The sequence below is a fragment of the Athene noctua genome, chromosome 1, assembly GCF_965140245.1.
Source record: "Athene noctua chromosome 1, bAthNoc1.hap1.1, whole genome shotgun sequence".
Classification (NCBI taxonomy): domain Eukaryota; kingdom Metazoa; phylum Chordata; class Aves; order Strigiformes; family Strigidae; genus Athene; species Athene noctua.
Genome location: NC_134037.1, coordinates 163,863,250 through 164,007,428, shown reverse-complemented (window position 1 = coordinate 164,007,428; position 144,179 = coordinate 163,863,250). Strand labels below are relative to the sequence as shown.

Sequence of the window (144,179 nt, the reverse complement as noted above, 5' to 3'; positions counted from 1 at the left end):
TTGGACTTCCATTAAATTGGGAGTCCGTTTCCCATGACTGGTGGTGTAAATCACATTTATCTTTTATAACCTGTTCTACCTGAGATTAGCTGCAAAGACTGATGCATGACCTTGAAAGCCTATGCAAGAGTAACCTAGATCACTTTTCTGAATGGTGTGCAATATATGGATATGATGTGTGGTCTGAGTAATTGTATAATCTTAGGTTGCACTCATCTGCAGACATGCACAGGGGAAAATACTGAGGGAGTGGGGTACTATTAGACTAGGCAGAGACCAGGGGTGTGAAAGGAGGTGCTGGGGTTAGGGCCTGGGCCTGAGACACGGGAGACCCGATCGCCATTTCCACTTCAATCACAGATTTTCTGTGACATCTGTGTAGGTGCCTTGCCCTCCTGCTGTGCTTCAAAGCCATGTCTAGATCTCCCTTATCCTGAAGGGGTATTACCAGGATAATTTCTCTAAGGTGTGTGGCATGCTTCGATACAACAATAATATACCTCACAAGAAACAAACAGTGATCTAAAAAGAGAAAATACTGCTTAATTTTCCTTACGCTTAATATCTGAACCAAATCTGAATAATCTGGAATGCAAACATACGTTGAGGACTTCTAGAGCTCTTACCCAAGCACGTGGTAGGAACACAAATAAAATACCTCCGGCACTGCTGGAGATAACCATTTGCTTACTTCTGCTGTGCTTCTCTGTGTTGTGCTTGGCGCTAACCTGTCCTGTCATATCACAATACTCCATGATTGCTGATACAAAGAGAAAAATCTGAAGCTTGACCTTCTCTGTCAGAATGCAGACAGATCCCATGGCATCTACCTGGAACAATGATTTCCGATGTAAAACCCTCTACATTTGTCTCACTATTTGCAAATTAGGCAAAATACTTCAACAACCACATAAACCCAGTTATTCAAGCATTATGTAAAGAGTCTCTGAAAGACCAGAAAGCTCTGACAGTTGGAAAATGCCTTCCTAAAACTAGCCACAATAAAGGAAAGCTGGTCTTTGGCTTTTCTTTTCCCCTCCAGTCAGAGGGTTGGGTACTTCTCTGCATATCCTGTCCCAACATCACATTCCTCCCCATCCTATGTCTGCACACAGCAGACACGCTCCCAACAAAAGAAAAGGAACATGTGTAAGCATGAGACTCTCAGTCTGCATTGCTGTCCTGCCTAGCCCATATAATCCCTGTGCTTTTCAATTTTTTCCTTTCTTTTGGCATAATGTCCAAGGCAGATTCTGGGTTGTTTCAGGAAGAGACACCCAATCTTGTTGTTATATTCAGAAATCGGTGCCTGCTGCAACATGGTCTGGAGATGAAGACTGGCACTGATGCACACCTCAAGCACTCCCATCTCATTACTGAGATAAGGGAAATATATATCAGCTTTTACTTTTCTCCCTTTGCATTATTTTGTTGTTCTAGTGGTCTTCGTTAGTTTGGCCAGGTGGTTTTCCTTTCTTTGCCTGCTAAGGCCCAGTCCTGCAAACACTTATGCCTTCTTCCACGAACATGCGTTCAGCACATGCATGGGTCTTTGCAGAACTGGAGCCTAAACTTGTTTCTGTTTCTGAATTCCAAGTTGGATTTTGATGCAACAGTTATTTTATATATTAAAATATCAGGTTTCTGCCCACACACATAATGCATGATGTATAACAGACCTTGCAAGGCAGCCACTGGAAAAGACCACTTAATCTGCGATTTATACAGAAGGAAGAGTTACTATTCCTTGTTTTTCAGCTAGAAATTATACGTGACCAAACTGTGAAGGTGTTGCTGCTCAGAAGCTCCATGATGTACATCTGGTTTCATGTGCTGTCATTTCGCCCACAACCTAAAATCATAAGCTGAAACTCCACAGAGGCTAATGAAAATTATTCCCCTTTGAATTGCTTTATTAAAATGCAACCTCAAGAAATACTGGCAAGTCAGGAAAGAGACTTTAATCCAATACTTGTTATCCTCTTCCACAGGTTTTAAATCACTCTCTTTGCTCCCTACTTTGAGCAAATACACCCTTATTGTTTCCTTAGTCCTGCTATGACCTTCTGGGAATGTTTTCATCATGTAAAGCAACCTGCAGTTCCCTACTTTATAAATCTCGTTCATTCCAAGTGTTAACACTAGCTAATTCTCTGCTTTAGAAAGGAAATCATGTTTGTTTTTTTGAAGAGTCTGCTGGGAAGAGGAATATTTGCATTTAAAATATTTTTTTCCATTTCATAAATTGTCTTTTCTTCCCAGTGGACAACAGAAGACTGTTTATATAAGTGAAGAGGGAAGCTTGCTTTCCCATTACTTCCACAAAAGTAAGATTAACAGCGATAACTATGCTAATTATTGCACTAACTGCACTTGGACTGCACCTTACTGGCTGGAGAGGTAATGCATTTGGGTAATAATTAACTCCTTTTTTCCTCAATTACCTTTTATTAGGAGAGCAGAAGGTGTCAAAGTAAAACAGCTGCATATCTTCCAAGAAAAGCTCGTGTTTTCCGAAGCGGAGGTGCTTTATTAAGAGAACTAGGCAGGACAAACATTAACATGGCAAGCTCGGCTGTTCAGTTACTTGGCTTCTCTCTAAGTCTGCTTGGCCTAATTGGGACATTAATTGCTACTATTCTGCCACACTGGTGGCGAACAGCACATGTAGGCACCAATATTATAACAGCTGTGGCCTATATGAAAGGGCTTTGGATGGAATGCGTCTGGCACAGCACCGGCATCTACCAGTGCCAGGTCCACCGCTCCCAGCTGGCACTGCCCCCTGACCTCCAAGCCGCCCGTGCCATGATGGTAATTTCCTGCGTCCTTTCCGCACTGGCATGCGTGATTGCTGTCATCGGTATGAAGTGCACACAGTGTGCCAAGGGGACTTCTGCCAAAGCCGCCTTCGCAGTCTCCGGGGGGATCGTTTTCATTCTGGCTGGTCTCGTTTGCCTGGTACCTGTTTCTTGGACCACTAACAACGTTGTTACAGAGTTCTACAACCCCATGCTTCCCAGTGGGATGAAGTATGAGATAGGTCAAGCTCTGTACCTTGGCTTCGTCTCTGCATCTTTGACTATCCTCGGTGGTGCACTGCTGTGCACGTCGAGCCAGTGTGGTGGGAACGAGACACCTTGCCAGACACAGCCCAGCAGCGTAAGAAGGACTGCTCCCTCCTATAGACCACCAACTGTCTACAAGGGAAACCATGCTTCTTCCCTAACATCTGCTTCCCATAGCGGCTACAGATTAAATGACTATGTGTGAGTTCCCTAAGATTTGCCTGCGGGACACAGCTGCTTTATAATTTCTGTGCATGGCATAAAACAAAGCTAAGATGACTTCTAATTTATAAGGGTTACGATACAAAGTTTACCATTGTTCTTTTCATCCGTTCCTTTCTTTCCCGAGAAAGAAAGAATGCAAACACAAAACTGCTTGCTGCAAAACCAGGAAAATAAATACAAAGGAGGTTGTGATATTCCAGAGACAGCACATACCTGCCTACTTTCAACTAGAGTTTTGCAGGCAGGCAGTTCAAGGGCACTTTTGCTAACAGTAATGGTTTGGTTTGTAATTTCTGCCCTGCAACAAGCACTAAAGTGGAACTAGCCACAACTTGCTGTTTGAACAGTGTTCCAACAAAGGACGGCGTTTTGCCTAAAACAGAGAACTTTATGGTGAGACACAGCGATTTTCAGCAGTCCTGCTAAGCCAGCTAAGTTTCTCATTTCCGTAATGCATGAATGTTTCATTATGACAAGGTATTAGTTTTGCTTTGACTTAAGTTTTTGTTTGTTTTTTTAATAGTCCCTTGAAATAAGAATTTCAATAGCATTATGACAGATGTCTTTGACAGTATGTTATAACCAATATTTTAAATTATACTACAATGTTTTGACCTTATCAAAATAAAATTCTAGCATATTTTTGAAACAAAAAAGATGTATCATAATGAAAACAAGCCATCTCAGAGGTTCAGAACTGGATTTTAAAAAATGTCAATAATAGAACAAAACTAGACACTTGATGTTAAACTTTTATTTAAAAAAAAAATTATTTAATTTTTTTTTTTAAAGTATCAGAATTTGTCACAGAATGGACATTTAGCTCTTTAGCAAATTTAGCATTCTGAACAACCTATGCATTATATAGATCACAAAAACATTTCTAGAATCCTATCCCCAAATGCCATGTAATGAGATGTACTCATTTCTTAGGCTCAGTCCTGGCATTTTTTGCCGGGGGTCCTGACTGAAGGTGCATTGGGGCTAGTAAGAACATTTCCATCTACTTTAGTGGCATTTGGGGAACTTCCATTCGGCCAGGCACAAGTCAGCCTCCATGCCAGCAAAGGTTATGCTCATGGACCATAACCATTGCCTGTCAGGAGGAATATAAAATCAAAACATTTACTTCTAAAATCCTTGCAAAATGCAATTATTCCACAGTGTGTTCAAACAATTTAAAAACAAACTAATGAACGAAGAACCCCAGCCCTCTCCATTTCATGTTACAGTGAAGTCTAGTGCAACATATAATACAGTACAAAACCATCACGAAAAATAAAAGCACTAGATTCCTGCTAACCGCAGAAAGCTATAGGTCTCTGTAGGACCAATACATTGACATTTAATAGGGTTTAGTAAAAAAATACTTAAAAAAACTCTGAGGAAATTACACTCGGTATACTTCATTTGGCAAAAAGCCTGTTTGCAATTACGTTATCACCTGGTAACACCTCCAGAGCTGGGATCCTTTCAACATTTCCCCTGGTTTCACTGTGAATCTTCCTTTCCGTGCCTGATCACTAGTCATTTTTTTTTCATGTTGATTCGAATTGTGACAGAGTGTTTTTCAGCATTGATGCAAGTTATTATCATCACTATTAAGAAACAAAATGGCATTTCTAAGCAATTTGCTGAGACCAACAATAACAAAAAGGATCTGGGACCAGGCTTTGGTGATTGATCAGTAACAACTGACTATAAATTCATGTTTTATTAACTGTAGCTATTACATATGATGTGAAAAAAAAATTGTACAGAAACTTCACTGACTCTGCAAACATCTTACTAACAGACTCTGAGGTGCAAGGAATGGACAGAAACTGCTTTTACAATGGCTTCTTAGAGAAGATGGAGTCAAACTGGTCATAGTCCATTACAGATTTTCTGGGATGCCTTTTTAGGACAAAAAGTAGCTTAATGAAGGCGGTCAATTATGTAGGGTTTTTTCTGTATTTACGTTACAATAGATCTAGCCAAGTGATTACGATATCAACTTTGAACAAGGGCTTTGGACAGCCATGAATACTGGAACACAAATCCAAGTCCAGGAAATGGGCTTGTGTCTCATTAGGTAGTATGTTTGCTATATACTGATAAATTAATTCACTTGCCAAGATGTTTGTGTGGTGGGAATACTTATGTGTAGTGCTATTCTTACTGCACAAATTCCCAGCCAAGCAGGATACGTGACAGTAGTAAGAACAGTTTATAAAGTCCTGGCAAAATTACCTGGAAGTGCTCTGATGTCAATAATGTGAGGGAAATGGTTTCTTTCACAGAGGGCTGTGAACCAGTGGATCTTGTTCCATGTTAAAACTGACACAAATTTCTCCTTCCTTCTTTCTTTTTTTAAACTGCCATTTGAAACAAAAAGCATATCCATTCTAGCAGCCTTAGAGGTCTGACTGCAGCTCCCCCCCTGCCCCCCTGCTGCCCCACAGGCTGGTGGCCAGACCTTGCTTGCTGTTTGTGTGCTGCCTGCCTTGGCAGCCCTGCACAGGCAGAGCAGCGAGGTGATGCTTGGAGACTTTAGCCAAGGAATGAATCCTGACTGCCCCTCCTTTGCTGAGTGATCCCTTGGTCATCAGTGGCATTGATAAGTGACAGTGTCAAGGAAAGGGGATGAGTTTCCTGGACCATCAAGGGGCTGTTTATGGGGCTGTGCGCTTTTGGGCAGCTATATCTCAGCAGCAGGGGCACAGGGCAGGGCATTGGACTAGGGCTGCCATGTGCCTGATTCTGCCCGTGTGCATCCACTGGGTTTTTGCAGAGTCCTGTGGAGGCAGATTATTTCATTCTTTATTTTTTAAATAAGTACAGCCTGCTTTTTGTCTCCAGCTAGCTACAGATGAGGTCCCAGCCTGCTCTCCCTGTGAAGGCACTGCAGGGAGGCGAGGAGGGGATCCGGGACTGGCGGGAACTCCTTGTAGCATCACAGGCATTGTTTGTGCATGTGACTGTGGTTATACCATGTTTTAATAAAATTCAGCGCAACATTCCTGAAGGAGCAGGGGTGGGAGACTTGGCAGGGAGGTGTGGGTGGAGGATGGGATTTGGCAGCAAGAGGGTATTGTGGTTAGACCTGCACCTGCAGGATCAGGTAGAGATGGAGGCATCTGAGGTAGGGATGGAGTCTGGGCTCAGATCGGCTGGAAGCTTCTGAGGCTTCAAGGAGATCTTCCAGAGACACATCTAACCAGGACCACCATGTGGGGATGGGATGAGGTCAAGAACGCTGCTCCCCACCTTGGCATCCTCCCTCAGGGCTGGTGGACTATCCATTCTCCAATCACCTTGGATTTTGCTGTCTAAAATATGGCAGGCCTTGATATTATCTCACAGAATATTACAGATGTGTAACTCTGATACAGGGCATCACAAGCAACCAAATACAAATCCAAAGACATCAAGAGAAGAAAACATTTTAATCACCTCTAATACTGCTGCTATGAAGTGGTTAATAGACTAAAGGAAGAAAATGTGGCATTCTGTTATTATTGAGCCTGTGGGATTAAAATCATGACCTCCCTCACAAAACAGCATCCCACCAAATCCCTTCATCTGCAGGAAACGGACCTGTGCAACAAGTTGTGAGAAGAGACTGACCTAATGACATGAATGCTAGGCTGAAGGTGGGCACAGATGTAGACCAAGATGTTTTTCAGGTGCAAGGCAGGAAGGTAGAAAAAGTGATCTACCTTTTGGTTTGACATATAAGAATACATTGTTTTTAGGCCCCGAAGGAACAAGCCTGCCATTCTGCACAGCAGAAAACAAAACGCTGTCGTGCTGGAGGAATACATAATACATCTGTAAATTTTAATGCTGCTCACACTGGAAGTTATCAACTAGATCTAAGTTTGGTAGGAACAGCAAGAATGCTCATGTCCCTGCAGACCTGTTTCAACCGTGGTTGAAGCTTCCACCATAATCCATGAGTTGATTCACTGATACTGAATCGTGAGGTCCCATTTCCCCTGCCCTTGCTGCCCCAGCTCCCAGCCACCACTTTGCACTTTGGTCCTCTCTGTGGACCAGTTTAGCCCCTTGAAAATGCAGAAAACTGCCAACTATATCAAAGAATGGGATAATTTTCTGACATTGACATTAACTAACCTAGCCACCAGAAAGGTTTGAGGAGACAAAAGGGATGTCCAGGAGGGCAGGAGCAGAGGAAAAAGAAGAGTAAGGAGAGGAGTAAGTGTGTAAGGATTTCCCATTTTGGCAGTAGGAAGTCAGTCAGCCAGCAGATGGGCACAGCTGCCCCGAAAACCAGAACCTGAGATACACCATCATGGTCACTGTCACAAAAGCAGATAGAGCTACTGGCAGACAGAAGCTCTCTGAGTTGTGAACCAGTTGGCGTTTTTGTTGTTTTTTTCCACAATGCCTAATGCCAGTACTGGAGCGAGGTAACTGATAAATCGTAGCAAAACTTAAGTAATTTCTTCAAGATGTGTCTGAGTTAACTAATAAGATGAGGAAACGAACTAAATTCAGTAATTAGTTCTGTTGATCTAAGACAAAAGTTATCAGACCATTCCTTCAAGTAGCTGGTATTTAAGATTCTCCACATCAGTGTATTAAGATTAATGGAAATTCTGTGTCCACCTGTAAATATCTACTATTAATTTATTTACTTTGCTGTATACCTCACAAGATGGTTTGTGTATACGCAAGGGTAAGGTGTTTCATGAGGTCCAGGAGCAGTTTAAAGAAGAGCTGAAAACTCATCCTTTTTTCCCTCCCTAGCTCATCTACTAAAACATACTGTCTCTTCCTTACATGCCTTGCTTTGCTGTGTAGTGTAATAGATAAGTTCTTTTTCACTTGTTTTCTTAAGAAATTATTCATATAGCTTAGTCCATGTAGTCCAATTATCCGTATTTCCTATTTTTACTAGCACCTGGTCACTTTGATTCCCAGTTTAATTTCCTATTCTTCTGCCCATGACATCAGAAGACATGTTTGAACCTAGTGAGGCTTGATCCTGACCAAGGATAAATCAGAGGAGTTCATTACCCCTCTTCCTTCACATTAGATCTAGATGAGGTGTCCCCCTTCACTGAGAAACTTGTCAGTTTGTAAGACAGTTTTCCATACTTTTGGAAAGTGTGGTTGGAAAGGCATCCACTCAGACATCTGAATGGGCTTAAAATGCTCCACAGAGAAGAAAGCCAAGATATACTGACCTCCCTCTTTTTTCCTTTGAAGAAGGTTTCCTGGAGGAAAAGATTGTTAATTTTATTTTCTGCTTTAAGCATGAGGAAAACACATCCATTTCATTAGCTCACATGTAAAAGATGTTTGGTAAGCAAACTGTTAGAGCAAATAAAAAGAATGAATCAATACACAGATTTGATCTGTTAAGAGCATATGTATATACTTCATGTATATGTGTGGATATATAAAATGGTGAAATTCTGGCTCAATTGACCTTACTGAGGTCAGAATTTCACCCATAAGCTTGTTATTATTGTCAATATTTCCAAGTCTATTATAGAGCTTTTAACTAAAAGGCCTCCAGAGCAAAGAGAATGAAAGTCATGGGAATTTTGCTCCTGTAAGAGAGACAGCAAGGGAAGACTTGCAATGGCCATTTCACAAAGTGTTTCATATTGAGCAGAATGATTGTAACCAGTGGCATGTTTGAGTGAGTCTTCCCTTCCACTCGAGTCAAGGACAATCAATTTTATTTTTAAAATGTCATAATTACTGGTATTGATCAATGTTCCCTAATGGGGGTGCTCTTGAATCCATACTGGCTTGGGCTATTGCCATTTCTCTGGCAATTCAGGCTCAATTAGGCTGCCTTGGTAATGCATGTCCGCTTCATCTAATTGCACTCAGGCCCGCAGTGTGAGAAAAGGGCAAGCTGACGGAGTAATCCCACACTTCCACTTTGCAGTGAGCTGCCTATTTATTTTATTTGTTCACATTTTAAAGGGCTAAGCACTTGTTATATGGAAAACACTGGAGAGCAAAAGTCAAGAAGTATTGATAAGCCTTGGAAAACAGAGTTAGAACTCAATTGCTTGTGCAAAGAATTGCTGATGGTTTCAGTACTTTTGAAAATAAGGTGGATTTTTTAACTAGGGTGTTAATAAGTAGCATTTGTCTCATGGAAACCAGTAAAAAATGGGTGAAAGCTAATGTCTTCTAACGGCTACATTCTAGGGAAAACAATCTCTTTATTCCTTGGTTTGTTGATGATAATGTAGCAGAAGCAACCTCTAAAGGAAGCTGGTAATGAGTTGGGGATCATGATTTCTTCCATAATATTTAACATGACTGTTAACAAATGTTAATAAATTAGGAGACAGGGGAAGAGAGGGATGGCAGCAAGCCAGCAAAAAGGAAATAGCCATTAAACACCTAAGATCTCCAATCTGTGAAAGAAGTACATGAGTAGCTCACATTTCCCACAGCAGAGCAGTTATGAGCTGAAACAAAGAAATCACCTGTGAGTAGCAAAGTGCCTGACTTCAGACAGAAACTCTCTGGCCTTTGCCTCTAGATCTGAAACTAAATATTGGAGGAAGAAAAATGCAGGTATGAAAGAAGTGAGGGAAAAGACCTCCAGGGTGGGCTCCCTAGAGCACGGTGCCCCCTTTATAGTTAAGCTATATGTGCCAGGTCACCTTCCCACCTCCTGGCTAAAGGTTAGGTTTGCTGAAAGAATAAAGATGTCAGAGTAGCGCTTGGAAGGTAAAGTGGACTCACTGCCACAAGTTCTGGATTGTTAGCTCCAAAACTCAATGTGTATCTTGGGAATCAGACCCCGATCTGATAATAAAATGCAGACTAAGGTTGCATTTCATTTTTGTTTCTTTCTAATTTTGTTATTGCAAGCAGTGGATGCTGCTAATCAAATACCTGCTCGATATTTGGGTGAGAGGAGTCAAGGTGCATCCAACAGATTTTGGATGCCTTGATTCCTTGGATCCAGTGGCTCTGCAGAAGTAACAGCATAGTCTGTCTGGAGGAACCTGTGCTCCAGCTGTGGGCTGGCATAAACTGCAGGATTCAGCCAAGCAGAGGTTGTCGTTTGGCTGCCAGCTAGGGGCTTTGGAGAATTGTCCTCAGCATCACCCCAGTAAGTGGCAGCACCCCATCTCCATAGCTCTGCAGTCTCACTGTCTTTACCTGCAGAGCTGTGCCCTGCGTCATCTGACAGGACTACAGTAAGAGAGCATTAGAAAGACAGTATGAAAATAAACTCACTTCAGAGCGAGGGATGATGTAATTTCTTGCCTCTGTCTTTCTGTTTTTCATCGATTTCTTAAGTTTTCATTTTCTAGTCATGACAGCCTCTCTGTTGTTCCAGGTCTCCTCCGCTCCAGACTCTCCAGGTTGCTTAGCTTATGAGTTTACTTCCCTTCTAGTCTTAAACTAAATGAGGGCAGTGCACATGACTTAATTTATAACAAATACTGAAACCACCCAAGACAGGCAGCGAAAAAGGTTTTAGTCTGAGATATTAGTTTAACTGGGCTGAAAACATTGCAGTACTACAAAAACATACAACTGGTGCATGAAGACTATAAGATGGTAAAAGGCCACCTAGAAGTGCTCTAATGTTGTCAGATAACATCTGACTGCTGCAAAAGGTAATAGACTTATCTGACACAGCTATCTCTCACTTCACAGAATCACAGAATCGTCTAGTTTGGAAAGGACCTTGAAGATCATCTAGTCCAACCGTTAAACTCACACTGACAGTCCCCAACAGCACCATGTCCCTCAGTGCTATGTCGACCCGACTCTTAAACACTCCACCACCTCCCTGGGCAGCCCATTCCAACACCTAACAACCCCTTCTGGAAAGAAATGCTTCCTAATATCTAGTCTAAACCTTCCCTGGCACAACTTGAGGCCATTTACCTCTTGTCCTATCGCTTATTACTTGGTTAAAGAGGTTCATCCCCAGCTCTCTGCACCCTCCTTTCAGGTAGCTGTAGAGGGCGATGAGGTCTCCCCTCAGCCTCCTCTTCTCCAGACTAAACACCCCCAGTTCCCTCAGCCGCTCCCCGTACGACCTGTGCTCCAGACCCTGCACCAGCTTCGTTGCCCTTCTCTGGACACGCTCGAGTTATTCAATGTCCTTTTTGTAGTGAGGGGCCCAAAACTGAACACAGGAATCGAGGTGCGGCCTCACCAGTGCCGAGTACAGGGGTAAGATCCCTTCCCTGTCCCTGCTGGCCATGCTATTGCTGACACAAGCCAGGATGCCATCGGCCTTCTTGGCCACCTGGGCACACTGCTGGCTCCTGTTCAGCCGGCTGTCAATCAACACCCCCAGGCCCTCTCTGACTGACAGCTCTCCAGCCACTCCTCCCCAAGCCTGTAGCGCTGCTGGGGGTTGTTGTGGCCCAAGGGCAGCCCCCGGCATTTGGCCTTATGGAAACTCCTCCAGTTGGCCTCAGCCCATGGCTCCAGCCTGCCCAGGTCTCTCTGCAGAGCCTCCCTACCCTCGAGCACATCAACACTCCCACCCAGCTTGGTGTCTTCTGCAAACTTACTGAGGGTGCACTCGATCCCCTCGTCTAGATCATCAATAAAGATGTTAAACAGGAGTGGCTGCAACACTGAGCCCTGGGGGACACCACTTGTGACCGGTCGCCAACTGGATTTAACTCCATTCACTGCAACTCTTTGGGCCCGGCCATCCAGATAGTTTTTTACCCAAAAGATAAAAACGTTTGTTCTTCTTCTGCAAGTTATTTTATTAGAGCTATCTTGTATAACATTTTTTAAGAGACAAGAACAGTGCTCTTTATTTATTTGTACAATTTAACTGTGATGTTTTGCTCAGCCAGCTTGGTGATCTGGCAAGCAAAAAGGCTCAATTCTGCAACATTATGGCCAACAGAAATTTGGCCAGAACCAAACGGAAAATACCAAAACTATTAATATTTACTTTTTACAGCCAGTTCTGTTTTTTAATTGTCTAACACATGAATCTGTTTGTTTCATCTGGTTTTTATTCTTGTTTTAATTGCCAGTAACACAGCATTTTTCAGTATTCTTTTCACAATGAACACTTAACTAAAAAAGAGCACACACAAACATTACCAAAATTCTCCAAAGCTGTTTTATGGTTTTATTTAAAGTTCTTTTATATATGTATTTATATATTCATTTATTTGTATGTATGTATTTCACCAGCTTTAGTTTTCACATTTGAAATAAATGAAGACTAATAATGCTTTACAAAATTTTCTTAAATTAAGAAAATGTACTCTTATATACCTGCTTATGAAATGTACGTGTTATGGGCATGGACTACAAATTATTTTTTGTGTTACAGGTTACTAAAGACAGGCCTCTTTAGACATTCAAATGTAGAAAATGCAAACCTAGATGTTGCACACACACACTCCCCGTGCCCCCCCCCCCCCCCCCCCATATTCATCACCCACACTCGAGTATGTTTGAATTTAAAAAGTTACATTACACAGCAATTTCAATATAATGAAGCAAAGAGAAAATTCATAACTCCAGTAACATGATCACTGATGTATATGGGCCACATGCCAGAAACACTAAGGCCAGTAATGCACAATTAAATTTAACTACAACTGGTTATTAGCATAATAAATATACACACATGTACCTGGTGAAATCCTCCTGAAATTAGGACTGGCATTGTCAATGCTGTCTGCATGTAAAGACACTCTATTTTAGAGTAAGAGCACAGTCTGGAGGAGGGAAGAAGCATCACACAATTCATTATGCGTGACAAAATTAGTGAACTTTGAACAGCAGCTGTCAGCCGGTACAGAGGGAAATCTGCTTCCACTCAGAGTCAGAAGCCGCCCTGTCCTGCCTGCAAAGCCCCTGGCTGGAGAGAGTGCTCCCCCAGCACCTCCTCCAGCTACAGGAGCGTGCTGAATGGCGAATGGTGATGACTGACACCTGAAGCCATCCACCTCTTCTTTTGGCTTCAACAAAGGAGTGGTGTGGTAAGGACTCCAACTCCAATGTATGACTGAAGGAGAGATGTTCACATCTTCTTGTAGAAACTTCACAAACTGACTGGGTGAGATGCTCCATGTATTGGCCAAGTTCCACCCTCTGTGAAAGCCAAACATAGCAAAACATTGAAAATTAAGTCAGACCTAAGTGTGGTGGAAAAGCCTCTCCCTAAATGAATGCCATCTTCACCATCATGCCTGCAAACTACAGGACATTCTTGGATGGCTTTGGCAGCATAAGGGAAAGGTACCGGCTGCTGGCTGCCATGGGACTGGTGCCACACAAGCCAGAGTTATCTCCTCAGTCCTTGTCTTAGTGACAAAACCCAAAAGACAATGAGCCTGTTGTTTAGGCTTGCCGGGGCCTTAAAAAGAATCATTCTAAATGAAAAACAAAAGCTCCGCATGTTTCTGGCAAAGTATGTATGGTGGTTTGTACTTTCCTTACAGTAATTGTCAGTGATGTGGTGCACTAGGTTTTGTCATGTGTATTCCTTTTTTTTCAATGATTGTTTTTAATGTGCACTTATAATGGCAGGCTTTCTGGGCACCTGTAAGCTGGGTATTATCTTCTGATGTACTTTCTCACAAACCCTTTATGTATGAAAGAAGATGTAATAGGTCATTTTGTACTGTGGTTGTAAAATCTTCAGGATCTTCTTTAGAGACCTTGTCCCTAGGTATCATAGCCAATGTAAAAGTGATGTGGCACAAAAGCACAGTTACTATCATTTATTTAGTTTCTGTTGGAACATCATGGATTTAAGTTTTTTTTTCAAAATTTTTAAAATGTTTGTATCATTCTCAATTATTTTCACAAGCATAGTAACTATTTGAAATATTTTTTTTAATAAAGGAAGATCAAGAAATAAAGTACAGTGAGGCTTTCCTTACAAGAATGTAGAGATAATGTTTGCAAAAGAAAAAACTAGCCAGAAAGAAATCTTACTTAAAATTGAAATGTTTGCCACTATCAAATAATTAATATCTGGACTAGCCTTCTGATTACTACCAAGGGTAAGCAATCAAATGGCTATTAAAATGGAGCATGGTCACTTAATGAAAGGCATAACTCCCTTGGACAAAGGGAGCTGGACTCAGTAAACCAGAAGAGTCCTTCCCATTTCCTTATCTGACAATTAAAGTTTTAAATACAAAACTTGAGAGAGTATAAAAAAATATTTTCACATAGGGAAGAAAAGGTCTTAGTTTTTCTTAGGGAATGGACAGTGCCAGGTGTGATTTGAGAGAAGGGCACAGCTAATGAGAAGAATCAGTGGCCACGCTAAATGAACAACAGGGGTTAACGCCTGTAGATGGAAATTTGTCTGCCAAAAAACAGATGTGGGCTGAACGTAGTAGAATTTTAGGAAGTACTGGTTTCCACACATCACAGTGCAGAGTTCTCTAGATGTTTCTTCTTATTCTAATTGCAACAAATATGAAAGCTGCTAGTCAGTATACAATTTCTGTTCATCACACACTATGCCTAGTGGAAATTAAAGATGGAGGAAGAACCAATTAAAACTCAAAGAATCAAAAAACTCAAACCACTTTAAAAGTTCCAAAATAGTTTAAAAACCAGAATCTTTGTAAAAGGCAACCCCCCTGCCCCCAGTCACTACTGAATGCTACCAATATACATCTGAAAAGAAAGTGGCTGTATTGAGTTTGCATGTCAAAGCTTTAGTAGCAGGGGGGCTACAGGGGTGGCTTCTGTGAGAAGCTGCTAGAAGCTTCCTCTGTGTCCAATAGAGCCAATGACAGTTGGCTCCAAGATGTACCCATCACTGGCCAAGGCTGGGCCCATCCGTGACAGTGGTTAAGGACTGCGATAACATGTTTAAGAAGCAGGGGGGAAGCTGCACAACATCGATTACAGCAAGAGAGAGGAGTGAGAACATGTGAGAGAAACAGCCCTGCAGACACCAAGGTCAGTGAAGGAGGAGGGGGAGGAGGTTCTCCAGGCACCAGAGCAGAGGTTCCCCTGCAGCCCGTGGTGAAGACTGTGGTATGGCAGGCTGTGCTCCTGCACCCATGGAGGTCACTGGTGGAGCAGATATCCATGAAGGACTCCACACCGGAGCAGGTGGGTGTGCCTGAAGGAGGATGTGACTGTGCTGGAGCAGGTTTGCTGGCAGGACCTGTGACTCTGTGGAAGGGACCCACACTGGAGCGGTTCATGAATAACTTTAGCCTGCAGGAAGGACTCACATTGAAGAAGTTTTCGGAGGACTGTCTCCTGTGGGAGCGACCCCATGATGGAGCAGGGGAAGAGTGTCAGGAGGAAGGAGTGGCAGAGACAATGTGTGATGAACTGTCCACAACCTACCATTCCCAATCCCCCTGCACCGCTTGGTGGGAGGAGGTAGAGAAATTGGGAGTAAAGTTGAGTTCAGGAAGTAGGGAGGGGTGGGGGGAAGGTGTTTTAAGATTTGGTTTTACTTCTAATTACCCTACTCTGATTTCATTGGCAATAAACTAATTTCCCCAAGTTCAGTCTGTTTTGCCTGTGATGGTAACTGGTGAATGATCTCCTTGTCCTTATCTCAACCCACAAGCCTTTCGTTATATTTTCTCTCCCATGTCCAGCTGAGGAGGGGCATGATAGAGCAGCTTGGTGGGCACCTGGCATCCAGTCAGGGTCAACCCACCATAGTGGCAAAAAATTTTCACCAGGTTTCTAAGATGCCACTGACAAAGTAGAGAAATAGAATACAACAATATCTTTGCCAACTGCTTAAAACTGGGAAATAAAATGAAAAAAAAAAAATGAAAGAACTGATCAGAGTCATCATTCTGAATATCCTTTAGAAAAATGCAGCATCATGACAACATACAAACTATCCAGTCCTCTAGTTCTAATCTGAGAGGAGCAGCTCAGATATTTTCTTGTAATCATCACTGACTAGTTGACATCACATTTGCATCTAACTACCATAAGGAAGGTGAAATGCTTACTGAGCATGGATAGGACTGGACACAAACACAGCACACATTTTCACAGTAAGAAATTCAACAAAGTAAATTTCATAGAAGGGAGTTGAGAGGTATTTGGCAGGTTATTGGTCAAAGCCGTCGCCACAGTTTTGCCGAGGATTTGGTCTGATCTAGTTAATAACAGTAAAATGGGACCACACAGGAACAAAAGTTAAAAGAAATATGCAAACAGGTTATGGAAACTTCCACTTAGTCAGCATGGCTGAAGTCCACTACAAGAACCTGAGTATAGAAAGAAAAAAGAGACCAAAAAGAAGTTGTTGGAACATAACTTCAAGGTCTTTTCACTTCTTAAAACTTATGTGATGTAAAATCCAAGTTCTTACACTAAATCTGTGTTTGTGAAAGAAGCATCACCATTCTTTGTGTTGCTGCAGTCTAGACTATTTCACAAAAAGACAACTTTATAATCTACTTTTATACTGTTAATCTGAACAGTCGGCTTGCTCTGAGAAGTCTAAAGAACACTGTCATCACAAGCATATATAGAAGGGAAGTACTGTAATGATTCATGTAAACCTTTAACTGCATAAATACTTTCCCATTCTCTTTGTAGATGCATTACTCAAGGGTAATATTACCAACACTGAAATAATCTCCAAGACAACAAGTAGGAGTTCTCACTTATATTGGACATTAATCAAGAGCATTTGTTTAAGTTGCTTAAATTTATTCAGATTGTTTAAAAATTTTATTTTAACAGGTAATGTTTATTTTAACTCTCAGCTTCCTATCTTTAATACATATTTTTAAACAGAACAAAGAAAATAACTTTATTTCAGATTTTGTTTAGAGAATCAGTTATGCTGTAAAGATCAGATAAAGTAATATCAGATTTGGGTTACATCATGAATGCAAAGTTAGATCATCTTAAGTCCCTTCTCTTGAAAGGAAGTTGAAGAGGAACAACCTGGAAACTATGACAGTGTAGCAGAATATTTTCCTTTCACTGAGAACTGTCAGCTCAGTGAGTCAGCTTTACAATTGTTAGTGATTCCTATAGTTTTACAGAACTTGTATTTGCTTCCTCTACAATGAGGGAAAATCATCACTTTGCAGCTATAGTTATATAAGTTGCCAGCGGCAGAGAAGTAGGAGTGAGGAAAAGGTATTTCCATCCTCAGTAATAAAACAGCGTTCATTTAGTGACTTGGACACATAACAAACACTGTGCTTTCAGATCCACATTCACCTGTAACTCTCGGTACTGTTAGCTGACAGATGCTACACCAGAAATGCTATTCACCTTACCTGTGCTCGTTGCAGTTCTCAGGCCATCCAGCCTCTGGAATCTGGGCAGCATCGTCACGGACCTTCCTTCGGAATCTCTTGGCATGTTACTGAGATGTAGATCCTGTGTCCAGTAGCATACCCGAAGCACTGGAGTATGCAGTGCAACCACCAGTCTCTGGACTCCAGCCATGACACCTCATGTTCCTCCCACAGTTTAAACTCATCCTATCCCAGAATCCCAAAGCAATCAGGAGTCTTCTGGTTTTTAGTTTGCTACCTCATCACAGAAGTTACATGGCAGACACAAGCAAGCTGACCCATAAAACCAGAAATGAGCTTTGAACAGAACTTCTGAATGTCTCATTGCTTCAAAGGCCAAAATGGGAGAATATTGGTCATTAGAGAAGTTCACACTTCATGGAGACAAGATGTTTCACATTAGCCCTCTCTTCCCCTGGAGGTCTTACAGCCTCTAGGCATACAGCTCAGGCTTTCCTCTCAACATGGCCAGTCCTGTAGCAACTTCTGTTGACCCAATCTGCTGCAAGGTCTGCTTCTCTCTCCCCAGTCCTGTCTAAAGTGTCCTCTATTCCTTCTGCAACACATTTTGAAGATGCGTCTTGGCCACCTGCATTCTTTGTTTTCTCTTTAATGAGCGTCATAATTTCCTGAGAGGAAGGGAAAAAACCCATCCCTTTCATTCCCAGGCTACATCTCGGCAAGCGGTTCAGTTGTTATAGTTAACCATCCACCAACCCCCCTCTGGTCTTTTGATTCCCTTGTAAGCAAGATAAATATGCACTGACAGAGACTCCTGATATAGATATATTCATAGTAACAAGTATATTATAAATACTGAATATCAGCTTATACATTGTACAGTCATTGGACTAGATGATCTTCAAGGTCTCTTCCAACGTAGATGATTCTGTGATTCCCAAAACTTTATGCATAGAGTGTCTGAAATAAACCATTCACTCTATCTAAATAAGTAACTAAGTTTTAACCTTTAGAGTCTCTGTGATGTTATAGGGTCATCTCACACAGAGACAAAGAATGAAGCTCATGTTTCTGCGTTTTTCAGACACTAGCTACTAAACAGAGCACCAATAAAGCCCTATTAATTTTAGCACAAAAACATAATCAGATTATGTAAGCCAAACATAGGTCACCAAAGACAAGCAGAAGAAAATGAATTTAAAAAGTCAGTTTGCAGTTGGTTCCTTCCTGACTTCCCTAGCTCCTCTGCACATTCTTTCATCGCTCATTTGAAAATAGATCTGCGCTGTTTGTACAGTTTTTTAGCGTTCTGGCTGCAAGCTCATTTCACATACTATTATTTTTGATCCATCTTTAGCAGTCAGACATCACCAGGGTTAATACTAGTATTGTTCCTTTATTTATGGTTGACAATCACATATCAAATTTTAAATGTTGAAAATGTATGACCTAGATAAAATCATGTAGTCGACTCCATGCTTGCAGGAAGTTGCTACTGCATTTTAAAATATTACTGAATAACAGTCAAGTTTAAGAAAAATATACTATGAAGCTCCACATTCATCTGTATCTAGATTCTTCCATTCCCTAGATAATTTGTACTCAGTTTCCCATTTAATGGTTTGCTATTGTTATCACATCATTAACTAGATAATAAACTCTTTAAAGACAAAAACTTATGTATTTATTGTCTTTTGTAAATTGGTATCTTATTCCTCACTAGTGAAGCACCCATTCTACATCTACATGCTAAACACTGTAACAACAGCAGGCAAGCAGTGCTTGTTGGGTAAAAAGAAGCTTGAAAGAAGCAACATTTCAAGTCAGATACAGAGGGTGTTTGGGGGCACAAAACATTATTCAAAAAAATGTGTATTAACTAGTGCTGCTTTTTAACAGAGTGCAAATAAGCAGTGACCAGTTGAAGATTTAATCCAGTTGTTGAAGAGTCAACTGGACAGATTGTAGCTTTTCTTAAAGAACAAAACTCAGAATAAGCAGATATGATGTTTCTGAAGGAAGCCTGGGTAGAAAGTTTGTCACATGCTGAAATGCTGGGGTTTCAACCCCAAGCCCCAAATTAAGGTTAACGTATGGGTGATTCCCACAGCCCTTCACAAAGAGGGGGTGAGTTTGCCTTTAGGCTTCCCTCCAGGGTGCGGCCAGCCTTGCAGGGAGAGCCATTGGGTAAATGAGCCCAAGGTGTCCTGCATTAAGTAAGCAAAGGTCAGGTGTCCCACTTAGGGATAAAAGCTGGGACCACTTGCAGGAAGGGGAGTGTCTGTCTGTGAGGTGGGTGCACTGTGCAGAGTTCCCTGTTGGGGAAGGACCTCCTGCCTCCCTGGGACTGGGCTCCAGTCAGGTCTGGCTTTTGTAAGGGTGGCCTGTGTAGAGATTCAGTATGTGGCTTCCTTGGTCTTACGTATTTGCTTTGTTGATTCAGTTGTCTCCTCTCCCTTCTATGGGAAACTGCATTTCACCATTTATTCCCCCCATTGTTGGTTGTGCAGTGTCATCGTTGGGGTCAGTGGGATTGATGCTGATCATGTATAATCTGACTGACTTGTTTGTACTCCCAGTGCTCACCCATGTACTGACCCTTTTGTATCAAATACAATTTGGTTATTGGTTCATCTTTATGCTGGCTGTGTCCTTTATGCTAGGCCTGATAATTGGCAAAACACATGCTCTTTACAAGTATCCTCTCTTCTGATTGTTCAAGGCATCAGACAGACAAGTTAATACTCATAAAATTTTTACACTATGGGTAGCATTTTCTCTCTGTCTCTATAAGTAAAGATCTGTAAAATATGGAATATAGCTTAAACTTCTTGATAATATGTCTGAACTTTTCTGTTACTGCACCCTTATATCTGGATTTGTGTGTGGTCTTTGAAAGACTTTTGTGCATCAGGGGACCTAAAACTTTGCCAAACTCGTTCAGCCCATCTATGTGACAGTTATAACTACTATTATAATGGATAGACAAGGAATTAAAAATCTTGCTGACTGGGTCCAATAGACTAGAAACAAAATAATCAGCTCCTGAACTGATTAAAAGAACGGAATGGTGTTCTTTCTTAGATCAGAAAAGCTCCTAAGAAGCCCTTTTGAGCAGGTTGCAGTATCAGTGGCAAACAGGTCCACTGTCCTACCCAATAAGAGGTTTAGCATCTAAGCCCTGATGCCTATCGCATTATATTAATAAATACCTAATGGCTTCTACATTTGTACACAACATTTGCACTGTCAGCATTTAACTCATTACCCCCTGGAAATCCTATGAGATATTTGGAATTTGGAAGGTATTATCCTGTGCTGTGGTATCTACAGGGACATTTATGCAGCCTGCACCACTGGTAGTCTCACAAGCACTGATAAACTCAGCCTCAGAGCACCCTCAGGAGGGATACAAGGATTGTTATCCCTGCTTTTCTATGATGAGTACGGAGCAAAGGGAAGAGTTAAATGAATGCTGGTAAGTTCACTAGAAAGGTTTTAAAAAGTGCCCAGTCTGTTCAGCACTAACCTATGACACCCGCCACAGCCCCTTGCAGTGCAGGATGAAGCAGGCTTGTAACTGAACCCTATAACCCCCCACATCAACCTGAGATGCCAGAGCTGATTGTTGACAGCCAGGGCAGAACACAGGGCCTCTGGGGCTAGGCACAAACAACTGCTGCCTGGTGTGGGACACTCACGGACAACTATGCTCAAAAGCTGTAGTTCACACCCAGCACCCATGTACTGATCAGACACCAGCTGGTGGCAGAGCACCATGACACTTACTTCTGAGTGGGGCTAACGCACCCCAAGCCTGGGACTGAGGTAGGGATTGAATCTGTATCCCAGCTCAATGCCATCTATAGCAAGCCTGTCTTCCATGTACAAAGGATAGGAGTATTTCAGTGGAGGATGAGCTGAATTATCTGCTACATCTGATTTAAACTTCAATAGATATTCAATGGTAGCCAACTCCAACTCAAGTTTCACTGGAATGCATGTGGAAAAAGCCACCTAGAGCTCCCTATAGGTTAATCAGAGTCTCAAAGGATGTAGCCATTAGCTCCTTTCCTATTTAAGTGCAGTCTGAATTGGGTATTAACTACCTGCTGTGTTTGGCAGATCTCTTATTCCTAAAATAAATAACTGTATGAAAAGTCATAAACTCTATATTGGACTTTTTCATTAAAAAAAAAAAATCAAAGTAATGTCAGGATTTTAGCAGCCTCACTTATTGCAGTAAATCTGGCTTCCACAGCTGTTCATGTTGTATTGTGTGCTTCAGCCAAGTGTAGATGCAGTCCAACATTTCCTTCTTAAGGTATCCCTTACCCAGAGCAAAGCCAAGCGAATGTTGGACAGGACTAGTAAGCTAGAAATTATGAATGTGCTCTTATTAGAGCAGGTTGCATGTTTTACATTAAATATTCATTCAAATAACAATCCAGCGAAATGTTTGTCAAGATGATAGTTACTTTGGCTAAAAGAACACATTTTTCCTCCAGTCTCCACCAAAACTCGCCCGTATTTATCACTTCAAGAATCTAAGGACATTAATGAAGATCTTGCTTAAACTCGGCTGAGCTCTTTCACTGGTGCCAGATCCTGTTCTCCTGTTTTATAGCTGTACCATTTCAGAAATTGCTTGGTTCTCACCAGGGACAATCCTTTTACAGGTTCCACTGCAGCTCATAAAAGGGAAAAAAGAAAAAGAAAAAAAGAAAAAAGGGAGAAAGTAGCATTTTCTCCCCCTGCCTGTTAAAAACCTGCCTGTGTTGAGCTGGGACCCACAGAGCACCTCATAAAGTGGTTTGATTTTGGTGTCATGGTTTTCTGTGCAGAACCTCCACGTATCCCTGCTGCTGTCACCCACCTCACTGTTACCTCTAATGGGTTGATGTGCCTTTCTCTATCCCCCTTTCTTCAGTAATCAGCTCTTGGTTCTGGTATGCTCTCTCCGGCATGCCTCCATTCATGCAAGAGCCTCTCTTTCCCTACCCACAGGTGTCTTCTGTTTTTTTTTCCCAACCCTCCTCTGAAGCCTCTGCCATTAGCTTTTCCACATTGCCCTTATTCATGGTGGGGACTCAAAAGGCACTTGTGTTTGGCAGTCATTTGTGGGCAGTCTGAAGCAGGCCCGGGCTATGCAGGGTTGCAGAGGTCTCCCCCAGCCAGGCAGCTGATGGGGTACATACCAAGCTTTGCACATTCTTTAACACAGAGAACAAAAATTTGTTTATGACACAGTTCATAAAATAATTGTTCCACAGGGCTTATCAGAAATGATGGACTGTAAAAAATTCTGTGTCCTCAGTTACAGAGGAAACATCCTTGTTTCATACTTCCTTTCCTCTTTTTGTTACTGTCCCACTGTATGGCTAATGTATGTTTCCAAAGCCTCAGCATCATCCACATGCATTGTATAGCACATTCATTGCTACATCATGTCAACACAGATCAAGTGCTACCACTGTTTGCTTTCTTCCCCTGGAGTCAGGGATGTAAATATGGGCCAAATATGCAATGGGTATCATGTATATAAAGTCAAATCATGAAAGAAAGATTTCCTCTAACAAACAGAGAACTTCAGTATTCTAGTAGAATTACATACCTTATTCTGGCTAAAAATCAGAGCTAGCAAGTTGGTTAAACTAATACAGTTAAAGATTAGCAATATTGCCATCATGTGGCTACTATGAGTCGATGCTCAGGCATGATCCTGAATTTATTAAGCATCAGAAAGCAGACTGCATCTGAATTCTGCTGTTAAAACGAAGAGAGAATATTTGAAGTTGCTTGTTACTCTTCTAGAATATAATTATCTCTTTGTTACAGTAATGATTTATGTAGCAAGAATGAGTGTACAATAGATAAGGTTATATTACCGCCTCCACTGTGACCCTTATCGTCATGGATTTATAGCTCATATTTAAGAATTCACTCCAAAATTAATCTTGAATTATCCAGTCAGAAACTCTGTAAGTGAAAATCACCTCTTACTGCACAAAGTAAGAAAGACAAAAGGACAAGTAGTCAGTTTAGATGCCCTTTGCATTTGAAATGGCTTATAAAGTTTTAATGTTCAAATATTTGAATTACCTTATGACTGCTAAACCCATTTATTATTTTCAGTAATTTTATTATATTTTCTCTCTCACCCCCCTCCCACTCCGTTCTCTACACTATCATTCATAACAAGCTCTTCTAAACTAACTCAAAACCATAAAGAATTTCCACAGCCTACCTCAGAAGAGTTGTAGTTTGCTTTGCTAGCTAGAGAGAAAAATAAAATTCCCTACATTACAGCTAACAAAAAGGAAGTCAAATCATGTCACATGCTAAGATATCTCAGCTCCTGACAGTAATTAATATAAACAGCATGATAGATTTTCAAATTTTGCAGAAATAGAAACTGTGAATAGACTTGACAATACTCCTAAGTTGTTGCAAACTTCTAATGCCGTTTTGAAAATTGCTTCACTTTTCTGGTAATCCAATGAGTGAAACAGATACCACAGTGTATTTACTACCAGCACCTACTCCAGCAACTAATACATACCAGGCACTTGCAAGGTACTCCAATTTGCTTGGTTGAAGAATACTATCTAGGTACAAAATGTAATTGTTTTATACACTTTCCCACTACAGAGCATTCACCATTCCAAGAGATAATACTTCAATAATCAATAATTCATCTTTGTTACTGTATTGTCTGCTCTAAATTACACACATTGTATCTAGAGAAAATATTGCAGCAGAAGACTGTTTTGTGTTATTACTGTATATGCAAGCAAGAAACATTGATTTAGATTGTTACTGGCTCCAGACGTTGTCTTCTTGTAATAATCGAACATATAGCAGAGATGCAGCATTTTTATGGGGTCAAAGCTTGAATTTAAAATACTGGAGACACAGCCAACACATTATCTCTCTTCTACTTACTTGCAGAGTAAATCCATATTTTCGTTCGTGCCCCGCTATTTATTTGTAAGTATATCCAGCTGGTGCAACCCCACTGGTGCCAAGAAAAGGGAAAACAAAAACATCCACAAGGCTCCTGCAGCTCCCAGTATGCAGGAGGCAGCACTCAGCGATTCAGCTCAAACTACCATTTTAAACTTGTTCAATTAAACAGGCTAAGATCACACAGATAGCCATAGCCATTCCTGTTTCAATCTGGCCTATTTCCATTTCCCTTAGCAAACAACTTTGAAGAATCCCTTATTTCAGCTTTGCTGAAATCAAAACAGAAATGCCTGCCCAGCTAATTTATTTGCTTTTGCTGGCCAAGTACACAGGAGAAGTTTATATTGAGACAAAAATCTGACATTATTTATCATCATCATTGTTGTGCCTCAGAATCATGTGAAGGAAGAATCTAGAGAGGAATTTCAGACAAATAAGGCCCTTCAAAATTAATCTTTCCTGGTTAGTGTAACTCACAGCAAGAAAAACATTTTAAATGGAAAATGTCAAAGGACATGCATATATATATATAGTAGGCAAGAGTGTGTATGCATGCATAGGCGTACTTGATGCATAGAACGAACCTAACGTTGCTGCAGACATCCAGTTTTAAATAATTGGAGAGCACAAACAGACTCCAAACATGGAGACTTTGGCAAGTGAAGACAAACACCAACCAGCCCATACCAAAAAGATACGAACAGCTCCCCTGTTAAAAGACAAAAACAGGTTCTTCTCCTTTCAAGAACACCAGGATCAGGTTTTTGCAGTCCCTGGACAAGCCCCGATTTATGACCAGTTTCCAGACAGAAAGAAATCTGTGAACCTTTTTAATTATTCATGCTCTAAGAGGCAAACCCTCTCGGGTTGCAGGCCAAGAGGCCTCAGGGCCACGGCTTTCTGGGGTATTCAGCTGAGGGAATAAGCAGCCGGATTCTCAGCAATATCACTTGGCTGAAAGTGGCTGTCAGGCTCAAGAAAAACAGCAGCGTACACTGGTTTGGCACACATGAAAGGGAACTGGCAGGGAAAAACTGAACTGCTCCCCGTTTGCACATTCCAGCTCTTCTGCTGGTGTTTGAGCACCTGCAGCCCCGGAGCCCTCAGGCAGCAGGGCAGGCAGGGGCAGGCCGCGCCAGCAGCAGGCAGGCAGGGAGGAAGGCTCAACGGGTCACAGAAAGATCATTAGACCACATGGAAGACCTTCTTGTGCATGGAAGGGGGAGGAAGGAGGGCAGAAAGAGCACTGGCAGAGAAAAGACCACGTGGTAAAGGCCTGAGCAGCCACGTCAGGGCAACCTTAGCACCTACAAACTGTCTCTATGCAATAAGCAGCTATGCCAGCTCCCCAAAAAAAAGAGCACGGAAAAAATGGCAGTGCCCCAAAACCCCACATGTGAGGAAGAACAGACCAGCTGTGTGGGGCTCTGGGCTAGTTAGGGAGAATGATAATTGGTACCAAATGTGAGGATTTTGCTTCAAAGCTTATTAGCAGTGTAAATGCTGCAAAGGAAGGGCTGAGAGATCTCCTGAGCAAGCCTGTCTGGAACAAAGTGGGGGGTGGGCAAAAATACCTGGTTAATGTAGTGCTGGTTTGTACCTTGAATGCTCTTTGCCTGGTAGATTATTCTCACTACCAAAATTCTTGCCAGTCTCCCCATTAAGAGTGCCAGGACCTTTAGCTGGTTGCTCTCACAGCCAGAGGTTCTGCTGGATGCGTGTGCAACAAGTCCCTCATGCTCCTGTAACCTGGGGGTACATGTCACCTCAACCCAGGACATTGCCTAATCAAAGGTCAACTGCTTGGAGAGTTTGCGGTGCCAGCTCCCGCCAGAAAAGCCTTCAGACTGACATGTTGCTGCTGAGTTAAGCAGGAGAGCCTGTGTTCTGCTCCACAGCTGGCAGCATGCAGACCTCATGATTGAAGTCAGCCTATTGTATTTTCCTCCTGAAAGAACTTTTTACTCTAGAAGCCTATTCTCAAGTTTTTTTCTTCATCAGGTGGAAAGGAATCAAAAATAATTTTTTAGAAAAAAAACCAATAAAAAGATACAAAGATGATGAGAAATGTCTTTAAGTAAACCGAGTTTCTGCTTAGCTTGCTAAATTTTGGGAAATGCTGTCACCTGCTGGCAGGAGACTGCAAAACTAAGTTTTGTGGCAAGAAAAGAGCCTTCCCATTCTAGAGGAAATAAAATGCACTAATACAACAATAACTCAACCTGGAAAACTGGGTACTCTTGGGTAAGAAGCGTCCTCATTGGGCTAAGAGTCCTGCACAGGAACTCCCAATGATACCGAACTCCCCCCCCGCCACCTACCACTCATCAGGCTTTCTGCATGCTCAGCTTCCCATCCACTTTTTTTCCTGAATGCATTTCTTCTCCTTTAGTTACCAACCCTCAAATATCTCTCTATATCCCAGCTCAAAAAACTTAATCGACACCTGTGACTTTACCTCTCCCAGACCTCTCTATTTCTACACACGCCCTTCTCCTTTTCAACAACTAAGGCTCTTTTCCCACCTCTCCTGTGGCAAAGAGAAAATAGGGATGTACCACTGGGTAGGAGCACTGTCTCGCATCTGCCTGACCATGATTTCCTTTTTTGGACTCTGAATGCACAGGGAGAACTTATAGATTTCGGGCTGCTAGAAATGCCTTTCTGCCTGTTGTTCTCAGAGCTCTGTTCTCATCCCAGGGAAATGCTGAGGGATGAGAGTCCAGGTGGTAGCTCCATGCCCTATGGGCACTTTGTCCAAACAGGAGCTTAAAAGTTAGAAGGTGACACTTGATGGTGTTACTCATCTGTCAAACAAGACCCAAAGTAGCACATCCCCTATATTTACCCAGGCATACCTGTGGGTTAGTAAAAACCATGATATAATCAGAAGCAGACAGGAGATTCTGTTTGAGACATACTCATTGATCTATGAGGGGAGGCAGGAGTGGACTGGCAAAACAACCCTTGTTTCTATATAACTCTTAAAAAAAAAAAAAAAGTACCTTATTTTTCTAGGAGTTTTTAGACACTGACAAAATAGTACTGCTCAATACATCACTCCACAACCTCTGCTTATCATAGAATCATAGAACAGTTTAGGTTGGGAGGAACCTTAAGGATCAATGAGTCCAACCCTTGCCATGAACTCTAGTACTTCTGAAAATCTGGCCCTTTGTATGCTATGTTTGGGAATGACCTCCCTCCAGTTTCATATGTGCTTGTAATACTGATTTGTCTACATAAATTCCACAATGACATTTGTCATTGCCATGTAGCAGTGATCTACAGCCTTTGAACTGCAACAGGAAAATCATTTATAGTAGCATGAAGAAAAGAGTGGTGTGAAAAGTAGATAGGTTTCATATAACAGATCCTGTTATCATGTCACACACGATACTATGCATTATCATGTAACTCCTGTTTGCCTCTTCATGATCCTGCAACTGCTACAGCAGAAAACACACATACAATATAGTTAGTTGGTAGGCCTGTTTTCCTTTATAAGAAATGTTTATGTAAACATAGAGAGTGTGCATACACAATACAGAGATTCTGTTTTGAATCCATAGGCAAATATCAACCACATTTTGACAAAAAGACAGTGGTTAAATAATTACAAGATGTATCTGGATAGAAGAAAAATTAAAACTAACATCAATAGCACAGAGGCATGATGCCTAGCTGTCTAAAAATTAAACATTATTACATACCAGAAAGTCTTTCCAGGAGCAAGACAGCTGTGAATCCCCCCCATCTAAAAAGCTGCAAAATCTATTTGAAACCCCTAGTGCAACTAGCTATATATCCGTATCAAACAAGGCTGTCCTCGTTCAGTGGCTCACAGAAGTATTTGGTTTTTAAGGTGGTACGTGCACATGTTTTTGCTAAGGAGCAAGAGATCCTCGGGATTTTAACTAGCAGTAACTCAACAATGGAAAAGACCTATCACTGACTGTGCAGCACTAGCCTGACACATGGCAGAAGCAGCAAGAAGTGCCTTGCCAGGCAGGAATAAAAAATAACACATCTTCTTGCTTTTGCACATAGAACATATTTTATGCGTGAGGGTTGACTGCATATTGCCCTTACACCTGTCACCCTCCGTGGCCACTCTCCTAGGTTCCAGCAGCTTTGTGTGACTCTGCCCCCACCTTTTTCATTTCCTTTTAATGGCTGGAAGACCAGTAACACGGCAGTGCAACCTTTTAAAGCAGATTAGGATAGATAAGAACGTATTGTTATATGGACATGCATGATTGTTTTTTGACTTATGGGTGGGATATACAAACATTTTTCTCTTCCTTTTTGCCAGCTCCCACGCAGAGGGGTAGGTGTTAGCACTGGTGGTGGCAGCACCAGATCCTGGATGTTGAAATACTTCGTGTACCTGTAGCAAACTGTATCACACACAACTTGGTAACTCATGGCAAGACAATCAAAAGCTGGCTGGAGTGTCCACAAATGGTCCACATGCCTTCCAGATTCCTTTTGTTACTTCTTCAAAGAGCTTTTCAACAGAAATTATGCTTAAGACAGTCTTGGAAAGTTTGGGGCTGCATATGGCATTTCAGGTTTATCATTTTATATCTCCTTACAGAGGAAAGCTATCATGGTATGGACTTACTTTCCTTAGTCAATTATAAAATGTAATTTATAAGAAAGCAAACCCTGTTGTTTTAGAATGAAGCTTTTAGAAACAATATAAACAATTTCTTTCATGATAACTTACATTTGTGTTAGATTCATGTACAACTTGTTTTTAAATGAATAACCATTTTCTTTCTCCTCCTGGCTGCTGTAGCATTTTTGCCCCATAGCCCCAGGAGGAGGAATCCTGTTAAAAGAGTGATACCCAGCGGTGCCTCTGCACTTTGTTTTTAACACAGAAGTTTCACACTTTGCATTTCTGCAACTAGGGCTTTTTCAGCCCTTCACTGAACTTATAAAAAATGGCACATGGTTTAAGGAAACGAACGAACCATTTTTCTGACATGGAAAAATGATTACACATACATACAGGCACATACTTAAATACAAGTATGCAGAATTGGGACATAAAGATGACTTTAGAAGATCTATTATCAAGCCAGAGAAGTGCATGGTAATACGTCTAAGGCACGCAAGAAAATCAGTCTGAAAAAGGGAAAACATCACTTGTCTGTAACTTGAACTCTGAGATACACAGTCCACATACATATTTATACTGTGAGACAGAGCAGAAGGCTTTATCTGTGCAGTAGCCACAGTGGGTATGTTTATTCCCCACCTTTCATTACAATTTGTGCCATCTATGCAAACTCCATGTGATTCTGAGGAAGATGGGAAGAAATGGCACATGAAGACCACCTATCTCAATGGTTCCCATGACTGGTTATTTCTCCATCTTAACTGTGAAACCACTTGTTTGTTCAAACTATGTCAAACTGGAAACGGCAGCAGAATCACAGAACAGGTGAGGTGGGACGGGACCTCTGGAGGTCATCTGGTCCAACCACCCTGCTCAAGCAGTCCCCTGTGCCCGCCTAGAACCTGGGGAAAGGACTTCGTGTGACTTGTTTTTCCAGGGGATGGGCCTGTGGGACACTGACACACACCAGTACTAAATGTGCTGATGGGAGCTGGACTTGGACACCCCAAATGAAGAATTCCATGGTTCCCTGAGTGTGACAATAATTTGCTGCCTCTCACAGAAGTTAATTCTGAGTTCAGCTCCCTCTTCTTACTGCTATGAGGTCTAAAGATGTAGATAGGGCATTTTTCCATAATGCTGTCTCATCAAAACAGCAGAAGCGGGATAATAGTCCTTAAGACTGGACAAGATCCTTACATAAGGCACTGAGCAGAATGTGACTTAAGAAGACAACAGCTACACCACATTCACAGCTGGAGTATGAACTCAGGGTCCATTTGAAGTACAAAGAATACAGCTGGCCAATTAAAAGTTACATTTAAGTCAAACCTGGACTACAAGGCACCCTTAAAAGAATTATGTCTATGCAATATATCACCTTATGAAGTAGTCAAGAAAAAATTGAAATGGCACTGGGCATATTCTGCCTTGGAGCAGTCTAGCACATGACTGAACAAAACATGAATCCACTTTCTATAAACAGTGTGAGAATACTTTTTGTGTCTTCAGTATGAATGTTATGTGGGGATGGTCCCTTAGAAACTTTAACAGGGATCACAAGAAGCAGGAATCTACAGTTCTGACTGTCACAGTGTTAAAGACAGTAATTTATTATACAAATGATGACATCCATGTAAAGAAAAGGGTTAAAAACCTAGTGCCATATAAATTTGACAAAGTAGTATGGAAAAGAATCAACAAAAGAGAAGTAGGAAACCATAGTGACAACAGACAACTAGAACCAAAGGGAAAAAATTCCCATTAGGGAAGACAAAATATCAGGTAGAGTGTTCTGACAGAGATCATGATGTGAAAATAGTCTCCAAATGGTAGCAGTGGAAGCCACATTAACTTTTAAATCCAGTTAGATTGTAAGAGAGTGAAAATAAGTTGAGCGACCATATAAACAAATATGGATGTTACCTGAATGGTTATGGCATGAAATAAAGATGAGTACTCCAGCAATTAATTGCATCTGAAGACTGAAGACCACAGAGACCAGGTACACCAATAACACTAAAATAATACACCCAACCTACCAGTTTTCAACAGAAAGAGTAGTTTAGATCGAAATAAACTGTAAAAACAAACTAAAAAAAGTTAGAAATACCAAATCAGGATAGCTTTGCAATTAGTATTTAGAAGTGTAAGTTTGAATTGAAAGGATCCTTTGCAGTGCACAAAACAAAACACTGCAGTGCTGTACTAAGTGGGTCACTGTCTCACAAAGGGATGAAATACCAATATTATTATAGCTCAAACTGGACAAAACATAAAATAGCAAGTCCAACAATGCATGTTACAAATATCTGCTTTAGCTATCAATTCAAATCTCTACAAAATTTAGTTTAGATATCTCTGTAAACTTCTGGGGAAAAAAAAAGAGTTTTAGATGTGTCTTTGCTTGGTAATTAAGTCTTCATATTCCTTACTAGAAAAAAAAACCAGCCTTGGGTAAGTCTAATGAAGCTCCATCCTCATCTCGGTGGTTGAAATCAAAGATGCAGTTAGTTTCTTACAATTCTTTGCTTATTAATTTATGTTGAAATTTAATTGTAGGCAACATACTTCATTTGCCTGAAACACTGACATTGTTATATTGTTAGTATTTCCTAGGAAATTTTTATGCATCACTTGTGAAACATCTGTATTTCTCCTTTTCTACGTGTTAGTTCACTTCCTGAGAAATTGGCAGAAAACAAATACTAAGTAAATTACACACCTTAAAAACAACCAAATCCAGGGAAGAATGAAGGTCAAAGAGTTTTAATATGAATTGCAGCTTTACGCTCCTGTGTGTTCTGGAACTTCAAATAATAGACTAGCCTGAATCATGAGAGAAAAATACTCCTTAAAACTGTATTTATCATCAGCTAGAACAACTATTCGGATTTTAAGTATTATCTTACTTTAAAAAAATCAAGTCCATGATGTTGAACAAAAGGGAAGTGGATGAGCTCAGAATACTGTGGCTGAGCATTATACTTTTGGAGGTTAAGCCTGCACACCACAGCAAAACCAGTGTAGTGATTTTCAAGTATTTTGGTCTCATTGTTATCTATCTGCAGGTCTTAGATAAATTGTTAAATACTACAAGCTTAATGCGAGTATTAAATGCTAAAAGAAATCAACTTTTAGAAGTTTAACAAAATCTGGATTTGTATTATATTTTATTGGCTAAAGGAGTTAAGATTTAGAGAAAAGGCAGAAACTTCTAATGTATATGCTCAAATCCTGATGCCCCAGAACAATCTCTTTTTTTTTTAAATACAGAAACTAAACAATTAAGAACTTTCTTCTGCTGTTTAATGCTTGCCAGAGGTTTTCTTCCTTTTGGTTTCTGTTTCTTGCAGTTACAAGTTCTGATTTATATTTCAATCATATTAGTCATACTGTATGCTGCTGCATTCACATCATGTGAACATCAGCTTCCATTCCACATGTACTGGAGAGCATGAATTACTTTGCACATTGCTAAATATATAAGCCATGATGCTCAAATGAAATGGTTTATTTGGTCTTAAACCTCATCAAATCATTATGAATGTGTTTTAAGTCCTTAGAAAGTCTATTCTCTTGCCAGCCAGGTTACTTGAAGACAATACTTTATAAACAACTTCGGGATTCTGATGGAAACTCTTATGTTACTGTATGGCTGTTCAATACCCAGACTTCACTGATTTCCTTCAGCTATGGCATTTCTTGAAGAATGTGGTCTTTAAGAAGTAGAAATGCACTTAGAAGTCACTTCACAGCTATTTCCTCTTCTGCAAAGCTACATTCCTGAAATCTGTGTCTTCTACTGCCAGTTTCTTTCTTCATAGCACTACATCAAATATGCATATGGTACTTTAATCAGGAATTGAGGATTTAACATTTGCAGAAAGAAATGCGCTCAGATACGGCTGCATCACCTTCAGACTGTGAAGAGTCTACTAAAAGCTTAGCCTTTGTTTGAATCACAGCTGATTTGATATTCAGCAGATGTAGAAAGAGACATTTCCTCAGTTCTAGGACGTTTTGATGCTGGAGGATTTTGAAGACTGTCATCAGATGGTAACGGCCTCTCTGAAACAGACAGATAGGAATATCATTTAAGATAAGTAAATCCAGATTGAGGAAGTAAATTGGTTTGCTAAATTCACAAACAATTCAGCACTCACCAAAAATAAAAAAACAACCCTGGTTTGAGAGACTCCAACATCTGAAACAATGATGTTCTGAAAGTACAAGGGTCTTTACAACCCACCTGTAGGACCTGGAGAACATTACATCCAAGTGAATTTACTCTTCTTCATTACAGTGTCAGCTAACACACCCATTACTATAAGAACTGTAACAACATATTGTCACATAAGCACCTGCCCAAGAGCAGCCACAGTGAGAACACATTTCATATTGTCAAAAATACCTTTCAAACACACCAAGACAAAGAAGAGGTTTTAGAATCTGCAACTAGGTTTAGGTTTGTGCTTGGTTGTGTTTGTCTATGATGGAAAGGACCGACTGGCAAGAGACTCTGCTGGACATTAACAGCCACAAAAGCTTACCATGTTCCTGTTCTGAGGAAGGAGGTATAGGAACTGTATCTGTATATGGAGAGGTTGGTGTATCTGGCTTCAGTGGAACCAAGTTTACTCTCCTTTAAAAGAGCAGAAACCGTTCAATTGATTTATAGTCATCATTTCCACAAGTACTTTATTTGAAGATTTACTTCAGATAGAATCAGTTAAATTTAAAGGTAGTTCAGATATATTTTACTGTGCATTTTTTCTTCTTGTTATATATTGAATAGAGCATTTTTTAGAAGTACTTTAAATACCACTAGCTATCTTTTCCACTAGAAAGTACTTTTGCATAAGTTGTATGTGGCACAATGCTTGATATCCACCTTCAGAGCACAATATCTTGGTCAAGTATTTTAAAATTAAGACTGGCTGCACTTGCTATTCCCTAGCCCCATCCATGTTAACACTTCAGATTCATAAAACTCTAGGGAATTCTTTTGCCCACTGAGGTCCACTATCTATTACTGTACATCTATTTTCTTCTGCTCTCTTCTGGATAGCACTTAAAAAATTGAGCACAAAAGTGACAGAGGATTGAACCATTAAAAAATGTCTTACAAGTAGCACCATGCATGATACTACAGGACGACACTTATGACCTAATCAGTTGACATGATTAAATACAGTTATTCTCAAAAATAAAAAGATTAATTAGTTCTATCAGTCACTCCACCCTCCAGACAGAAGTCACTTTCAACTACCTACAAACCTTTGACTTCTTAATTCCAATACAGATGAACACTGGTGTGTATAAAACTGTCATCTCCAAGATTTTTCTTTGCTGTTGTTGATGAAATCCACTACCTTGCCTTCTTATTCACCACTTCCTCCCTAGCCACCTACTAAATAAAACAGTCCCACAAGAAGTTATAATAATCTCCTTTATTTCTAAAATAGCCTTGTTTTGCTAACAAGGTCTAGATCTCCTCCAATTGCACGCTTGTCTGCTTACTGTTGCATACCAGCTCAGGGTCTTCTATTGAAGGTTGTTTGACAATCAATACATGGATTACAGGAAATTCTAAAAATCTTGATCTTCACCTTAGGAAATAACCTCAGTAACTCCCATTAACACATTAACTCCCACACCCATGGCTGTGCACACTGAGGGTCTGTCTAGAATTGCACTCTTCTTAAAATATTGATCAGAAAATATTGATCAGAAGGGGCTTTAGTCTTGTCAACTGAAGGCTTCAGGTACAGAAGATGGGACCTGAAGACAGACATCTGTTGCTGACATATTGACAAGGTATAATGGTCAGGTTAACTCTGCTACTGCCTCACATTTCAGACAGAAATATAAAAGCTGTCTCCTGAATCCCAAATAAAATTCTGACCTTTCAGTTGCAGTACAACTGGACAAAAAATTTCAGCCTAAACCTCAACCTTTCAATGTAGCAAAAGCACAGCTTGTCTTGGCCTTCATATTTATGACTGGAAATGGCTACATAAATCTCACCTTGGCGTCTTGCTCCATGCTTGTAAAGTGTTGAAAGTAATCCTCCTGGGCTGGTTTACTTTAGTGCACTGGCTGGCTGGCTGGCTGATTTTCCTCTCATCTGAGGATGAGACTGGAACATTTTTTATGCCAACAGGTGTGGAAGCCAAGTCCTTACTTGCAGCTGTGGGTGTTCTAGGTTGGAGGGCAGGAGTGCTGGGAGGAGTCCCCTCCGCCAGCCTAGAGGCTGGGGAAATGACTTTGTGCAACTGGCTCTTTTTCACTTTCTTCTCCATTGCGCCAGAAGTCCTGACATTTATCTGTGGCTTCTCCTTGAGTGGCATTCCCAGTTCGTCCTTCTCAAAGGTAACAAATGAACAGTAGCCATCGGTGGAAGAAATAGCAAGAAAGGCTCCATCGCTGGACCTATTTGTGATTTTTTTTTTTTTCCATTAAGAGTAAAGGTCAGAACTTTTCTTCAACCCTCACCCTGTCCATCTATGACACATGCTGTACCTGTCTTTTCCTCCTCCCTTCCCCAAGTACATGTAAACCTTTAAATAAAACTGCAGTCAAGTGAAAGACATCCAAATCAAATGAACAAAAGATCTTCAATTATGGCCTTTGCATCTGATTTAATCTCTCTGGTGTTATCTGCGATCACTTGTAATATGCTGCTGCCAGCACCCGCATGCATTTAAGCTGGCACAAAGTATGGTTCAATTGCAGGTACACAAACCTTCAGCCAGAGTTTCTGAAATACATCTGAACTCTCCTCATTCAGACCAGCAGAGCACTTCAAGCTCTCTGACTGTGCTCTCTGTGCTAAGTAGAGGCAATGCTCAGAATCACTGTGGTGCTCACCTGAATAGGCTCTTCATGCTCATTTCACCAAGTAATGTCTATCTACCACTGATTAAAAACTATTGATTTTCTGTTCTCTTCCACTCCCCTCCTCCTCACACACAATGGTTTTCAGAGTGACTGAGCATCAATTATAACTTCTGAAAGAGGCCTTCATGTCATCCTCAGCTTAGGTATACTGGCTAGAAAGGCATGAAAGAAGTCCACCAGAAGGTTGTATCCTGATTGCCAGACTAGGGTTTAATTTTCCACTCCAGTTCTGACTCCCCACATCAAGTCAGATAAATTACTTCGTCCCACACATAAAGAAACACTAAGCAGAATTGTGCAGATAAAGCAGAATTTGGCCAGGATACAGACACCTGAATTCATAAAGATAACTTCCAAATAACATTATTACCAGTTACACTGCCTGAACAATAAGTAATTTTCATGGGCATCTAATACATTTTCATAAAAATTTCTATCTTCTTTCCCCAGGGTGCTTGCACCTTGTTTGCCAACCAATAAAGAACCATAATTCTCCGGTTTACAGGGCAAAAAAGAGGTGGTGTTCCGACACTGCGATGACAGTGACCACATGCGTGTCAAAAACAAAACATAAAAATAAAGCAAGACACAAGATTTTGTGCAGAACTTCAACATGTAAAAAGGACATTTCCCACATCACAACAAATCTTAAGAAAGTAACAATTACCTACCACGAAACGTCACTCAGGGTGTGATAATGTATGTTAGAAACATAACCGAAGGGGAAGGACTGCTCAGTATCATAAAAAAGCACAGAATCTTCTGAAGCAACAGCAAACACCAATCGATAGGGCAGATTAAATAGAGCAGGAGATGATTTCTGACTGATTTCGTCTAGAGTGGAAAGAAGTGAACACATTAAGAGTTCTCCCTTGCATTCACTGGAAGGTAATAACTGCACCAGCTCAGTCATGAATCTAAATAAAGATTACATTATTAATCAGTATCAAGATAATGGCTAAGAAGATAGCACTTCTATGAAACGTAAAGTTTAATGTCAAGCACTAACATTTCTGTTGCCTGAAATCTGCCCTCTATTGTATTAGCTGTAGAGAAAAAATGGCAGAAGCTTTGTCCATCTGGATTGCTATTATTTTCTTTTGTAAAGTTTGTCATATATTCTCCAGTTGAAATTTTTCAGCATATTTATATTAACTTTAGTATTGAAGTCCAAACAAACACATCTTAGGATATAGTGTAAATCAAGGTCACGACAAATTTATACCACGTTATATTCTGTATTACTCAGTCAAAGCAATGGATTCAGCTCCATTTGTGTTATCTTGGGTTCAGCTCCTAGCTAGTCTTTCCATTGCAACATTAGCTCTTTGTAAGGGCAGATTATTCCAGCTTTCACTGGAAGCTGAGTGCTAGCTAGCTCTTTCTGAAATTCCTAGTATACAGAGCTCCAGTTCTATGATTATGGAAGCTGCTCACTCAAACAGACAGGCCATTAACATAATGTAAGGTACTCACATCTATAGATTTCTAGACTATCATAGATTTTCACTTTTCTAGATGTATGTTGCAGAAACTAAACACTGTTTAGAGGAGGTACAGAAACCAAGAGCAGACACTCATCTCCTTACTTTGGATTACAATGGATCTGAAGATTATGATAAAAATACAGAACACAACAGGTAATTTCTAAATCCTGTGAAGAATACTACAAACTGACCCTCTGAAGAAAGGAGAAAAGCTCTGCCTCTTCATCAGAGTAAGACCAGTCTTGTTAAAATATAAACACTCATGGACCCACTAGGATCACAGTAAGGCTGGATTTCAATCTCCAGTTAAGTTCTCATGCAACTTTATAGAATCCTTTCCCCACCTCAGAACTCCTGTTCTGGCCAGCACTGCTTCAGGTGTGGCTTCCTTGAATAAACATCAACAGTTGTTGCAAACTACACCAAATCTGGTGTTTCTGTGATGTGGGTAGTTGAAACTAACAGAAAATATTTCACTGAGTTGCTCCTTTAGTGCCAAGCCAAGTTATTTACTTTTACTCACACAAAGTGATTAGAAGTTAAAGAAAGACATTAAACAGCATTTCTGTAGCCTAAAAGGCCAAATAAGAACATTTATCTGCTATATCAAAAGCTACTCACAAGATACTTAATGAATTCAGGGTTTTAGAATCAGGAAATGGCTTCTGAAATGTGGTACAACACTATCTTAATGGAATGTTAAAAGGCTAGAGCATAAAACAGTAAACAGCCACATTGGCCTTTTCACATATTTGCTGTAAAATCATACTTCCTGAAGGATTTACAGTACCTTTATTAAATGCTTGTCTCGACTCAAAGTAGACTGGGCAGCAGCGAACAGCAAGAGTTGCCTTTCCAGGACATGGTAGGTGACCCACAGGCCTTTTATAAAGAATCAGTATTTCAGAAAACAGCTTTTTTTTTTTTTAAAATAAAAAGATATTTTGATCTTTAATGTAAAGCTCTACCTTTTAAGATTGTTTCTGGAGAAAACATACGTCGTGTTTGTCACGTTTTCTCCCGATTCAACACAGCCAGCTGCAAAAATAAAGGTTAAAACATTACTCATCAACTCAAAAAGGTACTGACTACACACTTTATGTCCATAAACATTCTATTTCTCAGGAATTAGGCTTGTCAGTTGGGCAAGAGCTGTGCAACCTGAACACAACTTACAAAGGCATCCCAAATATTTATTTAGCACTGGTTTTGTTTCCCTTATATATTTCCCCCTCAAAGCTTCTTTTTGATGTTGCCAGACATCTATAAAAGCAGTGCTTATATGGGCAAACTGATCCCCTCCTTGTAATGTTATTTTTACTATGACTGCAGAATGTTCTTAAGAAAGGATACAAACAGAGAGACCAGGCAAAAGAAGCCACTTATTCTTCTTCAGTTCTATTTTAACAGAGCTGTATTGTTGTAATGTATATGTTTCAGGTCAGAAAAATGCCATTAATATATTTTTTATCACAGAAGAAAGTTGATGTTCTGGACTGCTGATGGAAGAGTATTGTGGAGTCTCTATTTTCTTCAACAGGAAGAACAAGGAATGGCACAATTAATATAAACAAGCATCCCTTAGCAGTTTGAAAGCAATCTTGATGCACAACCAAACCAGAGCTTAACAGATGTTATAGTGCACATTCTCACATACCTGGAGTCAGTAAATAGGAGCCATCAGGAGTAAAACTGAGTCTGCGGAAAAACGACTTCATGCTGTCATCATGAAACATCCGATAGCTCCTAGCCTGTAACATTGAAAATGTGATTGTGTAAAGTGCCATGAATGTATCAGCTGAAATTCAAGCGAGAAAAAACATCCAGTTGTACAATCCAACCTGATGGAACTTTTAAAATAAAATGTAAATATTTTAAAAACCATGGCTCCTTCAAACCCACTTTCTGCTGTGCTATAAATTCTTCACAGCTAAGAAAAATAGTCCTTGATCCCTCTTCAGCTACTAATCAAAACACTCCAAGAGCAGTCACATTAGACCAGTAATCAAAAAATAGTAATAACCTGGAGAACATTATTTAACAGTCAACATAAAAGCCTGTTCCTTAGGCATTTAATTTTAACTCTAGTATTAGAGGTTTAAAGAAAACTCCTATAATGGTAAAACACCCTCTCTCAGGCCTATTCTTCAGTCTCTACAAAACTGTTACAAATGTTTTCATAAAAAAAGAAAAGGAATATAAAGAATTAAAAAGGTTACAGCCAGCTTGAAGGTGTTATTTTGCTATCATTCAGAACTGTTTGAGGAAAAAAAAGCTCTTTGTTTTCCCTCTTAGGGTTAGAATTTCCTAAATTTTCCCTATTTCCTATTTTTCCCAAAATTCAGGCTACCTTTTTGAAAATTTCAGACTGCTGACTTGAAAATATTATTGATATATCACATTCATTAATAAACTTACAGCTACTGACAGACATATCTGAAGTTTTTCCTATTAAGAATTCACTATACATACTAATTTTTCTGCACTATTTTTTAACATTTACACCCAAAGACATTGTGCTACTACTTTAATCAGCTGAACTTGCAAGAGATCAACAGCAGCAGGCAGTGCTCATTCTTAGTTACTACTGTCACGTTCAAGGAAACCTGAAGTGGGCTGTATTTACAAAATGCAAAGGTGAGACAGAGACAAAACTATCTGACATAGAGATTATCTGAATGGAAAATATTTGCCCATTTGGTTTTATAGAATAGAACAACTCATGTAAAATAGCATCCAGCACATTCCCCAGTACCATTAGTAAGCAGAACAATGTACCTCTCCTTCAGCTCCTGATCCAGATGGCATTTTGGTAACATTGAACGCTACACGCTTGGTTTGCGTGTTGTATACACGTAGGATCCTACATGGTGGAGAGCACAGTTAGTTATGAACAGCTTCCTTTCACCCCAAGTTTGACATAATGCAACACGATCTCACTTCTGAGTCAGGACCGCCAAATATAAATGACAATTACACCTTAATTATAACTCTCTTCATGAGACACCACTGGGAGGACATGTTTTGATGGCTAAGCAACCAATGAATCACTTACAATTATTTGACTCAATAAGGTTTGTGAAGTACCATCATATGCATTCATGGAGGAATGAGGGAATTCATGGACAGCGCATGGCCATGCCATTCCTACCTATGCTGTAGTAGCCAGCATGTTCCTGTGGAGTGGGAACTCACCTCAAAGACAATTCACTACATCTCTATGCTTTGGTTCTCTTTGGAATAAATGAAAACAGGAGAATAGAGAATGTTGGAACTCCCCTGACTTCATCTCACTAAAACCGCAGGTAGCTGAAGCAAACCCAACTGCTTGTCCCACCACCTCCTCCTTTCTGCCAAGCTCTGACCTTCACTGAGTTATGTTGGTTTGTTAGGTTAGCAGAAAACAAACCTAACACAAAAACCAGACAGATTTCCGATGATTTAATGTGCTGAAAGAGCTCCACAAAGAATCCTGGACAGAGTTAGGAAGAGAAAATAGAAAGTGAGGCTGTGGCAGACAGCTTGAGACAGTTGTGGAACTTCAGGCTCTGTATGTCAGACAGCTAAGCTGGTCTGCCAAAATAGGAAAAAGGTCTCCCCATCCCGGGCTGGCGAGTGCCCAGTCCTGGCAACTGGCCTGGCTCCTGTTAGACCCTCACTGAGCTGATGCTATTCACTAACCTTGCAGTAAAACATCTGAAGCCTGAGGGGGTGGGATATTTCCCCTCTTCAGATTAGGTCATGCTCTTGCTTGCAACTTCACTCCAAGAAAAACTTGTGCATCATTTTATTACTTGTGTTTCACTGTGGTTCATTTTAATAAAAGCACAAAAATCTCACATAACCGATTATCAGAAGACAGAGGCTCATAATGACCGAGTCACCATTAACTTACCATTTTTCTGAGACTATTGCAAATCTTAAATCAAAACTACTTTTCCACTATTACAGCAATTTTCTTTGCAGCGGGTGCCAGATGACATGCATTTATTAGCCATCTGCAAACCCCTTCAGAGCAGCACACATGCCCTAAACAGTTTAAGCTCACTCAAAGTTTTGACAAGGGCCAAGTTTATGAAGTGTGCGTTTAGCTTTCCCAATGACATCACTTATGAAACTGTTGGAGATGGAGGGAGCAAGAGGGTAAAAAGAAGATATTAGTGGAAAAACATTTTCACTGATTTCTTAACCTGTTTATATCTTTCTGTGAAGTGACAAGGATGAACTTACTAGCTTGTTAACAACCAGAGCATGCAGCACTAGCACTATCTTAAGATGTATTTGGTATCTCTAATGACCAATACTTATTTCCTGAAGAAAAATTTATACAAAAGTTTATGTAAGCTTATTTGATGCTTAGAGAGGACACTCAGACTTCATGAATCATTTACCACCAGCAAAAGACTATCTAAAGTATCATTTTACTTTCACATCAACCTTCTTACAAAACAATCAGAATAAAACTAAAAGAAAAATCACATTTATCCCGTACACTTGCTTTTAATTCATCCTCAAGTATGGAAGAATACTAAGGCAAAACACTTAAACCAACAGCTCACCTATCACAACTCAGAGTTGCAATGTACTGGCCCAGAGGATCCCAGGTTATTCCTTGGACGTAACTCTTGTGTTCGTTTAATATTGAAACCTTCTGTCCTAAAATTACAAACAGTTTTCAGATTATAAATTCAGATGTGCTTTAAAACATTTCTTCATTTCAGAAATAAGACAAAACATTTCAAAATGTAGAGAAATAATTTTTTTAAACACACAGTTACATTGATGGTACTGGTAAGAATATCAAAGATTCGTTTTATTTTTAGAATCTTTGCAAGCACAGGAAATAGTGACTTAAGGCTTGTTTCCCTACAAACTAACTCTGATAAGCAGCTTGGCTCAGGCATTAAACATGCAAGATGAGTATATTTCAAAACAGAAGTATTTCAAAACCTTTGTGATTTAGAAAAAACTTTTCAGGCAGGTCTAGAATAGTGTTCAACAGCTAACTGAATTTGGCTGAATGCCGAGCCAGAAATTCCCATGTTAAAACATAACTTCCAGCTGCATAAACTCATCTACTCTGCTGAGCAGGCACTGAAAAAAATATACTACACATGCTGAGTGATGCTTACACATGGGCAGCTTTCACAAACAATTCTATAGCCGTGCTAACTCATGTTCTTCCACAGCTGATTCTGTCACGAAGATCCCTCAAAGGCAGGAGCTCTCTGATTTACCTGATGTTCCACAGTTGGATGTCTCAGATCCAACTATCACATATCCATCATGCATTATGATGAGACAAAGTTACAGATAATCCTCATTAGATACTCTGTTTTGAATACTAGTGACAGATGGGGGTTTTTCCTAATATTTAAGTGTTGTCTTGTTGTAAAGAAACACTATGTAAGATTACAAGTTTCAAAGACAATCCCTCTTCGAAAGGATTACACAAGGCCACGATGCGCAATACCAAAAAGTCCTTCTGGTGCAGTTTTCTGTCTCTGACTGTGGCCAACAACAGACAGCTAAGGAAGTGTGTAAGAACAGACCAAACACATAATGATATTTCTACAGGCTACCCTGTAAGCTGCCAACAGTTTGTACCTCAAGGACTTAAGCCATTGATGCTCTTTGTACTGAACAGCCCTATGGATTTTTACTATTCATTTTCTTCCAGCCATTTAAAAAAAAAAACAAAAACATGCAAACTTTTAGCCTAGGTATTACTGGAAGCTATCCTTGAAACTCTTTCCTCTCATGTACCTACAACTTTGATCACAGAATCTGTATTTTCCAGTAATAGCTTCTTACTTCCAATTTACTAGCTGTCTCTCTGCCTAGAAGACACAAAATGTCCTCTATGGAATTAACTGTTTGCTAAAAGCAAGCGGTGAGAATGGGAGACATTACACATAAGTAACATATTGTCTTAAGAGGCCATCCAGGTTTTTTTAGTAATAATTCTAACAGATACATCCCTCCAAAGTGGTTACAAGCAGTCTGAGACACAAGAGACATTTGGTCACAATGCCCCTATATATACTTATGCTCTAAGCACACACACTCTTAACTGAACATTCATGTATTTATGGTAAAGCCTTTTGGAATGAGTATATGTGACAGTTTGGGTGGGAGAGGCATTAAGCACCCAAACCAAAAAACACAAAAAAATGTCAGCAGCAGAACATTTGTATTTTCATATGTCTGTGTGTGCACTGAAAAATTAACCTAGATTCTACTTTTTTTTAAATAAACAGTAAATATTAGAAATGTGAGACAAAAGTTTAACTTCAGAAAAAGTTAGGTATTTCCACATTAAATTAAAAGTGAAAGTAATGATTACACTGCTAATAAGAAAACATCAAGCCATTGTAAAGCAACCTAACCTACCTGGTTACTATGAGAACTTCTACAGATGTGCCTTTCTTGGAGAATGCAAGCAATCCCACTGCAGTGGGATGAGAATGAACACAAGTGTTTTGCCTAAAGAAAGGCCACATCTTGCAAAACAGAGCCTGTATCCCATACTTGCTTCTCATTTTTTACCTAGGTAGTTACCTGATACCAGTCAAGTTTTGTTTGTTTGCTGGGGTGTAGGGTGGAGTAAGTCATACGCAAGCTGCTTGTGTAGTAGTTTGAGGGAAAAAAAGTTGGGTGAAGTTTATTGCCTGAATATTCCAAGGTGAAGGGATTACTTATGTGTAAATTTTGCTGGCCTGAGGGTATCTTTATATGCTGGGCTATTGCCTCACAATCCCAGAAATCTAGCCATCACCAAAAAAAATGCTTTCAACTCTGTTGGCAAACACCTCGAGGCACTTCCACCAGGACTGGAGACACAAGTGATAAACATAGCATTTACCTTTATTGACATCCCACATTATAGCTGTGTTATCTACAGAAGCAGATGCCATGTAATTTCCATCTGAGGTCCAACAAATATCATAGACATCTTCTAAGTGGCCTCTAGAAGCCAGAAGAGAAGAAACCACTTATTAATTAAAAATTAACAACTATATGTAAACACAAGTTTTCTGCATTCTTAGGTTAAAAAAAAATCAGAGGCAAATACAGTATCACTGAAGTAAAACAAACAGCATAAATTTCAGCTTTTTAAAAAAAGTTTTCATGTTCAGAAGATGGTAGAACATATAAAAAAAAAAAAAAAGACATCCTACTTATATTTAAAATAAGCCTGCCTTTTCAACAGGTCTTTTTCAGACAATGAAAACCCCACATTTGAAGTAATTTATGAATTTGTACCTAGAGATCTGGAAACTAACATTTCTAGGATTTGTACAAACAGAAAATAAAACACTACACCAAAGTAATTAGGAAGTGTCACTACTCAAGACAACTTTCCTGCATATTTATGGGTTTCATAAAAGCAGTAAACAAACATGTATACTCAGCAGAACCACATAAAACACAGAAAATTAAGGAGGATTTAGATAGAGTCAAACAAACATTGCAAGATATTCAGGACAACCTAGAAGGGCTTCATCAAAAAAATTTTTATTGCTTGTTATTTTAACACTCAGCATACAGTGTAGTAACTTTAATAATAAATATTTGCAACATCAAGTTTAGGGAAGGGGGATGAGGTTTGTTTCTTTGCTTTAAGAGATTAACTCTAGATGTTCCTAAAGGATCATGCTGGTTCTTCAAGAAATCCCACTAGCACTTTTGAAACTGTTCTCACAAACCTCAGCAGCTGAAAGGAATATATCAGTTACAGATAGACTTTTTTTTTGTAAACAACTTTAAGTTCTTGATGTTTTTATTAGCATACAGACAGAGACCAAAACTTTCAACAGATACTACACAGGTGAGGCAGTTATATATACTGTTCATTCAAAATGTATTTCTGAGTCCAGAACCACTAATTTCTTTCAATCTTCAGATCAAAGTGAGAACAGAACACTGTTGTAGTTCAACTGACAGCAGTGGTTTGATGCCTCAGCCACAATCAGCTAACACTTACTTAGTCTTAGCAGGCACAGTGTGGTTATTTTATCTTACACTTGAAACAAAAGCTGTATAATACAGTAGCTTTTCGACTATTAAAATATATTAGTAGAAAAAGATTGGTCGAGCCTCACAGTTATCATCTGGCAAAAGTGCATAAATCATTTTATCTACTGATGCTTTTTCCTTTAATAATGATCAAAATCTCCCCTAACAAGCTAGTAAATAAAACGTCACATTTACTTTATATATCTCTGCACTAAACTTTAAGTGACTGCAAATCTAGGAAACAATTTCAAAGCACATCAGTTACGTGACATAAATGGCCAATCTTCTACCTTAACAAAAGATGTAAACTGGCACTGTATCAAAAAAAGTTAAATACAATAAACGGATGAGTATCAAAGCAAACAAATTTTTAGAGAGCACTTTAGTTTTACATACACTGAACAGAAGACTGTACCAGATGATAAAAGCCACTGCGGAACCAAGAACGCTGAACAGAAAACAAACTCATAAAATATTAAGCTACCTTAGAGTTTTAACGACTGTCCAGTTCTCCTTGTTGAGCTGAGCTTCATCTTCATCCTGAAAAACTAACGGTTCCAATTCTTTGCTGTCATTCAGCTTCCACAATAAAATAACTGCATCTGTAGAAGAAATCATGTGAAGCTTCTTTCTTTCCCACTCACTGTTTTGTTAATGCATTACATTTAGTTCAACATTATAATTATCTTGCATAAGATGCAAGAAAAGCAGTTCTCACCATCTCCTCCAGATGCTAGGATCTCACCACTTGGAGAGAAGCGCACAACATTTACTGCTTTGGTATGGCGGGCGAGGTTGGAGAAAAATTCCACAATTGCTTTTCCATCTGGTCCTTTTTCCACTTTCCATATCTAGTTACAAAAGCATTACAGACAGTTTTCAGGACCAAGATGTAATACATATGCACCACTTCAGTAATCTACAACTTGCTCCTTGGGAAGTCATTGTGAACTTAACTGAAACGTGCAGAGCTAAAGCTGCAGTTGCATGACAACCCTCTCTGTGAGCTACGGCTGTGTACTGGGTCTATGTGGGCAAGGTTTTGGTAGCTGGGGGAGGCTTCAGGGGTGGCTTCTCTGAGAAGACACCAGATACTGCCCCCATGTTGGACAGAGCCAGTTCCAGCCAGCTCCAAGACTGTCCTGCTGGCCAAATGTGAGCCCATCAGTGATGCTCATGGCACCTCTGTGATAACATATTTAAGAAAGAGTAAAAAACACTGCATGGCAGCTGTGAGAAGAGCAAGAAAAACGTGAGAAAAACTGCCGTGCAGACACCAAGGGGAATGAATGAAGGAAGAAGATCTCCAGGTGCTGGAGCAGAGATTCCCCTGCAGCCCCTGGAGAAGATCATGGTGACACAGGTTGTCCCCCTGAGCCCATGGAGGTCCATGCTGGAGGAGATATCCACACTGCAGCCTGTGGAGGACCCCATGCTGGAGTAGGTGGATGTGCCCAAAGGAGGCTGCAGCCTGTGGACAGTCTGCGCTGGAACGAGCTCCCAGCAGGACCTGTGAAGAGGACCCCATGCAGAAGCAGGTTTTCTGGCAGGGACTGTGGCCCAGTGGGGAACCCACACTAGAGCAGTCCATTCCTGAAGGACTGCACCCCATGGAAAAGACCCGTGGTGGGGCGGTTCGTGAAGAACTGCAGTCTGTGGGAAGGACCATATTGGAGAAGCTTGTAAAAGACTGTCTGCTGTGGGAGGAACCCCACACTGCAGCAGGGGCAGAGCGTGAGGAGGAAGGAGTGGCAGAGACAATGTGTGATGAACTGACCACAACCCCCATTCCCTGTTGCCCACACCACCGGATGGGAGGAGGTGGAAGAGTCAGAAGTGAAGCTGAACCTGGGAGGAAGGGAGGGGTGGGAGGAAGCCATTTTCAGTTTTGTTCTTATTTCACGCTATCCTACTCTGTTATTAACTGGGAATAAATTAAATTAATTTCCCTAAGTTGAGTCTGTTTTGCTCATGACAGTAATTAGTAAGTGATCTCTCTACCCCTTGACCCATGAGCTTTTCCATTGTATTTTCTGCCAATCTGGCTGAAGAGGGGGAGGGATAGAGCAGCTTGGTGGGCACCTGGTGGCCAGCCAAGGTCAACTCACTGCAAGTTGTAATCATATGGCAGTCTTTTTTTAGTCTGATGAAATATATTACTGAGTATTTCCAATAAACTAAAAAACCCTCAATCAAACACATAACACTATTCTCTTTTCATTTACTGACAACCTCTAGCTTCAAAGGTATTCGACAAGCCTATAAATACCATTATTCAATAGCATGGAATTAACAGTATCTTGTTAGCAAACCTGTCAACCACAAACTGTAAGTGATTACTATAGGAGAAAAAAAAAACTTATTAGCTCTCTTCAGAAGTCTGAGCAAGTTGAAGAGTTTTGTAGTATACCCTAAACATCAACAGATTTACTAACTTCAAACAGATGATATGAGCAAGAATTATAGTAATTCCAGTTCCCCACTGATCATAATCATAGCATTAGGATGGTTGCATGATAGGGATATTTTTCTAGAAATGCTGGCTTAAGGAATTCCTGATGCCACTTGTCCTAGATTTTGCAGCACTTAATGATGCCACTCCTACTGCTCTACTTGTACACTGGTTCAGCCATGAGAGCAACACCTTTATGTCCCCATATAGCAGGACTAATGCCACAAGATAGCTAACTCCCATTATATGTTTGCTGTAGTTTAAGCCCAAAGCGCAACTGAGCACCATGCAGCCACTCGCTCACTCCTCCCCTCCCAGTGGGACGTGGGAAAAATATAACAAAAGGCTCAGGGATTAAAACAAGGACAGGGAGGGATGACTCACCCATTATGGTCATGGGCAAAAGACAGACTCGACTTGGGAAGAAAGAACATCAGTTTAATTTGAACACCACCACCACCACTTCACCAATCAGAGTAGGACACTGAGAAGTACAACCATGTCTTAAAAACACCTTCCCCTACTCCTCCCTTCTTCCTGAGTTCAGTTTTGCTCCCAATTTCTCTACGTCCTGCCTACAAGGCTGCAGGGGATGGTGGTAGTGGTCAGTTCATCACATGTTGTCTCTGCTGCTCCTTTCTTCTCAGGAGAGGACTCCTCACACTCTTCTCCTGCTCCAGTGTGGGGTCCCTCTCATGGGAGACAGTCCTCCATGAACTTCTCCAACATGAGTCCTTCCCAGGGGCTGCAGCTCTTCACAAGCTGCTCCAGCGTGGGTCCCATGCAGGCTGCAGTCCTCCCAGCAACTGACTGCTCCAGCATGAGCTTCCCTCACAGTCCTGGCCTTCTTTGGGCACAGCCACTTGCTCTGGTGTGGGGTTCTCCACAGGCTACAGGCTAGCATCTGCTCCACATGTGACCTCCAAGGGCTGCAGGGGGGTGTGTGTGTGCGGTGTCTCTCTGCTCTGGCACACCTCCCTCCCCTCCTCCTTTTCTTCTTCTTCAACTGACCTGGGTTTTAGCATAGGTATTTCCCTCACCACTCCTCCTCCTCCTCAGGTTCCCCTTCTTAAATGTTATCACAGAGGCACAGCCACTGTTGCTAACCGGCTCGGCCTTGGCCAGAGGCAGGTCTGACTTGGGAGCTGGGGAATTTCGAGAAGCTTCTTACAGGAGTCACCCCCATAGCCCCCTCCCCTGCTACCAAAACCCTGCCACACACAAACCAAATACAGTGTTTCGATAATCTATTCTTGGATGCAGCTCAGTTCAGTAAAAGCAGACCAAAACACCCCAACAACCAGGCCTTGACAGGAATATACAACCAATGAAGCAGTCTGAATTAAGACCTCTGTAACTTTGCCAGTTCTCCCTCTTTATATACAACAGTCCTCTGAAAGATGATGTAGCAGCTGTACCTCTTATGTCAAAGATGAATGAAATTTTTCTGGTCCTAAAATATGTGTATGTGTAAATATGACTTAAATATATATTCAGTAATCTATATATAAGTTCAGCTAAAATCCCTGAAATGCATACACGATCAAGTAAGATGACAGTTTGTCAGTGAGGAAGGGAAAAGTTTTACCTAAAGCTACTAGAGTAAACCCCTCATTTTTAATGTTTATCCCTTTTACCATCTCCAGAAGAAAGAGGCATTCTAACCATGTACATATAACAGCAGCCACCATTCATAATAACTTGCTAATAAATCATTCAGAAATATTGTCATATTTCACAAAATACTGCACTGAGGATCCTGAGGAAATCTGAATCCAATCCAAGCATTCCAAATTGAAGTATAAATCTGACCTTTACAACTCAATTATCTGCTAAAATGGAAGAAAATGCAGCAGTAATACAAAAGAAAACCTTATTCTTTTTCTGTTCCTTTTGCACAGGTAGTAAAACCTTATTACAGTATTTTTTAATTTCTTCTTCAAATAGATGATGGAAGCCTAACAGAACATAAGCAGGCTGAAAAGATAATTAAAATGTAAGATTACCATGCAAAGACAGTCAGACAGCCAGATGCATACACACATAGCAGAGAACCTACATGAATTCTTTGCACTGGAATTCATTACTAAGGAGCACAAGGAGGATCCCAGGTTAGAACCCTTCTTTATTGCAGGGTAAGTTTGAGGAACTGTCTCACATGGTAGATATTTTAGCAAACAAGCAAAAAAAGGTTTTTATAGGAAATGACCAGGCTGATATACTGAAGCAACCTACAGGAACTCAAAGATAAAAAGGACAGCCCCGCAGTGATGGGCAAGCTACTCTGTTTCACTCTCAGCTCCAAAAAACAGGGGAGATAAATGTGTCAGTTTTTCAGAATTGCTCTAATGGTGACCCAGGAAAACTCTGACCCCCACGTCTACCTTCCATACAGAGAAGCTAATAAATAAATAAATGAATTCAATTTATTTCTCTGCAAAGGAAATTGTGCCTCACTTGGCTGTTAAGTTTACTTAAAGAGTTGACTAATATCCAGATAAAAAGAACATAGTTCACCCAGTGCACTCAATTTCTCAGAGCTTGACAACTAAGGCTAAGGCTTTTAGAGAAACGAAGAGAACACTGAACAATGGGGACAGTCCTCAAGTAGAATAAGAATTTAGAAGACAGTAAACAACTGCCTGATTTTGCAAAGGTGAATCCTACAGTTGCATCTTTTGGGGCTTGTGCTATTCAACATTTTCATAAGTGGCTCTCAAAAGGATGAGCAACTGATGAACAAAGTTTGCTAGCACCAATACAAAATTGCTTAGGAGAGATGCACCTGAAGCTGAGTGAAAAGCACTGCAGGAAGACCTCATACTGTTGAGTGACTACTTATGAAAGAGCAGATAAAATTCAACTTCGATTAACATAAAGAAACTAAACCCAGTTGTTTCTCACTAAACCACGAGACTGTGCCCTAAATTAGCAGTTACTACTCAGGAATATCACCCAACAGTCAATGAAGGTTAATTTCCTAAAAATAACATTCAACACTCAGCAGCAGGACTCAAGGACAGTATGCAAGGGGAACAGTTATTCTGTATATAGCTGTACAATCTCATACTCTTTCCCTAAAGCATCCACCACAAGTGTCACGTACCGGCCAATAATCTAATACCGTGGATAACAGGCCATTCCATGCTCTGCACGTGCTACAAAAGCAAAACAAACAGGTCTGAAACTTACCCGAACAGCTGTGTCCACACCTGCTGAGGCCAGTCGATTGATCTTCCCATCAGCTCCATGTTGGAAGTCTAAGCTGTACACAGGCTCCTTATTATGCCACGCTATTTCACAAGTGATGACCTTCATGTTTGCTGAAGAAAAAAGAGCAAATACCAGATAAATTCTTGTTTCTGATGACAAAGGCAATCAAAGTAAATGCAGATTTCATAAGCACCGCAAACAGATCCCAGAACAATTTCACTGCAGAAACTGACCCGATGGCTTAAGGAAAACCACTTCTAAACGCTTTATTATGGCTAAAGTCAGTGCATGGGAAGCCACGTCTCTCAGCAGAATTAAAGAGCGTGACAGAAGCACAGGACAGGGTCACAATGAACAGCAAATCCCAGGGGGCAGACGCCGTAGCTTTTCCCTTCCAGCCCCCAGGGCGCGCCTGCTCCGCCTCGGCCTCCCCGGTCCTGCCCCAGCCCAGCTCCTGACGGGATGAGCCCCCGCCGGGCCGCATCCCCCAGCCCTCGGGACAACGGCCGCTTCCGTACCAGCGGCGAGGCGCCGAGAAGACGGAACAACGGAAAGGCACGAAGGCCCCGGCGGGGGCAGAAGGCAGAGGCGCCACTGCCCGCAGCCGCCCCTCAGGACGGCACCGCTTCTCGGGCCCGCTCCCCAAAGCCCCGGGGGCCCCGAAAACCGCCCCCGGGCCGCCGCGGCCCGGCGACACCTGACGCCCCAAGAAGACCAGCCACGGGAACCCCAAGGCGCTCGCTAGCAACAGCCCCACCAGAGCCGAGGCGAGCTCCTGCCACTTCGTACCCCGTCTTCCCGCCACAGACAGACAGACACACCGACCGACCGACCGTCTCCCGCTGCGGCTCGTCTCCCCGCGGCACGGCGGGGGGCGCCCCCCAGCCCCTACCTGTGGCGCCGCGCGGCCTGGCCCGGCTGCAGCGCGGGCGCCCGTTTCCCGCCTCGGCCCGCCCCCGCTCCCGCGCCTGCGCGCGGCCTCCCCGCCGCTGGCTGAGGCGCGACCGACGGCGCGGCAGCGCCCCCTGCCGTGGGCGGGAGCGGCCACAGGCGGTTCCCGGTGGGATCGGGGCCAGCGGGCTCGCCCTCTTTCCCCCCACCCCCGGTTTCGGGTCGCGGTTTGTTGCAGGCGGGTGGTTGGCGAAGGTGCCTGCGTCGCCTCCCCTCCCCGGAACAGCGAAAAAGGGTCCTGAGGTGTCGTGGGGGATGGCCCTCGAGCTCTGCCGTGTTGCCCTCTTGGCTAGGATGTTCGCCTGCGTTTGCTGCTGGCTAGGAGGTGTTTCCCTTGCCTGCCCTAAGCTTGCTTCCAATTAAAAAACCCCACAGAGCCAACAAAACCAATCGTAAGAAAGCTCAATGCTCTCCCAACTCCCCCAAAGAAAAAAAGGCCTTGCTGTACTTGAGGTGTTTTTACATTTAGCCTGATCAAAGGGCAACCAGTCCGCCAAATTCCACTTTCTTTCGAATGCAAATCTTTCCCTTTAAAATAACAGTTAAGAACTTACATCGTAGAAACTGGCATCTGCTTTTCCTTCTTCCCACCCACCTATGGCCGTACTGCCTCTCGCCCTCTCCCCAAAACAAAACAGGCAAACCCACTGCTGGCCATGTGGTTAAAGCCAAAATCTGTACTCTGAAGACTTTCCAATTGCTACGCTGCCTAACACAACAGGTGAGAACAAATGAAGATTTATTGCATACAATTAGATTTTTTTTGTTGTTTTTAAAAATAAAGAGGCTGTTTAAGTAGAGGACAATGAGGATTTCCATTCTAGGATGACTAGGCTTAAAAAGGACAGTGTAAGTCCTTGTGCTTGGTTTGAAATTACACTTGCGCAGCAGAAAGCACAGAAGTGCACCCGTGTATTATAACTTCCTTGAAATTCAGTTAACACATACCCTGGGCTTATTCCAGCACTGCTTTTTCTGTATCCAGAACATTTGCATACCAGCTGCAACCCTTTCCACAACAATACCTTGTGTGCTGCTGTCACCAAATGGGATAAAAAGAACTTACCAACACCAATGTAATACAGATAAGCAGACACTTCTTTATTAATAGCTGAGTGCGCAGGGGAGTCGTCTCACCAACAATGTACACCTAACTCACATAGCATGCTGATTATATGGGATATAATGATGCATAGTAAATAGATTCTCATACATAGTCATATCAATTCTCATCATTAATTTCCTTAATCCCACCCCTTTCTGGTCATGCGCATTTTAGCTTTAAATTGAATCGAAGGTCTGCTTTTATGACCACCACAGACCACTGACTCAAAAGAAAGACCCTTCAATGTCCTTGTCTCAAGGACTTTGGCTCACATTACAGTTTTAACATGCCTCAAGGTCCCTACACAATGTATCCTTTAGAACATCCTGGCCGACAGGACAATAAATCGTCCTTACCAAACAGCCTAACAATAGTACCTGGTCATCAATCTTACTCGTTGAATAGAAATCTGGTTAATGATTATTACAGGCCTATGTGGTCTTAGCCTGGGACAAGGACTTTGCAGCAGCATGACTGGTTGTATGGTTACTCTAACAGTGTTTCTATGGCTACTTAAAACATTACACAACTATTTCTATAACAAAACTGATACTCCTGTAAAATTCCATTTAATTGATTAGGCCTAATCATTCCTTATTTAAATCAAAATTACCAAAAATCATTTAAATCAGCTCAAATTAGTAACAAATCAGTAACACTGCCATCTCTTTATTAGTCATCTCTATTGCACAATGAAGTACTGGTCAGGGAAGAACAGTCTGTCTCAGCCACAAAAATACGTGAAAACTTGAGCCCTCTCAGGCTGGGGAACTGATCCAGTAGCCTAAGGGCTAGTTTTCACAAGGAGAACTGATCTGATCTCATCCAAGAGCTTGCCGACTGCCCATAGGTGGTCCCATCACCCTAACTCTTTCTTCCCTTTGCATTCCTGTCCCTTCTGCCAGAACACCACAAGGACAACAGCTCTCTAACAAGGCCTTGAAAAACAGTTTTGTCCCAAATCCTATTATAGTAACAGTCTTGTAATTGGGTAGCAGAATTCCCCGTAGGAAACCAATTGTCTGAAGAAGCTCGGCAAGTCAGCTGGGTCTGGGACTTACAGGATGCTTACCCGGTCTGAGGGCATGCTTGGTCTGCAAAGTCTTCTGCTCAAAACCAGACTGAGCCAGCTTTCTTTTAAGACTGAATACTTAAAATAAGCCAGAAACATTAGCCATTCTGCATAGTATTTATTTATAAACAAAAACATTGCATTTGATCACATACAAGTTTTGATCCAGCAAACTCAGATTTATATTTTTTTACAAAAAATACATTTTAACAAGTAAATAAAAACCATTTCCATTAGTCTACTGTTCTCCAAAGTGTAAATGTACAGAGTAAATTTGCCATTTTTAATATAGACATATGCTATATTTTGCCAGTTGTCCATAAGAAATTCAACTACAGAGTCTGATGAAACATAATAAATAATGATTAAGGAATGGAAAACTACACAACAATAAATGGAAAATATAAACTTTTTAAAAGTCATACAGTTATATTACAGCCACCTCTTCAAAAATCAAACATTCAATTTATCCATTACAAAGTACAACAGTATTGCATTACCCTTATTGGCATACTAGAATAGACAGTGTCCTAAAACTGAAATTCTGTCTATCGAAAGAAACTGACTGAACTACAACTAAAAGGAGCATAATCTAATTAAATCAGGACAGTAGCAGTGCAAAAGCCAAAAATGTTGGCTTTATAAGAAAAAGACACCTTCTAGGAATGAACATATTGAATAATATTTCATGATTATTCAAAAATCTTTTTTAGAATTTTTTAAAAGCAAGAACCATTTTTCTTGATGACTGGATGACCAATACCACTCCAAAGCAAAAGGCAGATTTGCTATCTTTGCTGCCGCTCTTCTCATTCCTGATGACTTCAAAAGAAAAGCATGCAATTTGCTGAGAATACTGTCACCACTGTAACAATTTCTCTCAGTACCATTTCTTCCAGGAAGTTTTTGCATGAGCATTAGAGCACAGAACAAGTGGCTTAAGTCAGTATAAAACATCCACCCCACCCCCCCAAAAAAATAAGCAGGGAAAAGCAGGGCTCCCCTGCTTGCCTATCATAAAAGATGTCTAAATTTTAAGATAGCATAAGTTACATTTGAACATTTTCAGCTTTCGCTTGCTCTGTAGCAGTTAACACCACAGATAATCAAACATGCCTCATTTTCAAAGTACTTTCATTCAACTAGTTAATCAAAGACTTAGTAGCCTCATTCATACTCAGCATGGTACATTCTGACAGGAAGGTAAGTTTCAGAGATGAATCTCACCATCCTCACATCTCGGTCTGGAAGATTCCAAGGCAGACTATATGTTTAATACAGCAATGATTTTTTTTTTTGAGATTATGTATATAAGCATTTGTATGCATCATGGAACCTTTACGTTGATCCTGCTCAGCACTGCGGTTCCCTGAAAAAAGGCTTTCAGGTCTCAAGAGGTGGAGTCTGATGCAGAGAAGAGGTTGCCCAGGAATCTTACTTAGCTTTGGATATGCCACCCCAGCTTGTTCTCTCCAATGGTCCACCAGGACCCTTCTCATTCCACCGGATGCCTGACTTGGAAAGAAGCAAGCAAGAGCTGTGTGTGAAATCTGACCACTGAAGCTGTGTACTGGTACATACCTGGACTTGTAAACCAGCACTGCTGTGTTCAAATGGGAACTGTTGGGTAGAACTGAAGATCTCTCTCACTGTGCTAAAATACAGACAGATTCTTGGACATAAGAAACAACAATCAAGCAGCAAGGGCAGGACAGCAACAGGCATGTGGCTTCCATCACTGAAAAGGCTGAAATACCCTACCCATATCCCATGAAGATGTTTATGCTGCAAAACTATGTACAGATAATGTTCTTTAGTGACAAAAATCCAACCAAGAGTGAGTAAAAGATCGTCAGTTTTCAGAATAAAACCCTTAAAAGAATTTTTCTTCTTTTGGTAGTAGAACACAAATATTACCCATATGGCCAAAATTTTAATCTACTAGTTACATTTCTATCCTATTAATGCAACATACAAGTTTGCTGATAGCAATGAAACAATACTGTAGTATACAACAACACTACTAAAGTTTGTTCTGAGAAGGAAATCAAGGAAGGTTCTTCTCTGCATTTTTAATATAATCCACTACTTAGATTTTAGAAGAGGAAATAATTACAAGTATTAATGCTTATATAAGATCAAAAGTCAACAAAAAAGCTTTTGTAGAAAAGTATTAAGATTCCTAATAATAAAAATATTTGCAAATTTAATTACAAATACATTTTAAAAGCAAAATCCTTAATTAAGTACATCAGGGTTGGTCAATATTGACAGTATTCCTTTAAGAGAAAGTGAAGATAACACCCACTGCATCTGTGGGAACATCTAAACGTGTAGAGTATATACACTTATTGATCAAACTATGTCAAATATATAAAGTGAAGAAGCAGTATATACATTTTTGAACCTACTCAAAGGTTATAATGGAAGATCAAGTAAGAGTCTGCTAAAATCATAAGATATTAAGTACTACTGATTTCATGCATTTGTTCTACAACTTGTCCTAAAATTTCATCTACTACATCAATATCATAATTTACTTGCTGCAAGTCTAGATCAGGCATGATTGTAGCCAGAAGTTGTCCAACATTCACTCGAAGAGAGCGTAGTTTCAGGCTGTGAAGAAAAATTAGATATGATTAGATGTCGATGAAGTTTTACATTTAAATATACGGTACTTTATTTAACAAAGCTGGACTACTACTCCTTACTGGAAAGGGTCTGTACATGACCTCCATAAACCAGCAGAAAACTGGTGCAGTTAAAGCTGCATCAAGATAATTTCAAAATCTACCAGTTTTTCAAGGCTGAGCCTCTGACGTTCTAATTTTGAAGGTGTATATTCCCTTAGTTTCAAACAAATACTAAAGGCTAAACGGAATTCTGCCTTTCCCAAAACATATCAGAAATATTTATGAATGCTTTTAGTTAGCAAATAAGCACTGGCAAAATTTCTTTATCCCACATCTTTTTATTTCTCAAAACAATATTAAGCCCCAATACTTTTAGAAGCACAAACTACTACCACCTGTGGGAAGAAAAGGGGAAAAGAAGAGAGAAGGCAAGAAAGAGTAGTATGTTCAAAGGCTTTAAGATACAAAGAGGAAATAAGGTAACAGTTATAGTACAGGGAAGATGCTATGCCTCTTTTTGCTTTCTTTTCTGGATCCCCTTCCTGATCACATTGTTTCCAAATGACCCATCCTTCTCTTGAGCATTTCTTTCTACCATCAGTTCCTTTATCATCTTCAGTAGCCATTCTTCACAGTGCCATCATATCCCAACAGGACTTGTGGAAGTTACTGACAAGTCCTGCATATATTTGCTAATTCTTTTACGAAGCACAAGTCAGATGCCGTAAGAAAATGAAATGCTGACAGATAAAGGGGAGGTTTAACCACAGAAAAAATTATATTGAAAGGAGTCTTTGGAAATCATCCAGTCCATTGTCCCCTACCCCCCTCCACACACACACTGAAAGCAGGGCTAACTCAGGTCAGGTTGCTTATGACCTTCGACCTTCTTATGTTCTGAAAATCTCTGAAGATGGAGATTCCAGTCTCCCCGGGTCCCTTTTTCAGGGTTTGACTACCCTTGCTGTGAACACTTCTTTTCTCTAATATATAAACAGAATTTCCCTTGTTGCAGCTTGTGTCTATTGCCTCTCATCCAATCACTACACTCACAAGAAGAGACTGGCTCCGTCTTTTCTACACCCTCTCATTAAGCAGCAGCAGAGAGCAAAAGGATTTCAAGGTAATCCACTCTTTGTAAGGCTATTTCCTTCAGCTTCCCCTTCTATATCAGATGCTCCAGGCCCCTACCCATCTTGGTGGCCCTTCAGTAGACTTGTTCCAATATGCCAGTGTCATTCATATACTGGGGAGTCCAAAACTGGACAAAATACTCCATGTTTCATAATGCCCAATAGTAGGGAAAACTCTAGGGAAGACTGACTTCTCCCAAAACTGCTGGCTGAACTCTTGTTAATACAGCCCAGTAAGTACTGGGTTCTCCCACCACAAGAGTGCACTGCTGACTCACATTCAACTTTTAGTCCACCAGCATCACAGGCCATCTTCTTCCAAGCTGCTTTTCTACAAGTAGTTTTCAGCTTGTTCAGCTGCATGGGGTACTTCCAATACACGTGCAGAACTTTGCAGTTGCCTTTGTTGAATTTCCAGGTTTCTTTCAGCCCATTCTTCCAATCTGTCAGGGTCCCTCAACTGCAGCCCTTCCCTCCAAAGGGTTATCAGTGGTTCCCTCCAATTCAATGTCATTGTGAATCTATGAAGTTAATTTTGCTCTGTCATCTAGGCCATTAATGAAGACCTTAACCATTACTGGCCTCGATTTTGATCCATGAGCTCAGCAGTCTGGCCAATTTTACGACCCACCTCCTAGTCCACCTATCCAAACCATGCTTCACAAACTTCACTATCATGGTATTACAGCAGCCCACATTGAAGCTTTGCTAAAATGAAGGTACACAGAGATGGTCATCTCATTGTGAACAGCAGTGAGGCTGTGAAGGCAGTATTTGCCTTCAGTAAGTCTCTGTTGGTTGTTCCTAATCACCTTGACTATCATGGAGCTTCAGGTGGCTTCCAGGTAGATTTGCTCCATGATCTTCCCAGGAACTGAGGCTACACTGCCAGCCTGTAGTTCTGCCTGTCCTAAATATGGGCATGTCCTTTTCCAGGCATCAGGAACACAGACTGCCACAATCTTTTGGAGATACCATTGCAAGGCCAACTCTCCATCAACTGGCCAGCTCCCTCTGATGCATCTCATCTGGTCCCATGGATGTTGAATTTGCTTGAATGGTCCCTTCATTCAGTCACCTTTTATTACAGGCAATGCTTCACTCCCTAAAATTACTACTTGGCTCAAGGACCTGTGCGGCCAGAGGGCAGACCTTCACCAGAAAAAAACAAGGTAAAGATGATACTGGACACCTCAGTAATTTGTGGTTCATGTACCTCATGTCCTTTGCTACTAAGCACCTGTCCCACTGAGAAGCAGGCTCACTTTTTTCTTGGTTCTCCTGTTGCTGCTGCTGTGCTTACAGAAGCCCTTCTGGTTGCTCTTCACAGGCCTTGTCAGTTTAACCTCCAGCTGAGCTCTGGCTTTCAATTCCATCCTACATACCCAGGCAGTGTGCCTATACTCCCGCTGGACTGCTCATTCTTGCTTCCATCTGCTATGTGTACTTCTTTTCTGTGTCTGCTATTTCGATTAACTGAGAGCTGCAAGCTCTCTATTTGTAAGTTTAAACCCTCATTTAGTTCAAAGATACACTCTGAACACAACCTATTTCCATAGGATGGGTCTGCAGCAAGCAGTTTTTTCAAAACCAAACCCAAACTCCTTTCAGTAGAGTACTACTGATCCAAGAAAGAAAAATAGAATGCAGAAGTTCGTCTACACAGCATAAGCTAGTGATCACTCTCTTTCCTGCCTCCTTTCTCTCTCTTTGTTCTGCAGTTTGTGTCTAGAAACTATATAACATTTTTGATATTTTAGGAGGTGTCAGTATGACATTCTATTGTGCAGTGGCCAACCCTGATCACACAAATACCTAAATCAAAAAAAAATTAAATAACTCACTTGATAAAGGACAATGTTGCTTAGTTAGGAGTCACAAGAGTCAGCAGAAAAGAATTCCAAACAACACATTTTATTATATGATTATCAGACATGACCTTCATCAAGATGCTTCAGATACAATCAGCCAGCCAAAATTTTGCTAGAAAGAACAAAACTGATACCTTTCTCCATCAGAAAAATTTACAGAGTCTTCTACATTACTGGTGGTAGAATCATTTGCACGTGCTACTGCTTCTGGAATTGAAGCTTTTAACTGTGCGATTTCTGCTCTGAGTTCTTCACATTGACAGGCAATTTGACTTTTTTCCACTTCTAGTAGTTCAATCTGGCAAGTAAATAAAAATAAATTTATGTATCAAATAAAACTGTAGTGGATTAAAATAAAGACAACTTATACAAATTGAAATCATTTAACTTTGACTGCTTTTAATTAACATTTCAGTTCGATTTTAAGATATGACAACCTAAACAAACTACTTTAAAATAGCCAGCTGTCAGCTGAACCACTGCATGTGTATTCCCTCTAAGCCTGCTCAGTCTCTCATCTTGTAGTCAGAGTCACTCAGAGCCTTGCAGTGTCTCTCAAGTTTGCTTATTTCTATCTATGGAAGAAAAATCCCAGAAACTCCTAGAGTAATTTAGTATTTCTTCCTCCTTTTAGGTGGCTTGATTAGTTAGTGGACTGAACTATATATACACAACACACTGTGTACTAGAACTACCATGAAACACCCATTAAAAAAAATTTAACTGTTAATTGTTAACTTAAACATACCTCACTTTTGTATCTGTCTCTCTCAATGCTGCACTTGTCCAGTTGCCTGAAAACATCATCCAGCTGCACAGCAATTTCATCTACCTCACTCTTATTTTCACCATCAGCACACTTGTTGCATTCAGTTTTTAAGTTTTGCAAGGTACTGCACTGTTCCTTTAGTTTTGCTATTTCTTCTAAGGCCTGTTCATAGAGAATGGTCACTTCTGCCAAACTTCTTTCACGAACGTTTTCTTCTTCAAATGAAGAAACTGTCTCAGTTGACTGATGGCACATTTCTTTTTTTACACACTTATTATTCATTTCTAAAATCCTCTGTTCCAGTGTTTCTACATGTTTGGTTAATACTTCACATTTGTTTTGGTACATTTCTTTTTCTTTATTTAATAATTGCAGCTGATTTTTCAGTTCATTTCCAAGATCTACAGATGTCTCAGAAACATCACTGACACTGTGCTGTTTAGTTTCCATCTCTGCCCTGGGAACTTGAATATCAGTGTCATCTTCCACCTCTTCCTTTTTAACAACCAAGTTTGGGAGCTCTGTCTGTGTGGCTGAGGTCAACTGTTCACTTCTTGATTCTGAAGTAGCTGCACTGCGAGGTTCTCCGACATCACAGTTTTCTTCCTGCTTGTCCTCTTGATCCAAATTAATACATTCAGTTTTTACTACAGGAACATCAGAATCTGCTGAAGGCTTTGGAGTACTGCTCTCCTCTAAAATAATGACATCTTCGTCATCATCATCATCATGATGGTTGTTGAATGTTTTGTCATTTAATCGAGGTGTCTTTAAAGACACGGGTGTCAAGCAACTAAGTGTCTTCCGTTTAAGACTGAGAAGCAAAATATTAAACTCATTATTGTATTGCTCAAATACTACAAAGTCATTTGTTTCAAACTATGTTTAGTGTTTCTGTAAGTACTATTAAAAACTACCACTCAATAACTAGAAAGGGATGTCTCCCTCCATAGTATTTTAAGATGCGCAACCCGAGTAAAATTCTTTTCCTGTAAAAAACAAGGGGCTAACATCCACACACTAAATTATTACCTTCACACATTATTTACAAAGAACTTAGCATTTGTGGGAACAGTGCCCCACACCCATTCCTTAACAAACAGAGGTTAAGGAAAACATACTGCAGAATGCATTTAGCATGATACAGGCTTTTCTTAAACATGCAAACCACTAAGCAATTTTCCTTGCCAGCGCACAGTATCTTTTGCTGCATTCACTTTTGTAATTCACAAGGTTTCTAGGTACCTTTAATCAACCTGCTATTTCCTATGCTCCAAGAAGCAACATATGAATTTTGGCAGCTATAACCTGAAGATGGGACTACGCACAACACATCATTTTCAAGTTATTAATTTTAAACAGGTATCTTACTTTTTACAGGTTCACTAACCTGTTATCTGAATCAGAATGAGGTGAAGATACTGATCTATTTAAAATAAGCAGAGGTCTTTTGACAGAAGCATTTGACGTTTCTGCTAAAAGTGATCTTGGGACAGCTTCCTTTCCACTCACAGCTGAGAATGTTTTGAAGTCTTTACTTGAAGAAACAGGTGTTTTTAAAAACATTTCATTATTGATCTACAAGATAATATTAATTAAGAAAAGAAACAGACATTAGTAGATTTTTCAGAATTGGTTTAAGCAACACACAGAATTCTGACTGACATTTCTTATGTATAGTACAAGGACCTCCTTGAACCAAGGCTCAGTATTTTGCAATAAGAAAGGCTAAATAGACTCCACGTTGCAAACTCCAGTTTTCTTAACTTAATGATCGCACAAGCCCTCCCAAACCCTACTGATGCACATGAAATATTTCCTTCATATTGGCTGAAGACACACAACATACTAGAAAGTTCTATATTGTAATTACAGGCTTCTGGCAGATTTCTCACAAGACTTCTGAATGCCCTACACCAGCTGCACACTCCTCTCCATGCGCATATTTATTGTTCTCAGAAAGCAGCTTTCTGATCTTACAAGTCTTTCTCTAAATGCAGGTATTTTAAAGAACTGTGGGAAGAGCTTTTCCCAAGCTGTATCTCTGTCTGAAGTCTGACCATCATACACAAAGTATGAGACAGCCATCTCTGTTAAAGCTGTTCATAGTTTATCCAGTTTGTCTAAAATGACTAATACTTCTAGAATTACTTTTGTACTTGGGTAAAGTAATGGATGAAAAATTAATACAATGAAGTATGTAAGTTAAAACAGCAAATGCAAAATCTCTTCTCTAGAAATAAAGTGATCCTAGGTTAGCCCTTTACTTTGAGAGCAACTTAAGCTATGACACAGTTGGGAAATTAGATTCTGAGTTACAATCTACACATTCAGATCACTCAATCACACTGATTTGAATCTGAATTTGAATGTCTCCTTGCAAAAGTGCAGCTACTCCAAGTCTGTCCAACCCCACCACCCTGCCTCAGTTTTAAGGGCATCTTTACTTTCATATCCTCATCGCATCGCTCTACAACAACTCTACTTTCAATAATTAGATGTCATGCCATAAAAACAGGTATGAGTGACTGACATTTTCTAGGACTATTTTGTGGGAGGGCTTTGTCCCTCAACTTTAAGTATTACATAAAAAGCAATGCTGGATTTTCCATCACTGGACAGCAAAGATGAGTGATTTCTGGTTTACTAATAGTGAGCATAACCTGTACAGCCATCAAAACAAAACAGGATGTCAAACCAGTCAGTTGACCACTAGCTAAAGCAAACTAACTCAGAGCCTGGCCTGTTCGATCAAACGCATAGTACTGTCGCCACCAAGACCAACTCTGCTACCAAGTTCAGTTTCCTATCAACTTCAAGAGTTACCTGGTGGCTGTACTCTAGTCGTTTCTTCAGTTTTTCCTTGTCTCTGCACAGCAGCAAGGAAAAAAAAAAATAATCTTAGATTCAAAATTATTAATTCATTATAAACCAAAACAGTCTCAAAATCTAAAGGCAAAACAGTCTCAAAATCTAAAGGCAAAACAGTCTCAAAATCTAAAGGCAAAACAGTCTCAAAATCTAAAGGCAAAACAGTCTCAAAATCTAAAGGCAAAACAGTCTCAAAATCTAAAGGCAAAACAGTCTCAAAATCTAAAGGCAAAACAGTCTCAAAATCTAAAGGCAAAACAGTCTCAAAATCTAAAGGCAAAACAGTCTCAAAATCTAAAGGCAAAACAGTCTCAAAATCTAAAGGCAAAACAGTCTCAAAATCTAAAGGCAAAACAGTCTCAAAATCTAAAGGCAAACACATTACTCCTTATATCAGCTAGATACAATTAAGTCCTAATGAACATATTCTGGTTTATTGAATGGAAATTTTCTGCATGAACTCAGAAGCTAGTATAACTTAGTTAGCTTTACTTCAAACAAGTTCTCAGATTAAGATTTATTTTTAAAAACCTGAAAAAACCCCAAACTCCCACTTCTAGAATGCTAGCCAGCATCAGTTAAAATTACCCACATTGATTTTCTTCCATACACCTTCACTAAGAATCCTCTTAAATAAATGTATTGAGGTATTCAGCTGCTTCAATGCGGACTGTGAAAATAAGTTACCTAGAGAAGGTCTCCTAACAGTCCTAGTAGCTTGCTTCTCTTAACATCCCGAACTATCCTCACACTGCTTACTAATGTAAAACAATGCCCTTCTGACAGATGTACTTGAACACCAACTGCTGCACTGCTCTCCTCAGTAATTATTAAATGAGAGGCCCCTTTTGTTATGATGTTCCTAATTTTGATTTAGGAGGGCAAACGGGTATTAAGTCAAAACGAGAAACTTGAATGTAATGCCAACATGCTAATAACAGAGAAAAGAACAGTGCTATTCATCTATTCACTGCTGCTATCAAGTTTTGATTTCAGGGCACTATTTTCTGGCTGGATATGTTCCCAGAAGAGTTGGTATTATACCAGAAGTGAGAGAAAAGGGCATTTACTTTTCCCATTCCTTTTCTAGTGTTGAGACACTTGTAAGAAAGTCTCTAGTACTCACTTTTTCTTGTAAGTTTTCTCATATGTAGGATGTATTAAGTCATCATCTTCTGGTTCTTCTGGCACATTACAATTCCTGAATTAAGCGGGGGGGAAAAAAAAAAATAATCAAAAAATGCAACAGAAAGAGCTTAATATCCACATTTGTAACAGGTGATAAAATAAGAACTAAAAGCAGTATTTAGATATTCACTGAAATCTAATTTTACCGGAATTGTGGGTCAGGGTTCAGTGAGCAGTACCACTTTTCTGGCAAGTGCTCTATTCCATCTGGCAGTTTCCGCCATTTCAGACATGCATCGCATTGTACCCATGTCTGATCAGGCTGTTTTCTGTAACGGGAAAAATATCAGAACTTTCACATGAAAAACTCATTTTCATGACTGAGTGTAAAACTGTAATAACAGTATGTAAAATTCTTCTATTTAGAAGTGATACTCACTGTATCTCTTCAACTGGCAAAGCTAATGGATATTCCTCGTTCTTCTTCGTTTTCATTTCATTCCAGTAATCATTAAGCTTTTCTCCTAATGCTGCTATTGTAAGTCTAAAAAGAAAGTTTTTTTGAAAGACCATCTTAAATAGTAAAATCCTAGCAGAAAAAGAATCTTTATAAACTACAGTGAAAGAACAGACATGTGAACCACTCTAATACTTCTACTTGCACAACAGTAAGTTTTTTATTTTTGGAAAACCCTAGAAATTAGCAATTGTGTGAAGTCACGTTCATCAGCAAAGAAGTTACTGGAAATACGAATTGGAGCACAAAGATTGAAACCAAGAGTGCTTAATTCAGAAGCACTAGGAATGTACAGTGCAAGGCCTGAAGCTACCTCACCAGTTCAACCTCAATCATAGAAGAAACAAGTACAAACCCACTTCCATCAAACCAGTACCTAGCTGTGTATTTGACTGATGCTTCTGTACATCCATTAACTGCAGGTTCATGACTATGTTGACGTACAACAATACTAACATGGAGATTGCAAACATATGATCACTTTAATGTAGTATAAAGTCTACATACTGGATTAGTTTCCTGATCAGGGATCATCGTGCAGCTTAATGACTACTGGAGGTGTCACACACAGAAGGGAGTGGTGTGGAAGAACTTTATGTCACCATAAAGTGGCTGGGTAACCAGAGCCTGAAAGTCAGTCCCTCCCTGCCTGGCTTATTGTAATGCCTACACCACCCCGTCCCTTGAACTAACAAATGTTTGTGCTGTGAACTAGTTTGACCTTGAGAGTTTTGATCTAGATCACCTCTGAACCCAAGTCATTAATTTCTGTGCCAAAGAAATGAAGTACACAAGGGCAGAAACAGGCAGCAATGCATGTATGGGATCACATCTCTCTTCTAGAGAGGGAAGAAGGGGAGGTCAGCTTACACTAGTGAAAATACAGCATCAGTTTTATGTTTCTGTTTTGGGCTGGAAAGTTACCTTTTGAAAACCTGTAGCAGTCTTTGCAGAAAAAACCTTTATAAAAGATCTGTCGAGTGTAGTACTTCTGTGCCCATTTTACAAGTGTTTTTAAAAAGAAGCGAGCAAAAGCATTCAGTGCTCACTGTGCCAGCCTGTGGGAACATAGTGTAAACCTTGGTCAACACAAATGACTATCCTATGATGGCATTCCTAATTCCTTTCCCACTGCCAAAGGAACTGTTAGTGCCACCGCACAGGAAATGGCTCTGGAAACATCTCCATTAAAAAAAACTAAACACGAGGTACTTTCCAGTTTGACTGATTCCCTGACCTGCTTTACCATGTGTTCTCATTAATGGTTCTGCTAGCACCATGGTGGTAGAAACAGGGGAACTGCTTAAAGCTGGCAGTATCACTGCAAAGAGCCGCATAAACTGCAGGTACCATTTAAAGTCACAGGTAGATTGATCTGTAGTGGCGTAGCAGCTATCAGGCTTGCTGCTTCTCCTCCCAAGGACTGCTGTTTCAACAGCAGGAACAACCAGATTTATCTTGCTATAGCCTCTCAATTGTTGCAATTAACAGCTCTGTTTATTACAGCACTCTGGTGTGGTTTCTGGGTTATCTTTATATGCAGAGCTGCATATAAATCAGAAATTCAGGAAAGATATTGTGAACAGTTCAGGTTGCCAGTGGAAGCTGTACCACAACTGGCTGAAGGCCAAAATATGCAGCTTGAAAAAGGTAATGACTTCTCCTGCCAAAGTTTACCCCACCTATGTTTGCAAGACAATACCCTAAATTTCTAAGTCCACACTGAAAGCAAGGGTTAGGGCAGAGAAAGAAAGTGCCTACTCCTTTAAAGGCATGTAGTCAAAGAAGCCATAAACAAGAACATGCTGAGAGAAACCTGACTGACAAGGGAGGTAGTGATAACAACAAACCTGGTCAGTCATACTAACTGGTAAGGAGATGTGGAACGTGAGAAGGTTTATTTTTTCAGTTGGGAGGATAAGGAAAGGGAGAAAAACAAACAGAGAGAGTCATAAAACCTGACCAATTGTTAAAGACAATCAGAAACAAACCTGGTCAGTCACACTAATTGATGGGCTATCAAAAAACTGCAGGCAAACTGGGATTTTGCAACTGATAAGGATGCAAAACTGAGGGTCCAAGATGTCTGGAGGGGGTCAATGTAACTGTGCCAACAGATAAGGCAAGGTGCCTGGGAAAGTTGGGAAGCAGGGTGGAACAAAGAGGGGGGTCAGATACAAAAGGGTATAAAAGGAGCTGGCTGCATGTAAAACAGATTCAATCAGTACAGTTGTCTGGCTGAGCCCTGCGCCTGATCACTGAAGTCTGTCCTATCTTCTTGTATCTTCTTATTTAATATTTTCTTAACTCCCTACATAATCTCACTCTCTATTCCATGTGTATGTGTATGGCAACGACTAAGTGCCAGCTACTGGTGAAAGCTCTGCATGTGTGAATGGATTTGGTGCCAGATCCTGGAGTCAAGACTGGATGTGTGATGTCAGCTACTAGAGCAAGTGGGTGTTAACAGCTGCCACCAACTGAGGCAGGAATGGTGTCTCCCAAAAACCAGCTCCTGGGGTGGAACAGCATGAGTGAGGAGCTTGCTGCTGGCAGCTGGAGCAGAACTGTGGGTGCCTGGTGCTGGCTGCTGGTGGGAGAACATGCGTCTGCATCTTCCCTAGCGCCAGCATCCTGGTGTGCATGGAATGTGCACGTGTATCCGCTAGCAAACTCTAAACTAGACTCAGCAGTGAATAGCAGGCCCCAGATCTGTGCAGGGGTATCAGGCAGGCAAGGGTTTGTGCTGGTATACCCAGGAGGACTGTTTTGCCAATTATCAGGCCTAGCATAAAGGACACAGCCAGCATAAAGATGAACCAATAACCAGATTGTATTTGATATAAAAGAGTCAGTACAACAGTGATCACTGGGGGTACAAACAAGTCAATCAGGTTATACATAATCAACATCAATCCCAATGATCTCAACAACAACACTGCATGACTAACAATTGGTGGAATAAACAGTGAAATACAGTCTCCCATAGATGGTATGGGAGACAACCAGATCAACAAGCCAAACACATAAGACTAAGGAAGCCAAATAACGAACCCCTACAGAGCCCACCTTTACAAAAGCCAGACCTGACCGGAGCCCAGTTCCAGGGAGTCGGAAGGTCCTTCCCCGACAAGAAACTGCAAAGTGTGTCCAGCTCAGAGACAGACACTCCCCTTCCTGCAAGTGGTCCCAGCTTTTATCCCTAAGTGGGACACCTGACCTTTGTTTACTTAATGCAGGACACCTTGGACTCATTTACCTAATGGCTCTCCCTGCAAGGCCGCAGCACCCTGGAGAGAAGCCTAAAGGTAAACTCACCACCCCTTTGTGAAGGGCTGTGGGAATCACCCATACGTTAACCTTAATTTGGGGCCTGGGGTTCAAACCCCAGCATTTCAGGGATTTGCGAATATGGAGTGTTTGTGGTACGAGTGTGAGAGTGCATACGTTTGCTATCAAACATCAAGCTACACTAGCCTGCATGTAGGGGACCTGTGAAGCAGGTAAGAGGGCCTGGGATCCAGGCAGGGGTACCAGGAAGACAAGAGAGGCCCTGCTGGTACCCAGGGGATCCACAAATGTATGTGCACTTGTAAACCTAGTTCACGTGCATCTTCACTCGTGAGCTTCTATCTCTACCAGCTAACAAGGAGGAAGAGGACTTGGCTGCCTACACTTTATGAGAGTCCTGTACGTGAGTGCACCTTGTCTGTGGCAGTCTGTAACCAGCTGTGTCAGTGTCCTGCGTCTGTGCCCCTGGGACACGCGCTCAGCTTTGCTACTGGTTGAACCTGCAAACCGGAGGCTGGCAGTAACGTCCCTCAGCCTGGGCAGAAACCCTGGGTCACTGGGCCGGGCAAGAGGGAGTCCTGGGACAGAGCTGCTGGAGGAGGTTGCCACTCCTAACACCCCTTAACAAGAAGCAGCACAGAAAATAGAAAATAGCCTTGTCATCACAAAAGGAAAGAAAGTAATACAGAATGGCATAATTCTCAAGGTTTGTATTCAGGATTTTTTTCCTGAACAGTTTTTCCACCTCAGCCTGAATATTGCTTAGGTAACTCATTCTCCTCTAGCCTTTCATCCACTACATGCCTCCTTCCACAATGCCAGCACAACTGATTCACAGCAGAGCAGACTAGGAAAATCACTTGCCTTAAAAACAATTATAATCTCTGAAAATCAGAATTAGATTCCCAATCTGATTCACCATTTAACTATAGGAAATATCACACTAGATACTGATTGATGGGATAGATGCAGATATGTGAAAAAGTGGCAACCCTGAGTTAGAAATAAAAACTGAAACAAAGCAATGTCCCAAATCACTGCTGCCTTCAGGATGTCAGATATTATAAATGCTCTATCAGGTAGCAGAGGATTTGAGGGCATTCAAGTCTACTCTTAGAGAAGCTGAAAAGGGCTCAAAAATATCCAAAGCTTTTCCAAAAAAAAGCCCAAACAAAAATTGTTATGAAAAAAGTTAATAGTGTGGGATTCATGTATCACCATTTTAGTGTGCCATACAAACATTCACATCTCAGCGAGTTATTCTATACTCATTTTATAATCAGTGAGGGGAAGAATTGCAACCAATCACTTTTAGGGCACTTGCTTTTAAAATGATGTTTAGGATACTGCATTCATTGTGCAGTCAGTGAAGTCTAGAGTACAACCGATGCAGATGTAAACATCCCACCCTTCTGTTCAGAACAGACATGCAGTTTAACTGTGGAACGTAAGCTTTTATTCTTACTACTTAGAAAAGAAGCAGCCTTTTATTGTCAAGCATTTCACAGTGACCAACACTATTTGACAGAAAGTCTACATAAAAATATACATTTACCTGTATTCGTTCGTGTAGTCAAAATCTTGTTTGTTATGAGTTGGTTTTAGGAAGTTGCATTCAATAATTCCAATTACACCAACACCCATGTTGTTTGCCTGTAAGAAATGAAGATCTATCAGGAAAACCAACATATATTCTACAGCAATACTGCAATAGTACTAGGTAAGAACAATTTTCTGGCTTACAACTCCTCTCCAAAAAGACGACAATACAAACCCCCTAAATAAAATACTCTGTTCCATCCCTCTTTGTCCTAAAAGATACGCCCAAGCCCGTGTATCAAGCTTAGTTTCAAAAACAAACATTAAAACAACTGCATACAATATAAAACAATTTTTAACTGCCACACAAACTAAAAAAAGGGGGTTTTATATAGGATACATCAATATCCTTGTTTCCATCCATACTCTTTTAAAATCAGCACTGGAGTGACAATGATTTCTAAAGATGTTAAAATATTTTTGAGCTTTAATTTCTTACCTTTAACTGACAGCCAACTCTTTCATAAGCTTTGATGAGTCTGTTTTTATGGTACATCATTATCCCATAATGATCTTTGTTTCTGCAGTTAAATCCAAAAGTAATTCTTACTGCTTTAGCCTTTTACCAGATATTAAGGAAAAATCTGGTTAATCTCATGTAACACAAAAATACAGTTACTTTGAAAAAATAGTTACTAAACTGGGTCCTGGAACTTTCTTCTTTTTTTTTTTTTTAATGAAGATAATTCCTTCAGTATGTCTTTACAAAAAAAAAAAAAAATCCCATAACTGTAACATATCTTGCAGTATCCAGACAGCTTACATAAAAAGTCACATCAATAAATCCATCTTGTAGTGATGTAAATATTAGCAAAGGATACATTCAAAAATTTTGGTCTATATATATCATGCTCAATGAAGGCAAGACTTTTGGAAACCAGCTGTGTTTTCACTTTTTGTCCTCGCAGAATGATCTGCATTGTTGGCTTCAGATACAAAATACTGCAATAAGCCTACAAAACATAAAGTAACTCCTGTTATTAAAAAAATCCCAAAACCTCAAGATATGAGCATTACAAAATATACATTATGTTCAGGAAGACAAACACAAGTTCTAATTAAATTTTATGAAATGTGGGGTTTTTTCCAACTTGAATCCAGAAAAACAGGAAATGCAGGTGTGCATAATAAGCATACATATCACAAATTAAATGAACAGCAATTGAGAAACAACTTTTATGAATACGACAAGTTAATCAGGTGTCTGAAGATGCAGATTCACCACTAAGTGGTCGCAAACACACAAGCCTCTCTTCTTATCCCCCATTGAGAGCTTCAAAATTCTACTACAAACTTCAAAATAACAAAAGTGTGTTAACTTTGTTCCAAACGACTGCATATTATCATAGCTTGATAACTGCTATGCAATCTTCTTATGAAAATATAGATCTATGAATTTCGACTTGCATTTCATTCATCATTATATTTACAACTTCTAATCACTGAAGTGGATATAAGACTTCAGGAAGTCTTAGAATAATTGAAAGTTTTAGTTCAACTGGATTAATACTTCAGAATATTATCCACAATAAGTGCCCAGAACACCTAGTAATTCCAGGTGCACTTTCTTACAAAAAGAAGACTGCAAAGTTTACGTCAATTAACCTACAGAAAACTCTTGTCCCTGTCTGTATGCATGTATTCAAACAAAGGAGCTGCTTCCCAATTCCTTTTACCTTTTTTTGAAACCTAGAAATGATACTTTGCCAACCAAAACCCATTTGTTTTCAAAGATCCCCACGGGCACAGCATCCGTACTATATGCACGTATACCTGTACTATAATGAAATGTTTACTCTGCTGACAACTACACACACGCCTATTTAATTTCTGAAACCGATTGCACTTCCTTCTTCCTCCTTAGTGGATACTGATAGCTACATTTAACAGGAAAAGTTATTTGCAAGACTACATAAACCCCAGTATTTTTTTCCTCAATAAACAGCAAACGGTCACACAAGTTCACAAATACATTCCACTTTCAGTTTTTAAAATTAATGTTGACATATTGGCCTAACATTTAAATTCTGACCGTTGTCCTCCCCACCATCAATCTTTCTACAGTATAGCACATTATATTAAAGCAAAAACATACACCCTCCAGCTTCCAAAAATAAACAATTTTTTTAAAAAATTATACATACTCGAAGTGAATAGTCACTTTCTGGAACAATCTGGTCCATTCTCTCCTGTTTTTTATATCCCCTTTTGCCTGTTTCATCTAAGTCTTCTGGAATTCTGATGTCATATTTATCCTTGTCAAAGTCAAACTCTGTTTTTTCATTTTTATCTCTGAGAAATAAGATTAAAAAAACCTAATTATGAGGAAAAAAAAGCCAACACAAGATAAAGATATTTTGGTAGATCCATCAGGTATCACAAAGATGCAACAGCCATGCTGGTTTTCCTCACAGATTTACTAAAAATCACATAAACAAAAGTTCACCAGTTCCTTTCTGATATCCAAGGAGTACAAGACAAGTGATAGCACTCACAAATTCTAGATTAATTCTAAGCAGGTCACACTTCAAAAGTAAAAGCAGGCAGTATCAGCTTTAAATTCTGGATGGACCAAGACACATGCATTACTTTTTGTCCTGATTTTTGCCCAGAGGGCAACTGATCACTACCCAGCTGTTCACTCACCCCTTCCCCCTCCAGCACTGGGAAGGAGAAAATGAATCAAAAGGCTCAGGAATGGAGATGAGGACAGTGAGAGGTGGCTCACCCACTATGGCCACAAGCAGAGGACAGGCTCGTTAGGGGAAGAAAAGCACACAACTAATTCAAACACTAACAAAACCCAACACTTAGACAGAATGGGACAGTGAGAAGCATTACCACATCTTAAAAAAACCACCTTCCCCCACCCCTCCTTTCTTTCGGGGCTCAGTTTTGTTCCCGATATCTCCACCTCCTTGGCACAGGGGCAGGGAATGGGGGGTGCAGTCAGTCTGCCACTTCTTCCTGCAAAGAGGAGGGCAGGGAAAACAGCCTTCTGCATTTTTCCCCCTTCTCCACATGGTATCCTTCTCACAGGAGACAGTCCTCCATGAACTTTCTCCATCATGAGTCCTCCTCACGGGATGCATTCTTCTTGAGATGATCTGGTATGGGTCACCCCTACAGGTTGTGGGCCTCCCAGTGCTGAACTACCAACAGTGGGGGCTGCTTCTTCCCTCAAGGGTCCCAGCCTTCTGCAGGCACAGCCACCTGCTCCAGTGTGCGGGCCCCCACAGGCTGCAGAGTGACCTCTGCTCCAGCAGTGACCTCCATGGGTGGCAGGGGTTGGCCCTGCCATTTCGCCATGGACTACAAGAGGGGTGCACTGGTGCACACTTCCCCCTTTCCTCCACTGACCTTGATGTTCATATAAGTGTTCTCCTCACAACTCCCACTCCTCCTCCCAGATTTCACTTCTTAAATATGTTATCACAGAGGTACAGACACTGTTGATGACCGGCTCAGCCTTTGCCAGATGTGGGTCTAACTTGGAGCTAGGGGAGCTTCAAGAAACTTCTCACAGTGGGCCACCATGGTAGCCCCCTTCCCAGCTACCAAAAACCCAACACACAAACCAGCACACTTCTAAATATATAATTTCTGAACACTGTGCTAAGATTGCTGTCCTAAGATTTTTAATGCTGCAAAAATGACATTCACCACAGTTTTCCAACTCAATTATCACAATTTCTTATTGGACTACTCACCAGATGTTTGCAATATGTTTGCACAACACTGAGATATATCAGTTGGTAAATATCCCAGAAATAATAAAGGTTTTTTAAAAAAAAACCCAGAGCTGTTTCAGTATTAAAGTAGATTTGATTATAGCATATCAGAAACAACATGAACACTCCCCAAACTGTTCTCTCCCACAACTTCCCATGAATACACATCAAAATTCAGGACACGAAAGTTATCCTGCCCAGTCAGCTGAGGTCACTGTGTATTTTTTTTTTTTTTCCCCTCAAGCAATGAAGTGATGCACACATACCTAAAAATAAATTAAAGTCTCCCTGTGTAATGCAGATTACTTTCTGAATTGTAAAGGAGATGAAGTTTTTCTTATGGAGCAGGTGGTAAGAGGCAGCAACCAGAATCAGTAATACATTTGTTACCTCCAGCTTTCTTGTATTAAAATCTCCAAAGCTAAAAGTGATTCAGAGCTCTAGTACTCACAGGAAATTAATGAAATAAAAAACCCCAAACTTTTCACCTGCTATAACTGACTGAGATGGTTTTAGTCCTGTAACATTTAAGATATACGCATCCAAGTGTGTTTTCCTGCCTCTCCCTGGCCCTTTTTCTGATGGGCAACAATAAAGGTAAGAAACCAAAAAACATGCTAGTTCTTTGTCAAATCCACAGGACTGAAAGAGTTCAAAATTGCTTCCTATGGATACCTTATTTCAGGTATTTTAAACTACAATAAGCTAAACACTTAAGAACATAGTACAAGACAATATCTTCCCAACCAATTAGTTCCATCGCAGTTAAAGGCATGGTAAAGCTTTTCTAGACAGACCATCAGACAGGTTCCCTGCTAGTAGGGCAGCAGCAAAGATGTGAAGGCAAGGGAAAGAACATGGGAAATAATGACACCCATCTGCCACTGCTACTGCAACAGCTGTTTTAAAAGAAAAACACCAAACAATCCCACAGAGGAGAGTAGATAAGTACAGTTGTTTGTATTTATCTTATTTATTTACTTGAATGTCTCTTTATTTTATGAAAAACAAGAAGTTTAGAAAGGTCTAGATCCCTCTAGAAGAATACTCCCGACTCCAAACTTAGAAAGTCTGTAATACTTATCTGTACATACAAATATTTTTTGTTTGAATTTTCACGTTCAGAATTTTTAAGTCTGAAATAACAGATTTATAATTTATCTATTTCAATTTTCCTTCTGGCAAAAGCAATAGTATCTTATCAAAGGAAAATATGAAGGCCTTTATATTCTCCTTCCTTCTGCTTTGTTACTTGAGATATTAGTAACAGTTCTCATGCAACATTACAGCCCTTCAGTCATGCGAGTTTGAGACTAGTTTCCCCATTACAGCTAACTGCCCACAGTCTTTTGGAATCATTCCACAAAAAAAACCCCACCTTGCATGTTAGCATACACCAAAAGGTAACAGAAACTAAATGAGAGATATAAGAGACTGGACTTCATCTTACCTTCTAAGATTCCAAATGATAATTCTTGTTCCTTTTTTAGCTATTATAGCATCTAGCTCTGCCAGTAATTTCTCCTCAGTAGAAAACAAAGAATGTGTTAGTATGGCCTTCAGGCTGTTTTTGGATTCTGTTGGATCACTTATCTGCCGTAAGCATCATGTTAAGGAGTGTAACTTTGAATGAAGTAAGCTTTCAGCAGATGAGGAAACTTCTGCAACAGTTGTACTGACTTCACAGATTCCTATTGTACATCTCATGTCCTACAAATTTAAAGGCTTTAACAAATTATAGCCTTCCCTGGACTTTACAATTTATTTAGTATATCCATAAAACTAGACAAAGAGATTTCCTTTACTGATATTATCATCCAAATTTTGCACATAACCACAACTTTTCACTCAGAAATTGTTGAAAGGATATGTTGGTTGTCGAATGTCACTATAGGAACCATGACATGTTCTGCTTTTGTGACTTCAAGGAAAGTCTGAGATAACAGGCCCACACTCATGGTTTCTCCATTCTTGGTGAAGACTATTGCATCTTTTCCCAGGCGCATGGACCCCGATTTAAAGCCATTTCCATACAGTCCCACTGGAACGCGGCCATTCATCACCGACTTCTCACTGAAGCCAAAGCTGAAACATAGGAAAACATTAGAAGAGTGTAAAAAGCCCCATAAAACTTGAAAACCCAAAATCTGCACGCAAAACTTCCCAAATTAGACTTAAACACAATGAGTTAATATCTCGTTTTAGAGACCATGGACTACTGTACAATTAATGTACAGTTAAGCAAATCTCCCTTTTCCTCTTTCTTGCTAACTTAAACTGAAGCAATCTTGAATAAAAAAAAAAATTCTCCTTAGTTCCACTAAAGAGCACTACAGATAGTTTACACAGCACAACCACTGCACAGAAAGTTAAATGGGAAGGTGGACAGAAACGATAAAAGGAAATTACAAGATAAAAAAATACACTGACAAAGTTTTGTTAAGGTTTTACTAGTATCTGTCTATTCTAGAGTTTCACTTGCATAATTTCTCACCTTCAGAAATGTTAAGTTTATGAACAAAATTCGGCAGTTACATCTAAGAAAAAGGAATACGCTGAGCAATAACAGAACTAGAAGCTGAAATTTTTACAAGAAGAAAGTTGCAAGAGAGGTTATCCACCTTAGCATTTTGTGAAGCTTCTCTGTGTTCATACCATTTCCATTATCAGTGAATGTCAAGCATATATTGTTGTTTATCACAGTTTTGTCTATCCATATCTGTTTAGCGCTCACATCTGGATCATAAGCATTATCTGAAGAGAAAGAAAGCAAAGAAGGGTGGGATGCTAAAAATCAAAACCAGTTTAAGTGTGAACATATTTTAAAGTGTTTAATTCCAGTGAAGATATCGGATAGTAAATCTTCCAAAGTTACTTAAATACATATGCAGCAGGGAACATAGCTTTGGCCAGCAGGAATACATATATAATCAATCTCCTAAATGTCAGTCTTGCAACACTGCCAAACAGCTATAAGGAATAGCTGTCCCTAACTTTATCATGGTGCTATGCTTGTGCACATGTTTATTTGGTGAATACGGCAGCTTAAGGTAGGTCCCTAATCACAGGCCTATGATCCCAAAGAGTCACATGCTAAAGTAAGGGAGCTCTAAAACTGCAGCAAATTTTCAGCTCCACAGTTAGGTATTTAATATAGTTGCAGAAATTTTGTGCTGGCACAGATATAAATTTCTCAGCTAAGTCACTGAATATTAGTCAGCTTCTGCACAAAAGCAAGAAGCTATAGCTTTTAATAAAGTAAATATTAGGCTAAAACCCAAGTCTCCTAAACCACTATCTTTGCTATAGATGACAACACTAAATCAAAATATTACAGTGAAACAGCTGCATCAAAACCTGGCAAACTTTGCAAATTACACAATATTCCAGTTATTACAGATGACAGTAATATATAGACAAAAAGTTAGGTGGAGACCAGTGGCTCAAACTTGAGAATAGAAAACAAAACTAAGACAAGTTTCTACTTTCGTTTCCTGTCTCCCAAGCAGCTGTTTACTTTAAACAACAACAAAAAAATCAATATTTACTTTCTCCCAGCCATGCAAACATCTCTTCTGACTGGCTCTCAGGAGGCTAGGCTACTGTCTATAATGCAGACAATGACACATCACATACACAGCTGCAACAATATCTTACCTGCTGCAGGCTTGTGGGCTTTCTAATTGGGAAATGAGATTTGAAATACTATCACAATTTCAGATAATCAAATTTGAGATACTAAAAATAAGCAAGCAAAAAAAACGAAGCCCAACTCCTCACATCCCAGATAGTTCTGTGAAATACAGAATTTTGACTCTGCAGATTTAGGTGAAAAAATTGTTGCTGCTCTGCCACCACATCACTTCCATATTAACAGAGCTAAGTGTCACAAATACGTATTTTGCAAGTTGTTCAAATCTAAGAAGGCATGACTTTCACAGAAGGGAAGTTCAAAATGCTTTAGACTAAACTTTCTATTTACAGGATTTGAAAAAGCTTGCAGCATTGCTACTGCAAGTGAAAGGGAAACCATGGCTCCACAAACATTTCTTGGCAGCAAAGCTAATTTAAACCTCATCTGCCCTAACAGCACTTTCTTCCATCTCTTTTCCCCCCTTCCCCAACACCGTGCTACTTATGGAGTTTGTGAGGGGGGAAAGCACAGGGAGGAGGAGGGGTGGTATGTGGTGGCACAGCAGGAAGCAGTGCCCCTGCTTCACTGCCTGTTTTGCAGGTCCAACTAAGGGCCATAAATAAACAGCTCAAGTCAACATTGCAGCCTATAAAAAGGAATCACAGCTTGGTAGCTTGCTTTCTATAAGCATAAATTGCATCCACAGTGAAAAAGTCCATAAAATATATTTCAGCACCAACAAAAGAGGACATTTCAAGTACAATTTAAAGTTTGGAAGTATTCTTCTAAGGCCAGGATTTGTGGAAGTCTTCAGATTTGCTAGCTCACCAACTCTATCTAGATGTCTCATTTACCCTCTTTCAAGCATCACCATTAGTTCACCTAAATTTAACCTGATTGAGGACTAAGGGAGAAGCCAGCAATATAACCACCAAAAAGTTGGCAGGAGGGACTAGAGTTTATAAGGCAAATTTTAGCATACAGACCATTAAAATTTGAGGTAAGTTTGCATAAACTAAAAGTCAGGCCTCCATAATATAACCCTCATTATATTATTTGATATTTTGTATATGGTACAGCCTTCCATAGCATGCGAAAGATTACAAAACTTATTTAAATCAACATAACTAACTTGAAGCCTTTACAATATGTTGCTACTATGCTTTTGAAGCTTTGTTAAAGCAACACATATAACAAACCAGAGGAAAAAGAAGACAAGTCTGCATGCCTTGCACAGCACATATACATCATTCCAGACAAGTATGGCATGGGGTGATAAAACAGCTGAAATGAACTTACCACACTGTTACCTCCAAAACATCTAGCCCTTCCTGCAGCCACATGGTTCTGGTTCCCTCCTTTATGACAGCTGTGGCCTTATCTGGCTGAAAAGTTCCTATTTTCTTTTGCTAGGTTAATTTTTTGGATTAGCAACAGCAAAACTTGTGCACAGAAAGTGAAGGAATGCGTGACCAGAAGAGTTGCTCCCTTTGGCAGCAACAAACTACTAGGTAAGCTTGGCAAGTCTTTCCAAACCACACCTTTATTTCGAGGAACCAGTTAAAGAAAGTCTGCTAATCATTACCTAACTTGGGAAACAAGCAACTCTGAATATATCCCCTTAACCACTATTCAAAATCAAAGGCAAGATGATCAACAGGAGCTAATAAATTAAAAAGATACACAAGGCCCAGCTAACAGCAGACAACAGAGACACTAACAAAGAGCAGAACTCTTAGGAAACTGATGGATGGACCATTAAAAGGAACCACTCAAGCATAACCCTGAAGATTTTCAGCCAGAAACTTGGTAATCCAAAAGAAGAAAATTAGGATGTTTGAGGAGTATTGTGATAATGTGAAAAAATTACCATTGGATGTTTTGAGGAAGCATTGAAGAAAAGGGAAGATGGGAGAAGAATGGTATAATGGGTGGGGAGGGGGGGAATAACACAGGCTGATTGTGTGCAAGCTGGCTGCTGGTCAGTATGCCTGTATGGCTGGACCCTGTGCCACTCTGTTGTAAACACTATTCTTACTAAACACTATTTCTAATGATTTCCTGTGTGAGTGTGCTCTCTATTCTCAGTATGTGCCTGTACCCATTTGTTCTGCTAACAAACTTCAAGTTGGACAAGCCAACAAGTTGGAAGAGACCAGCAACTGTTGAGATCCAAGGTCTAAGACAGAGACTAGTAAAAAGCCCAGGACACAGGTAATGGAAAGACTCCCAGGTCTTGGCAAAACACCCAGAACTATGTGTAAGCATGAGTGATAAGTGAGTGAGAGTACGCATACGTGCCACTACTGAACTTCAAACCTGGTTAGCCAGGAAGCAGGAACAGGGTAAGGCAATTTGTGCTGTTCATGTTTTGAGCACTGCTTGTGCTTATGTGGGTTCTTACAAAGTCACTGTCCTCCTGTGCTAATCAGGCTGTGGCCAGCTGTGTCTGTACAGGATGCAAGTGTGCAAGCATATCTTTGGAATGTGCACTCAGCCTTACTACTCTTTGGGCCTGGGAACAGCAAAAAGGAGTAGACTTGCATTTGGTGGATAAGAAGGAGTTCACTTGGTCCCACAGTCTTCTGTATTTGGCAAACCATAATAAACGCAGTAAAAACAAATCAGCAAATCCTACAAGGCCCCTGCAACTGATGTCAGGTAGTATGTATGCTGTTAAGAAATGAAAAAGTCAATCTGATTGAACGGTAGTTTTATAACAAGAAAAAAACATACAATCAAGTACTCGGGCAAACTATTGATCGACATACCTATAAGTTCTGCAATTGCACTGAAAGGCCAGGTGTGACTGGTAGAGTTGGTATGCAAGAACTTTGGACAAAGCTGAAATAAACCACAAACAATGGCATTAGTTTCCGTTTTTCAATGATATCAAGCCAGAAAACAGTATGTTAAATAAAGTAACATTAAATGAAGCTGTTTTGTACAACACTACCGAAAGGTGTATTTTACTTTACTTTTAGATACTGGCATACAACACCTTTTACAGGGAACATTAATACAGCTATTAAAGACAAAAGAGCAGTACAGAATTCGGCACAGTATCGTACTATATTCTGAGCATGGGTTATACTGTCATCCTGTCAAACTCTCTTCATCTCTACAGAAACGTAAGGAACTATTGCTATACTGATGCTAGAGGTTACAGAACCCATCAAAGCCTTAGTTCAAATCTAGAAACAGAAGCACACGCCCTCAAATGTTAAAAACATACAACTTAAACCATGAGTATTAAACTTCATCCAAAAAGCGAGCAGCACCTAATATACTCCATGGCTTACTGTCTGAGGTCATTGCTCCTTTTGCCCATATTGATCAAAATCACATGTCAGATTCTCTCAACTAGTGATTTGTGCTTTTAGCAATTCCATCTCATACATTTTATCCTCACTCACGGTAAGATGTAACCAGATGAATGTAGACACTACTAGGATTAGATGAGAACATGCAAATAAAGTACCTATTTATGAGACATCATCCTATAGATGTCAGCAACAAAAGTATTTTCAAGTAATTTATGAAAGCCTGGGTTCCTATATATTCACCTAGATCAAAAGACTAGGAAGACCAGAACTACATATCCATATAACTTAAGGATTTGTCAGTGCAATGTTTGGCAAAATTTAACTGCTGAAACTGATAGAGCTGCATTTGCATTACCACTGAGACTATCTGCAATTATACTTTTACAAGGCCTTTAACACAAAACCTCACTAACACAGTTATGCTGATGGCATAAAAAGCAGTATCTATGAGTACATAACGCTGGAAACAGTCCTCGTACAGTGCAGTTATATCAAAAAAACAATATAATCCACATTATTATATACATAAAACCAGTTGAGTAGTGTATATCCATACTTCAAAAATTTTACAGAACTACTACACTGACAAGCACTTTTATATCGTTAGTCAAGTCTAAATAAAAGCAAGCAACCATTTCAAGTCTCCAGGTTCATTTATCAGTGAAAAACGAGTAACGCTTTGAGCAAGTTCGAGAGTGGTGAGCCAGATACCAGAGAGGGAGTAAGGTGGCAGCAGCAGCCCTAGTTCAGATAAAAATAAATTGTCAAGAAACCTCCCCTTGATTCTGAGGTCATAAGAACACAGGACACAGTTTCTGACTGCAACTTAAACCTGCATTTTTCCATCAAGCTAGAGTACAAGTATGAATAGGCATCACATTCTTCATTGCCATCTGTGCTTTACAACTCCAATTTTATAAAATCTGGTAAATTGAGTCAAGCTAAGTCACTGTGCCCCTTTCAAATTCATAGCAGATACTTACAAATAATTTAGAATCCAAGAAGAAAATTACATCAAGCCTATTAATGGAAACCTCACATATTCCATGGCACACAGTTAAAAGGTTCTTTTGGTTTCTCCCTCTGCCATACAGTAACTCAGTGAATCTTAAGGCCTTTATCATTCTCTTCATTTCAACCTTTCACAGTGCTGGCAGCATTTGTTCCTTTGCTTCCTAAGTTCATGATCAAAATACACAAGAAACAACTGGGTGTTTTTTTCTGCCTGAAATCCCTCCTTGTTAAAACACAAACACTAACACTTAAGAAAAACCCCACCACACAGATGGGCATTCAAGCATTCAGCATCTGCTCAGCTCACTGCTAAACTATGTCTCTGTTGCTAGCCTGTGAAAAACTACAACCATACACACAGGTAGACTGGGACCTCTGGAGCTACTGCTGGCATTGTAACCTCAGTAATGCAGACTTGGCAAAAAGTCCTGACTCTAATTTTGATAAAGGCATGAACTCACAGTTGTGAGCCTCCCCTGATCACCAGACAATGCTGATGAAGGAAGGAACCTCAGCGTCACCCAACACTGACATAATCACAGATAAGTGTCCTTTTTTCTGCAAAACAAAGCATACACATGCAGAGCAAGAAAATCTCTTCAGGTGTTGCCTGTGTAAAGCAATGCTTCTCCATCCTTTATTTCACTGCTGCATACGAGTGATTAACTTTGAAAACAGCAACTTAAAGAAGCAGCATCTTCTAAAAACACCAGAATTATGCTGACCTTCTCTGGATCACTGTTTCAAGTGGTAAGGTTTTGAGACAGGCTGGAAGGTGGTTCACAGAATTGGGAACTTGTGAACAGATATATCAAATGAGAAGATATGCGTTGGAACATAGGGACTGTAACAAATTGGTCCTTGACTCTAACATCTGCCCCCACAGCAAGAGGCAAGCGAGTATCCCACAGGGTAGCTGACTGGAAAGTACTCAGAGAAGACAGCATCCTGCTCCTGTAAGGCACTGAAACAAGGGCACACAACAAAATCAGATTAAAACCCGGAGAATAGTGGTTTAAGGCCATTACCTTTTGCTTCAGAGCTTACCCAGCTGTCAGCAACAACTCATCACTTCCCAATGACCTCATCAGGGAATATTTAAGCCCATTTTGTCCCCTTACACTTCATTTCATCCAAGCACCGATTTAATTGGCTCATGAATAATTGAGGTTCACTAAGTACAGTAAGAAAGAGTTAGTCCCCTGGTGAACAGCCACTTTTGGCTACGTTAGCATGACTGTAGCTGAGACATCCAGTTGCTTTGTTCACTGGGCCTAATATATTTTGTTACTAAGTGGGTTTTGCTGAACGGTTTAATTTTTTCTCCTGAGACCAAGTGCAGCCAAATTCCTTTTGGAGATATGACCAAATCTCCCCCTCCTTCAGAGTACGTATTATAAGAAGACTAAACTGCATTAAGAGAAGCATCTCCTACAATTATGACCAGCAAATATTTAATAATAAAGCAGCTTATCCCTCCAAAATGACAAACAGCTTTGGGAATTCCAGTTTTCCAAGAAAAGCAGAACTCTTCCACCCCTTGCAGATCATAAGGCATGCACAAATTGAATTACCACTGAACAATCTGTCTTATCTTACAAAAGTATTGCACAACTTCTTGGGGAACAACCCCACTGCCATTTTCCTCCTCTTCCTCCCAGTTATGCTAGTCCAGTTACACGTCTGTCATGAACCACATCAGGGAGCTGATCCAAATTAACAACCGTTTTTAAAATCTTATTTTTAACCTGGATCACTTCCCTGATCTGTCTCATCATGCAACTGAGCAAAAATTGTACCAGAGCAACAGAAGGAGATAAATGCCAGTGTGGGATGAGTTACCAGGCCTGCTCATACTGCCTGTGTTGCTTATACATGCTTCTGAAACTCTTGGAAATATTTTGGTGAAACCCAACATATTTGCGAAGAACAGCTGCTGACAGAAGAGACTGTGACCATGTATCTGTATCAGTGCATTCTTTGTATCTGTAAGCGTTCAGCTTGTCAACGTGATTTCAACTTGAGAGTAATTTTAAACTCTGCAGTCTGAGTTGTGATAGGCAGGTTTTTTGCAAAGGCTGATTATTAATGCCGATGTATTTTTACCCTCAAGAAGGCTAATAATGCATTAAAATCAAAGGGAGACCTCCCTCCTTTTTTTTAAAAAAAACCCCCACTGTTATCTAAAGAAGGAAAACACTTCTCTAATAAAATATATCAAACTGTGGATTTCAAACACAAAAATTAAAGACCTGAAACGAAAGTGTAATTCTTGAACTTCAAGTAGATGACATTTATACCTAACCCCTACAATCATGGCAATTTATATTAAGGTAATTTAAGCAGTGCTGAGAATATATTAACATATATGTTTTTCACTCAAATGTTTAAGTTACTTGCTGTAACGATCCAGCTTCTTTCCACTATTCTATAAGTAAGGTTATGAACCAGCTGTTTGTAACTATAAGCGTGACTTAGATAGCTGAAATCAGAAAGGCTTAAAAAAATATCTGTATTTCCACAAACAAGGAAACGACCGATTAATTACCACAAAAGGACAGCAACTGAGGGCAATACTGTGACTGGAAAGCACAATGCAGCAATAGATTTAACTGCATGCACATTCATCACCCTTGTTAAAATGTAATTAGGCCTCTTGCAAATAGTAGCCAAGATTCTGAGTTACAAGTTTCCAATTAGAGGTCAGTACCTTATCAAATAACTCCATCACCACAACAGACTGTGAAATCCCCTTCCCCCACCAACCAACCCAACCCACCCACAGACAGTAACTTCCCCTCCCGCGCAGCCCGAGCCAAACTAGCTACTGCTTTCGTGCACAGATCGACGACGGGGAGCCCCCACGGCCCGCAACCCACCCCGCGGCCCCCCAGGGGCTCCTGCTCTTCCCGCCCCGCACGGCCAGCGGTACTCGCGGCTTCTCCCCTCAGGAGAGCGGCCAAGGCGCGGCGCGCCCAGGGCGGGCTAAGGGCCCTGCCGGGGACAGCACAAGACGAGAGAAAAGTCTGAGGCCAGGAAAGGGGTGCTGGTTTATTTTAGGTGAAGGGCTCCGGAGCCCGCCCCTCCCAACGCTCGGCCAACAACTTTTTTTACCCGCGGAGCGGCGAGGCGTCGCCCCCAACCCGGGCAGGCTCCGCTCCCCGCTTTCACCGAGGCAAAGCAACGAGCGGTTCAAGCGGCGGCGGCAGCGGCACGGCAGCTCCCTCCTCCCCTGCCCCCAGGCCGCTGCCTGCCCCTCAGCCGCCGCGGGCCTCGCACAGGCACCCCCGCTCCACTCCGCTGCCAGGCAGCGCCCACCCCGCGCCTCCCCCGCCGGTAGGGAGGGGAGCGGGGATGGTGGGACAGAGAGGGCGAACATCCCGTCAGGGGCTCCCCCCGCCGCCACTCACCGCGCTGAGGCGGATGCCGCCCTGTGTTTTCGCCGCCATCTTTTGTGCCGCAGCGAGCGCCGGAGCGGGGAGCGCGGAGCGCCCGTACTTCCGCCTCGCCCCCTCCCCGCGCGCTTCCGGCGCCAAGCGCGCCCGCTCCCGGGGAGGGGCGGGGCCTCGGCGTCCGGGCCACGCCCCCGGCGGCGGGCACGGGGAGGCGGAGACGCCCCCGCGGCGGGGCGTTGCTGCCACCGCCAGACGTGAAGGGGCGGCCCTGCCGGTCTCTAGGCAGGCCCCCGGGGGACAGGCAGCGCTTTCGTGGAGCTCGCTGCCGGGCCGCGGTATTTCCCAGCGCGGGTTCAGCAGGTGCCCGTGATTTTCCACACACGCCGTGTAAGCAAAACGTGAGCAGCTTCTGAGGTGCAGGGTGCAGCACACAGCGTCGCAGAGGACGTGCAGACCACGGGGGAGGGATGAAATCCGGAGAGCGGCTCTCACAAAGTCATTGAAACCGTGGGTCGGGGCAATCCCAAACACAAATACAGGCTGGGCAAAGAGTGGGTTGAGAGCAGCCCTGTGAGAAAGGACTTGAGGGTATTAGTGGATGGAAAACTGGCTAAGACCCAGCAGTGTGCACTCAGCCCAGAAAGCCAACTGTACCCTGGGCTGCATCAAGAGCAGTGTGGCCAGCAGGTGAGGGAGGGGCTTCTCCCCCTCTGCTCCGCTCTGGTGAGACCCCACCTGCAGCGCTGTGTCCAGCTCTGGGGCACCCAACATAAGAAGGACATGGACATGCTTGAGCGGGTCCAGAGGAGGCCACGAAGATGGTCAGGGGGCTGGAGCACCTCCCCTGTGAGCACAGGCTGAGAGTTGGGGTTGTTCAGCCTGGAGAAGGTTCTGGGGAGACCTGATAGTGGCCTTCCAGTACTTAAAGGGAGCTACAGGGAAAGTGGGGAGGGACTCTTTATCAGGGTGTGTAGGGATAGGACGAGGGGCATAGATTTAGATTAGATATAAGGAAGACTTTTTTTCCTGTGAGGGTGGTGAGACACTGGCACAGGTTGCCCAGAGAAGCTGTGGCTGCCCCCTCCCTGGCAGTGTTCAAGGCCAGGTTGGACGGGGCTTGGAGCAACCTGGTCTGGTGGAAGGTGTCCCTGCTCATGGCAGGGGGGTTGGAACTAGGTGATTGTTAAGGTCTGTGTGAGCCAACACAAGCAAGATACAGGAATAACCACATAACCACGGATGAAATGCAAAGAGTAAATTTATTCTCGTTACCTCATGACTTGGAGAATCCCTGCAGCAGCACCCGGGCAGAGGCATACAAAGCGGGGACACAGGCACTAGAGTTTGGTCCTTGCTAGCCAGGAAGAGGAGAAGAAAGAAAAGATCTGCTGCTTTCGCCTGTATATATCAGGGATTTTCACAGAAGTAGTTTTCCACTGTGCTTTAATCTTTCCCACAGCAGGCCAGGAATCTCAAGGATGTTTGATAAGGTACCTCTGAGTTTATCACAGGCCTAGGTTATCTAAACGTAGACATTCTACCCGTCAGCACACAAAGCTGAACACCAATTAGTATGATATATGTGGGTTTTGACATCCCAGCTGCAAGTTACTTCAGTGTTTACAATCCTCCTTGCCAATCTTCCGTTGTATTCCCACAAGGCCACTTCCAACCCAAACCATTCTATGATTCCGTGAAGCCATACTTCTCTCACTTTAGATGTTCAAGCTCAGTTGTATGGAATTTTTCTTCCTCCCAACTAAAAAGGCAGTACTTTCAGGGCATTTGTCCTGAACATAAAAGTATACAGACTGAAGTTTGGAAAGCTCTGGTACACAGAGGAAGCATTATGCAACAGCACTCCCTAACTTCCTGGGAAGAGGTGCTTTTTCCATACGGGGATCAGTGCCTGTCGGTCCATAAGTGATCCCCTGACACTGCAGCAGCAGCTCCCTCCATCTGTTCCATGTGGTTCTTCCTGACACACAAATCCAGAAAAGTTGTCTCAAGACCACAGAACTGGGATCTCAGGGTGGAAAGTTCAGGAATGCAAAAGATAGGGATGTAAGAGCTGGAGCAATAGGGGCTGGTGAGGGGGTTAGGGAGGTGGTGGCGCAGTTGTACCCTAGGCACGTGTAGGAGCTAGCACAGACTAGCATTGAGCTGCTACTGCTGGGATCCAAACTGAGGTCTATAGAGTTCTGTACGGAGCCCTCATCCATTGAAACTGAATTTGAGAGCTTTTACAGAATCAGGTAAAAATTAGTTTGTGAGTGAGCAGTAAAGGTAGTCTGAAAAGTTATAATTGCATGTTAAAAGCTATTTCAAAATAACATTTAATATCATTAGAAGAATTGTATTCAGATATAGTATTGAATACATTTAATCATTACTCAGTGCTCCGTATTTTAAGTTCTGCTGTTCTTTGGCAGTTGTCTTGGTTGCACCTACTATGTTTTTCCTTCAGGAAAATTAAATCCTTCTGAGTATTTAAATATGTCTCCCTCTGTGTATCATTCACTGTGACTATGCTATCTCAAAGCTGAAGTATCCAAAAGAGAAAACTAAGCTTGGTTATTTTGAAAACAAGCAAAGAACTATACAGTAAAGCAAAAGCATTTTCTCTCCTGTTCTTGATACTGAGTTCTAGGTAAAAGTTTGTCAGATTCATCTACAGTTAACTTACTCTGCTTTGGCAGTACCAGTGTTAGAGCAGTACAATCCTCCTTCATGTGGATTTAACAGCAGTAGCATAAGTAAAATGACTACAGTTAGCTCCATATAGAAAAGGAATAAAGTTACATGGCTAGAGATACCATCAGGCCTATGTAACTGTGCCCCTCCACCACCCAAGCAGGACTTTTTTTAGTTAGAGCCCTTTACCTCCTTATTCACATGCTATTTATAATGATAGATCTGCTTAGATACTAAATTTTAAAGAACTTTTTTCTTCTTAAGAATTAGATTCTGCTGCAGTGAAAGGATTCTGCAAGTCATAAATATCTGAGGCTATTTCAAGCAGCCATCTGCAGAACCACAGGACAAAGGTAAATGTATGAAGGCAGGAGTTAGAAGCAAGTAATATTTTTGTAGAAGATAAGATCATCTTAGAGACTCATACAGATCTAAGTTACTGATTTCTGTTTTTAAAGTTCACCACCACAGCTGAGGAGGAAGTGACTGATGTCCAATCCCCCACATATCTGATGTACAGGCAGCCAGAATGGGACATACCTTTTTTCAAGGGGAAGGATGACAAACCCCTCAATCTAAATAACTGGTTCACCACCTCCAGTTAGCGATAAACCTATGTGAAGACACAGGTTTGTAGCCTATGGGAGAATGTAAAACAAAAGGTTTGATGGCAAAAAGTTGTCTTAGATTTTAATAGCCTGTCTGACAGCATATCATCAGGATTTTAAGGGAAATACCCAAGGATGGAATGCAACCACCAGAAAATTGAAAGTAAAACTACCAAATCATCTTGAGTATTAGCAGCAATACTCTCTTTTAAAATTACTGAAGATATAATAGTAATGAACGCAAATATTTTAAAAATATCCTGTTTCAGTCTTCCAGTAACGCTTTAAAAGGATAACTTTTCACTTACGCTCATTCCAACAGCATTAGAGATCATTAATAAATTATATCAATACAAATAATTCTTAGTGACTACACAATATTACACTTCAGTCTATCACTTCCCTTAACTGTAAAAATGCAGAGAAGCTATTTAAGTTTAGCATAAGCCTCTTATAGTATTACATTCATAGAGCATTACAGTATTATCATAATAAAGCACATTTTTCAGTGTTTCACTATTTTAGTTTATAACGCAAAGATGAAAACTTCATATATCTGTAGGTAAAAACCACTGCAGAGTAGCCTTCCATGTTTGTCATGTGAGTTTTGAAAAAAATTAATCCTTGATCTTGCCAACCTGGTGACACTGAACCACACATTTTGTATGTCCTTTTTAATTAGCAAAAACGAGAGTGGTGAATTCCAGTACCCAGCACATTTACCTCAGCTGTGATTTTCCATAACTCAAGCACATACCAGTCTACAGGTATATCTTACAAAACCAATTTTTCTGGAGACAAAAGTGTTTAAAAAAAGCTCAGAAGAGACAAAACTTTTTACCATAAAAAATAAGATAAACCTCCCCTCCCAGACAAATTGGCATTGCAAATTCAGTCAGATAATCCACTAAATATGAAAATACAATGGAATCCATCTCCTCATTTAAAAAACATTATACTATGCCTTTTGTTGTATGTGTTGCTAGAATGGTGCTTAACCGCTGGCCATCAGAAGCCTCCTTCAGACATGCAGCTGTGCTGTTTGGTGGTAGAACTAATCCCTGTCTCCCACCTCCTGGGCAGTGGTAACAGTGATGTTCCGAAATAAGTTTCACCTTGAGCATTACTGTAGTCATGGTGCTGTGATGATCTCCCTACCTCTTTTAACACCTCGGAACAGTCAAATACATTCTTTTCTATAAAAAGTGTTCTTTAAAAAAAATAATTTTATTTTCATTTTAATTAGGCTGTTGGTATACAGTAATTTATATATTTACAGAATTATCTTTAGTCATAGTTCAGAAGTTGCAAAGTGACCTTCGTCTCTGAAAGAAGTTTTGTAATTAGAAAAACTGGATTAGAATATTTTTAGTCAATTAATTAAAATAAGAACACCTCAAGTAATGTAAATTACAAAATGTTAGTGCATAGGTTTGTCTTTTATGCATGTTTGTCTTTTATTTAGGAATCACTAATCCTGAAGAATGCTATTATAGTACAGAGTTGAAATTACAAACATGGTAAGTCTGCAGTTATTTGCACAATGCTAAGACTTATAAAATACATCTGTTTGAAATTCAGGTGATTTGTATAGAAGCTGGTAAGTTTTAGGAGAAGTTAAAGAAAAGAGAAGTAGAAGCAGGCTCTAACCTCAGGAAATGGCTTATATGCAAACTGACTGTACACTGACATGCAATATTAGCTTTCTTTTAAATTTACTTTTAGAACATAGCTCCAAAAGCAGTTTAAAATACTTGAGAAGTTACTGGATAAATGATACAGTTGCTACTTTCACCAAGTCAAAAATATTCTTCCTTTATTTACAAAATCTCTTTAATCCTTCACATTGAAAACAAGTAAAAGAATACAGTAACTATGATAAATTACCACTAAACTGTACTTTTTTGTTTCCCCCATGGGAACTGACGAATCCTGCTTTTTAACACCAACTCAGAAGCTTCGATTATTGAAGAGCACTCCACAACTGCAGGAAGAAAACCCAAAATGTAGTTTCAAAACTGGGGAAAAAAGAAGAGAATTTCAGTAAAGTTTTCCCTTTTTTTGCTATTTATTCACCACGAGCCAACTGTCTGACGTGTGGCTTAACTTTCCATGTTTTCAAGGAAGTCACATTCAACACTCTCTTCAAGCTGCTGCAAGATCTTTATGCCATTACTGCCAACATAGTCCACAGAGAGAGATGCAGAAGTATGTGAATTCTGGGATTCACTCCTGCTTGTTGTAAATGCACAACAGAGAGTCTTGAAGAAGGGCATAAGCTGGGTGATGCTAGATATAGAGTGGAAGTTCAAAAGAGGAAATTTGTGCTTCTTGGAAATTCCCTCCGTGTTGTTTGTTTCCTGTAAACAAACAAACAGGGATTTACTGAAGGTTTTGAATGAAGAAACAATGTTGTTATGGCTTGTCTGAACCCTGTACTACGCACTTTTTTCATACTAAGAGATCCACAGCCTACAACTGTATCACAATATATATGGTAGAGATGGTATACCGAGTTACTTCTATATTTGGATACAAGGTTCCATTAAATCAAAGTCTCACAAGTTCAGAAGACTGCAAATTTGAACTAGCCTTCAGAATTAGATATCAAACAATCTCTGATAAACACTAATGCCCCTATTTCCTTTTCTGGAAGAATTAATATGAAACCTTAATGGTAATTTAAAGCGCTATTATGGTAAACTTTTTTGACAAAGTACATGATGCTCTTTTTTATAAATACTGGTCCTGTCTGAGATAAATTGTTTTCACTGGATGATTGAGGGCAGATTTAAGGGAACAACAGGAAAACTGCCGGTTGTTCCCTCACACCCAAAAGCAATCTGACACCTTCAAGACATGTAGGTGAAAGCAGGCAGATAATTTCTAAAAGCCTCATGAATTTTATTAGAATATCTGAAAACCTCTTGCCTAACATACTTTCCTAAACAAGTGACTAGATATTAAGTTAATGGATTAAAAAAAAAAAAAAAAAAGTGAAGCATTCTTTTTTACCCCGTATTTCATCTTCAGCAGATCCATGATTCTTATAATGTGTGGTTTGCATTCCTGGTGATTTTCTACCAGATGAGAGGTCACAGTAGATGACTCTGTGTCCACCTCTGGGACAAACGCCCATTTGTACCTGAAACAAACGGATTACTTGATAACAAGACAGGCAGTAAAAATCCTTGTTTGGATCATACATAGTTTAGTAGAGCACTGGTTTGTTTACAGAAAGAGCTATCATATTTATGCTACTACCAGAGCCAAACTTAATGAACAAGGATGTTACTGTCATGTCAGTATTTAAATGCAACTGGCTCCAAAATAATCCTGAGTGTGTGCAAAAGGAAAACAAAGAACAATCTCCGTCTTCGTTTTCTTCAAGTTTTTCCAGGTTAGAGAACCTCCTAATGAGGATGGTGAAATCCTCCTACGCTGACAAATGCCCCTAATTACATTTGTCTAAGTATCAGCATTTGTACTTCTGATGGCAAAATTAAGTCTAGAAGAAAATTGATCCGGAATTACTTTAAAGGATAAGAATGGTAACAACCTGGAGAACAGGTAAGTAATTAGAGGACTTACATTTGAAACAACTGCATCCTGTCAGGTGGAAATGAAAGTGCTGTGTCCAAAAACTTACAAGCTGATAAATACAAGGACAACTCATTCTGCTGTATGTCTGATCCACTGCCATCACCTGAGACTTTCTGTTTGCTTATTTTGCTGTTGCTCCTGTGTTAGTTACAATTAAGAAACATACCATTAAAACATAAAACCACTAAATGTTTTTCATTCTCCAAAAGAGAAATGTACACATTTACACAAATGAGCATTTGAACTTATGCACAACAAAAACTATTTTTATTCTGCATGAGTACTATGATTAATATAAAAGGCTGTTAGAAGAAAAAGTAATCTAAAATATTTTTTTAAAATGGCAACATGTTAAAACATTCAAATGCTGACTTAGCACCTCTTCTATTTTTGTATGCAACTAATAAGTGATACTTACATTTTTTGAACATATTGCTATTTTAGCTATCCCACTGTCTCTTCCCTATCCCAGAGAATTAATTAATTAAATGAATAAAAAATTTGCAGATAGCGAACAAGCACAATCATTAACAGGTTTCCCAAGTTTTCTATCAGACAAATGGTAATTCTTACTTTGATGGTTCATCTTCTTCAGTTAAATCTTCTTCCAGCTGTAGAAATGTCTGAATCTTTAAAGAAATAAATTATTTATGGGATGCTGAAATGTTCATACAACTCAATCACAAAAAAGATATGCTCCACGTAGTATAAGGAACTTAATATGTAAGGACTCTTTATTTACTCTTACGACTTGCCACAAATTAGCAAATCACACAAGAGATTACAGTAACAACAAGAACAAAATTAATCAAAGTAATTCCTAATGACGCTGTTAATTCTTTTCCCAAATTATAAGCCTACTGCGAAACTACGCAAAAATTTCCTTTTTCAAACAAGGGGTGTATTTGGGAGGAAGAAAAAGGTGAAAAAGGGCAAAACACAAACTAATTCGTTTCAAATAACTACTTATTCCTTACCAATTCAGTTACCATAATTGGCCACAATGAGGTTAGATGCTGAGGAGAAATCCTTAACAAAAGAACCCTGAAGAACAGAAACATCTGTGCAGCAACTATAGAAGTCTGCCCAACACGGAGGTTCTCAGTCAATCGTTCTGAAATAAACATTACAAAGGCAAAAAAACTGACCAAACAAAAAAGAGTAGTATTTTCCTAAACATGTGTTGTTTGAGAAAATAAAATTGTAGAAGGTGGCAAAACAAAATTTGTGCTTTATCACCAGTTTTGGGTTGAGTCCCTTGCACTCTATTAACAAAACTGTGATTCAGAAAAAGTCTGAAAAGTAGACATGGTGATTTTATATTGGGCAAAATTTTGTCAAAACTGACATGTAAGGAGAACTACAACAGTCCAAGAGTGTCTGGAAGATTGCTACAAAATAATCATGTTTCCAGTTATATTTCCAGACCAAAGGCTTTGAAACCCAGATTCCTGTGTACCTCTTAATGAGATTATTTATTTGTTAGAATTCAGAGATTCACAGCATCATAAATTTTGTTAAAAACTTTTAAAAAATTGAAAAATTTTTTTAAAATTGAAGTATGTGTTGGAAAATAGGTGACATTCCTTTCTTACACAGTTTATATATGTGTTACAGCTGAAAAAAAATAGGTGAAATTAAAAATCTTACCTTGTATTAAGGGAAGATAGAGATGATACTGATCAGTCTCTCCACTAAAGACAGCAAAAGCTTGCCGCTTTAACAACATTGCTTTTTGCTCAAAACTTGGGTAGAGTTTTAAGGCGCTGCTCTGCATATCTATAACAGAGATAAGAATTACCTACCCTATAAAGACTTCTTGTGTTTTGGGCTGAAAATAATTCCCATGTCCAGAAATATTTTGAAAAGAAAAACTCTCTTTAGGTCTACCAATTGGAATAATAAATTGGTGTTGATCCAGATCTGCTCACACTAGCAGAAAAATTACATATGAGACAAGCACTGCAGCTCCAATGATGTCACAATTTGGCAACTTAAAATTATAGCAAAATGTGAATGCAGGAGTTCTAGAATTAGCATTTCTAGAACAAAAATACTTATGGGGTGTTTTAGATGTGTCCAAAATACAGAATTAACTTAGCACAGCTTTTAGCTGTGAATAAAGTTGGCAACATACTCAATTATGCAAATACATTGTCTGCATTTTATTGATATTTTAGTATATTAAAAATGTACCCATAGCTCAAATGCAAATAATTTCAAATGAGTGTAGAAATAAGTTATCAGAAGCTGATACTTACTCATCAAATCTTTAAACATAGTTTTCTCATGTGTTAGAAGATGATCAATAATGGATCTCCAACTGAATAAGATACAGAAGGAATTAGGTAACCAGAGAAAGCTTTGGTATAGATTCACCTCAGAGAATATTTTGGTCAAACATTTCGTACAAGGAAGCAGTTTCCAAATGGTATTCAATATGCACTGGCATTCAATATGACATTCAGTATGACATTCAATGGCATTCAATATGATATTCAATATCTGGTTTAACTGCATTCTAGGTCCTCCAGCTCTACTGTATGCAGCTCCCTAATCACTAAGGGGAGTATCAGCATGAGACAAGTTTATTCTTCTGCAGTATAATGAAAACATCAGTGCTTATAATGCATTTACTAGTTAGTTGTTGAGACCCATTTTTATCATTATTATATTCTGTAAGTGCTAAACAGAATTTTCTTTCCCATATTAGCCATTCTCCCTTAAAGCCTTTCTTTGCAAATTTAGAATAGAATCTTGGAGTGCTGCAATCTCATGTCTTACTGAGTGCATGAAGTGTCCATCTGGAAGAAAGCTGGATCCATATACAACTCAACAACTTCCTTTTTCCATGCTCGCTTGGTATAGGCATATCCACTCAATGAGCTGAGCAACTGAGCACCAGCACGAAAACTCGGAATGTTGTAGGCACTGGGGGAAGAGAACAATAGTGATAAATAAATATATATTTTTAAAGTGAAGTTTATGTAACCAGAAAATTAACTCTGGGGTTCCCCAGAACTTCTAACCAAATTCTCTCAGTAATAGGCTATGTCTAGATTAGCTCGTAACTTGGAGCAGCAGCAGACCAGTAGATCAAAAGAGTTTGTGCAGAAACTCCTCACATTTCTAGTGTACCTGGTTTGGAGAGATATTTTCAGATTAGATGTACCACAGTATTGCCTGTCTCCACTACAGATGTGGTTCAAAATTTCCCCAAAATAAAGTTTCCAATAAGCTTTGAATTCTCGTCAGCAGCCCCCTTTGGAAGGTACCACACTAGACTTCATGTGTCATCCAGATAACATGCATCAGTTCTCATGTCATCTCCTGTATAAACATCTCACACATAAGCCTTTTTCTCCTTGTGCTGCCCTATGCACCATCCCACCACAAACCTGGACACTATGCTCTGCAAGGCACAGTAGGAAAGGAGCATGGAGCTCAAGTCGAAACTGGTAGGAGCAAGGTGAAGAGACTGCATGAACTGTTGCTTGTCCTCTGGCACCTCAGTTGCACTGAAGACACAGATGCCAAGCAGCATCCTGCCTACAAATCCTTGCTACAGTAACTGCTTTGCCCATGGCTGAAAAAAGGTTTCAGATTGGTGAGGTGGTGCTCAAACTGGCAGGAATGTGACTTCTGGTTGAGAAGGGATGCTGTCAAGGTCCTCTGTTGTGAGGTGGCACCACACCTTCACAGAAGGCTTCAGCAGCCTCTGTGTTTTCAAGGGGGAGGCTATATTGCTTTTTTTGCACAGCCCTGCAACCAAGCTCCTGCCAAACTGGGAGGACAGGGGCATGAAGACAGTATTGGAGGTTATAGTCCAACTGCTGAGCAGCACACGAATGAAAATCATCCAGCACATCTTTGGTCCTGATGGAGGCTTCACATTCTTAACCAGTAACCATCTCACTATGGTTATGGCTATACAGCTCACATGGACTGCTGGCCTTGCCAGGCTGACACTGGAGAATCATCAAGGGACATCTCTAGGCATCTCAGCAACTTCATCAGGACTCTGACGCTTATGTCTTTTCAACCATCTGTCAGATCGAAGGGGATGGTAGTATAATCCTTGCAAGGAAAAAAAAAAAAAGCCAGCTGACTCCTGGCATTCAGATCTCCATTTGCATTGCAGAAGTCGTCATTTATCCCCGTACCAGGTCACATCCTGACAACAGTGGTGCCCATGCCAATTTTAACTGTGCATTTCCACACACAGGGCAGAGATGGAATGAATGTTTGGCTTGCAGCAGGCCCAGCACAGCAGGGTTATGACAGCATTCCAGAAGCGTTTTCAGTGGTGTCTGTATGCAGGCTTTTCCGTATCTTCCGCAAATGGTGAGGATATCAGATACGTGTACACGATGGTATATACACTCAGGAGATCAAGAATCTGACTGACTTGGCTAGGGTTGAAGTAGGCAGAAGACATTGCAGTAGATACAATGAAAAATGCACAAACATAATGAATAGAAAAGAGTAGCTTCCCAAATTTTCTCTGCATCATTTTTAATCCATCCTCCTTGAGAGGGAACATGGAAATGTCTTCAACCCCTGCTGCACCCTGAGGCTTGCTGGCTTTACTTGCTCAGTTCCCAGCGACACACTACCCATCATCCAATTTAGGCATGCTTGATTACTCTGGCTTGTATCTTCCCTGACTCTCTATACCTTTTTTTTTCCTCTTTGCTGCATATCAGCTCACGGTTTTGACTGTGACCTAATAATGCTTGAGACAATCCTCCTTTCCTCCCTGCCCCCTGTGAGCTGTGGATGATGCTCTCCCACACCTCTGTATAGATTGGTCTGCTCAGAAAAATGTAGTAGCCAAAAGGAGGCAGCCAGGAGGAGGGGAAGCCTGATACCTACTACAGCAGGAACAGCTACAACTCAGATAAGCAGAACTGGAGGCAAGCAGGAAAAGGAAGGAGAGGGTTGTTTCCTGCCACTTAGCAGAGAACTGCTAGAAAAAGGAGGATTTGCCTTCTAAGAGATCTGTGAATAGCACTGGGAGAAACCAGGGGGAGGGATGCATGAGGAAGGCTGAGGAAGCAGGACCAGCTGATAAGGCTCTGAAAGATAGAAGGAAACCCACACAGAAAGGAAACATTCTCCTCTCCCTCCTCCTGTCCCTGTGGGAAAGGGGTTATACTGTTTAGCTGACAGAGGATATCATCCATCTCTCTCATACCTATGCTTTTGGCTGAAAAAATAGGCAGTGTAGGGAGTTACTGCACTCTTTCTACTTCATGATGGCTCCTGTCACCTGTCCAGTGTTCTGCTGCCCCATCTCTCAGCCTCTTTCCATTACCTAACATACACAGAAAGGGGAGCTTTAAGTTAAGGCAAAAAACCAAGATGGGAGAAACACCTATAGCTAAACATCTGTTTCTAGCTGTCACAAAGCTCAAACAACAACAGATTTCAGTTCCTGGGGGAAATACAGCTCATACCTTACTAGAATGGAAAAAGAGGAGAGGATAAACACAACCATGTACGTTCCCCTGTGGGCCAACAGGGTCCATAAAGACACATAATTAACAGAATTTGGCCCACAAGGCCGAACCAGCACAATGCTGGTGGGAAAGGAGAAGGCAGGAAAGGCCTTTATAGTCTCCATGCCTCTTACTAGATCTCACCCAACCTGACTTGCACACATGGATGGGGGCTCTGCTGTCCACCCAGGCATCAGCCATGCAGCAGGCAGAGCTGCTTCTCCCAGCAAGTGCCCAGTAACCACCACCACCAGGGAAGATAGTTCAGCGGTCCTCCTGCTGGGGCTGTCCTTCTCCCATCTCTTCAGAGCCTCCTGCTCCCAGGCTTTTGCCAGTTGGGTATCATGTGAGCCATGTCAGTCATGCTCAGCATCCTGCAGATGCCTTTCCACTACAGCCTTCATCATGTTCCTCTCTCTGAAGTGCTCTCTTGGTCTCTGGGTGCTAAAAGGTAGCCCCGTGGGGTGCATACTGCCTCCTGCCCACAGCAGCATGGGAACAAGGCGGAGTGACATCTGCTGCAACTTCCTCCTCGCAGGACTCTGTGGAGCAGAGAAGAACAAACCCATCAGTGCCTTTTAGGATACATGATAGTTTCTTGCCTGTGGCCTTCCTCCTCCTAGCTTCTGGTTTTCTTCAAGGAGCCAAGGTTAAGGCTTTTGAGCACAGAGAGGACCTCCTATCAGTGTGTGCTCTCAATGTGTTCCATGCCATGCTCCTGCCTGCCCAGACCAAGGAATAACCTAGGGCTGTGCGCTTGAGGGGACACACACAACAGTGTGGGCTGTCCCTCCACCTGCAATCAATACTCAGAATGCCCCAACATAGAAGTTTGCTGGATAAGGTTAGGACATGCCAGGGATTCAGAGCTCTGTGAGCAGCAATGACATGTCAGCAGATGTGACAGTGTCCCTTTTACTCCTAAAACCATAGGAGATGCACGGCCTCAGCTGAGTGCCCACAGCAGGCTGTCTGCCACAACCAGGGACAAGGGCAGTACCACACTTTGTGCCCTGTGGAGTCAAAGCCTCGCAGGTGAGACTGCATTATTGATGCCCACTGCCAGTGCCTGGGCAACAGTGGGACAGACAGTGATATTTCTGGCTTATTTGTATGCAAGGCAAATTAAGTGTCACCACAAAACTCCACAGATCCTCAGTTAAGAGACTGCTTTATGCTCTGAATAAACGCTGCCAACACCAGACCATCAGCCTGCCCTGCCTGGTGGGGATAAGACTCTGGCAGCATGCTCTTATTGCAGAAGCCTGGAGGGGGCTGCATTATCCCCAGTTGCTGTGCACACAGCTGACCCCCGGCCTGGCCTGAGGCAGGCCCATGGGCAGAACCCACGGTTTCTGACACAGGTGACTGATACATGCAAGATTTATATCATATCTCATGGTCCCAGGGCAACTTCTTCTAAAGACAAAGCAACCTTTGTGGTCAAAGCAATGATCCACAGAGCTATGCTACTGCTCTGAACAAAATACCTTAATTTCCACCAAAAATGAAAGCATTAATTAATTCACTCACAAAGTCACCACTAAAATGAACATCTGTACACATACCTGGGTTTTAACCAACAGCTCTCCTGAAGCCAGCTGTGGTGTGGAAAGAAGTTTGTGGATGAAAAGGGTCCATGGATGTGCCCCTGCCCAGATTGTCCTGTAGGGTTCAGGGACAGTATGCACCCCTCTAGATACTACTGCACGGTGATCCTCAGACTTGAGTTGAAATGGGCTGCAGGCTTGGTGGTGAGCAGGTACTTGAAGATTTCTTCCAGCTTTCTGCAATGGATACATGTCTGCTGTGTGGTTCCTTATCTCCGATTGCTGTTCTGGTCTTCGTCCAGACTACCAACAAACTTTTGGTCACGTCACAGGAAAGACTCAGCAGTGGCACTGTTTCCTTGTCACCCTTCTTCCCCAACAGGCAGAAAAGGTTGGCAGAATTGGCAGAAATTGAAAAGCAATGACAGTAAAGGACAGTAAAAGTAATAGCATTCAGCAGTGAAGAAAGGCAACAGGGCAGTTAAAGTAGCAAGGGGTGACGTGTCAGAAGAAACCCAGAAGGGTAAGGAAGAAGCAGCAGAAAGACTGGTATCAGTTGCAGTGAACAGCTAAGAGCCCGCAGTAGACAGAAGCAGTAGGGCAGGATAACTTGGCTCACAAGAACAGCTTCAGGATGTCCCAAGTCTGATAGGCTTCTGCTGGCAAGTCTGGTATGTATGAGCAAGATCTCCTCACAGCAGTGCAGTCAGGAATTAGCGAGCCTTGATGGGTCACTTTTGTATAGGAGCTTCTATTAGCTTCCTCTAAAAGGAATTTAGTTCATGCACTAAAACCAGCTTTTAATAAATGGAGACAAATCAAGAGATTCACTTCAAAACTACACTACTGCTCTAATCAAATTGCTAATGTTAACATAGTCACCAAGTATTATCCTGAATTCTGATCATCCATTGCAGGAAAAAGAATGCTCAGGAAAAACACTCTAAAAGCACAAAACCACAATTTAATGCAGAACATGGCAATGTCTCTAATGCTGCAAACATGTGGTATGGCAGGGTTGACAGACTACTCTTAGATGTCTATGACAAGAAGGGATTTAGTCTTATTAGCACAAACTTATTGGATTTGTAAGATAATTCTCCCAAAAGGGAAATTTTGTATTACCCTACTGCGGAGAATGGCTCATCATTCAAGCTGTAAGTTCACCAGAAAACCAAGGCACAGAGAATTTAGAACTGCTGACAGGCTCAGCGACTCTTCAGCTAGCAATTCGGTGAAATAATTGTTACAAAATCCTACCTGCCTAAATATCAATCAGTTACGCTCATTGCCTGTTCTCTTCCAGTTGGGAGGCCTGTGTGTGTGAACAGCAGGAAGAGAGTGGTGAAACGTATTCCCAGAGCTTTATTTTAACTAACTGTGCCTCACTCCTTAGGTCTTCCACAGTGAGTGGAGAGAGAAGCTCTTCTGTTGTATGATTCAAGACAGCAGTGTCTGAGCACAGGAGCTTTACAGGGCTAAGGTTTGTAAAGGAAGTTGCCCTTCCTTGAGAAAATTTTCACTTGTTAATGAGAATAAAAGGAGACTTTTTTCCTAAGGCAAAAGATCAACTATATGGTACAGGAAGGGGAGAACATACTTCTCTGTCCTATACAGTTAGCGACTAAATTAGAAAATTATTTATGTGAGATTTTATATCTCAGGTGTCCAACTCTTACAATTCCCCATGGCTATTAAGCACTCCTGAGAAGAAGAAGAAAAAAAAGTCTTACAGTGTGGTCAAAAAAATCAGATGTAAGAAAAAGCACATGTGCAGAGAGAGAAGTCACCTGTGATTGCGTAGATAAGGAAACACATAATAAAGCAAACGTGAAATCAATGGCACAGCTTTCTCCTTCTCGTCGCTCCGGTAAACCATGTCCAAAAGAGAAGCAAGAACCTTAAAAATGAAAAGAATGTCTCTTTAAACCTTCAATTGCTATTTCTGACAAAAAGGGAGAGCATGCCATACCTCTGGCTAGAATGTGTGTGCACATGGGATGCCTCAATAAAGATCTAAGCTCCCATTTAATCTACCAGGCAAACCTATGTATTACTCTGCTCAATAATACCAATAAATAACCACCCCACTGATGAAAGCAGCAACTACAAAACTGTTCCTACTTACTTCCGCAAGGAGAGAAAGAGCTTGGACACTGTATATTGAAGGAGCAGAGGCAGAAACCATTGAAGATGGCGCCACTGAGGTATCTAAAAGAGGCAAAATAATTTAGTTTTCCTTTCAGACAAGATATGTTTAAATTTTGCTGTTTGCTACTTTTCTTTCCAAACAGAACTGTTATTTGCATATTGGTATTACAGTGAAATGTTTCTGGGCATGTTACCACAATGACATAACTAATGCCCCATGCTGTTCTGTCACATGTATTGCATGCACCTGCAATATGTTTTCCTCTGCATTATACACAGCCTGCTTAGATTGACATTGGAGGATAATGCATACTTTCAGTTTTACTTTTTGTCTGTATTACTCCCTTCTTATGCAAACCACACACTACCAAACACCTTGTAATCTTCACTGACTTAAGCAGAAGAGAAAAAGTGGTGGAAAGTCAGACAAACCCACATTACCATTCACATCTTCAATGCTGAAGTCATCTGGTAAAATCTGAGGCTGAGCTTTCACTTCTAAGTTCCGGCTCAGCCAGCTAGTCTGTTCCAGAGAAGAACCAGCAATAGTCCCTACAGCCTCCAAGATTTTTTGAGTCACCTCCTATAACATAAAAAGACAATGTGCTATCAGTTGAAAGCTATCATCACTCAGCCAATACAGTGAAGTCCTCTTTATATGGAACATGTCAGGAGGATCAGAAGTAGGCACTTTTATCTCTTAGAAACATAAATACTTCTCTGATTTAACTATCTGTGCTCTCAAGATAACCAACTACTGCTCACTTCAAATAAGAACAGACAAGAGAATGAGAAGGAAAAACTTTAAATTAGCTTATCATGGAGGTTTTAGTCATGATTTCCCATGTAAGCCATTACCGCTAACACAGTATCAATTGGGCATCAGTCCTGCCACACATTAGCTGTCATCTGTCAAAGACATGATCAGCCAGTCACCCTAAGGAAACCAAACCTCAAGTATCCAAAGCTAAGCAGAAGTCACTTGTGAAGAGGCGGTAAGATGATAAGATGGCAAAACTGTCTTTTAATTATTATTATAATTTTGCTGGCCAGTCTCTGAAGCAGAAGTGGAAACTTAATTTCTCTGTTGGCACACTAAAGTAACCATAACACTGTCTCACCTCATAGGTAGCAATTACATTGGCTCGGAGCCAAAACCACCCATGTGGGTAGTGCTTAGGCATAGGAAGAGAGTCCTGCTCTACTCCACTCCTTCTTTACCTAAAAGGTGAGCTGACAGTAATTTACATTGCCAAATGCAGCTATAAGCTTCAAGGGTAATTAAGGTACTAATTTTCCTAGATAGCTTTGAGATTTCAATACTTACACATATGATATGAACTCGTGACATCACACTTGTGTTACGATTTAAATTCTGAGAAAAATCATAAAATTACCCAAGGAAAACAGCTTTGAAAAGGCCATAGCTACCACTGTGATTTCATGCATTTTTGACAAAAATTTCTTAGAGACATTCTGTGCATCATGTCTCTCATATTTGAGTCTCCCATATTTACCAGTGTGGATGCACATTTACACATTCTAAAAGCACAGGTAAATTCAGATACAAAGTACAGATCGGGCCATCTCCATTTTTACTTAGATGTACAGTGCCATATTTATGAAATAAAAGGTATACATGTATACACTGTACCTGCAAGTCTTTTTGGTCTTTTTTGTTTTCTATAGTAGGTGTCCTAGTCACAAAGTCATTCAGAGTACTGTGGAAAAATGAATTCACTCCAAGTTAGTAACTGGACAGGTCTACTCAATGACTCTATAAACCTCTTTCTTTCTTATGCAGTACCTGAGAAGGAGAAAGTGTCCAGGAGGAGCCAAGTTCAACTGCACAGACTCTTTGAGAAGTCCTAATAAGGACTGGAAGTTCTCCTGCAAGGCTGAGACAGGCAGTCTGCCAAAAAAAAAACAAACCAAACCACACCCAAGTCTGAAGTTAGAGCTAAGGAAAAAACAAAAAAACCCCATATGTGGGTAACTTAGTGGCCTAAAAGCTTCCATCAAGATCAGTTCTTTAGAACCTGCCCCGTTCTAACTGATCCAACAACATGGTATAAATATCCGGCAGCATAAGGAATGTTCATACAGCAGTAAATGCCAGCAGCACATGCAGTATGCCAGCCAGCACTGTGAGTGCTGGGTCTTAAGGGGATCTAAAGGAATAGTTTAGCTAACCACTCCACTGTATGCCAGCTTGCTTTATCTCCATAGCTTATCATATACAGTATATTGTACAGTCTCATATAAGGCTTCCATATGAGAAAAGCCAAGTATGTGAAGAAGAGTTTTGATCAAAGGAATATTTCCAATCAGCTGCCTGACCACTACCTGTCCAGCACAGACTGCAGCCATAGCAGTTTTGTTAATTTACAAGTTTTCTATCCATTCATCTGGCAGCACAGAACTGATACAAAGAAAGATCATAAGAAATTATGTAAGTATCTTGCTCATGAGATGTCTGAAGTATGTTGCTCTGTTAGTATAAAATAAGGCTTTCAGACTGGCATTATCAACGGATCAATGGAACATAATGTTATAGCCCAGTTATTTTGTGTCTTTCTGTTACTTAACAACGAAGTGGCAACAACCATTTCCTACATGAAGGTGTTCTGTGACATTGTGACATGAAGATAAAAGTAAGGCAGAAATAGTGATGCTGGCTGTTATCTTAACTAGAGTCAAACAGAAAATTCTCTTTTATAATGACTGAATTACCTTTGAATGAAAGCATAACTGAACTGCAGCACTGGAATATCTACAAGAGAAGATTTCTGAAAATAAAAGCAAAACACACATTATTATCTGCCATCAGAAAAAAAAGAAGGTCCAAGCTGTTGAACACTTGCATTCAATGGTTAGCACACCCTTCTTAGAAGCCAATAGGTACTCCTGTACTCAACAGGTGACCAACTATGATAAAACTATCTATACAGCAGTATGAGTTCTAGTAAAGGACTTTCATTCAGAAGCAGGCACGTTACTTTGGAATATCTACTACAGTTTATTCAGAGCTGTAGGAGCTCCTACAATGGTGTGCACGGTAGCAAAACTGGTTTCCTTGAAAGCCAGTTGGAAGATAGTAGACTCAATGTGAAGTATTTCTAACTGATCAGGTAAAGGGAGAGAGAGAAATACATCACTGTGCTGTATATCTGCAGCAGCTTTACAAAAATTGTCATCATCTTTGGTAGTGGAGGACCTCACACCTTTTCATTACCAGCAACTTCTCTAGCAAAATATTCTGAAGAACCTACTTACATTGATGGCTCAAAACACAGAAACCCACATTCTAAAAACATAACTTATTCAGGAGCAAAAGAGAATCACAGTCTTTAAAAAAACGTCCAAACTTTCCTTCTAACAATTTTTAGAAAACACATTGGAATAGATCCTGAACAGAATATATTAAGAAAATTGAATTATCTTCATGGTTACCTCTTCGCCCTTGATTTGTGATGGTTTCTTGACTACCTCTTTGACTAGGTGTAATATAGTGTCAATTTTCAATGTGTTAAGTGCACATATTAAATCCACAAGAATAAGCTGGGATGCACTAGCCACTGGAAGAATCTGAAAAACCAAACCAAAACAAAAGACATACCCCTCAAATCACTGTACCAGGTAAAACATGAAGTGGAAAAAACAACTTTTTTGTGTGATTATTCAAGTATCTATATTTATACAAAACATCAAGTAGACAAATTAAATCAAGCATGCAACAATTTGTCATACACAGATCTTCTCCCAACACCTTCATGAAATCAGCTTCATCATGCTTAAATGAAACCAGAAAAGAAAGAGGTGTTCCACTGAGAATAAATGCTTTGTTCCAGACAATAACCTTTCTCTGGAAATGGAGCTGATCCAAGTTTTTAAAAATATAATTAGCAAGTTGCAATCCTAAGATTACAATCCAGTATTGAATAAAAAATGGCTATTACTATAAGTCTTAAACTGCCACATCCCTTTTTATTTGATGACTTAATTAGGTTTAATTGTAGTCCTGATGCTTTGTGGAATTACATATAAATAAGAGCATTTCAGATTTTTCAGTGGCTTGACATTGCCATATGTAAAAAACCCCAAAGAATCTATAAACAAGCCCAGAGTTTAGGACTGATCATACACATGTAATTGCCTTTACATTGGAAAACTAAGGGTGCCTTTCTTTAGTTTCACCTTGATTTTACTTTGATTCCTATGAGGTTTCTTGCTATTCCATACTGCTGCAATTGCTGCCATCAACTGGATTCCAAGTTGTGCTGTCAATGGATTCATGAAGTCCAGTATTTTAGTTCTTAATGTCTACAGAGGGGAGAAAAGTTAACTGTCAATGCTAAACTTTGAGATAGCCTTTGCCTTGCATAGTCTGTAAAACATTCTTCCTTTTCCCAAGATGTTCAGAAAATACACAGCAACGAAATAATCTCTTTATATACTTGGCTGTCAGACTAGTTTTGATAATTTATTTATGAGTTTAGTGTATCCTTCTTACAGATGGAAGGCACATTTGTTGGAAAACAGATTGCAAAATAGAAAAAAATAACTTCTTGTGTTATATTCTCTCTGCTCCTACAGGTATTTTTCACTACTATGATTTACCAGTATGCACAGAAAAAGGGAAAAGTCTAGTATATTTATTTCTTCAGGTACATGTTCTACTGCCTGTGGAAGGTGCAGACAATTCAGAGGCAGTGGCTCTACAGCAGCTATTAACAGAAGCTCACAGAAAAAGCAAAACATTAAATAGATCAGGTAAGGCTGAAGGTGGGCAAAAGAACAGGAAAAAATCTACTTTTGTAGGTAGGTACTGTGCAAGTCTGTAGTTCATGAGAGTTCTTAAATTCTGTGTGGCCCAATATAATTCTGGGAATGGAAAACTATTCCTATGAACTCTATGTGAAACACGCTGCTGAGGGAGGGGATGATAAGGATGAGGAGACACACAGCAGTTTAAAAGAACTCCTACTTTGGTTGCTTTAAAGTAGACTGAAGAAGAGCCTTTAGTTGTTCCAAAAAAGTCTGTTGGTCTTTTTTGAGAGTCTTCCCTCTTTATAATGCTCCAAAGAAGGGACATGGTATTAATAATGCGAGGCAATTCTTCCAAAATGGCATTCCTAGCATTTCTCAGGTTTGCAGGTTCAGCTAAAGATGACTAGAAAACCAAAAAATATGAATATTAAAATACGCTATATTTTGCAACACAGAGTGACTGTTCTTATTCAATAATTAGGAGAATTATAGTAAACTTTTGTAATGAAAACTTTAAAAATAATTCAACCATTCTCTTTCTGAAATATATTGCTGCTATGAGAGTCTACTGAATTTGGTGTTCACTATTTTGGCACAGAGAGAATTGATTTGTCTAGGAAATTGTTAGGATAATATACTCTTCTGATAAATGTTATAGGAATAAAAACTGTAGAGAGCACATTAGCATGTTATCAATGCAAAAGAAAATAGAAAACTTTGTTATTGACAGAGCAACTGTAGACATGCTACACAGGACTAATATTTGCATAGCCAAGATCATCATGAACATTGCTTGAAATTAACTTTCCTGTCTTCAAATAGAGAAATTAAGTTCAGTCTCCCTCCATTTACACTTTTAGTTAGTTCACTTCTTCTGGTGTGCTCTGAGGTTTCTCTAAGGTTATCTTCTCGTACAAGCACCACTTCACTACTTATAGTCACCTCTGAATGAAAAATGGATGCATACTTTAACAAGCTGGTGCTGAGGTGTCAAGTGAGTGGTAAGCATTAAGTACTTACCTTTCTGGTTTGGTTGGGGTGATCCAGAAGGCAGTAGTGACCAATGGTTGTCAGACCTTCCAAAAGTGTTAGTGGGTAATCAGGTGTAACATTTTCTCTTTTAGAAGTTAAGCTTTGGAGGAAGAAAAAAAAATAAAAGAAAAAATGGTTAACAGGCCAAGTAGTATTTCCTTAATTAAAAATTCCAGTAGAAATCTGTTTCTATTCAGTGGCTAAAAGAATACTGGAACAACCAGACAGGAATATCAAATCAAAGAATTCACAGTCTACGCTTGGACAACCCTGTTTCCTTGTCTAGATCTTTTAGAGTATTATTCCCCACCAGTCCTTTCACTTACTGCCTGTTCTGAACCGTATCACTGTATTTTTCTTCTCCAGGGTGTCTCTCCCCAATTAGTCCTCCAAAATCCTCAGTTTTTTCAAAACTGGGAACTTCCTTTTACTTGGATGGCAGGCAGAGGGGAACAGGAAGTATCACAGCTGCTGGTCATTCTTGCAACCGCAGTGAGCCCTGCTGCAACAATACTGCCTCCACCGCACCTGGGCTCAAGGGACAGATGCCTGCATGTGCAGCAAGGTTGGAGGATCAGACTCTGGGAGCCACAGTGCTAAAACAGTAAATTACTATGCACTACACTCTAAGAGGAACTTTAAAAAGTTTCAGCATAACAAATCCCACCCTGCAGACTTCTTACCTTGCATATGTTTTTGCAGGTGTCTTCACAGCTTCGTTTTCATACTGCTTGACAAGCTCATCGAGGTTTTTACATATCTGTACAACAAACGGTGCCACAGTCCAGCCTAAAGACTTCCCAAAATAGGGCAGGGAACATGTGACTAAGCCCACCCAAGTGGGATGCATCCCATAGCCATACTCTGGTTGCAGACCTCTAACCACAGCAGAGACGAATAATCCCTGTGAAGTTATTGGGTGTGGATAGACATATTGCATTGCACCAATAGCCTGCTGGAAATTAAGAGCCTGCTGCCATTCCTTAGAGAGGTCTGGCTGATTCTCCTGCTCCTCATGAGTCTGTCCAAGATGGTGCTCCAAGACAATCAATACCTGCAAGAGCTTCAGCAACTCAATCTGGAGTGGGTGTTCACTCCATATTTGATCGTGCCCAAAATTGATTAGGCTTTCTTCAAAGAGCTCTTCTTCAGGAACATTATTAACTCCATCTCCCATAAGCAGTTCATACCGTTTCTGACTTGTATACATAGATGCAGACAAAGAAAGAAGAACAAACTCCTGAATTTTGCATCTTCCTAGCAAATTGCGTATGAACTCTATGTTCTTATTCTCTGCTGCCTTTGCCATGGTAGCTAGCTGGGTCATCATTCTAATCAGGACTTCCACACTTTTTACCTGAACATCTCTGTTGCCAAGCACATCTCTGTGTGTGACCTTCAAGTAGCATGGATAATATGAACGCAGAAAACTGAGACAGAGGTAAGTGAGCAATTCTATTAGAAGAGAATGGGGACACATGGTTGGGGACTGAGTTTGAAGCTTGCCATAAAAACTCTGCCCTACAAGAGCTTCCTGATGGCGAGCTAAGAGATTGTAAATGAGATTCAAATGTGCTGTGGAGCTGGTATCCATGCTTGTACTAGCTACAGCTTCAATAAATTCTTTAGGGTTTGTTTTAAGCACTGCCTCCAGAACAGAAAAAGCATACAATACCCTCTTAGAATCATAAGGCTGCAAATATAGCAGCATGTGTTTGAACAGAGCCTCAATCATCTCTTGTTTTTCCTTCTGCTGCTTGAGCAACCTAGAATGGGTAATTTCCTGGAGCTCCAAGTCCACCTCTTCATCACTTGACAGAGACTCTGATGCTTGAGTCCTCTCAGAATCAGCACGCACAAGGTTGAGTGTTACACTGGATTTGGAGCTTTCAGGAAGGAACGCATTGAGACAACTCACATGGTTTGTGGTTTCTTTGCCATCAGTTGCAGCACTGTCATTGTCCTCATTGCTCAGTTCTTGCAGCTCCAAAGAAGGAGAAAAAGAGGATGTATTTTCACTGTCATGGCCTGTGCTGGTATCTGCTGATTCTGTGTGCTCACTATTATCTTGGTCACCATCTGCTTCATGTGATGTTACTGGATTATAAGAGTCATCATTTTCAGACTGTTCTGTTTTTAACTCTGACTTCTCTGGATCTTTTTCGACTTCTGCCCAAATTGCTTCTCTATCCACAGTAGTAAACTGGCTCAATGGAAGGTTTTCCTCAGAATTGCTCTCAGAGATGCCAGACTCTTTCAAAGAGGTCTTTTTCTTGCAAAGCCAATCATGTATATCTTCTGAAAAAAAAAAAAAATTAAAAAGAGCTTACAACCATCTATTTCACACAGCATCCTTTATACTGAATAAATCATTGTAAGAAAAAAAAGGTTAAAAAGTTATTCTGCTCTGGTCTACTATTAACTGTAAAAAGTGGAGCTAAAAAACCCCTGGGTTAAGGCAAGAATTTTATCTTTTTTTTAAAGTGGTAGAGCAGTCCTAACCTACTGGAAGCACAAGAGAATAGGATCAAAACATAAAGAACATGCTGTTTCTCTTACACTGTAACTCCCTGGATGTGACAATTTTTTTTTTTATGCTTCCTGAGCATAAAATGTTTGTTGAGATCAGGAGGGAAATGAGAAGGATAGCAACAGAGGATTTTTTTTTTTTTTTAAGAGCTAATGTTTTACTTGGTCACATGCTGTGGAACAAGGAAGGAATAGATTAGATCTGTGTTTGTATAGCATCTAATAAACAGGTCCCTTTGGATGCTATAAATGTCTGCCATCTAACTATTTGCCAATCAAGACAAAAAAACAATTATGCAAGCCTACAGCTAGGTTAACAGTAATGAGACAGACAGGTGACACGGAAGTTTCTTAACCAAAACTACCAGACACTTCGCCACCGTCTTCCTGCTCTGCTCCAGGAAACAACCTTGGCTACTTGGGCCAAATGGTGCAGAGTGCCTCATATCCATACCACTCCCAGCAACCCCAAACCTGAACAGACTGCCAGCCAGCCTTCGCAGGACTCCACACTTGGAGCGAACCCTGGCTCCATGCCTGTCTCAGTCTTCCTCAGCTGCTCCCCACAAGTCTCTGTCACACTTGTCTGTTCCACATTTGACTCACAGATCACATGTGGTTCACAATGGTTCTCATTACAGGTCTTAAAATGGACATCTTGCAGCTGTCAAATTTAGCCTGTCAAGGTAAAGACACTCCACCACATTCCTAAATTTGGGTGGCTGGAGGTCATCTTCAATTCCAAACATCTCCCTTTGCTTCTACATCCTAGCTCTGGGATACCTCAAGATGTATGCCACAAGGGCTCGGCTCTTCTCTTGAATCAAGACGGAACTTGTTTGAAAAAACACATTTTAATTTTTAGAAGTTAGCACAATTAGGGATTTTTTAGTGTGGTGTGGCCTAAACAGTAAGATGTTCCTCACAACCTGTCTGATTATTTTAAGATGATGCTGAAGGAATCATTAACAAAAAATATTCTGAATAAAGAAGCCTAGTACAAGGGTGCATGGTGTGCTGGGGCAAGACTGGGTGCAGAGTGTGAGATTTGCCTGTCCATCCTGCCTACTTGAACAGTTCCTGGACTGACATCATCACCAAACTGCTCCTGGATTTCATTTGGTTGCAGACCTAGTTTTGCTCGAGAAGGGATCCTGTGAACAGTGAACACACATGCGGTGTGGATCATATGGGAATGGCAATGAGAAGCGTGGGACAAGATCCGAGAGCAAAGCAGGGAGCAATCCAAACTAACAATGTAGGTGCAGCCACTGTAATAGAAATTATCATTAAGCCTTCAACTAGCATGACTTACTCCTGAACTCTGTTTTAGGCATCACTAGAGGTACCTGAATGAGGAGGAATCTATGGAAGTGATACAAGACAACTTAGGGTAATAGGATACCATTGCACTTCAGAGACAAACTTCAGTAGGTGTTCAGGAGTATGCAATGCTGTTAGCACTTACAGTTTCAGTCCAAGAACAGTTTTACCTGCTGAATTTTTCTGTTTGATGTAGTGGATGGACGTGCGCTGTGTCTTTGGATGAAGCAACAGCAGCAAGACTGGTTCGAGAATCCGTGCAACATCATTAAGTGAAAGAGCACGGATCAGCCAGCCCTGTGCTGCAGCACCAATTGCACCATCTGAACAATTGAGACTGTCCAGTACCACAAACAGAGACCTGAGTGGAGAAATCAGAATGAAGAAGTACAATTGAAATCCCTAAAAAAGTTAATGCAAACAACAAAATAGTGGCAGGGTGGCACCAGACACGGTGCGTGTTTAAGTAAGCACCAGCCAATTGCTCATGTCTGCTAACAATAGCTCGATCATGCACATTTTCCTCAGTTGAGGTCAAGTACACATGCATTTGTAGAAGCAAGGCCATACATAGACTCACACTCTAGAAGAGCAGCATATTTTAAAGTTCTTTCACATCTTTATTTAGAAAGACTCTTAATGCTTTTGTCTCATTTTATACAAAGGTTATGATCTCTTAATAGGAAGTGAAACTAAAATAAGGTAATTTCTTTTTGCACAAGTAGCTGATTCTATTTTCTTTGGGAAGCTCTTTCTATTTTTACAGAAACTTCTTTCACAAAGGAAGTGCACCATGCACACTGAGTGCTTTGCAAAGTTAATAGTGCAAGAAAGATTAAGATCTTCCTTTTGCTCATTTTTTTGTTCTCTCTACAGAGAACTTTTTCCCACTTCAGAAAAAATAACAGAACAAAGCATGGTATAGTTAAATATATAAATGCAAGTCTAAGCCAGTGGAAATGGAAAATACCTATCAAAGGACCGATTGTGAGAAGTCACTCTGCTGCCTTGGATCTCTCTGGTCAGATGCCACATGACAGAGAATCTGAACAGCGCTTCCAGCCTTGTCCCCTTTGCAAGGAAACAAGACAGACACATATTTTTTGCAACATTTGTCTCCAAGTAAATTTTTAGTGATTTTTAAATCTCTAGCAGAACAACAGTTATTGTGTAAATGACTGCTAATCCTTCTCAGGTAGTTTGAGAGCATTTTTCTATTTTGTAATCGACTAAACCAAAATGCCATGTATCCATGCATGCACAACCAAAACAGCCACAGTGTTTGTAGGAGCAAAAAAAGATGTGCCAAGACACCAAACATGTATTTCAGGGCTCTTGTGTATAAATATTTTAGTCCTGGTTTGGTATTATGGAGGTTTACAAGTTGGATGATGAACAGGAATACACTGGTATATTAGGTAGTGTTTATTATTGGGTAATTTTGTTTGAAAGCTTTTAAAAGATTTCCAAACTTCTAAGTTTCAAAATTGCGGGAGCAAAGATATGAAAACAGTACCGAAGACTGAAGGTGGCTGTTTTAAGTTTTATTGTGCAAGGCACTTCTAACAAATATACTTAAAGTTATTAAAGAACTGTTCTGTCATTAAACTAGGCAATAAGTGGCTCAAAATACAGCTTACTTACTGTGAGATCTAAATACTAAGGTGGACACAGGGTCAATGTTATGTTGACATACACTTACAAGGTAATAAAGTCTCTTGTTGGAATCTGAGGTTTACAAATTCAACACAAAGTAAAATGATTTTAGAGTTATTGGTGGAGCTGGGTCGGTTTGGAAATAGTGACAAGAAGTTTTTAGATACTACATGATTTGGGCTAAAACTAGAAAAGCTCCAGCATTGACTGACAGACCTTGTATCCAGGGACTAAGTTTAGCAGTAGTCCCATGATGAATAAATCCCAGGTAATTGTAAAGGCACAGACAGAGTCTGTCAGACTCTTGGAAGCCAGAGGGACCATGGGAGTGAAGATGTGGGGTGGAAGGGAACTGAAGGCAGTCTGGGAAGCACTGGAACAACTGTACAGTGATGAAGGGGCTTCACTGAATACAGAACTTACTTTATCATGATCCAACAGTGCATGGCAGATAATGTCTTCACAGATATTTGCTGATGGTGCCAAGCAGTGCAGTCTGTAGAACAGTTCCACACAGGCAATATGATGCTCCCGTGTCGCTTTGTTCAGCTGATTCCAGAGCACACAGGCTACTCTCTAGGGAAAAATAGCAAATAATATTAATAATAATAATGATGATGATGTAGTGCCATTTCTTCCCTGACTTAAAAGCTTTCCATTGCATAAATGCCTTCTATTACCAAAATGGATTTCCAAATCGTCTTAGTTTAACAAAGAGCAAGAATTCAGGTCATACACTCAGACCTAAAGGAATGCAACTTTCCTACCCTAGTAGGACACGTAATTGAAATATACGTGTACCAGAAGTTAAGAAAAGCATTTCTGCTTTTATTTTCTGGGTCAGAACTTAACAGATTTTACATGTGTCAGGCACAGCAACTGGAAACACAGTAATCAAGAAAAAGATCTTATAACCAACCCTCATATCAACACTAATATCAATAAATGGTCAGGAGAAGGAAAGCACCTTTGAAATATACTCAAAACAAGGAGGATGAAGTGTTTTCATTATTATTCACCCACTAACATTTTCTCTTATCTGAAAAGTTAGAGTGGTATCAAAGTTCTCTGTAAGTGTAGCTTTCAAACTAATGAAACCAAACCCTTCATGTCAGAAATCAACTATACCTACCCAAGAATTTGGGCACAAAACCAACTAGCAATTTGAAAATAATCTGCCACTTTTGAACATCCTGTTGGGAAGCACACAAAGAAGAATGTGATTGCTTTCAAATGCTTATGGAAGCAAGAAACAGCAACCTGTCATTGTAACACAAACATGCTGCCCCCGAACATCCCTTCAAATAACATTTGCTTTTCCACCCCATCCTTAGAGGTTCAGTGTAGGTTAGGCAGTAAAAAAGAAAATGGAAATTGACACCTGGTAGAAATCTGTTTTCTCTGAGATGATCTTTAGAACTCCAGGAGCAATGGGAGGCAGGGTGACCATCTGTAGCTTTCCAAAGAAGGGGTTGTGGCCAGATACTTTGTACCGCTTCATTCTGTCTTCTATCACAAGCGCCAGTGACTGGGAATGGTTGATCACCTCCAGCAGCGTGAAGATGGACACGTTCTGAACATAGCAGTCATTCACACAACAGCATATTGTCATTAAGGACTTCAGCCACAGAGGGAAGCTGGCATCACAACCTCCTCAGAAGATAAATGAGAAAAAAGTTTTGGAATAATCCCAAGGTTATAGCCATATTTTCAAGAATTCTTCAATCAAGCTCACAGGACAAAGAGACAAAAATGACCACCCAAATCCAACTGTCATGCTATCATAAAGTCCCTTACTTCAGAAGGAAGTTGCGTCAAAGCAAGTTACATTCTTTTCCCTGTTTCTCCCAGCAGAAAGCTCTTGCAGGACCTCAGTAACCCAGTAACTAGTGGATTCCTGCTTTCCAGTTTATCTTTACTCATAACTAGTTTTCACAGCTGCTGTTTTTCCAGCTGTCATTATCAAAAACAACAACAGAGGTCTGCTGATCCAAGGATGCTATTTTGGGTAGCACTGAGGCATATCATTTCAGAAACCATGAAGCAGACAAGGAACTGATATGGCTAACATCAAGTCAAGCCATTTTTGCCTCTCTTGACTGAATAATCAGATAAAGTTTTGTTAAGGCTTGACTGGAATCAGTTTGAAGTATGAGTTCACGCCTCTGGCTTCAAAAACCAAATGTTTTAACTGCTTTACTACCACAACAAAAAGACTTTTCCTTCTCCACATCAGACAGCTTCTGCATCACATGCAACCCAGACCTTCACTAACAGAGGTTCTCCTTTTGGCTTTAAACCCTCCTGTATTCTCCAGGGTGTGCAGTTTAAAAGAATTTTGAAAATAAACTTCTATAATCCTAGGATGATATTCCAAAGAAACACAATTATAAACGCAAGCCTTCTAAGTTCAGCTACATTGCTGACCACATGGAAGGCTCTGTAAATATGCATAAGTGTCCATGTCAAGCAGACAGCTCACCCATGTAGATGATGGGCATATCATCACTTTGCTAGGGAAGACAGCAGAAATTGGTACTGAACTGAGGAAAAAAACCCAATTTTCCAGTTTCCCACCTCTCCATTCACTACAAAACTATCTTGCCAATTAGCCTTCAGGCCAATAACTGCTCCTGCTAAAGCTAATGAACTTGAATTCCCAGAACAAAGAGGCCTTCCAATTATACAAGATCATTATTGTATGTTAGCTTACATTGGACTCCTTTGAATTCTGAGGGTTACGGAAATAGCTGGTTTTGTTTCTGTTATGGTTTAGAGCTCCAGTTTTCCACCTATACCCATCTTCCTCTAACACATCCTTTTTTTGGGGGGTGGGTGGGACGATGGGGGGGATGTACACATGGATGGCAGGGGGACAGATTTCCTGAAAATCCTGAACCATGCCACAAGGCCCTACAGGCCAGAAGGTCTTTTCATCCCCTCAGCTACAAGTTCTATAGTGAAAGCTTTGAAAAGAATGTGAATTTGACAAGTGTGGTAAAAATTGTCTCTCAGCTGCAAGACACAAAACACATGCTGATGTGAGTAAGTCTTTAATTCACATGGAACTTGCCCTCAGCCCTATCAAAAGGCATTGCTACCAGCCCTGGTCACAGGTCTTGCAAATAGCCAAGCTCACATGGCTATCTGCGTTCTCAAATGCTCATGTTGCCCAGTAAAGAAATCTTTTCTTACCAGTGACCTGAAACAGAGAGAGATACAACTGTTCCATCTCGTCCTCTGAAAGATAAACTGGGAATGTGGTGCAATCCAACAAAAGGTGACAAGCTGCAGCGAAAGCTTCCTTGCAGTCACCTCTGAGAGGTCCCAAGACAAGCATCACTTGTTCTAAGTCCCACTCTTCTTCTTCCTTTTCCTTTTTATTAATAGAGTTGTGGTCAGAAGGAAGAGGATTAGAGCTCTTGTTCTTGAATGGTGACCCTCGAACTGAGAACAAGTCTGAAAGCATTTGTTTAAACTGAGGTACAGTGATTTGCTTTGCATCCCATGGGCTCTTTTTCTTGCTAGCACTTTCAGGTAACCTGTAGCCATTCTCTTTTTTCTCTTTTCCACTCAGATTCATTGCTGAGATGCTTTCATTACTTGTTTCTTGAAATTGCACCCCAAAAATGTATTTACTGGAAAACCTGGCAACCAGCTCTTGAATGCAATACAAAGTCTTCTGAATGCTCCCCCCTTTCTTCCAGACATCATCTCTCTCAAGGGTCACAGTTGGCACCCCCAAGTGCTGAGAGAGCTCTGGGGAGGAAGCACTTAGACCAATGCCACTGTCTTCTGACTTCAGGGGAGGAAACGGAGTCTCATCCTCCTCCTGCAGCACAGACTTCGTCTCCAAGGTTATGTCCACATTTTCTTTTTTCACTGGGCTCTAAAACAGAAATGTTAATGTGCTTAATGTGACACTGTGCAGATAATTTTAAACTATGTAGAACTGTGGCAGGCACTAGGGAACAGCAATGACAGAAACACCCCCTAGTATTTGCAATTTTCAGATAGAGATTACTTTTACAAGATCATGAGACACAGTTATTTCTAAGCAGACCAATTCAATTGCCTTTAAAACCCAACACGTTTGTATAATCCTCACATCTTGACTCATCAAATACCAACAGGTCCATTAGCTACAGGTACTTAGCATATGGAAATGTTTCCTTAAAATCAGTTCACCACTAGAATAGTATTACTTATGTTGGATTATTTCTAGTCTAATGCATGCATTTGTTTGACTGCAAAACTCTGGCAAGCTGTGCTTGTGTAACTGCTTTATGCCATCTATTCCTCATTCCCTATCATGGTCTCTTGCACACAAATAATACCACATTGTATTAAACTAAAATATTAATTGAAAGCCTTGCAGACCTAACCAGCTGTAAAGTGAGGCTTGATTTGGCACCTCAAACCTTTAGCAACTGCATGATCCTGAGTGCCTTTTCAAAACCATTAAGATCCCATTCTTCCCCAGAGGTAGAATTCCCCAGATTCAAACAAGATTATACTCTCTCACTGTCACAAATAATTCAAACAAGTCAGAACTGAATGCTCAGTGAGAATAACAAGGCATCAGGCAGCTCTGGAATGGGCCAAAAAAAAAAAGTTTCCAATATCTTTTTTGCTATGCTACAGTTATCATCTAGGTTTAAGGTAGAAGAATTAGCATTTTAAAATAAGTTATGTCACTAACAATTTTAAACATCTATGAGGAGTTGAAAAACACTTACCCCATTTCCACTTCCTGTCTCAATGTCCAAATAGGAAGGGGGCATTTGCACTTTGCTAAGCACCTTAAAACAGGTCTTTAATGCATGAGTGAGTTCTGGTAAACCTAATACTTCCATATTTTCCAGGAGAGACTGCACCATATAACTGAGCATCTGTGGAAGATACTGAGTCTGCACTTCAGAGTAGAGTTCCTAAAATAAATAAGCATTTTTAAAAACAGTTATCACATATTTTATTCAGCTGTCTAGCAACACTGCTCAATGATTGGTAAAGTCAGTTCACAAATGGTTAAGCTGTACAAACTTGCTTCAGTGCTATTCTTTCTTTCTTCATTCTACATGATGAACACTGAGTCATACCCTAAAAATCTTATGATAATCAGACAGCTACTAAGAGACCAAAAAGTGCCAGGCAATTATTTACCCAAGGAGAAAAAGGTACATTTTTTTCATTCCTTTGATAGAATCACCATATTTCAAAGTGCAAACAATTTTTATTTTGCTAGGCAAGAGCATGGGTAGCCATATATGAGTCAGCACATAAAACTATACTTTGCAGGACATACCGTGCATATGCACATGTATGTCAATTTGTTTTCTTTTATTTTTATCACAATATGTATTATTTGACTTTAAGTTTCTTAAGACTTTGAAACAGTTAACTTCAGGTTGCCTTACCAAAGGAATCACGTCAAGAAGAAACACCAATAGTGTGCAGAGTTCTGAAATTGTAGGAGGAGTACTAATATTTTCAAGAGGATATCTCATCTGTGTGGATTTGTTTCTGGATTGGAGAAACATTTTTTTGTAAGATTTTTTCCTGTCAAAATTCTTGTTACAATAAAAAAGCTTCGTCAAAACCAGCACAAAATACTGAACAGCTAGGCTTTCTGAAGACAAGTAAAATGGGACTTCTAATACAGCAGGATAAAACATTCTGTCAAAACCACCTAAACTGTAGCATGCAGGATGCTAAAGTGCTTCTAATTTTCAGACTGAATCTCTGTACATGATCTTACTACTTAAAGAATAACCTTCTCTCTTATATTTAGAAAGAGATAAAATGATAGAGTTCTTTACTTTTCTTCAAAAAACACTTGTTCTTCCAAGGAAGATTTCTTCACCTCCCCTCCCAAACCCCTTCCTCCTTCAGCTGTCATTTTGAAAGTAATTTTTTTTTGTTCTCAGGTTGCTAGTTTCCATCTAATTGTTTACCTATTCTTGAATTATTTTACGATGCAACTTACATATCTGTCTGATTCTAACATGTATTATGTCCCTTCTAGAATTTAAATGCTTCAGTAAACTTTATTATCTCACACAGATAGCTCTTAAGCGGTACTGTTAAGAGCACTATTGTTTAACAATATAAACACCTGAAACAATCTTCGAAACATTTGGTCATGTAATCCCAAAGAAAATCCGTGCTTAAGGATGTGATCAACAAATTGACTGTTTTAACAATTTCCGAAGCATTTTTGTTCTCTTTGATTGCACTGTGTGAAAGAGGGAAAAAGGGAAAAAAAAAAAGAAACATCAGTGAAGATTCTAAAAGCATGCACATCACAATATTAACTGATGAGTTCTAAAACCCTTTTCTACCTTTCTCTACAAGCTAAAAGACATTGATTGTTTTGAGTCAAGGACTAAGTCATTCTGGAATAGCTTGAGTTTGAGCATCTTTCTCCCAGATTAAAGAAATTGAGCCTTCAAATTTGAAAATAAAAAAAAGCTAAGAGTTCTCTGGCCAGACTGATTCTTGGCCAATATAACTGGATTTAATCAACACCAATCATATGCAGTGTACTTCAGTTTCTTCTCTGACAATCAAAGAGAAATCAAGCATGTGTGGAGAAAAGGGAAAAGTGTGTCTTCTATACAGAAGGTCACTTTAATTATTAAAGACCTAACCTTCCTTAAATTGGTTAGCATTTAATAAATTATCTCAATATAAAAGATACAGTTTCAGTTCACAGTTGAGAACTTGTAGTTATACCTTGCAAGTGTGTTGCCACTTTGATTGTAGCTAAGTTTGAGATCAGAACCAAGTGCATCTTTGCAGTGGGAATAAAAGGCTCTAATAACTTCAAGGAACAGATCCCCAACAACCTGTGGACCTGCAATTTGAAGGAAGAAGACTCCATTAGTTACACCAAAGGCAGCTCAGTTACAGACTTGTATAGACTTAAATTAGGGGCAGCTAGACTGAAAAAACCCATGATCGTCCAATTAGGAAGAAAATGCTTATGTGGCTTTTTAAAATGTCAGATTTTCCAGTTAAAATAAAATGAAATATCTAGCCAAATATTTGTTTGTTGTTTTGTTGGGGTTTTTTTAATTCTAGTTAAATACCACCTGTTGTTCATTTAATATAGTACTTGGAAAGCCATAGCACTGGTTCTACATTCACTTAAGTCACTCCCATAAGGCACCTACACCGCAATAATTTATAAATGGACATAATCATAACCATAGACCTGCAGTTCACTTGCCACAAATAATCACCATGTCTGTATCCATAAGGAAAACAAGCAGTTTTCCAATACACATTTAACATAGGAGCCTTGATTAAATTTTGAGAGACAGAAACTGGAAAAATCTTCAAATTGAAAAGTTCAACTGCCTAAATATATTTTAAAAATGCATAATTTATAAACAGTTTTAAGAAGTAAATAAGTTAGATGTGTGCTGACAACTGCACAACAGTGCTTCTTTGATTTAGCTGAAATTGTCTATAGAGGAGGCAAACAAATAATAAGTACAACACCCTGAACATGGAACCGTTTAAAAAAAAGTAAAAGTCAAAGATTCTTGTTATATTTTAGTTTGCTACCTTTAAAAAAAGTTGCATTGCTGAATCCATTTCAAAAGGAAATGGAAGCCATATTGGCTTAAGGCTCAAGAAGCTATATTTGGGTGCTGACTGGAACAGAAAGATTAATCTGAATAATGCCATTCAGCTAAATAACTTATTGTAGTTCAGATTAACACTGATTGTCAGCCAAATAAAACATACAATAGGGTAGTACCTGTCATCTACTTTCTAAACTAGATTTATTGAAGAAATTTATAATGTAACCACCTTAGTCAACTGTCCCTTCTTCAGCCTTTCTGTCAGGAAATAAAAATGCTTTATATAAGAGGCTTTAATCATGATAGTTTTCTTTAAAACTAGCTAAAAACCAGCTAAAACCAGTGGAAGGAAACATTAGCACCGTTTTATAAACAGACTAACAACTGCTTCTACTAAGGTAGAATTTATTTGTTAGACAAGCAATACAGAATCCTCAGTTTTCCTGGCAGTGCATAATTATAATTATAAACATAACTTTCACAGGAAATGTGCTTAAAAGGACTCCTGACCCATGAAAGAGGATAAGCTTACCAGAATACAGGAGCCTGCAAAACCAACTACCACTCAAGTGTTTGGTACATGAGTTTTATTCTAAGTCTGCAAGCTTGCTCAATGGTAACATCACTCTCTTACCCAGGATAGTACCTAGAACAACACTGCGGGATAGTCAGTCATTAAGACTCTAATAGCTACTAACAAATACCAGTTAAACAGTCCATAGCCTTCTCATACCTGTCAGATTAACAGAACATAATTCCAAATTTATCTGTACATGGTTCTTAAAGAATACTATTAGATCCTAAAAATCTGTCAAGTTACTTTGGCTTAATTTTTTGATGAAGAAATGAGAACTTGCTCTTTAAAATAAGGGCTGGCGGGACCTCACCCTTCTGGTGCTGGCAACTTCATGTATACAACAGAATAGACATGTGACAGTCAGGGAAGAGGAGGAAATTATTCAAGGCTCAGTCTCAAGTCTCAAACTATAGCTCCCACAGACCAGTGTCAGGCCAGCACAAGCTGGAAGTACCTCTGACAGAGGCACCCCTACCTCCCCACACCCGTAACAGGTTATTTCCAGCTGGAGCACCTGCAAGTAAGGGGTAATGCCCACTCTGGCAGCAGTACTACCACAGGCTGGCTGCCTGTGGGGCTACAATGTCTGGAAAAGCAGCACGGTCATTAAAATCTGATGCAAGTATATAGGAAGACCGGCAAGCACAGCCAAGCGCTGGAAACAAACCCAAGCAAGAGTAGTACTGGTGGTTTTCCAGACAGAAGCTGCTTTCTAAGACACAACAAAAAGAGAACTGACAGTACTTTAGAGAATGAACTCCAAGGAATGAATTGAGCAGAATACTGAGACTAGGGCAGAAGTGGTTCTTTTTAGCTGACCCCTCAGATCACAGTTCTGGGCATGGAAGAGAGTTAATCCCACTGGGATATGTCCACGCTACACCATGGAGTGCTCTGCAGAAGAGCCAGAGATAACGTGGAGAGAGCACTTGCTCCAGAGCACTGTTCTGAACCATGTCCAAGACAAGGAACACATCCCCCTGCGCAAGAATACACAACACACACATATTCAGAATTAGGAAGAATTGTGTAGGGTGTTGTCTTGAGTCCTGGTCGATGAACACCAAGTTGTAACAGTTGTTAGCACTCACAACAGAAGTGACAAGCAACATTACCTATTTCAGGTTTGTCAAGGAGACTGATCAGGATGCGGAAGGGTTTCAAATAAGCTTGATGCTGTTCCTCTGTATCAGACTCTGGGAATTTCTGATGTAAAATTTCAGTCAAACTCTAGTAAAAAGAAAACATCAAAATGTTATATGTAGAAGAGAGATTGCCATTTTATTAAGACCTGAAGTGTTTCTAAATTTGATTTTGTTTAGTACTGACTAGAACTGAACTTTAATTTTTCATACAGGGTAGACAAATCAATGACATCATCATCTGTACTGAAAAGCTGATCTTATTCAGAGAAGCATTTTTAAATAATTCAGGTAGTTCATCAAAGACACTACCCTTTGGTTTCATTAGATTACATTTGTATTGTAAGCACATACAATATTGGGATAAATACAGCACAGCAGGCATTCAGATAGATGAAAATATAATCACCAAAAGGATGTTATCTTTAAGGAAAAAAAGTGAAGGACAAATCAAGTAGCACAGTGAACAATTCTAGATGCAGCTTGCACTAACACTGAAAAGGATCATAAATACATCTGTATACAATGAACACCAACCTCAACCAAAAGATCTTTAGAATATTTTCCAAAGAAATAAATAGCATGGTCTTCAGAAGTTGTGGAGTCTGGAGCAAAAGTACCACCTTTAATATCAGAGCCTACAAGATAAACAGAGATATCAGAAGTACAAACACTACAGTACAGAGCACTACACACACGTCATTTATACAAATACTGAAATTACGCTGCATTTTTAACCTTTGTCATTTCAACACTTTGCTTGAAGTTAGCTCACCTACTCCCAAGGAGAGCCCACATATCACAGTTTGAGGCACCCAGATGTGCTATACTGAACATAAACCAAAACCAAGGCCAGATCCAGACACAGGTTCAGGAAGAGCAGCCTTCATGAAACTACATAGCTGCAGCTCTTGCCCTGTCAGTTTTAGCCTCCTCTTATGCTGTTAAAATGAAGCCGACGGGGAGAAATTATAGCTCTCTTATAGCCCCTCCTTGACAATTAAGTCCACACGGGAATTAATAGACTATTACTTCCAGAAGAACAAGGTTAAAATAGCACCCCACTCCTTTCAGTTCACTGAACCACTTCAGAATGAACTGTGGACGGGACCAGAAATAACTCATCAGATACCCTGTGCAATGGACAGTGATATGAATTAACCTCTGAAGAGAAGACCTGTTTACCAAATGAATGCTTAATTTTATTAAACAGGTACTTAATAAATGGCAACTAAACAACACTTTATTTTATCATCATTCATTAACTGCTGAAAAAGCGTATTACATTTTCAAGCACTGATTTTTTTTTTTTTCTCTTGGGTATTCAGAATATTGAGTATCACTGTATGTTTTACAGTACCTAGCAACCATGCGTATAATCTTCTATTGAGTGACATGTCCCTCCTCAACAATGTCTGTGTAGCTGCTGACAGAACATAGACTAAATCAGTCCTGCGCAATAGAATAGTGCTTTCCTTGCAGTCCTAGGATGAAAAACAAAAATACTTTAGCTGTTTATGAACACTGAAACAAGTCAAATTGGTAATGAGGGGCTTTATAAACTGGTAATATTAATGTTTGGAAAAAAAAAGGGCAACAAACCATCAACAACAAAACATTTTGTATACTGAAAATCTCAAGAAAGAGAATCTGTCACAATTGTGATCATTTTCATATTTAAGGTACAGAGCTACATTTAAGCTAAAAATACTGAAGATGACATTATGTTATGCCTGAAGACTTAAAATTACTTGCTACTTTCAAAATACTGACTATACTACTAGGTAAATTAGGAAACGATGGGGAACAGCTCTTGTTTCAAGTAGTATTTTCTTTCCTGGTCTTTAATAAAAGCATGCTTGTTTAGCGCAGACAATTCCAAATGCTGAAAACCCATTTGAAAAAGGAGCTCGATATTTTTTCCATATGTAGTTTCTCAGGCCTGAATACTTCAAGCACATTCCAAATATCACACAATATTAATTGTGAAAGCACATCTTCATTTGAAGCTGTAAGTAGTCTGAGAAGCAGCAGAGTCTCCTCTACTGTTAAAATTGATGGAGGGACAAGAAACTGCAAAATCTGGTCATTGATTTTGAAGGTAAAAAATTCAGATATTTGGCAATAACAGAGGTAGCAGCTGGACTGGTTTTATAGAAGACACCATCCTGCACAAAGTGTACATGTGACAATACCAAAACAGTCCTCTTACCAAAGCTGTATAAAATGGGAAAAAGAAGAGAATCACTTCTAGAGTGTTTCTTTGCACAAGGACATTTGAATCCAATACTGATACACACAAAGACTTTATCTGTAAAAGGAAAAGAAAGCACAATGGTGTTTTACTTCATGATACCATTTAAACTACAATCACTGTTAATAATCACAAGAATGAAAGAGCAAACTTGGTTACATGCGAACAATATCTTTTTAAATAAGAGGATAATTGTTCAGCCATTTAACTCCTGCCCCCAAAGACTTAAAAAAACTTTTGTGGAATACTGTTAAAAGAATCGTTAATACTTACAACATACTTGGTTTTATAACAATACAGAATGTCACAGCGTGACATCACCAGACAGAATGTGAAGACTCACAAAATTGCAGATACTAAAGTACTCTAACTAGCATTACAGTTATTCCATCACTCAAGTGTAACATAAATTACTACCTACTGAAGATATCAATTTTACTTAAAAAAAAGATACTAAATTTCAGAATTGTCTTCCAGGACTGCAAGCACTTTGAGAGATCCACATTAAACATTTGTATATACTGTACTATAGAAAAGCTGGTCTTCAATCTTAAATGTGAATTCAGAACAAGTAGAAAAAAGATGTCAGGTTTATCTTCTCATTTGAAACAGAGTCAGTCTTTTAAGGCTGCATGTAGTACCAATTACCAAAAACTTCAGAAGCTTCAGAAGATGCATTCTGCAGGCTATCCAAAATCAGTACTGGAGATTCTCTTCTATATTTCAGGTAAGATGCAACTGTATTAAGCAATTTCGTCAGAATCTCTTTCTCTCTCTCCAAAATGTTTCTAAGAGCATGTCATTCTAACTAAATACAGAGAAGGCACAATCTGCTGGTATGCAGGTATCATGGTAGATAAGACTGTTCTACAAGGAGTGTGATGAACTTACTGTGAGCTTATAATCGATGCCAAGCATGTACTTCTGCTCTTTTCCAGACAGTTCTCTGTTGATATGGCTGACAACAAAAAGAGAAGCAGGCAGCCTGATGGATGGGCTGACCAGGACACTACCCCAGAGCGCTCCATAGAACATTTCTTGGCCCATCAATAAGGAGAGCTTCACAAGCAGAGCATCTGTTCTGTATGGAAATATATTTGGTATGAGAAAATAGATCTTTTGTTAGTTCAGTTATACCATAAAAAGGCAATTATACATAGAATAAGTATTATAGTTGACATTATTTATATAATTTCCTCATCTTTGTATTATCAGTATTGTCGTTTTCATGTGAAGAAGGATAGCATCTGGTTGTATGAAAACAATCAAAAAACACTCAATCCTTTGTCACTGTGCACACTCACTGAAACAAAGTTTCTGTGCACACTTCGGAAACTTCTCCAGTGAAGATATGGATATATAATTGGAAATAATTTAAGCTGATGCTAGACTCCGAAAGCCAATGTTATCAGTCTGGGAGCTGGAAGATATCCTAGATATCTGTATTTACAAATCAATTTGTAAGTCACTCAGTGAAAAAGCCCATGAAATAAAATGACACGCTGTCAGTTATTGCACACAGGACTGGTACCTTGAAATTAGTATAAAAGCAATTACACTGGAGGTCCTATGACTGAAAGCACGTTCTCTGCTTTGGCAATTCTGTCAGAACTCCAGTATTTTACTATAATGTAGGAATTAAGAGCTTACATGAGGAATGTAAAAGTGAGAAAAGAAGTCCAGCATAGAAGAGGGACACCTCCTGTCCCCCAGTCTTTGTAAAGTAGCCTTCAAACCACTTTTCTTTTCCATTTTGCATGTGTGTGTGTGAAAACTTAAGCATATGTGTGTGTTTAAGAAGGAAGTAGTTTCTAGAGTGAAGAACAATCTGAGCTAGTACTTCCGCCACTTTCAGGAACAACAGGAGATGTATTAGTGTTAGTCCTCAATATTGAAGATTCTGAAAACATGCAGTGGGGAGTGTCTCATGAAGCTGAATTTAAAATTAATCTGATCTAACACATCTTCCAACAAGATATTTTGGTCTATCTTTCTTGCACCAGAATCATTACGATGAGTAAACTAAAGAAAGTCTTTCTCATGTGTTTTTTTAATTTCACAAAATAGCATTCAATTAATTTTAGCATAAGTCTTTCACAGTGAAATATATGGTCAGTTCCTGTCTGTGATCCTGTTTGTTCAAGGCAAAGAGGAAAACAATGTCATCAAGAACAGGGAAAAAAGCTATAAAAACAGAAGCCAAATCTTGGAAGTTAATCTGCAGTTCCCATTAATTTACTACTTCAAATTTAGTCAGTTTCAAAATTAGTTCAGTCTCCCTAAAAAGCATTCAGATAGACATGAGATTTAGTTCCAAGGGATCCCCTTTCTCCCCCAAGTCCCCAGCAAGTAGTACTGTAGGAAAAAGAAATACCATTACTTCTAAGCCTGCCTGACAAAATGTACACACTAAAATTCACATTTCTACAGCAGATGTATAAAGAGGTATGTACTTGTCCATAGACCTGATGTTCTGAAACTGGCAACTGAATGCTACTCACCAAGTTGGGAATGCACTCAATCTGCTCTTAGCCACTCCAGCAATTGATACGAGCCTTCAATTTAATACTTGTTTTTTGAAAGAGGCATTAGACATAGAAGTATTTTGCTTATCAACTGCAATCTATGCAGCCTAGCATATCTGACTCGTTTGTTTGTTTTTTTTTCTTTTTCTCCAAGTGTACACACAGCTATCTAAGAGTTAAAAAGGGCAGAGAGAACAGCTAACTCATCCAGACTGGTAACACAGAAGGAAGTACATTACCAATGCAATGTTTAGTGACTCTTTAAGCAATGAAACATTTGGATGAAACCTACAGTGGCTGAGTTCGTATAAGATCTTGCAAAACAGTTCTGGTAACCCAAGTAAAAATAATACACAAAAGGGTGCTGAGCTGCTCTTCTCAGCACACTTCCTGATCCTGACTTTATCACACCGAATGTCATTGCCATTACTGCCAGAGGCACCCAAAAGTGAGAGATACTTTTTTCCACAATAGATTTTCTGTGAGTTAGGTCTTGCTCATGTTTTCAAAACCTGAGGGTAAATATCTTGTATAGAAAGACTGGACAGAATTCAGCTGCTCTCTCTTGTTACAATATTTAAATAGAATTTATCAACAAAGCAGTGGTTTGGGGAGTCAGGTTAATTATTTAGGAATTCAGAGGAGCTTTAGGGAAGAGCTTTTATTCCTTTCTCTCAGCACATCTATTTTTAACCCTCCTTTTCCTCTTCTCTCCTCCTGAGATGAAAATAGAAGGGGAAAGGATTTTTCTACTTCAGCACTATTTGTTGCATCTTTCAGGGACTTACCATTCTTCCACCCTCAGCAGCTCTTTTATCAAGTTTTCTATATAGATAGCTGGCAGAAATTTCTTGAGAATTCCTTAGGAAAGCTAAATACTGTATATTGCTTTTAAATTAATATTAGTTCTCACCTGTCATAAATTTCTGATCCTTCTTCCAATCCAGGCAGCAGTCCAATTACAAAGGCTTGAAGACCAGGCAGGAGGGACTTTTGGAGAGGAAGAAAGTATTTCTCATACAAACCAAGGAGAACAGGCCTCACTGACATTGCAGCATTTGCCAGCAGAGGAAACAAACCAGAGCTTTTGTTTTAAGAAAAGAAAAAAAAGATAAGAAAAGAAATTAGTTAATTAAAACAGACTGTAAAATGTATGCACATTTAAAGAAAAGTTTACCTGTATAAGAATAAATCCTTGGCAAGCCATTTTGTCCCAATAATTTTAAAGATTATTTCATAGGTTTCTAGTGCCTTTAAATGCACTCCACTAGGTAGTGCTGGATGCAGACACTGAGATAATCTTTTACTGATGATCAGCCGTCTTGGCAATAGAGAATACTTCAGGTTACTCTGAAGAGCCTGTGGGAGAAAAGAGATAAGAATAAATAGTTATAATGTAAAAGATGATGTATATGATGACAGCATGTCAAAGGTTTCCTACTAACACACTGAGAAGAACTAACTGCATGGAGTTTTCTCTCATAAATGCATTTTGTGTCACTGAAACAGCAGAATTCTGCAACTGAATTTTCATATGGAATCAGCCATGAACAGTCTAGAAAAGTGTGGTCCTGCTTTGCTTAGAGGCTGGAAATAGAACTCAAAGGGCAGGACAGGGACGGGGTACCCTTACCCTGTCTCCAGTGGAAGTAGGGAAGTGACAAGAGCAGTGTCTCAGCTTTTAAGGATAGGGAACAAAGTAAGAATTAAATAACTTCCTTCAAAAATTTTCATTTCACCTATAGCTGAAATATAAACAAAACTCCTTCCAACCAAAACAGGCACAATTAAATGGGACAATGACATCTTAGAAGTCACTTGCAGTTCTGTGTGGCTACATTCAGTAAGCTTTATTAACTATATGCACTGTAATGATGTGTAAGTAAAAGATCTTCAGGACAGACAACAGTTAAGTATTGCAGACAGGCCAGGTCTCTGGAAAAAACAAACTGTAGCACATTTCTTTAGAAAGGTTACTCTTGTCCTTGAACCATGTATGCATTTCAGCAGGGTAATTAAGTATGTGTCTCCAATTCAGAGACAATTAAAAAAAGCAGTTGAAAGTAAATGGCACTTTAGCCTTTAATCATTGTCTGGTAAGGCAAACAGATGTTTTCACTGCAGATTGACATTTGGGATGTTTTCAGGATTAGGCAAAGTCTTGACTCTCCCAAAGATTAAGTCATGGTCTTATCCTACATAATTGTTTTAAATTTGAGGTTCTTCTATCCTGCCTGAAAAAGGGTTTTGAAAAAGCAGCAGACAGATGAACTAACCTTTCCTTGCTCGTTTCCAAGAAAAAACCCAAAGCAGTTCCACCATGATCATGGCATTCACTTCAGTGCTGAATACTCTTGTCAGCAGTAAAAGGAAGAGAGAAAACCTATCATCTTCCAAAGACGTGTACATCTTGTTTAAGAATGCAGTTGGTGGGCATGAGAAGCTAGAATCTGTGAGACTACTATTGCATTATTTCTCCCACTTGTTGCCCTGCCTAAACTGAGAGACCAGCTGTTAGTAAAGAGCTTCTAGTAAATAAAATTTACTCAAGAAGAAAAAGGCTGAGAGTTTCTAACAACAGTAAAGAGAAAGGTCACACCATTCTTAAATAAGCACAGTACAGATGCCACTTAAGAGACAATTCATTTCCTTCCTTCCCTCCCCCACTATCAGCATGAGATCTGCATTTTGATAGGTACTAAAAATAGAATCCAAAAATACAGCAATATTTCACACATGAAACTAAATCAGGTTATATTTGTGATCTTTTATATTTGAGACATGTAGTCATATATTACATGAGTAGTATTAAATATTAATGATTGAAATCTTTAATACACGTAAGAAGTTTGAAGACTGCTTGAAAGCTGGACTTTGAAACACTCTGTTTATATTGGTTGGTATCTATTTGCCCACACCCTCTCTCTATATGAAAGGCGGCAATAACAAAAAAATAAGCCAGTGATAAATATTTTTCCCCTCAGTTTTAAGATTGAACAAATACCATCTTAATATTCTATCAGTTAAAATCTAAATATCAACTAGGTAGAAAATGAAAATATTCACTGTTTATTACACAAAGAATCTGATCCATTACAGAAATAATGCCATCTCGTAAAATAAAGTCTGGCTTATCCAGTTTCCTAAGGATGTAAAGTAATCAGCACCAGCAAATAAGAACTCCCCTTCCCCAAACATCAGGGATAGCTAAGCAAAACATTTAGTCAGGGGAGGAAAAAACACTCCAGTCATCTTAGGAGTTGACTAGTGGATATTCAGGGATAACTCACTGTAAGTATTTCTCCTGGGTAACTCTGAAATCTTTGTATGTCAAAATTCCAGCAGGTGAGACTAACTTGAAACAAGACTACATTCGTGTATATGTGCCAACTATACTGCTTCACCTAAAGAATCAGAAGACATCTCTGTGCAGGAAGCAAGATTTGAAGACATTTATTATGGTCCGCATACATAAACTGAGGAGACTTTCTGTGTATCACATCAGAACAATTTGAAGATGAAACTCCCTTCTCAAAAGCATATAGTCTTATGACTTGAGTTGAAGAAATACACAGTTGGACGGTGTTCCTGGTTAACATTCGTCTCTGATCTTCCAGAAAATAAAAGGGATTTTAAATCACACTGCAATATACTAGAAGACTGTGGTTGCATCAAGAGCCATTCCAGCAGAGGTGGGCTGGCTGCTACTTTGCTGAAAGGTTCAGATTCTTAATAGCCTCCCCAGAATTGCAGGGTTCAAAGAATTTTAAAAGGAATGAAAGACTCATTGCTGATGGATCTAAAACTGTTCACTTAAATAAGTAACATGATAATATACATATTTCCAAATGCTAATTAGTTTCTGTGAGCCAATAAGCAAAGCTTAGAAGATCAATTTTTAAATATCCTGAGTTCCCACAACGGAAAAAATCCCCACCAGTTGTCTGTGAGATCTAGGACTCCTGAAAAGCCAATATAATTTTAGCTGTTACAGGTAGTTAAATGTTGTGGTAGTAAGCCTGGTATCATTGGCAATGTATGCAGATGAAGATCCCGTCCCAAACCATTGCTTCCACATTCAGAATCCAAGACTAATGGTTGCAAATGGACAACTCCACTCACAGGTTTCGACATCTATTAATTACTCATTCTTTTGATTTTTGTGAGCTTAATTTGACTGCCTTCATTTACATATGGGCTGAAGTCCATTCATGATCTACTTTTCCTCCTTGTCTCCAACTGCTTTCCACATGAGCAGTTATGGTGGCAGAAGTGTTAAGTATCACTGGAACTCTTAGCAAGGGGTGGCTTGAGAAGCCTGAACTGCCAGCAAGCACTCCACACTTAATACATCATCCCAGGGTTTGGTTTTCACAGATCAGTGAGAAATCAACAATCCCAGAAAGCCACCAATTATTTGACCTAACACGGGCTTTTAATCAGTACGTCAGGGAGAAAAGACATGCAAGGTAATGACTTGTGTCCATGCGCACATCCAGTTTTCAACTTTTTACAGGTTCTTCTTTATGGCTGACTAAAGAACACATTATACACACTTAACGCATAAGCATGCTCAGAGTTTCTTTGAATGTGGGCTACAAAGGGTAGAAAGGGAAGACCTATTCTTTGCAGCAGTGTATACACATGCCTTAAAACAAAACAAACACAGACACACAGAGAGAGGAATATTCACATTTCCACAGTTACTGGTTTAAGTCATTCTGCACTGCTTTATAGCACCACTAGAGATCATTTTGCTGAGACATAAAAAACCCCAAGCAAATCAAGTAAATATTTTTATTTACATAACTAGAATTCTAGAAAAACGCAGCATGTACATCAATTCGTAAGATTATGTTCAACTAAGAAATACTGTAACTCTTGTTTTAGACCACAGTGGTTGGGAGGAGAGAGGAAGGAGAGTCTGTGATCCCATTTTCCACTGATTCATTTTCCAAGTAAGAAAAAAAATTCTAAAGAGAACTCCAGCTTCCTTAAAAATAGCAGCATGAAGTTCAAAGATAGTTGTGAGGAAACTGTAAACTAGGAGCTGGAGTTATATTAAAAAAGGGGAAAAAAAAAGACAGGTATAAAATATCCCTAGTCCTGCACGTTGTATTTGTGCGTTGGGTGTGGTGAAGTTCCACGAAGCAATTAGGAAGCAAAGACACGAGGCTTGCCTTCAACAGAAGGCAAGTGGTGCTTGTGTTTGTAATTCAGCCAACAGTTTAAAAGCTGCAGCAGAGTTCTCCTATGAAGCAACTGGTGTAAATGGCTATGGCTCATTAAATCATGTCAGAAGAATCCTACTCTTCTCTCCCCTCAAGAACAGACATATTATAACATTAAGTGTCACTACTGAAGCAAACAATAGTTGTGCAGCTGCAATGATTTTTGTGCTCTTTCTCCTTCCCCTCTAAACAGATCAAGTGTTTGGTTGAGATCTTATTCACCTTCAAGTTTTTGAAGCAGGAAAAGCCTACAGGAACAAGAAGTAACATACTTATTTTCTACTGAAAGTCAAATTTAAAAAAAAACCAAAAACAAAAAAACTTTGAAATTGCAGACTAAAGACTAAAACCTAGTATTGTAAGAATTTATAATCTGTGCATTTACACACTTGTGTTATGTCCAAGGATAAAAAGCAGTTTGAAAGTGCTCTTTTAGAGCAAACATTGCTATAATTACTGACCAATTCAACCATGTTGTAAGCATAAAATAAATGCCTCTAGAACAACTGGCTTTCCAAAGGTTATGTGCTGGTTTTGGCTGTGATAGGGTTAATTTTCTTCACAGTAGACAGCATAAGGCTATGTTTTGGATTTGTGCTGAAAATACTTGATAATACAGGGACATTTTAGTTACTACAGTGCTTACAGAGTTGAGGCCTTTTCTGCATCTCACCCCACCCCACCAGTGAGGAGGCTGGGGGTGCTCAAGAAGTTATGAGGGGACACGGTTGGGACAGCTGACCCCAACTGGCCAAACGGATATCCCATACCGTATGGTGTCATGCTCAGCATGTAAAGCTGGGGGAAGAAGGAGGAAGGGGGTAATGATTGGAGTGATGGCATTTGTCTTCTTGAGTCACTGTTACACATGACAGAGGCCTGCTTTCCTGGACATGGCTGAGCACCTGCCTGCCCACGGGAAGTGGTGAATTAATTCCTTGCTTTGCTTTGCCTGTGTGTGCAGCTTTTGCTTTACTGTCTATCTCAACCCACAAGTTTTCTCCCTTTTACCCTTCCGATTTTCTCCTGCAACCCACCGGGGGGAGTAGGAGAGCAGCTGTGTGGTGCTTGGTTGCTGGTTAGGGTTAAACCACAACGGTGATGTTTTGTTTTCATGATGAACAATAACAATAAATTAACATCTTGCTCTGAAAAGGGAAACTGCCTGACAGCCAGGCTCGGTGACGTCACTGGTAAAGCTTCTGAGCAAGCTCCATACCACTGATATCCAAATAATGTCGAAAAATTGTTGATGGAGGTATTTCTGCCAATATGGGTGGCAAAATCCCGACCATTATTCTTGTCAAACAGATGCAAGTTGGGTTTTTTTGGTAGGTTGTCTGGGTTTTTTTGTTTGGGTTTGTTGCTGTTGTTTTTTAATATAACTGAATTAAATGAATAAACGGGAGTTTATTCACTTGCCAAAAAACCCAGTGACATTTTGTGTTCTTATGTGAGTCAGCAGATTTCAGAGACTTTTTTGAAAATGTCCTTTCATAGTTTCCTTACAAAGGCAGGCTGTGGAATCTAGCATTTACTACTGCTCAGTTCTTCATTTTGCAAACTGTGTCACTCACCTACTGTTTGCCTGCACCCAGAGTTAAAATTTCTAGAAAGTATATGCATATAATCTGGATTTAAAATGCTAACGCAAATGATGCACTTGGATTTTCCTAATTTCACAATATTTTTAGCCTGTTTGAAGTTCCCCCTACATGAATACTTTCATATATATTTTATATAATATACATATCTGTTTATACTCTGAATAGACACTGACAAGCATTTTGGATATGAAAATGATGTTAAAAGCACCTGTTTCACTGACAAACCCACATACGATGAACCGCCACCTATTTCTAGGTTTAAAAAGACAACACTCCTCCCACCCAGCATTTTTGTCTATCAAAGTATTGAAGTGATTTAGCAGAGTTGTATTCTTTTAAAACATTGGAACAAGCTGGAAAAATCTGCAATAGCACAAGCACATTTTAGCACCAAGACAATTGAAAAGGATTACTGTATTCTGGATGCAGCAATCTGTACCGAACATCTGAAAACCTTAATCACAAAACAGTGCTTTCCAAACAGTGAACATATGCACATTTGCAAAACAATAAAAGCATGGTTCAAAGCTGTATCTATGAACAGTACTGAGGAGAGAATAATCCTATTTCTTGAAGCATGGAGCAGCCTATGCTGCAACTACTAAATCACTGGTTATAGTGACTAGCGCTTGAACAGAAGCAAAGCACACACAAAGAGAGAGAGAGAGAGAGAGATATTTAGAAGTGGAATATGAGAAAGTTTCAGGGCAAACCTGAAGCCCCTCTTTAAAATGTCTGTATTTACTGCCTGTTTAATCGACCTGTTTGCATCTCTCCATTTATATTCTTCTGTAAGTATTTATAAACATTACCTTCCACTGTTTTTCTTCCACCATGATGATGCATAACACCCACACTATACAAATTAAAACCCAAGAATCTGTCCCTTACAAACTCGGGGTGCAGCGTAAGTTAGAAAATTCTGCCAACTCTAGCTTTTGTTAGAAAATGTAGTTTCTCTCCATGCTGACAACTGGTACCTGCAGTTCTGTTCACTGCATGGGAGATTCACCTCACCTAACCTTAGAAGCCTAGGTCAGCTAAAACCCATGGGCAAAAGTGTACTAACTCGCCTCAGCCTCCCTATAAAACCAGTGAGGAACACAGGCAATTTTAGGACAGCATTCCTACTTTAAATAGCATGAGATGAGTCACAACAACAACAAAAAATAAACCCCCTTATTGCACTCCCTGCCTAAAAGTGATTCGAGAAGCTGTCCACACCAAAGTCATCTGAAGTTAGATAAGGTGTATCTCCCTTAAGTGCCAAAAAATAATCTTTCTATATCTACAAACTGACCCATTCAGCTGACCGTTCAGACTAGTCAACTGGTTTCTTTGTTGCTTCCCTAGTTCTACAAGTCACTGTGAAACATCAGAACCATAGAAGCAACAGAGAAACTGTTAAAAACAACCTTCAGTTTAACCTTGGTATAAGTAGTAATGGAAAGAACTAGCAGAGCTGTCTTTTCATCAGGAGTAACAGCAGTAAGAGTCCCGAGATCACTTGTTTCAGCGAAGGTCAAAGCGATCTGGATCAGCTCTGTTCATCCTTTTCCCCCGTCTTTAAGCAGGAAGAGCCTGTGCTGCTTCCTTCCCCCAGATCTTGTATTGAAAGGGTAAATGCCACTGAGCTTCTGTAAGAAGTGCATGTGTGTGCATTAACTTGGGGGACACAGTAGTGCAAAGTACTGCTGAAGATTGCCCACAGGAGAAAAAGCCACAGAAAATATTACACCTATATAAGCAAGAACACCCACAATTAAAGTCAACAATACAAAGATCCTTAAGAAACATATGTTTAAGAGAGATCTTCCATGCTACTCCAGAAGCATGAAAAGTACTTCCAAAACTGCTTGACTTACTCACCCTCTTCTGTCTCTCCCCTTCTCAGTATTTTCACGTTTGCTTACTAGACATCACTGCACAACAATTACTGACACTGAGGTTCCTGAATAAAACCACGTGCAGTGTTTAAAAACATTTTTATCATTGAGATACTGTTGATCTCCTCCCTCCTACCCATCCGCTCCCTGCTCATTCATTCACTATCAGAACTGACTGGAAAAGAAATTATGCTCTTGTGTTAGAAACACCTCCCTCCAACACTAACAGAACTCAACAACAATATTTATGTTTTAGGAGGTAAAAGACCAAGTAATCATGGAGGTAAGAGAATAGCTATTGACATGTTATTTCACAGTCTTCATTTTGGTGGCATATTCCCCTGACATATCATCCTTATTTTCATGTAACAGACAGAAGCAGAAAAGCACTGGGGACAATTTGCTCTACTCGTTCTTAAGCTCCTAAAGTGAGTAAGTCCATAAACTACCACAGCATATGAACCGATGCAACAGCTAAAGGCTTCTTTGGTTTCTACTATGCCAACACACGTTCAGGCAATTCTGTACCTGAATAAGGGTTTCAGATAGGTGTTAAACAGTTTAATGTATTCATCTAGGTCAAGACAAAAGATCAAAGCCTACCTCTTGTCACAGGTAAGAAATCTCTCACTAATTATTTCTTATTTTCCCTTTTGAGAGAAGCATTCTGAAGGCCTCGATCTCTCCTTATTGACTCAACAGGAATCAGAATAAACAGTGAAGGCACAAATGTGTAACTCCTACTGCCAGAACAATATCCATCTTTTCTCCTCTGAAGAGGAAAGAACATGGCTGCCCTTAAAAAAAACCCTCAATTTGGCAAATGTCCCAATTTTCAAGAAGGGTAAGAATGAAGACCCTGGTAATTACAGGCCTGTCAGTCTCGCCTCAGTGCCTGGTAAAATTATGGATAAAGTTATTCTTGAAGTTATTGTAAAACACTTGAGAGAATGAAGTCATTGGTCATAGCCAGCACGGGTTCATGAGGGGAAAGTCCTGCCAACTTAATTTCCTTTTAAGACAAGGTCACCTATCTCGTTGACCAAGGGAAGCCAGTAGATGTGGCATTTTTTGACCTTAGCAAAGCTTCTGATATTGTCTCTCACAGCATCCTTCTAGATAAACTGCCCAGCACAGAGCTAGACAAATCCATAATACACTGGGTAAGCAATTGGCTGATGGGTTGGGCTCAAAAGGTTATAGTAAATGGAGTTATACGAGAGGCTGGTGGCCAGTCACCAGTGGGGTTCCTCACAGCTCAATTTTAGGGCCAGTGCTCTTTAACGCTTTTATAAATGATCTGGATGCAGGAATCAAAAGTTCATTAAGTAAGTTTGCCAATGATACTAAACTAGGAGAAGTTGTGGACTCCCTCCAGGGTAGAGAGGCCTTACAGAGAGATCTGGATAGATAAGAGTGCTGAGCAGCTGCAACTATATGAAATTTAACAAGAGCAAGTACTGGATTCTCCACCTGGGACAGGGTAATTCTGGTTATACATACAAACTGGGGGACGAGAGGCTGGAGGGCAGCCCCACAGAAGAGATCTGGGGTTTTGGGTTAATGGCAAGTTGAGTATGAGTCAACCGTGTGCCCTGGCAGCCAAAAGAGTCAACTGTGTCCTGGGGTGCACCAAGCAGAGCATAGCCAGTAGATTGAGGGAGGCGATTGTCCCACTCTACATCACACTGGTATAGCCCCACCTCAAGCACTATGTGCAGTTTGGGGCACCTCAATGCAAGAAGGACATCAAGAGTGTGTCCAGAGGAGGGTGACCAAGGTGATGGAAGGTCTTGAAGGCAAGACTTCCAAGGAGCAGCTGAGGTCACTTGGTTTGTTCAGCTTGGAGAAGAGAAGGCTGAGGGGGGACCTCATCGCAGTCTACAACTTCCTCAAGGGGGGTAGTGGAGAAGGGGGTGCTGATCTCTTCTCTCTGGTGACCAGCAATAGAACATGAGGAAATGGAATGAAGTTACATCAAGGGAAGTTCAGATTGGACATTAGGAAAAGGTTCTTTACTGACAGGGTGGTTGGCCACTGCAATGCTCCCCAGGGACATGGTCGTAGCATCAAGCCTATCAGAGTTCAAGGAGTGTCTGGACAATGCTCTTAGTCATACGGTTTAGTTTTAGGTAGTCCTGTGACGAGCATGGACTTGGACTTGATGACCCTTACAGGTCCCTTCCAACTTGAGATACTCTGTGATTCTATAGATTCTCTTCCTCTTTGAAAACTTTGTAGAATTGAGGCTTAGCAACAACAATAAAGGCATGTGAGGTATCTATCGGGTAACAACAAATGTTTCCTTATGAATTCTGCAGGAGTTGCCTCCTCCCACCCCTATTTCCTTAATGACTGTAACTACTCTTGACCCACGTACACTCACAAAGAGCTTTATGTTAAAAGAGACCAAGTGGGACACAAACAATGTACACCTTGTTTCTTGTGCAGGAGAAGAGAGCACATTTCCTAAGTGTTTTCCTGTAAAAGTTGTCTTCTTTCTTCCTATATGCAGCCATGTTTTCCACTGTCATACAAAAGACACCACTGGCAGCAAATCAATTACTTCCCCAAATACAAGGGAAGGGCATGGCCAAGTAAATGTGATCTTTAAATATAAACTCAGAATATATACTAAAACTTGTGACACCCTGTTCTATATAAACTGTTTTATCTGCTCTAGAGCGAGTAACCAGCATCTTGAAGGTTTCTTTGATGCAAAACCAAAATTGACTTAGCTGCATAAAGAAAACAAATACCATTTGAAGGTAACCTTTGTTGGTTTTACCAAAATTTCTCACATTTATATAAAAGATACTGACTTAGCTGCTTCCATTACCACTCCTTTAGGTACTAGTATTTTTATTGAGTGAATTTTCAATTTTGTTAAATACTGTAACTTACAGAAAGTTAGTAATGCAAAGACAATAAACTAATGAAAAAATATTCCTGTGACACTGTACCTTATTGAGTTTGCCAAGGGAAGATATAAGATCTGCCCATTCACTTGACGATTCAAAGTTTCTTAAAGCTTTCTCAATTGCTGAAGAATAATTTCTGTATCTGTAATCGCCAAGTAACTCCTGCTCTTCTGGATCCATCTTCGGTTCTCATAGCAAGGTGAAATTTCCTGGTAAACTAAAACATGCACACAGTTACAAAAGGTAACCTGCATTTAAATTCTGGCAAACCTAAAGTACTGCAAGATAATAATAAATATGTAGAAGCACTGACAGATCACAATAAACAGGTTATCTGATCAAGTTTCAACACAAAGTTAAAAATAATTTAACAGGCATGACTCCAACTCCTCACTGCCTATTTTAGAAGTTTTACAGTCACATTTTCCTGTTTATGAAACATGTTTTTTGCTTCCACAATAACAAAGGAAAGGAATATAAAGTCTCATTATAAACAGTCGAATTGCTGACAAGGAGTTAGGGAGAAGTAAATAGTTTTCATAACTTATCACCTGTTTCAAAAGGTTACCTGTAGCCGTGGAATGTGAAACATTTCATATCAAAATTCAGCTTTCCAGAGGAATCCCATTAAAGGGCCTCTCAGACCACACCAGAAGGAGCCCTCAGAACTCTGCATCTCAACTTGTCTGCAGCAGATGCGCAAGTACAAGACTAAGCTGCTGTGCCAAAGCGTCAAGGCACACATTCAAATATTCCTTTATTTCACCAAAGAGTATCCATCTATTTTTACCGAGGAAAAATAAGCTATTCAGACCTGATTTTCTCATATTCTGTAACACATTTAGATTAAAAAAGCAAAACACACCTGTTCTAGAAAAATAGGAAACAGGCATGGCTGGATTTTATGCACTGAAAAATCATACCTTCACTCCTATGCTGGCTATGACACTAGTTTTCCTGTTAGCTAATATATAAATATTCTTCTAGAGAGATGCTTAGATTTAGGAATACCAGGTTTAAGTTAATCCATATTAGATCACTGATACAGAAAAGAAAGCATAGTCCTGTAACAAAACATTATAAAATGTTTCTAAAAGATAGCTGCTTTCATTTTTCTACTGTTAGGACTGAAATAATTCTAAGTAGTCTTCTATATTCTTTTAAAGCAGCTCATCTCTCACTGCACTTTGAAAAAAATAACCAACAGAGGAACTGTGTATTGCCCATTAACTTTAATAAACAACAATAACTACATCAAGGTTTTGGTAGCAAACTCTCAGAAATGGAAAAATGCTGGAGGCACCCACAAAAGAGAAAGGATTTTAAAGGCAGGTTTAAGCCACTTTGGCACTCCCGGATAGTAGGATTCAGCCATTGCAAATACAACCACTCAATTTCATCCAACCTAGATCCACCTCTATGGAAAAAAAAGTATTCTCACACAGTGTCGTCAGGTCCATGGTTGGTTGGTTGGTTTGTTTTGCTACAGTAAATGTTTGATTTTCTGTTGCCACCAGAATGTATGTAGTGCTTCTCACAGGAGACAGAGTAAAAAAACCCCACTGCCTTGCCGGGCATAACATTCATCTGGGACACAACTATCCTTGCTCCAACAAAGATTTTTTTAAAAAATGTCAACCCTCCCACAAAACCTAACAAAGCGTCAAACCTGCAGTATACCGTCAGCACAAATTATAAGTAATCTGATATAAACACTGCTCCAAAACAAGCAGAGGAAGAAATTTTCCCTCATCTCACATAAGCACCTTAATCACTGGACTACTGGACGGTATTCATACTCCCTAGAACAAAGCACAAGCTAGGAAGTATCCCAGCAGCTCGCTGCCAAGCTAAGAGTGCTGCCGCTTCCATAAAGAAGAGATTTGCCTGGATCATTTAGAATAGGGCAGCAGTTTTGCGGACAGAACACATCAAATTTCTTCATTCGCAAATGCAATATACCCGCATGAATCCACTTAGAGAAGAGGAATCAATCAAATTACCAATAGCACTTAGAGACGTTCTAAATATTCTATGAAAATCATGTCTTAAAGTATTTTCATAGCATTAAAACCCGGTCTATTAAAGTAAAATCTGATTAGTTTCCAAAAGTAAAACAGAACGTACTATTCGAGGAAAATAACAACCTAATAAAACTTCAGTTGGGGGGTAAAATCGTCTTATTCAGTTCTTAAGACACTTTATTTGGACTTTGCAGTGAAAAGACAGGTGAATAGCGTATTCCCACCCAGAAAGGCAGCGATGGACTTAATGGTTCAGTTTGCATTGATGTTCACATGCCTACGCTGTTAGGTGTCAGCAAGGTTTGAAAAAAACCCAGTAATCTAAATATGGCCAGTCGAGCATGTTTGTGCTTATACATAAATGCAGGAAGATTAAAAGAGTCAGATCGGAAGCCACTTGCCGGTGACCTTCAGGTACATCTTCCAAATGCCGAGTCACAAACTTCCTTAGTGGAGACGTTCACGGTTACTCAATCCGCTTTCAACATCGTCTTAAGGCAGGCTAACGAGGCGGGCGCTCCGCCGCCGACCCCAGGGGACGCGGCGCTGCCTCCCCGGGCTGCGGGGCCTCCGCGGGCAGCCCGCGCCCCGCCGCCGGCTGCTGCTCGCTCCGGAGCGCGTCTGCGGCTCGGCAGGCCGGCGGGGGGAGGGTCGCAGCCCCGCGCCAGGCCCGGCGGCGGCGGGACCGGGGCCCCTCTCTCAGGGCCCGCCCTGCGGGACGGGCGCCCCCGGACACCCCCCTCCGCGGCGAGGCTCCGCCGCGCCTTCCCCCCACCCTCACCTGCCAGGCAGCGGCCGCGCCGCCTGCGGCTGCGGCAGCGGCGGGGCGAGCCCCCCCCCCCCCCCCGGCCGGGCCGCCAACGGCCCCCGCCGCGAAACGGCCCCCGGCGGGTCGCCCCCCGATGCCCGCGCGTCTCCCCCCACCCCACTCACACCCCCGGCCGCGGCGGCACTCTCCTCCCCGCCACCCCCGTACCTGGGACGGGCCCCGCACACCTCCCGGGCTGGCGGCGGCGACGTGTCCCAGCCCGGCGCGGGACGGAACGGGACGGGGGGCAGCACCCCGCAGCCTCTATGGCAACCAGAGGGAGAGGAAAAAAAAATTACAATAAAATAAAAACACCCCAACCCTCCCGCCCTGCGACGGCCGCACCACAGTCGGCAGCTGGGGCGATACCACTGAATACAGCGCGGGGGAGGCGGATGCCCGCGGAGCGGTGCAGGAGGGCTCCGGGTGTCCCCGCCCAGCGGCGGCCGCTCTCCGCGTTGCCCGCTGCCGAGCCGCGGGAGGAGGCTGCCAGCGCCGGTGAGCGCTGCGGCCCGGGGAGGCTCGCCCGCTGCCCCCCCCCGCCGCGGGGAAATGGTACGGCCCGGCGGACGGGCCCGGGCGCCGAGCGCCCCCTGGCGGCGCTGGCCGGGCGGCTCCGCGCTCCCGCCGCGGCGCCCCGGAGCCGTTCCCCGCCCGGCGGGTCGCGCCCGGGCCGCTCCCTCCGCTTGGCGCTGCGGCTTCGGCCGCTCTGCAAACAAGGCGGCGGCTGCGCGGAGCCGCAATCCCGCGTGTCGCATGTGTCCCCCCGCCGCCACCCCTCCCTAAACGCTGGGGCGTCGCCCCGCCGGCCGCGGGTGGGCGCGTCGCTGCGCGGAGCCGGGCAGTGGGGGCTGTTACCGGCTCCTCCAGGCAGAGCAAGTTCAGCGCCTCCCTTACGCCAAGGCCAGCAAAGGCACCTTGAACAGTTTTGCTTCTGTTCTAGCGGGTTTCAGGCACGAAGCGCTTCTGACGGATTTTGTAGACACAGCTTTCGCGGGGGTTCAGTTGTCACATTTGTAGTAGGCTCAAGTTCAATGTAAGAAGCCCTCTGCTCTTTACAAAAGGCTTGAAAGTTAATGTGCTGGATTTTTAGTACTCGAGAAAAAAAAAAAAAAAAGGAACTAGGAAAATACACAAGGAAAGTAAAATGCATTATCATGCCAGACAAGTGTTATACACTGTGAAAACATATAACATATTATTTAACCTTATCTTTCTCTCTCTCTTTTTTTTTTTTTTTTTTTAAACATTCAGGCAGAACATAATCCTAGTAGTTCAAATTACCTGAAAAAAGTCTAGGAAAATCCACCTGTTCAGTTATTCAAGATGAGAGCATCGAAAATGTTAAAGATTTTGATGGATACTCTTTCAGCGATGATCTTCAATAAGTTTTATGTTAATATACTCTTCCATTTTCTTGAGACCACCTGCCTTTCCCCTTCCTTGCTAGATTTAAGCAGTATAATTTGGTATGTTGTTCTTCTAGCTACGGTTACTGGCAGCTCATGAGGCTGCTTTATGGAAGCACGTGCTGGAAGGATGGAAGCAAGATGGGAAGGCAGGAAGGCTTCCACACATGCTTTGTCTCCCCTGTTGTGTACATCTCCAAAATTTGGACCAGACACCAAAAAATCACTGCTGGCCAACTGCAGCACGTGTTACCTCACTATAAAATCTGAGCAGTTCTTCACAAGCTTTCATACAGCCCACGTGGCTCTTGCACATTCCATCTGTTTGGGAAAGTTTGCATCTGCCTGCAGTGCTGAGGTCAGCGTGAATGCCTGAAAGGCTGGGTAACCTCACAAAAATGTGGGAAATTAGTATGACAAAATATAAAAACATTTTGCAGTGATTTACAGCTTTATTACAGATCTGTCGTAATTTTGAAAGTCAAATCTTCAGAAATGGGGTGGTATTAGAGCACGCAGTAAATCAGGTTCTAAATTCAGATGGGGCTGTTCCCTAATACAGTAAATACAGATTTGATCATTTGAATATAACATTTTTTCCTTAGGTATACATGGCAGTAGGTACATATTCAGTACTACGGGCATCAGCATAGCTTATCTTTCTAAACTGGAATGCCATCAATTTAAGTTTCAATTTCTAAATTTTACAGTTTTGTAACTTTCAAGTGTTGCATAGCTTAGTTACTGGAAATGAAGGTTAGTTCTTCTGAATACATGCCCGACAGAGCAAAGGACTCATATTTTTGATGATGTCTTTAACACAAGACATTTATGTCCTAAAATATAGCATGTTACTTAAGATATATTTAAATTAGTTTTGGAGGGTTTGCTATCTTTGCAGAAGTTCTTTTTCTTGCAAATGTGTGTTCCTTGACTGCACCAGCTGCATGTGGGTGCCCAGCTATAGTTGTTTCATTCCAATTTCCACCTAACTTTTGAACCCACTTGCCATTTCTACCACTAGACAAGAGCACTTCCAGCATTTCAAAGAACGAGGCAGTCAGATGGAGGAGAGAGATCCTCCTGGGCTCCTGCTATGCCAGGTCAGGTGCTGGCAGGCACCAGAGAATCTCCTGATGGAGAGGCCGCAGAAGTGCTCAGTCTGCAGAGAAGCTTTGATGAGAACATGCACCAAACCCAACCAACCTCTAGACCAACCCTTTTCCTCTGCTCTGGTGCTCACAAATCTGCTGGTTATCATTCAAAAAGTAACTCTGAAGGCTGTTTTTTCTATCAGAGGTTATGCTAACTCAAAGCATGCCTATAATACTAACTATTCGGGATTCTTTTCAGGAAAAGCCATAAATCAGTTTGTTATGTGCACCATGGCAGCACTGCCCATGCTAAATTCTGGCCCTTGGGATGGGATCAAGTAATAGACTTACTGAAGTAATCACTTCTGGAGACAGCCAGGCTGCATTTCAGTCTAATGAATGTTCACATTAACTTCCACATGATGTTGATATAAATCTGTTTGGTTCAAACTGGAAAAGTCTACTCCAATCAT

At 40.4% G+C, this 144,179-nt stretch overlaps 4 protein-coding genes across 6 annotated transcripts; 1 reads left to right on the top strand and 3 right to left on the bottom strand.

Moving 5' to 3' along the window:
- Nucleotides 1–2,562: 2,562 nt before the first annotated feature.
- On the top strand, nt 2,563–3,312 carry CLDN14 (claudin 14). The gene has a single exon (XM_074929146.1). It carries the CDS (start codon nt 2,563–2,565, stop codon nt 3,271–3,273), a length of 711 nt encoding a protein of 236 aa, XP_074785247.1. The 3' UTR covers nt 3,274–3,312.
- Nucleotides 3,313–30,680: 27,368 nt separating this feature from the next.
- On the bottom strand, nt 30,681–52,140 carry CHAF1B (chromatin assembly factor 1 subunit B). 2 transcript variants are annotated; one of them, XM_074903621.1, is made up of 14 exons: nt 52,072–52,140; nt 51,159–51,289; nt 46,233–46,365; nt 45,999–46,116; nt 44,361–44,464; nt 42,055–42,151; nt 40,274–40,358; nt 39,153–39,246; nt 38,464–38,533; nt 38,286–38,377; nt 36,680–36,842; nt 35,136–35,540; nt 33,659–33,750; nt 30,681–33,176 (listed from the first exon to the last, which is right to left on the bottom strand). In XM_074903621.1, exons 2-14 carry the CDS (start codon nt 51,282–51,284, stop codon nt 33,052–33,054), a joined length of 1,704 nt encoding a protein of 567 aa, XP_074759722.1. In that variant the 5' UTR covers nt 51,285–51,289; nt 52,072–52,140; the 3' UTR covers nt 30,681–33,051. The 2 variants fall into 2 exon arrangements, with proteins under 2 accessions (XP_074759722.1, XP_074759730.1); XM_074903629.1 differs by lacking the exon at nt 52,072–52,140 and adding an exon at nt 51,969–52,043.
- Nucleotides 52,141–54,414: 2,274 nt separating this feature from the next.
- Nucleotides 54,415–85,341, bottom strand: MORC3 (MORC family CW-type zinc finger 3). The gene is made up of 17 exons (XM_074903606.1): nt 85,235–85,341; nt 80,256–80,328; nt 76,472–76,604; nt 75,721–75,935; nt 75,301–75,448; nt 72,264–72,411; nt 70,941–71,072; nt 70,559–70,678; nt 70,076–70,173; nt 65,152–65,256; nt 64,919–65,041; nt 64,711–64,785; nt 63,540–63,582; nt 62,104–62,291; nt 60,693–61,527; nt 60,079–60,242; nt 54,415–56,923 (listed from the first exon to the last, which is right to left on the bottom strand). The coding sequence occupies exons 1-17, from the start codon at nt 85,271–85,273 to the stop codon at nt 56,770–56,772; spliced, it is 2,793 nt and encodes a 930-aa protein (XP_074759707.1). The 5' UTR covers nt 85,274–85,341; the 3' UTR covers nt 54,415–56,769.
- A 3,895-nt stretch (nt 85,342–89,236) lies between these two features.
- DOP1B (DOP1 leucine zipper like protein B) lies at nt 89,237–141,508 on the bottom strand. Of its 2 annotated transcripts, none has more exons than XM_074903584.1 (37): nt 141,372–141,508; nt 138,414–138,588; nt 127,904–128,085; nt 127,640–127,810; nt 125,093–125,282; nt 124,160–124,258; nt 123,308–123,431; nt 122,485–122,585; nt 121,921–122,035; nt 119,372–119,492; nt 118,752–118,871; nt 118,054–118,159; nt 117,376–117,567; nt 115,832–116,525; nt 114,018–114,289; nt 113,060–113,212; nt 111,951–112,051; nt 111,151–111,341; nt 107,812–109,426; nt 107,117–107,228; nt 106,314–106,499; nt 105,524–105,649; nt 104,780–104,914; nt 104,060–104,115; nt 103,134–103,238; nt 102,981–103,047; nt 101,768–101,909; nt 101,304–101,386; nt 100,966–101,075; nt 94,909–95,055; nt 94,386–94,447; nt 93,775–93,903; nt 93,102–93,238; nt 92,698–92,753; nt 92,113–92,262; nt 91,537–91,666; nt 89,237–90,881 (listed from the first exon to the last, which is right to left on the bottom strand). In XM_074903584.1, exons 2-37 carry the CDS (start codon nt 138,549–138,551, stop codon nt 90,624–90,626), a joined length of 6,876 nt encoding a protein of 2,291 aa, XP_074759685.1. In that variant the 5' UTR covers nt 138,552–138,588; nt 141,372–141,508; the 3' UTR covers nt 89,237–90,623. The 2 variants fall into 2 exon arrangements, with proteins under 2 accessions (XP_074759685.1, XP_074759695.1); XM_074903594.1 differs by having other exon boundaries at nt 114,018–114,286.
- Nucleotides 141,509–144,179: the final 2,671 nt, after the last annotated feature.

What these genes read in the sequence shown, in the direction of transcription:
- MORC3 (XM_074903606.1), bottom strand. Translation starts at nt 85,273, where the DNA reads ATGGCGGCGAAAACACAGGGCGGCATCCGCCTCAGCGCG. An exon ending in ATAGACCAAAATTTTTGAAT is followed by an intron (nt 70,679 to 70,940) that starts GTATCCTTTGCT and finishes ATCTGGTAAAAG; the next exon opens with GCTAAAGCAGTAAGAATTAC. An exon ending in GACTAGAGTACAGCCACCAG is followed by an intron (nt 62,292 to 63,539) that starts GTAACTCTTGAA and finishes ATTATCTTGTAG; the next exon opens with ATCAATAATGAAATGTTTTT.
- DOP1B (XM_074903584.1), bottom strand. Translation starts at nt 138,551, where the DNA reads ATGGATCCAGAAGAGCAGGAGTTACTTGGCGATTACAGATACAGAAAT. An exon ending in ATTATACGCATGGTTGCTAG is followed by an intron (nt 122,586 to 123,307) that starts GTACTGTAAAAC and finishes TTTATCTTGTAG; the next exon opens with GCTCTGATATTAAAGGTGGT. An exon ending in CACTGTTGGATCATGATAAA is followed by an intron (nt 112,052 to 113,059) that starts GTAAGTTCTGTA and finishes TTCCTTGCAAAG; the next exon opens with GGGACAAGGCTGGAAGCGCT.
- CLDN14 (XM_074929146.1), top strand. Translation starts at nt 2,563, where the DNA reads ATGGCAAGCTCGGCTGTTCAGTTACTTGGCTTCTCTCTAAGTCTGCTT.
- CHAF1B (XM_074903621.1), bottom strand. Translation starts at nt 51,284, where the DNA reads ATGAAGGTCATCACTTGTGAAATAGCGTGGCATAATAAGGAGCCTGTG. An exon ending in TCCAGAAACAATCTTAAAAG is followed by an intron (nt 38,378 to 38,463) that starts GTAGAGCTTTAC and finishes TCTTTATAAAAG; the next exon opens with GCCTGTGGGTCACCTACCAT. An exon ending in GAGACAAGCATTTAATAAAG is followed by an intron (nt 36,843 to 38,285) that starts GTACTGTAAATC and finishes TTTCCACTCTAG; the next exon opens with ACGAAATCAGTCAGAAATCA.